This window comes from Ascaphus truei, chromosome 7 (genome assembly GCF_040206685.1).
Source record: "Ascaphus truei isolate aAscTru1 chromosome 7, aAscTru1.hap1, whole genome shotgun sequence".
Classification (NCBI taxonomy): domain Eukaryota; kingdom Metazoa; phylum Chordata; class Amphibia; order Anura; family Ascaphidae; genus Ascaphus; species Ascaphus truei.
In genome coordinates this window covers 76,770,543-76,914,721 of record NC_134489.1, presented here as the reverse complement: position 1 = coordinate 76,914,721, position 144,179 = coordinate 76,770,543, and the positions used below count along the sequence as shown (strand labels likewise).

At 41.7% G+C, this 144,179-nt stretch overlaps 2 protein-coding genes across 4 annotated transcripts in view; both read left to right on the top strand.

The window, feature by feature from the left end:
* Positions 1–60,114: 60,114 nt before the first annotated feature.
* On the top strand, positions 60,115–131,564 carry COL28A1 (collagen type XXVIII alpha 1 chain). The gene is made up of 37 exons (XM_075609137.1): positions 60,115–60,301; positions 64,041–64,198; positions 68,357–68,925; positions 72,436–72,456; positions 75,301–75,360; positions 83,933–83,986; positions 84,329–84,373; positions 85,761–85,787; positions 85,913–85,957; positions 87,871–87,915; positions 88,238–88,291; positions 88,841–88,909; positions 89,574–89,642; positions 91,397–91,465; positions 97,305–97,373; positions 98,780–98,848; positions 101,212–101,280; positions 102,969–103,037; positions 104,803–104,874; positions 106,350–106,418; positions 108,802–108,873; positions 109,050–109,118; positions 109,910–109,978; positions 111,350–111,418; positions 112,406–112,474; positions 115,423–115,491; positions 120,623–120,691; positions 122,850–122,918; positions 123,612–123,692; positions 123,853–123,888; positions 124,346–124,382; positions 124,503–125,060; positions 125,694–125,911; positions 127,107–127,200; positions 127,335–127,505; positions 128,097–128,285; positions 131,469–131,564. Exons 2-37 carry the CDS (start codon positions 64,048–64,050, stop codon positions 131,474–131,476), a joined length of 3,642 nt encoding a protein of 1,213 aa, XP_075465252.1. The 5' UTR covers positions 60,115–60,301; positions 64,041–64,047; the 3' UTR covers positions 131,477–131,564.
* An 11,085-nt stretch (positions 131,565–142,649) lies between these two features.
* Positions 142,650–144,179, top strand: part of BBS5 (Bardet-Biedl syndrome 5) — a 17,790-nt gene continuing 16,260 nt past the window's right edge. Inside the window, exon 1 of one of the 3 annotated variants that reach the window (XM_075609136.1) lies at positions 142,650–142,902. In XM_075609136.1, the coding sequence (XP_075465251.1) occupies positions 142,841–142,902 (62 nt within the window). In that variant the 5' untranslated portion in view covers positions 142,650–142,840. The remainder of the gene's footprint in view (positions 142,903–144,179) is intronic. The other 2 variants (XM_075609134.1, XM_075609135.1) reach the window with 2 other exon arrangements.

The window sequence follows — 144,179 nt, the reverse complement described above, 5'->3', positions numbered from 1 at the left end:
GCCCGTTCTGCGCATGCGCGACTTCGGATTCAACATGGCGGCCCCCTTCTCGGTGCCGTCGTATCAGTGGATCGCCGAAAAGCGGAGCGCCGAGAAGCGGGGCCCTGCTGTGTACATTTGGCCACGCTCAGAAGAACTCCTTTATATATGATGTGGTGGGTTCTGGGGTTAGAGCTTGCTGGGATTGTGTGTTTATTCATTTTAATTTTAAACTGGTATCAGTTTATTGGAGGTTAGTGGCCCCTCCTCCCAGGGTTTAAGCTCACCCCATAGCCACTTTTTAAGTAACAGGTTTTTTCATGTTCCTGTGCAGGACAGGTCCACTGAGGCCATTCTCCCTCCAGCAGAGGTAAATGAAAATACATACTGGTCATGCCGTGAAGTGGCTGCAGACTTATAACGCTTTGGCCAAAGGGTTTTAACGAAATGACCCATACTCATGAGAATACTAACATTGAAGTATTTAACTATGTATTTTGTCACATCGGATGTAGCATTGGGTATTTTTGTCTTTTGTTGTATTCGTTCCCTTTTATTCCTTTCACCCCTCATGTTTTGTTAACTGTATAGTAAAAATGTAAAAGTTTATCTGTTTAAAAATTTTAAAATAGAAAATAGAGGAAGAATAAAAGATAGTTTACCAACTTTAAAATGGCACACAGCAATTACTTTGTATATTTCAAAAGTAACCATATGAATATTTGGATAATAATGTAATTGTTTGCAATATACTGTGCTGGTAACGTATATTTTGTGTGTTTTATGTATATATTTTCCTCAATAAAAATAATCTGTGAGGATCCCTAGAGATCCAATATATCACACACGAGATATTATCACATAAAAGTGGTTTATTGGGCCCAAAAGGCATACATATATCCAACGTTTCGTTCTTCTGAAGAACGTCAGGCATATGTGTGCATTTTGGACCCAATAAACCACTTCTATGTGATAATCTCTAGTGCTGTGCCGGTATATTGGATATCTAGGGGTCCTCACCGCCTATCACTATTTACCCTTTACCGTGCACCACACTTGCCTCTGCTGAGGCTTTTCTTCAGTGTGTGCTGCCATTCTCTCTATGGGCCTTATTCAGAAAGCCTCGATAAGGCCCTTATCGAGCACTTATCGACCAAAATGGCTACTGGTATTCAGATAGCCTCAATAAGTGCTCGATAACGGCCTGTATCAACGCAAAATTTTATCTCCGTCCGAAATTCGCTGACTGAGCAGCGATCAGGCCCTTATCGACCATTTTCGGAGGGTTGATAAACTCCCGCTATTCAGAGACCCGCGAGTCGGGTGTCGCGGCCCATCGCAGCCCATCACAGGCCTAAAAAACGATTTTCTCCCCAAATCCAATTCCCCACAAAATTGTTGGACAATTGGTGGGGAGATGGCCTCGCTGAGCTGCGATGGGTCGGGACTTAGAAGAAATCAGGCCCTTTTCCTGCCTCGGATTGATGCCGGGGGTCTACGGAGCTGATAGCCATTAATAGCAGCTCCGGACCCCCCCGGCATGCATCCGAGGCAGGAAACATGAATGTACAGCAACTTCATTTCCTTAGCGGCTAACCGCTAAGGCAATGAAGGGGTTAAACACCCGTGCCAGGCTTACTGTAATAAACATACAGTACAATGCAATACTGTGGCTATCGGGGGTGGGTGAAGGGGGAATTTGGCCCTTAGTGGCTGTTTAGGCATTGCGGGGGGGTTGCGGGGGGAGTTAACCCCTTCATCACCTTAGCGGTTAATACCGCTAAGGTAATAAAGGGGTTAACCCAACCGCTACCCCCCCCCCGCAAGGTCTAAACACCCATCCTTAGGGCTAATACCCCCTTCACTCACCCGTGAGGCCTAAGCACCCACCCCAGACTGACTATACCCACCCTATACCCATTGAGTAGTATAGTGGTACATCATACCCATATAATAATAATATGGGCATGATAAGCCTCTGTAGCACTCAATGAGCACCCTAATAAAAAATACAGTAATACACAAGACACACAGTAATAAAACCTAACTATACTCCCAAAAAACACACTTCACTAAATAAAATCAGTAGCCAGCTAATCCAATCAATAGAAGCAATTACAACATCAACAATGAATGAATTAAACCATTACCCAATCAAACCAATTAATCCCTGAAGCAACTCAAAATGAATAGTTACACTAACCAATGTAAACAATGAATTAATCCTACATTAATTAATGTAACCATTAAAAGACAAATAAATACATTAAAACTATCTCTGAAGTATCCATAAAACACATGAGCTAACATAATATAACTTTAAGTACAAGCGAACACAAATCGCAAACCTTTTAATACATTAACCATAAACAAACAATCACATCCACATCAATAACAAGCGAGAAATGCCCCCCAAATATTGGCATAATAATGTATTAATCTGTACCCGAAAGATCAGTCAATGTGCCTCCCCCAAAAAATCAAAAAACACACCCAAAAATTAGACCTGTAAAAAGAGACATTTACAAACATAGAATATCTTACTTACCATTAGAAGCGGTGGCCCTCCGACTCCCGGGGTAACAGGAAGCTCACGTACCTTGAAGGCCTCCAACAGCATCCGATGCCATCATCCATCAGGATCCGGCTCAGGTACCCCCAACTTCTTTTTTCTTTCTTTACTCACCGTCTTCTATCTTCATCTGTAACCATTTCTTGTTGTTCTTTATCTTCTTTCTTCATCTGTCAATCCATAAAACCCCATGTTAAATCCCAGCCGATGCTGTCTCGTCGGCTTCTTGGGCTCAAATGAGGCGTCACGGCCTTAAATATGGCTTGTGACGTCACATTTACCCTCACAATGGTTAACAGCCACCTGATTGGCTGTTAAAACCATGTGCAGACTTAATTTTTTTTTTTTGCTGTGACGTCACTTAAAGGGAATGATGCCAGCCAATCAGAATGGCTGTGCTTCATTTACCTTTAACATGACGTCAGTAAATCCAAGATGGCCGCTGTGTCACAAGGTATTTCAGCCAATCAGATCGTGGGACCCAATTCCACACGCTGATTGGCTGAAATACCTTGTGACACAGCGACCATCTTGGATTTACTGACGTCATGTTAAAGGTAAATGAAGCACAGCCATTCTGATTGGCTGGCATCATTCCCTTTAAGTGACGTCACAGCAAAAAAAAAAAAATTAAGTCTGCACATGGTTTTAACAGCCAATCAGGTGGCTGTTAACCATTGTGAGGGTAAATGTGACGTCACAAGCCATATTTAAGGCCGTGACGCCTCATTTGAGCCCAAGAAGCCGACGAGACAGCATCGGCTGGGATTTAACATGGGGTTTTATGGATTGACAGATGAAGAAAGAAGATAACAAGAAATGGTTACAGATGAAGATAGAAGACAGTGAGTAAAGAAAGAAAAAAGAAGTTGGGGGTACCTGAGCCGGATCCTGATGGATGATGGCATCGGATGCTGTTCGAGGCCTTCAAGGTATGTGAGCTTCCTGTTACCCCGGGAGTCGGAGGGCCACCGCTTCTAATGGTAAGTAAGATATTCTATGTTTGTAAATGTCTCTTTTTACAGGTCTAATTTTTGGGTGTGTTTTTTGATTTTTTGGGGGAGGCACATTGACTGATAATATATTAATCTGTACCTCTTTCGGGTATAGATTGATACATTATTATGCCAATATTTGGGGGGCATTTCTCGCTTGTTATTGATGTGGATGTGATTGTTTGTTTATGGTTAATGTATTAAAAGGTTTGCGATTGGTGTTCGCTTGTACTTAAAGTTATATTATGTTAGCTAATGTGTTTTATGGATACTTCAGAGATAGTTTTAATGTATTTATTTGTCTTTTAATGGTTACATTAATTAATGTAGGATTAATTCATTGTTTACATTGGTTAGTGTTACTATTCATTTTGAGTTGCTTTAGGGATTAATTGGTTTGATTGGGTAATGGTTTAATTCATTCATTAATAAAGTCCAAACCATAAGGGAGATAGTCCAATTGTAGTCCTTGGGAGATCAATGGGTGTTCAGACGGACTATGAAATTTCTCCAAGGGATGGTGTGATATGTGGAAATAAAAGAAAATAGATTATAGTGCAGTATGTCAGTCAATGCAGACATAAAACCATGTAACATGTATCACTAACAACACAAAACAGACATGACAAACTAGACAGACTAACATTAACACAAGCCAGACTATAAATTAATGAAAAGCTATTTATTAACAACAATTGTAGGGTTCTGTAGTATGCAGACTTCAATCCGGGGGGGGGGGGGTAAAACCGTTGCCCTACTCACACGGTGTAGAATATAATCAAGCAGTAAGGCTGGAGACACAGTTGGTTGTCGCAAGATGGCGACTGGAGTCTTCTCACTGGCGTCCCACGTGAAGAGGATGCTGTGTAGAGCCGCACGGACTGCAGGAGCTGAAACACCACCAGACGGACGTGACGTCACGCTCCCTCTTCCTCCCGATACTGCTGTCCTCTTACTTGTCTCGTCCCCCACACCGCAAACCAGATTTTAGGCTTCTTCTGCTTCTTCTGCTACTAGGAACCACAACTCCAACTCTAAAATCAATATTCCCGACGCGTTTCATGCGCATGCGCGCACTTTCTCAAGGGATCCGTCACGTGACGTGGGACATTTCAATGCAGAGGGATACCGGCACCTCATAAAGAGGCCTGTATCTCGGGAAGCAGGGGGTCCCCGGACATAAAACCAATGTGGTTCAGCTCCGGAGACCCCCTGCACCTCTACACTATTAAAGGAATGTATATTTAAATAAATAAATTTCGGGCGACATTTCCGCTGGGAGAGGCGGCTCTCTCAGAGCAGCTCTCTCTGCAGCAGAAATGAATCGCTGGTTTTTGCCTTTGCAGAGGCTCGAGGCTCTCGCTGGCAGCAACTCGCCAGGTTTGGGCATTCTGCTATCACAGGTATTCGAGCCTTTCTGAATACCGTGATAGCAACGCCCAAAAAACATTCATTTTAAATTCCCTGGCGAATTTTTTTATGAATGTTCTCTGAATAAGGCCCTATATGCCTAAAGATAATAGATAGAGGAGGAGGAGATAGAGAGGAGGAGAGATAGGAGATAGATAGGAGATAGATATGTACCAATGCCATTAGTACACTTTGCTCCCCAGGAGGACTCCTTCCATAATTTATCAACAGAGCAACAGCAAGGAAGCAATTGCACGAGAAGTTGAAGTTTTAGAAAAATATAAAAGTCCATAAAGTAACTTTCACTTCTTCTGTTTGCGCCCTACATTTTCAATCGGAGGCACGCCACCGGGATTCATTAAGCAGCAAATTTGCTGCAACACTGAAAGAAGAAATGACATCAGCAGTCCGTGTAAAATGTCCTTCAGAATCTTTCGATCGATTACCTCAATATAACAATACTCGTCATTCTGGTCTTCGCACAAAAAAATAAACATTTATTTTGAAGATAAGTATTCACACAAAAATAGTACAAAATGGCGGTGACATCAATTAAGTTATGATATCCTTAAATATGGTTGCATATTATTCTGTTCCTGAGTGGAATCCTTGTATTTGATTTTAATATCATGATATATCATGTAATTCCTCTCAAAATATCCTGATGTAATCCCGCTGTCCTCCCAGTAGCTACACTCTGCTGGATATTTATCCAGATAATATCCCTTAGTCAGCCCTTTCTACCACTAACTCTATAACTAGATATGTTCTACAGCTTAAAACTGATGTCATATCTGATAAGGAACTGCCCGCCCTCCATACAAGTTTATAACCAAATATGGTGTGTCTTCTAGAAAGATCTCAGAAGGCTTTATTAATCCAACCTGATGCAATCGTAAGAGGATATGGTACTCGCAGGGCCCCCCTTTTTTCAGACAACTCCGCACAGCTGCAATCCCATTATAACTCAAAATACTATTCCAATGTAACTGAATCTATGAGAAGATATCAATTAGCCACCATTACTTATGATATAATATGTATGTAAAAGAATCATTGCAAATCATGTCATACGTGGCATTTTGTCTTTATAGACTGGATTCAGACCTAATTACAATATAATAATGTAACCGAAATGGAATTCGTACACCCCAGATCTCACAAAAGAGGCAAGCTTGTTCCTTTCTTCATAGGGCCTGGATTGGTGTTTGGATACAGTGTATTTTATATATCCCAGCTTTGCATATTTTAGCCCATGGAGGACATAATGAATGCCTCTCCTAGAGCACATGACATTGTATTTTTGGTTTTATGTAGATTGATTACCTGGCACTAGTAATCATATGGGATGGGATAGGTTGGCTTGTGACATGTAATGCTGCATAAGCAGATGAGATAGGAATATTCTCACTTCAGTCCTTTTGGGCCCTGAAATGCTTCCTTGTGTGAAAGAAAATAGAAGTTTTTTAGATCCATAAAAATCTGTTAAGAGTGTTAATTGGAAATCCATTAGCATTGTGAACAAACTACATACAGTACTACAAAAAACATAGGGGCATATAGCAGTTCAATATTTTTTCGACAGATACATCTTAATATATAAAATTGAAAGGTTAGTGCTATCTGCGGTGAACCTGATTGGTCCTCAGCCTCTGGCCACTGGCCAATCAGATTGGTGGGTCTGACGTCACCCAACTGCCACTCTCTTCCCCCATGGTGCCACACAAACACCCCTCCTCCCCCCCCTATCACACTCCCCTCCCCGGCGCTGACTCACCTCCCCGGCGCTGACTCACCTCCCCAGCGCTCACTCACCTCCCCTCCCCGGTGCTGACTCACCTCCCCGGCGCTGACTCACCTCCCTGGCGCTCACTCACCTCCCCGGCGCTCACTCACCTCCCCTCCTCGGTGCTGACTCACCTCCCCGGCGCTGACACACCTCCCCTCCCTGGTGCTGACTCACCTCCCCGGCGCTGACTCACCTCCCCTCCCCGGCGCTGACTCACCTCCCCTCCCCGGCGCTGACTCCCCTCCCCGGTGCTCCACTCACCTCACCTCCCCGGCGCTCCACTCACCTCCCCTCCCCGGCGCTCCACTCACCTCCCCTCCCCGGCGCTCCACTCACCTCCCCTCCCCGGCGCTGACTCACCTCCCCGGCGCTCCACTCACCTCCCCTTCCCGGCGCTGACTCCCCTCCCCAGTGCTCCACTCACCTCCCCGGCGCTCCACTCACCTCACCTCCCCGGCGCTCTACTCACATCACCTCCCCGGCGCTCCACTCACATCACCTCCCCGGCACTCCACTCACATCACCTCCCCGGCGCTCCACTCACATCACCTCCCCGGCGCTCCACTCACATCAGTCCCCCCCCCTCCTGTCCACTGTCCCCCCCCCCTCCTGTCCACTGTCCCCCCCCCCTCCTGTCCACTGTCCCCCCCCTACCCCTCCTGTCCACTGTCCCCCCCCCCTCCCTCACTCATAGCGGGACATTTAACTCACGGGCAACGCCAGGTCTCTCAGCTAGTAATAAATAATACACTTGTACATTCTCCTTTGTGATTAGTGACTGAGCAATTACTCATGTGGGTTTTTATTTAGAGAATAAATACATAGGGGGTTATACACAAAGCAGTGATAATTGTTTTTAAGTGAGATAAATGCCTTTATTTCTCAATATTGCGTGCAGCGCGATTCACAAAGCAGTGATAACACTTGCGCTTAAAAGGCTTTTTATCATCAAAACACAGTCCTTGCTAAAAAAAAATTGCGCCATAAATTGCGCCACAAAGCATTTATCTCACTTAAAAACACTTATCACTGCTTTGTGCGTAACCCCCACAGTGTATTGTGGCACAATGTGCGACATTTTCACAAATGATTTAAGCTGGATTGTATTGATCACTGTTCTCTGAAAACTCCAAAACTTTTTTTTTTTAATTTATCGAAGTTTTACTTTGGTCTTATCTGTGTGGTTTTGCATGACAAATAATGGTATCTTCCCATTCAATCTGGTGGCCCTATTGTCGCGGTACATATCTGAAGTAAAGATTTGCATTTGAGCCATATCTTATATTGAAATATAATACTAATATATAAACTATTCCCAGCGTTTGGATAAATAAACCTTTCCAAAATACAGGTAATAGGATGTAATCTTTTAGGAATCACATAAGCAGATGAACGCAATAATTTCACAGTATGTATGCACAAATCCAACCTATGTGCAGCAAAATATTAGGCCATACAGGCATACCCCGCTTTAAGGACACTCACTTTAAGTACACTCGTGAGTAAGTACATATCGCCCAATAGGCAAACGGCAGCTCGCACATGCGCCTGCCAGCACGTCCTTAACAGCAATACCGGCTCCCTACCTGTACCAAAGCTGTGCGCAAGCGGGGAGACTATAGAGCCTGTTACATATGCGTTATTTACATCAGTTATGCACTTATGTGACGATTGCAGTACAGTACATCCATTGATAAGTGGAAAAAAGGTAGTGCTTCACTTTAAGTACATTTTCGCTTTACATACATGCTCCGGTCCCATTGCGTACGTTAATGCGGGGTATGCCTGTATTTACTACGCTATGCTAGGTTTTAAGGGGGTAATTCTATATACTTAAGTGTCCGTTAAAGCTATTTTCAACAAAAAATCCTAATTGATTGTAATGCTTTAGTATATTTACGCAATAAGCTCCCATAAACTGTAGATCCAATTCTCTTAGTAAAAATCCCCCACCTCTTAGTAAATATGGCATATTGTGTCAGTTTGTTATTTAGTGGTCTCTTATTCCCTCACTTTGATTTGGGTTTGCCCTGCAGCAGATTGGCCAGCAAGTCACTGTATGCCCTCTAGCAATACTGAAGATAAACAAATTGAGGGTAAACAAGCTTGGAGTAGTGTAACCTCACCTTTTCTTCAGTGTGCGGCCAATAGGAAAAAGGTAATTGGATTTTTGAAACATCCACATAAACCTCAAGTAAACGGCATATCCAGTAATATCTAGGTATCCATCCAATTTATGTTTTCAAGATATTGATTGATATTGCTTTGTGAGGCAGACAATTTAATTGAACAAGCCATCTATGCACACAAAACCAAAGATGAAATGTATGAGCTAGCGTGTTTTATCAATCTAAATGTCCATTGGGCAGACTCTATGAAGCACAATAAATTGATGCTTCATTAGTTTGTAAATCCACCCACCGTCCTCCAAAAACATCACAGATATATTCTTATAATCTGTAAGGTGGTGCAACATTATTCCGCTACAGCACTAACTGTGTATGTTCTACTTTACAATTTCAATATACAAAGAATTAATATACAGCACTAAACATGGGGTATCATTTAAGAGTTCCTTAAAGAGGCAGCAAATAAAAATATCACTTGTGAACACATTCACATGTCTCAGACAGGTCTGTAACCCTGATATTCATCATTATCTCTTAGCATACAGTGCTTCCACTGCAGCCAGGGATTCTGGGAAATGAAATGCAAATAAGCATACAGTGCCACCTTTTACCTCATCTCCAATTTAACATGGACCCCCCTATAAGCTAATGCCTGCCGCATTACACAGCTGTTTCAGCACAGCATGGGTTAAAGAAGTGCATAGCAAGTAAACCTACTCACAGACAGTTGTTTTGACCATTGTGGGTCTCACTGTGAGGAGGGTTATACTGGCTTTAAAAACCAAGAAGCTATTGGTTGCATATTTGATCCTACAATCAAAATAAACAAAGGTAAAACTACAGCAGACATAGACGCTGACAAAATAAATCCAGTCATTTCTCATAATAGATGGCTTTGCTCAACTTATTCTATATAAAAAAAAAAGCTGAAGCAGGAATTAAAGACTTATACTTTCAAAAGTTCAAGCATGATTTAAGACTGAAGTAAGCATGACAACGAATAAAAAATATACTTGAAAACATTAAGTTAAATGGCCTTTACCGCTTTAATACCTATGCGTAATTAAAGACAGAATTTTTTTATAACGGCCCGCAGTAACGTCGGAAGATATATTTAAGATAAAGAGCTCAACTAAGAAACGCAGTCTGTGCTGTTTTAACTTGTCGTTCATATCTGAAGATTTTTTAAAGCAGCAGTTCAAGCAATATCCTACGTGTGTTTTTTGAATAAATCAGTTCTGTACTATGAGAAAATACTTGTAGAATTAAAAAAAAAAATTTTAAGACATTTTGAATGTATTTTAGTGTAACAAGTGTAGCTGTGTCTCCCTGCCCCCCCATCCCCCCGCCCCCCATTACCTCCGATGAAGACGCGGGAAGGGGGACGCTAATGTGGCTGGGGGTGGCATGTGGAAGGCACTGCGGCGATCGGCGCTTCAGCGGAGTTTGCAGCTGTTGTGGGGAGAGTTGGAGTGGCGACCGGGTCGCTGGAGCTCCTCGGCGGGACGCTGATAAGGGCGCCGTCATGTTGGATTTGCCGCACATGCACAGAAGCACTTGCACAGAGACAGTCGGAGGTGCGGCGGCCATTTCAGATAGGGTGCGCATGTGCCGTGCGCGTAGGGAAGCGGCGGCCATCTTCTACATAGATCCGATGGGGAACTACACTTCCCAGAGTGCTTTAGGAAGTAGGGTCACAAGGCGCAGCATAGCCAATAGGGCTCCCTGATTCCCTGAGGGAAATATTGATACATTTGGCACGCTTAGAGCACGAGGAGTCAGTTGGAGCCAGAACAGAGAAGGGGAAGGTAGGGTCTGGGTGTCAGTGGCACCCAGATTAGTCCAGATCACCCCTATAGGTCCCATATAGGCCCCACTCATGCTCAACTTGTGGTTGCTATAGGGAAAGCCCATAGTTAGGGATCTTTCCCCAATAGCTACCAGTAGTGAGACCAGCCATCAGCAAAGACGCCGCGCAGTGATTTGCAGCCCTGTGGTCTGGTACCAGACCACCTACATTATGAAACTCTGTATGGTGATACCATCCAGTGGGAGTTCCCCCCACGTGGAGGTGGACGCCGTCGCTGACGACGATAACAACGTTGGATCAGACGGATCCTTATTGCTAAGTCGTCTGCACCGGGTGCTGGAGAACCCGGCAGGCACCTCAACAAAGTGCACCAACAGGTCACAGGGTAGCGCTACTCCATACACTTTTGGGTGGGCCTGACATTGGGAGAAGGACATCAGGGTATTGGTGCCTAGCACCCAATGTACTTTGGGGACACTCACTGGTGGTACTGGGCTGGGTGTGCATTGTACTGTGTGGTACGGGTTGTTATATTATATGTATATGTGTTCAGTAAAGGTTGTTATTATATACCGTGTGTGTTTACTAGTACTATTGGTTCCTGTGAGGGGCTCCTCCCACTACACTAGGATCCCTCGAAGGTGGAGGAGCTGCCCTGACGAGCAAGATATCACCCCAGGCTCCCAGTAGCGGAGGCTCAGGCCTTCTGGTAGCCAAACTGGTAACAGCAGCACTGGTAGTCTCTTAGTCAGGGGGAAAGAGGGCTACATAAGCATTTTTGTTCCTATAGCAAACATTTACAAAGACATATCCCCTTCCCCTTCTGAAACCGCATCACCTTTTTGAGCCCTGCCCTCTCTCTAGCAGTGAACCAATTGAGTCTAGTGACTGCCTGGTCACATGATCTTCCTCACAGAACTTTGGCTGTCAGTGCATTTAAAGATGCATTTCGTGAACCCCGAGCCAAATCTTTGCCAATCGATCACAGGAGAACGGATCAATAGGCAACTTAACTAATCACTTTAGAGTGTGTAGGTTGTATTGATGCACATATGTATAAACGTAGAGATTGACGCTCATACAAGTGTATGGACTCACCAACTGTATTACAGCATATAGGTAGATAGGAACTTCTATAAATAATTCCAGCAATTATATAATACTAGGTCAAGGGGGGACATGAACATGGGACCTAGCGGTCAGTCAGTGCGACTACCGCAGATATGGTTTACCCTGCTTACCCCCCTTAACATATACACTTCCCTAAATAGGGACCAAGGTAACATAGAATGAGGGCTACTGCCCATTACCTTTCCATTGAGTGTATAGGAATACGAAATCCATCCAGGCGAAGTTCCACTGCGTGCAATCCTGATCAGGGAAATCAGAGTGTAGGGAAGCAAGGAGCACAGCTGAAGTAGAAGTCTGCAGGGAGAGTCCTGTAGAAAAAGTGAATAAGGGGCACAACTCCGTGCTAAAACTGAGGGTGATTTATTGGATAATTGCACAGGGACAGAAACACAGCCCACACACCGACATGTTTCGTCCCACGGGACTTTATCAAGGTGTTAAAGTCCCGTGGAACGAAACATGTCGGTGTGTGGGCTGTGTTTCTGTCCCTGTGCAATTATCCAATAAATCACCCTCAGTTTTAGCACGGAGTTGTGCCCCTTATTCACTTTTTCTACAGGACTCTCCCTGCAGACTTCTACTTCAGCTGTGCTCCTTGCTTCCCTACACTCTGTATTGATGCACATATTGAATGACATTTTTTATTTTTAAACGACAGCTTGAACTTTAATAACTTTAATAACTTTTGCCATTGAGGGGCACTACCGTATGTACTAACATTCTATCTACAAAAAAGATTGTGCATCAAAATGTCAGTACTAAAAACGAATATAAACTTTTATAAAATGGGCGTTGTATGTATGAAGACTTTACTTTTGCCCCCAAAAAAGCAATTTTCAGCACTGAGTACATACAGTAGCTGCTGTAGTCTGAAAGATATTCTTTGAATGTCTTCAAAACAAATATAAAAGTCATGCAACTTAATCTGCTTTAGTCTGAAAACGGTTTCTACTCTTAACAAAACTTTGATACTTTGTAGGTTAAGATATCTTTTAATGAACCAACATATCTATTCTACAAGGCTTTATTGTGAATAACCTATCATAACTGTAGAACTCCCTTCATCACTTAATTAATACTTATCATTTATTATTTAAACTTCAAACATGTTCATGTGCTGTAAGTTTAAATCATTAAAAAAAAAAAATAATCTGATGTCCCCTCTCTAGGTTTAGTTAAAGGCTGCATCAGGCCCAGAAAGAATAAGATACTTCAAAGGTTATGATACATTTTACCCAACCAACATATCAATCGTTCAAGGTTTTTTTTTGTGCGTAAGCTTTTGAGACTGCCGAGGTCGTTTCATCAGATGAAGAAGGGTAAAAGAAAGCTCTACTCAATAGCACTGTCTCTGTTTATGTATAATTGAATACGTATATGGTTTTATGATAAAGAAGCAGTCTGCAGATCTAGCCCTTTAGGCCGCGGGCATGGTCAGTGCTTAGCCACTGACCCGCGCTCATGCTTGTCAGTGAGCCCCTGCAGCCGCAATGAGAGCGGCTTTAGCAGGGGCTCACGCACGCTTTCACAGGTGTGCGGAGGCGTAGCAGACAGAAATGTTTTAGTATACACACAATGTTGCCAGTATACACACAAGTGTATCTGTCCCGATCATGATCATCAAAACAGACAGGCATCCTAAGGACAGCTACAGAGGGCCTCTTTCCTGCGCATGCGCGCTACGCTTCCAGCCACGCTTACACTCGTGGAGGTCAAATAGCGCTATAGAGTCAGCCCCAGCACGCGGGACTGGTATCTGAGGATCGAGACTGCCCCTGCACACCCACTGTGATGCCTTACTAAAGAAGAAATAGTCTAGATTGAGGATTATTAAAGTTTTGTGCGCCCTTGTGTTCCTTTTTTTCTTGGTTGTTTGGTACTGCCGTCGGAGTTCTCCGCTGGGATCCATCTTTGAGGTGGGGGAAGACGCCTCGAACTACAGGAGCTGCAAAAGGACAGAGAGGAATCAACATTCCACATCCATGAAGAATAAGAGCGCGGACTGAACACTTTCCTACTGAGGAAAAAACATTTCACAAAGAATCTCATCTTCCCATATTACAAGACAAAAATGTTTATTCCGAGTGATTGTGATATGTTAACCAGATTTGAAAAAAATATTATCTTCAGTAGAAATAAAAATGATGGTTCTCAGAGTTTACCCAGGACTAAGTATATATCAGGGGTGGCCAATTTTTTTTTCAGGTGTTCCAATAAATGGGTACAAATTGGTTGACAGGCTGCTGATCTGTTGATCATCTGTTGATCCAGAGGAAGGCAAACAAAAAAATCATCTAATGATATCTCATTAAGGGGAAAAATAAATTCCTTCCTGACTCAATATTGTCAATCAGATTACACCCCGGATCAACATTCTTCCCATATTTACTTATTTGGTATATTCCTGTATGCCTTTCCTTCCTAAAAAGATGTCCAACCTTTTTTGAACACATCTATTGTATCTGCCATCACAGACTCCATGGGTAATGGATTCCACATTTTATCTGCCCTTACTGTAAAGAACCCTTTTTTTGTTGCTGGTGAAACTTCCTTTCCTCCAACCTTAAGGGATGACCCTGTGTCGTTTATACTGTTCTTGGGGTGAATAGTTATTTTGAAAGCTCTTTGTATTGTCAGAAAAAGGGTGGGGAGGAGAACACAAAATGGATGTGCCTCCTGAAAGAATTCACTATACTGCACTCCTACATTGTATAAAATTTAACTTTTAATAGATTTACTTAAAACATATATTACCAAAACGTCGTGTAATGTGAATTAAAAATAAATTAAATTAACAATACCAAGCATCCGTGTCAGTGAATGTATGTTAGAATAATCCCAATTTAGCAACTCAATGTTGTTGAGATTGGAAGACAAAGGATGCTATTAGTCAGGGTATAAAACCCCTCTGGAGCACCTATGAGACCAAGAGGTAAGTATGTGAAATTATATATAAATGTAACCTGCTCAGTGAGTAATTAGTGGAAAATCCAGCAGTCCTGCTTAAACATATGAACCACTGGGCATTTGGAGTGATAATTAATAGTATATAACCATCCAGTTGTATAGGTAGTAAAGCTAATAATGTGATGATGGTGGAAAATAATTCACAACATAGTGAAGCTGGCACTCACAGCATTAATACCGGTGAGTTACCCAACAACAAGCTCCAAGTAGACACATGTGATATAAAGCAGGAAGGCAAGCTCACTGACTGTTGGTGAAAATACCCAACTAATAGGGTCTACATAGATAGAACCAGGAGACTACAGAGCACTACATTAAAACAGCTCCAAGTAGGAGACTGACAACATTGCACATCCAACGCGTGTTTCCCTCCAGCAAAGGAGCTTCTTCAGGGACAAATTAGTGTGGTTTTGTGATCACTCCCTAACCCTCGCGTTTTCTCTTTGTATTGTCCCTGAATATATTTGTACAGTATATAGTTATCATATCCCCTCTTAGATGCCTCTTTTCTACTGTAAACAAATCTAATTTAGCTAGCCTCTCCTCATAAATCAGATTATGCATCCCCTTTATTAATTTAGTTGCTCTTCTCTGCATTTTTTTACATAATGTCTTTTTTATGAAGAGGTGCCCAAAAACTGCACTCCATATTCAAGGTGTGGTCTTACTAATGCTTTATAAAGGGGCATAATAATGTTTACTGCCCTTCCATCCACTGCCCGTTTAATGCAAGATGAGATCTTGTTTGCTTTTGCAACTACTGCATGACTTTGGGCACTATTGCTAAGTCTGCTTTCTTCAAGCACTCCTAAATCCTTCTCCATCAAGGATTCCCCCAATGTATCACCATTTAATTTGTAAATTATGCATTTATTCTTGTTTTCCAAATGCATAACCTTACTTTTATCTGCATTAAACCTCATCTGCCATTTACCTGTCCAAGTTTCCAGTCTATCCAAGTCCTTCTGGAGAGAAATTACATCCTGCTCTGATTTTACTACCTTACACAATTTAGTGTCATCAACAACAATATAGACTTTGATAATTAATAAACAAGTTAAAAACAGGGGTCCAAGTACTGATATTTGAGGTACTCCACTCACAACTTTAACCCAACCTGAAAAGGTTCCATTTATGACAACACTCTGTTGTCTATCCTTCAACCAGTTTTCCAACCAGGTGCAAATATTTCTACTCAGAACAATTTCTTTGTCTCAATAACTTCTCATTAGCTATTTCAATTGCCAATTCTCAATCTCAATATGAGGCAAGCAGGGCAACATAGGAGCAAATTAGCTTAACACTAGAGATGGGCAGACTTTTTTTTAATCCAATCTGTGCATTTCAATGGCTGTTTTATCTAAATCCAATCCGCACACCAAAATCCATCCGCGAATTGGGTACTAAAAAATCAGAGTGGATACTATGGAATCCGTTATTGGATCCAAACTTGAATCAGAGTTCTTAAAAATCCGAAGTGGGAATGAAATACCTAAAATATCATTTTTGTGTGGTGATGGGACTCATTTAAATTTACTTTACATAGCCATCAGCATAACTCCCAGGGTACCTCAAGTGTGCTCTTTTTTCAGCACAGGCATCTCTCCCTAAGTTGTTTGGAGACAGGTTTGAGGGGCTATATATACAAACTGGAGACAACTCAATTGAAGTTGTCTTCCCCAAAAAAAATTAATCTGCATTTCTAAAACTAATCCACAGATTTACATGGATGAAAGGAACTGGCCAATCCCTGGTGGATTTGGATTTTGCAAGAAAATCCACCCATCTCTATGTAGCCAAGACAGGTTCTTGGCTACCAGTCTGCCCTCCCTGGCAGTAAGCCCTGGTAAGAGCAGGCGTGCCAGTAGTTAATATGGGTTTTCCCCACTCCCTGCAGTGCTCTTGAGTGACAGGGGAGGAGGCGAAACCAGGCCTGAGTTGCCCAGTCATGGGTCAGACCTGGTGCCCTCCTCCTGGCTGTACTTAAGGGGATTGCCGCCCAAATTTAGTTAGTGTCTCTCCCCCCTTGACAGAGGCAGGTCACACAACAGGTTGCCTGAACATTGGGCCTTCTCTGTTCCTCTTCCCCTCGGGGAAGAGTGAATGTGTACCTTTCCCTGCCTCTACTAGAGGGGCAGGGATGAACCAGGACTGCTGCGGGGGCCCTTGACCCGTACTGCAGGTCCAGAGACCATCCTACAGCTGGATATCCGCGCCAGACACTGCATTGGGCAGACACCTGCCGTGACTGTAAGTGCGGACAGAATAAACCGTTCCTGTTATACCTCTGGCCTGGTGTGTGATCTTACTGGGGGGAGAGGTAACCGTTTCTATCGTTGGAGATCGCCTCCATACACCTGGAGCCTGCGACAGATGGAGGCGCTGCACTGCTAGACAAATATGCTGGGTATGTACCTCAGAAACGTGTCCTGTGTCCCCACAACCATCGGCGGAGGACTCAACCCTCCTGCTTACCAACAGGTAGCATACACCACACACGCTGTAATGGCAGAATCTCCCATCGGGTGGGGGAAACACTGTTACATCTATTTAACACTGTAATGACAATCTTTTATTACAACAGCAATATTTAGCATAATATTTACAACAAAGCTGAGCTGCATGTATAGGATACCCCAAAGTCTTTCTAAAGAACAGACAAGTCTGACCTCCATGTTTCCCATTTAAACCACCTTTCATCCTGATGTAATAGCATAATGTTGTTCCTCAATAAATAGGTATGATTTATACAGATGTTGTATGGTACCTTGGCTTCTACCATCTCACTGGGCACAACTGTTATTGCCTGGCTTTGACTTGCGAATGGTACAGAACAATGCTTTCAAACACAGTCATTTTTCCTTCTGGGATATTACAATTGAATTTTATCTCATGCTGAATTATAAGGGATCTTGCATTAACATACTCATACGCCTGTATGGGTGTTTACTTGAAGATATATTTGTGACACAACTTACAGACAAGATATTTCAGGAGATTATACTTATATCATAGTAGCTTCATACTGTAGTTCTAAATTAATTCCTTAAATAAAAGAAATTGTATATTCATTAGTACAATGTACTTAAGAGAAAGGTTTCAAGGGCAGGAAAATAGGGGCTCTATAAAAAAAGAAAATACATACTAAGAAGTGAAATAAATCAACAGTGACACCAAGTGGTGAGTGGTGTTATATAAAGAGCTTTAACAACCTGCAGTCAACTGTTGTCTAACATTCAAATCACCTTATTTCATTCACCGACAGCAGGGACAAATCACTACACTTCCATTGCTTTAGTCCCTTATTGCAAATAATACAATAGTTCTTCTATAACCAGATTTGTCAATAGGAAAACCTATCCACATTACAAAATTAATTAGTATTTAAAGAAGCCATTCCACGTGCTCTTTTTTGTTTCCACAATTTATTGTACATACATAGGAAGCAGGGTTTCTCCGTCACTTAAATGTGTCCATTTCAGCTCCGGGGACTCACTGGTTGCTGAGATACTTAATGGGGAAGATGCCGCCGGTAGCAGCCCTTCTACGAGAAATATAATGGTGTTTAAATATTCTGTCAGGAAGTAGCCAGCAACACCTTCCTGGGTAAGTATCTCAGGAACCAGGGAAATAAAAACGTTTCAGCACCGGAGACCCTCTGCTTCCCACCTACTGTATATATATATATTTTTGAAAATGGTGTATGTACTGTCCCAAAGGCCAATCTGATTGGTCAGTTGGTCTGTCACACCCTCTGACCAATCAGATTGGAACAGCCCCGCCCCGCACGCCTCATTGGTCACACTCACCCGCCGCCGACACAGCTACCAACGCTGCCCGCTCCTCGGTGCCGCCGCCATCGCCTCACCTCTCCCCACATCCCCCCCCCACACCCACAGCAAACCCCAGCCTCTGCACCGCTACCCACGGCCAGTGGCGCCCGCTCCTCGGCGCCACAGCCTCACCTCAAATGCCCCCCTCCTCCACCTCACCTCTCGACACGCCGCCTCCCGCCCGCAAAACTCCCGCCGCCTCCCACCAAGTAACCGCCGCTGCCGCCTCTCACACGCCGCCGCCACCTCACATATTACCGCCGGGGTGCGCCACCACCCAAACACCCCCCCCCCCCTCCGCGGCCGGGCCGGGAAGCCGGGTGGCGCCAGCAGCTATCACCACCCCCCTCCCCCCTCGCGGCCGAGGTGGCGCCAGCAGGTATCGACCCCCCCGGACCAGCGGCCAGGCCGGGAAGCCGGGAGCATGAGCAGCTATCAACAACCACCCCCCACCCCCTTTCTGGCAGGGCAGAGGAAAGAGCAGAGGGGGGGGGCACACAACAAAACAACAAACTGACTGACACAGGAACTGCAACAGGAACTGCCTGTCTGAAACACACACACACTGACTGACACACAAACACAGACTCACAAACACACACACTGACTGACGCACACACACACAGCCGGACGCGCGCGCACACACACAAATACATCGACTGACGCGCGCACACACACACACCCACTGACTGACGCGCACACACACCCACTGACTGATGCGCACACACACACATACACTGACCGACGCACACACACACACACTGACTGACGCGCACACACACTGACTGACGCGCACACACATACTGACTGACGCGCACACACACTGACTGACGCGCCCACACACACTGACTGACGTGCACACTGACTGACGCGCACACACACACACTGACTGACGCGCACACACACACTGACTGACGCGCACACACACACTGACTGACGCGCACACACACACTGACTGACGCGCACACACACACTGACTGACGCGCACACACACACACTGACTGACGCGCACACACACACTGACTGACGCACACACACACACTGACTGACGCACACACACACACGCACACACACACACACTGCATGAAGCTGTAAATTAGGGGGGAACGGAGCTGGAAAGGGGGGCGGGGGACCGGACCTGTAAATGGGGGGGGAGGGACCGGACCTGTAAAGGTGGGGGGGGAGCTGGATTGATGGGAACGGGGGACAAACAGAGAGGGGGGAGACAGGGGAAGAGACAGAGAGAGGGGGTAGAAAGGGAAAGAGAGAGAGAGGGAGGGGGGAAGAGAGAGAGGGAGGGGGAAGAGAGAGAGGGAGGGGGGAAGAGAGAGAGGGAGGGGGAAGATAGAGAGAGGGGGGGAAGAGAGAGAGGGGGGGAAGAGAGAGAGAGAGGGAGGGGGAGACGTGAAGAGAGAGGGGAGGGGGGAAGAGAGAGAGAGGGGAGAGGGGGGAAGAGAGGGAGGGGGGAGACAGGGGAAGAGAGAGAGGGGGGAGGAGAGAGGAGAGAGAGGAGCAGGAACATTACATCCCGGGCAACGCCAGGTCTCTCAGCTAGTATCAAATCAAAAGGAGCACTTAGCACAGACTGCATCTTTAATGATATACAAAATATGAGGTTATTCAATACTTCATCTTAAACTTTAATGTCCTTTGAGTCACTCTTCCTCAGACCTTACCCCTGGTGTTTGAAGCTCTAAGGCAGCATTGATATCCCGCAAATATTAAGACTTTAGCAGCGGACTACAAAATGGACTTGTTTCCATTGTAATAGTTCCATGGATAAAATGGGATTATGTGCATTGTAGTAGTTCAAAGCTCCCACAAGTCCAAGTTTACCGGAAACAGTCCTTGTTTGCACAGGTCTGTAGAAAAATATGAATTTCTTCACTATATGGCTCACACATGTAAACCTGTGCCGGGTGTGCCCTTGTTAGCTTTATAATAGATCTATATTTCCTATGGGAGTCCCATTTAGTCTTTCTTTATAGATTCGTTGTACTGTACATTGTGATATCTTTTAAGGGACTAACATTAATGTTATTCATAGATGCAATTATAATGTACAGAGCTTTCAAAACCTCATAAGTTCTTTCAAGTGTACTAAAGAAGGACTAGCAAAAACAAAAAGTGGTGCGCTGCACTCTCAATAAATACCACATTTATATGCAAAAATTAATGCACTTGTGAATTAAGAAAAAAAAGGGAAAAAACTATAATGGTCCCAAATACAGTACTATAATTGACTAATCAGTGTAAAACAATTTGTGCTGAAGCACGTATAGTAAAGAAGGTGTACTCCTCCACTCAACCCTCTGAAAAGACTGCTCCAAGCGTCTTCTCCAAACGTCTTCTCCAAAAGATAAGGCGGAGCATAGGGCTTTACCATGTGAAGAGACAAAAACTATGTAGAGCAGTGTTGCTGGTGCATGTGGAATCAGAATCGTGCTGAAACCTTCAATGTTTCTACTCACAATAGGGACATGTGTAAAGCATATCCTAATCAGTGGCAATCTGTGGCTCAGTGATGATAATGGTGTTGGGTGGCCCTGGTAATCTCAGGGAGAAATACACAACAATGGTGCAGACGGAATAAAGAAAATGTATACGTTATATGAAAAGAAAAACCTCCGAAATCAAGGCTTACAAGAGTGCAAGTAATTCAGGCATTAAGACACATAGATGTCCCGAAAGCCAGATGGACGCAATCTCACTATTCCAGCTCCATATGCGTCCGTCTCGTTCTCGCGTCCCGCAGCGTCACTTCCGGCTACGGTTAGGGACGCCCCCAAATCATGGGTCCCAGGACAAATGAAAGGAGCAGCCCCCCCCTCCTCCCCCTGAATCCATAGCGCATCTACCACGGAAAAAAAAAATTAGTGCACAACTTTTACTTAAGTATTTTCTTCTTATTGTAATACGGAAAAAAACATTACAATGCACTCGGTTTATGTATATATTTTCAACAAAGGACAAAGATAACCAATGCTACATCCAATGTGGCAAAAGGCCTGGGGGGATTCAGTATGGGCCTGGGGGGGGAGGGAGTTGGAGCCTTCAACCGGACTGAGGGGGCTTTCACTTGGCAGGCGGTGTGACTGGTTTCGGAGGGGAGATTACTGACTGCCTGGGTGGGTGGCTGGCTGGGTGAGTGAATGATGCGCCAAGACCTCTGTGCATGTGCACGGGGATCGCCGGCCGGCTTTTTGCGCAACAAGCCCGTGGACCGATCGCGCTTCCGCCGCCGCCATACCCAGCGGCATTGTTTTAAAGTTATTATAACAGCCAAACGAAGAAGCGGTGCACTGAGGTAAGTAGAGACCCACACGCAGCTCTAACAAAAAACGACTAATTTATTGAAAAAAAGGGAACAAACATCATGAAGCTAGGAACCTCTTACGCGTTTCATCCCGCAAGGGACTTTGTCAAAGAGACAGAGGGGGCTATGCAGTAAGCTCCGTCAAGTCACTTTTAGAGCGCAAAGTGCTCTTCGATCGTGATTTTAGGCTCAACCCGATGCACTAAGCAACGCAAACTGGCACTTTGCGCTCTAAAAATGACTTTTTTCAGGGACTTTTTCTAAGTCCAACTCTGCTCGATCGCAGCCCTGTTTGCGTGAAATTCTGCCCTTAAGCGGGATGCACTAAGCAACGCAACCTTAGCAAACGCGAAAGTTGCGTTGATTAGAACACGTTAGGTCAGAGTAGACGCAAAGAAATCTGGACTTAGAAAAAATTCTGGGGGGTTTTTTTTGCATGCGCAAAACCCATAAAGCAGGCCGGCGGGTGTCCCCGGCTGACCCCGGCTGACCCCGCGGGGGTCCCGACGGAGCCCGGGGGTCGCGCGGGTGTCCCCGGCTGACCAAGCGGGGGTCCCCGTGGGAGTGCGGGGGTCCCTGCGGGAGTCCGGGGGTCCCCGTGGCCGTCCCGGGGTCCCCGCGGGCCTGCGGTACCAATGTTGCACTCCAAAAATAAAAAACAACCATTCTAACTAAATACACCCCCTAACACATACTATACAGTAATGGGCAAAATTACTATTAGACAAATATGGATAATAATGCATTTGGCCATTTTAAATACATATAAATTACAATAAATACAATAAAAACATTTAACACTTACGTTTTACAGGCACCCACGATGAAGGCCTTCTTCATCCTCATCTTCATTCTGCCCATGCCCCTACGGTTCTGCAAAACATGCACAACAATTACAATAGCCAATGTAATGTCCCCTAACCCCTTAATCACCATAGCGGTTATTAACCGCTACAGTCATTAAGGGGTTAACCCACCCTCACCCACCACTCAGGAGGCCTACATACCCTCCCACTCTAACCCCCCACCCCGTGAGGCCTAACCACCCTCACCCACTACCCACAAGGGAGGCCTACCCACATACCCTTGGGGCCAATATACCCCCTCCCCCCCCCCCCCCAACAGCTACAGTACAATAATGTGCCAAATAACTATTATCCAGATATGGATAATATATTATTTGCCCATTATGAAACACATAAAACATCCACAAATCAAAACATGAATTTTTAATCTTAAAACCACCACATTGCTTGTTAAAATAAATACAGCAGCCATTGCAAATATAAAAAAAAACAAAAAGCAGCTACACAAATGTCTATGAAATGTCACACAATGGCATTGTGTGTACTTGATGCAATTAATCAGTGCATCATATAACACTATGCAAAATATATGTAACAATAAAATATACTATCAACCATGTCCCCTAACCACCAATGCCATCCTGAAAATCAATTAGAAACTAACCAACATCAATACAATTAGCATCAATTGAATTCATTTCCTCAATGAATCCATTTCCTCAAACAATTAAAATACAATACAAATCAATTATACAATTCCCTATTCAATTGCTAAAGCCAAACCATTGCCAAAACAATTCTAATTTAAAGTAACCACCATCATTCTAATCTTACTACCATAAAGAAGCCTTTAGCTAAATACAAACTACATTATTCACAACAATGACAAAATAAAGCTGCTAAATACATTAGACACAGACGTGGATTTGTTATGGTTTTTTATTTTATGGCTTACCTGTGGATTGGTTCCTGTGCTTCCGGCTCGCTTGGATTTCGGAGAGTGGACATCTAATGGTGAGTAAAGAAAAGAAAAGTTTATTATTTTTACTTTTACAGGTTTTTATGATTTTTCATGCATGTCTTTTATTTTTTCACTCCCATTTAATGCCCGTTAATGTATCTATGTATATAATACAGTCACGGACACTGAATGGGTGTATTGTATGTAAATGCATTGTATTTCATGCTGTATTATTGTCCCTGTATGTTATGTTTATCTATCTGTATGGATAGACATACAGGGATAATAAGTGATTGTTTGGCTCATGTTTAGGTTCTTTTCATGTATGGATAATGAATTTTGCATCTTTATTTTGTCATTGTTGTGAATAATGTAGTTTGTATTTAGCTAAAGGCTTCTTTGTGGTACTTACATTAGAATGATGGTGGTTACTTTAAATTAGAATTGTTTTGGCAATGGTTTGGCTTTAGCAATTGAATAGGGAATTGTATAATTGATTTGTATTGTATTTTAATTGTTTGAGGAAATGGATTAATTGACTGATGCTAATTGTATTGATGTTGGTTAGTTTCTAATTGATTTTCAGGATGGCATTGGTGGTTAGGGGACATTGATCATAGTGTATTTTATTGTTACATATATTTTGCATAGTGTTATATGATGCACTGATTAATTGCATCATGTACACACAATGCAATTGTGTGAGATTTCATAGACATTTGTGTAGCTGCTTTTTGGTTTTTTTTTAGATTTGCAATGGCTGCTGTATTTATTTTAACATGCAATGTGGTGGTTTTAAGATGAAAAATTCATGTTTTGATTTGTGGATGTTTTCTGTGTTTCATAATGGGCAAATAATATATTATCCATATCTGGATAATAGTTATTTGGCACATTATTGTACTGTAGCTGTTGGGGGGGGGGTGTATTGGCTCCAAGGGTATGTGGGTAGGCCTCCCTTGTGGGTAGTGGGTGAGGGTGGTTAGGCCTCACGGGGTGGGGGGTTAGAGTGGGAGGGTATGTAGGCCTCCCGAGTGGTGGGTGAGGGTGGGTTAACCCCTTAATGACTGTAGCGGTTAATAACCGCTATGGTGATTAAGGGGTTAGGGGACATTACATTGGCTATTGTAATTGTTGTGCATGTTTTGCAGAACCGTAGGGGCATGGGCAGAATGAAGATGAGGATGAAGAAGGCCTTCATCGTGGGTGCCTGTAAAACGTAAGTGTTAAATGTTTTGACTGTATTTATTGTAATTTATATGTATTTAAAATGGGCAAATGCATTATTATCCATATGTGGATAATAGTAATTTTGCCCATTACGGTACTGTATGTGTTAGGGGGCGGGGGGATGTGTGTTGTTAATTGGGGGCAATTGTCCCCAATAAACATGCTAATGTGCCTTAACCCCTTCATTGCCTTAGCGGCTATCCGCTAAGGTAATGAAGCTGCATTAATGTATTTTTATTAATAGTGTGCGGGAGCAGGGAGTCCCCTGAGCTGAACCGCATTGATTTCTGCCTCAGAGACCCCCTGCTTCCCGAGTTACAGGCCCCGGTTTGGGGCATCGGTGTCAGTGCGGACGCCATCTTTATAGAGCCCACGTCGCGTCTTGGACGCTATAAAGATGGCGGCAGCACTCGCACTTGATGCCCCATACCGGGGCCTGTAACTCGGGAAGCAGGGGGTCTCTGAGGCAGAAATCAATGCGGTTCAGCTCAGGGGACCCCCTGATCCCGCACACTAATATTTAAAATACATTAATGCTGCTTCATTACCATAGCGGATAGCCGCTACGGTAATGAATTATTGTTTATTGTTATGTATGTTTTAATACTAGTGTAGATGTGCAGGGGGTCTCCTGAGCTGAACTGCATTGGTTTCAGTTCCGAGGATCCCCTAGTTCAGGAGATACAGGCCCCTTTATGGGGTGCCGGTATCCCCTGCAGAATGTAAATAACCCGGTCACGTGACGCGGGAGCTTTAAACTGCAGGGGATACCGGCACCCCATAACGGGGCCTGTAACTCCTGAAGTAGGGGGTCCTCGGACCTGAAACCAATGCCGTTCAGCTCGGGAGACCCCCTGCTCATGTAGACTATTATTAAAATGTTTTTATTTAGTGTACGATCGCCTGTAACAGTCTTGCATGAAGATAGCAAATCTCCATGCAAATGTTACAGGCGGCTTTTTTTTCTATCAGCTAGCGAACGGAGAGGTTCAGAACGCTAGCAGGGGGGGAAAAAGCAAACCGTACGCTGTGGCTGTTTTGAGCTATTTTGAGCAGGTACGTTAAAAAATGGCCTCAAGGCCTTAGTGCATCGCGTCCCCGGCCTCACTTTTTAACGAGCCTGCTTTTTTGGAACATCAGAACGCAAAGCCATTGAGCTTAGTGCATAGCCCCCAAAGTCTTTGACAAAGTCCCTTGTGGGATGAAACGCGTAAGAGGTTCTTAGCTTCATGATGTTTGTTCCCTTTTTTCAATAAATTAGTCGTTTTTTGTTAGAGCTGCGTGTGGTTCTCTACTTACCTCAGTGCACCGCTTCTTCGTTTGGCTGTTCCGGTACCTTTGCTGGTTGCACGTGGATTCCAGGACACACATCACTGCAGGCATTCACTCAACGGTGCTTCACCTTTATCTCTTTGGCTACACCGGATCAAGCAGCGTGACAGCAGGTATTATCATTGGCAGAGGGGACGGTGGGTGACTTAGCGTCAGCCTGGCTGTTTTCTGGATGGTCGGCGACTCTTAGCGTCACCTTACCCCTCCCCCCAGCCTGCTCCACTGGGTCTGCTTAATCCGCTTGTTTAGAGTGATAGTTATATGCTGCAGACGTGTGCCATTATGTTCTAAGAATAAGACATTCTACGCTTTGGCCCTTGAGCACTGGCAGCATAATTCTTCTGTGTCCCTCTGTTAAATTATTATAACACTGGTAAGACCGGGCAGGGGGGCCGGCCTGACTCACCGGGCCCGGGACGCCAACCCCGGGAGACCCCCCCTTTTGGCGGGCTTGAACACAGCTATATCGTACTATATTACAATGCATGCAAAGCCATACCATCAATATACTAGGAAAACGCTGTATTTTATACCATGCTGTGGGATGAGCAAGTAAACCTAATATGACAAAGATTCATAACACGGAATGAAACACGGGCAAACTTCAAACGCCATCAATTTGTGGATTTTGACATCAAAGTGTCCTAGTATTCTCAAACTTCAGTTAAAACGGTCATGTCTGGCCAATTTAATTCTCACACTATTGTGTGGTATTATACAAGCCCATACAGTAATTAAGCAGAGTTTCCACTGACAGTCGAGGCACCAGCAAAGAAGTCTGTCACAGTCTTGAAGTCAAACAAAAATGTAAATACTGAATACCACTTCAGCTCTCACATTACTGCGACTCGAAAATAAATGTGTTTAATCTAATATCACAAACTTCAAAACACGTTCATGTAGCAATGACAATCTCATTCGCAACAAATTGAAAGTTAAAAAAACAACACACAAAACTCATTATTCTCAAGAAGGCCGTGATGTATGAACAGTAATACTAACATTGTGGATACCGTGGAAAACCTATTGCGCAGCGAATAATTATCACTGCCACCTGGATGTCAGAGTAAATCTACAGGTTGTTGTTGTACAGTGTTTGTTACCGTGGTTACCAATTTATTTTGCATTTTTTTAATATTTCATTTCTCTGAAACGGTTCCTGCAAATTGTCTGAAAATGTAGTACAAGTTGCAAATGAATACATTTAATATCAAGAATCCAGTTGATGAGTCCATTTTTTATTTGTTATCACTTCAAAAAACAAAACAATAATTCCAAGATAGGGGCTGCACCGATTTAGTTGACACTTCTGGCAGATCTAAGTTAGGGTGTCACAAAGTTACCCTCAAAATGTCATCAGAATCGGTCAAGGGGTTTGGTCTGTGGAGGAAGAACACGAATAACAAAAAACAGGCAAAAAAAAGCACACATACCCAAAGTGTCCACAAAGTCTAGTTGATGTCTTCGCTCATCCAATTATACATTACTACAGACGGAACATGCCTCATTTGGCAGGGAAAGGTACTTATAACGCTGAATTAACCATCTAACAAATTAAACATTTTGAAACTTGTTTTTTCAGATGTCAAGGGCATTTACACGATCAGAAATTCAAAGTCAACAATAAATTAATGGTGAAGAAAACAATTATTCTTTCACTCTTTACATCATTTAATAGTATTAAAATAACGCTTAAAAATACAGGTGTGACAGGTAAATTTGCACAAAGGAAAGGTCAGGTTTAGTTTAGGAGTTTGTGGCAGGACTATAGTTACTATATCAAAGCTGGTTTCCGTGATAAAATAAGTGTTGTCTGCTTTGCAGGTGTTGTTGCATTTTAACCTAATGAAACAAGAGGTAGCTTGTATATGTAAAAATGTGTCACTTTGTAGATAAGAATACCTGCAAATACTATCTTTTGCAGCAATAAAGCAGGATGGGGCAGGTAATCTTGACCTAGAACTGCATTCCTCAAATGTGCTGTCAGATACACAAGCTTAAAGGTCAAGTCACATTAGTGACACAAGGTGTAGAAGGAAAATACTCCACATGAATCAACCTCAGTTAACAGTTATGTAGCCCCACTCCCAAAGGGTTACTAACATGACTCTTGTATGCTAGGCCCCACCCTGGGTTGCTATGGGCATCCAGACACAGGGATAGATAAGGAGGAAGGACTATTCTAGAAAGTTAGGTTCCAGGAGGTCAAGAGGAGAGGAGCCTCAGGGAGAGTAGATAAGTAATGTTTATAAAGCAATACTATAGACCAGGCCCCCCTGCTTATTATGTTGTAGATAGGGACAGTACCTGTTAAGTTAGGATTCCCAAAAGAAGGATGTCACGGGAGACCAGGCCATTTACACCTTTTTACCAGTATCATGCTTTGAGCAAAACGAGTTAATGAAATAAATTGTAAATTTATTCACATGAAAAGGCAAACACACTATGTTTCGCAAACTACAGCAAAAATACATTCTTACTTGGGAATTGGGGTTGAAAAACTTTACTTTCCTAAGTGTAGGGGCTTATCAATTCAAAGCTTACCCTAAAAAGTCTTGGAACTGAAATCAACCTGCAGTTCCAAATGCCACAGCTCCCCTCTCTCTCCAAAGGGCTGGAATTCACTTGGCGCTTAGACTCTTAGAAAATTTTGAGAAAATGTTGAAAGAATTTTGAGAGACCTTGGAGATCACTGGAGAACACACTATCTAATGGGCGCAAGGGATTATAATACCTCTGACTTTCATTCACAGAATACTACCCCCCTATCAGAAGCATGAGAATATTCTCAGCACCCAATCCAAGACAAATTGATAGAAACAACAGGGTTACCTGGAAATCTGAATGAACCAAGGGACATTGGCAATTTGGCACCTCTGGCCATGGTTCCCTCAATGCTACCCATGGTGAAAGACTTCTGCTACTCTGGTGGGGCAAATGGACATGCAAATAGCATCCATTGATCTCAGGACGTGGATACTTGTCCTTCCCTCCTGTCCAAATGGTCTTGACACCTCAGACCCTCTGTGACTTTCATCTCCACAGTATGAGTAGACGCAGTCGCACCCAAGTTCATAGCCCACTGGCTCACTTGGAACTCTGGCTCTGAAAGTCCCAACACATCTCTGTGCACAAGCATTTGTTTTAAAACACACTGTTCCATAAAATATACACTTTAAAAATATCCTAAGTCTTTTGGTTATGGGAAATAGAATAAGAAGCTGCACGTTATTTCTTACTAGCCATATTCCCCACACTTTATACAATATACTTAGGACTGGACTTTTAAAAGTCCCCTCACAACCTTGTAGATGATTGGATTACCCCCAGACCTCTATACCGGTTCTGGGTGACCTGGGCATTTACTGGGTATCCCCATCACCCTAGGGACCCCTTGACTGTTTCAGGGACAACTCACATCCCTATGCCCCATTTACCTTTCTGGGCTGTGTTGAAGCAGGGACCCCTAGTTGTGAGTTGCGCATGCGTTTTCAAGGGGAGATATTACCGAGACATTGTGTCTACAAGCATCCAGGCATCCAACCTGATTCCTGGGTACATTTGTAGGGGAACCAGCAACTCTGGCTAGATAGACAAAATATGCCAACACTTTGTCGCATAATTACAGGTAATGTTTTTACAACAGTTGGATCCAAGAGCTGACACTCCTGAACCCCAAAACATGGATCAGAGGTAACCAAACGGGCTTAACGTTTATTAGTGAGCCTGGCTACCTCTTCACCATCACAAAGGAATGGAGTCCTGAACAAGTAATAAAAAGGAATACGACACGCCATAGAGGGCCTCAGAAAAGAGGGCTCCCGGGTGCTGGAAGATCAAATCTAACCGCAGATCAGCGCTAGTATTCCTCATCAGTCTGTAGAAAAGTGACAGTCCCCAAACAGTCAACAGGTATTGGACAAGTGAGAAAAGACCCGCCAGGATTCCCATAGAGGCCCAAAGTAATCAGATTAATACTGATGATGGTTCCGAAGCAACAAAGGGGGCCTGATCCCATATTTACTCAGAGGAACTAAGTCAAAGTACCATCATTGGAGTGTTAAGAGCTGACACTAATAGAAGACCTGCATACATGTATGTCTGCTATAAAATATAGTACCCCGTTATTAATATGTATATGAGCGGTCCCTGCTCATGGAGACATGATTAAATGACTATTATACTACAAAAGTTCCTAGCAGCCATTATTCTACAACCTTGCTACCTTATTGCCCAGCCCCCTGAATCCTGGGGTAAGGTAACCCATGCGCAGTAACCGTATGATACACACCGATGTAATCTCAGTAGAAGCCGGACAGGGACAGTTACATGTACATGTATACTTATGGTAGTTATATGCTACTGTGAACCGCTTATGTTTTCTTGTCATTAGGATCCCATTCTGCTTTGCAAGTTGTACATGGTTTCGTTAATTCTACACCTTAAACCTTTCAGTGATGGAATTGAAATCTTCTTTTTTGGATTTTGCAGAAGTCAACGTCTTGCGCTCCTTTAAAAAATGCCATCCCTTTATAAAGAGCAACAAGGGGAACCGTTTGGCAGGAGAAATAAATCAAGAAATGTACCCCTGGGTTAGCAGAATCCCTTTGACCCACTATTACAGCCGGAAGGTGTTAAAGAAATTATTGAAATGATTTAATGTGCTGGAACTCGTACTAGCCTTACAACAGGCACTCTAAAGTTACTCCAATTTATAATGAGAGGTTAGAAGTGGTTCGTAAAAGCTGGGATAAGACCCCTGCCAGTGATAATGGATGTTGCCCCCTAAATGCTATGAAGTGTCTTCCCAGTGCTGGAAATGAGTCCTGTAACATTCAGATGGATGCACAGGGTGGTAGATTAATTGAGAGAACCAGCTTAACAATGACAAAAACACAATTCTCATGTCTCTAATAAATATAATGTCTGCGGTTAGAGTAGAGAGCTAACTTTAGGGGTTTAGCGGTCAGTGTAAGGGCTAACATTAGGGGTTTTAGCAGTTAGGGTATGAGGTTCTTTAGAGGTTTTAGCAATTAGGGTGGGGGGTAAACTTTAGGGGTTTTAGTGGTTAGGGTAGGGGGCTAACTCTAGGGGGTTTAGTGGTTAGGGTAGGTGGTTAACATTAAGGGTTTGTGTGGTTAGGTGAGGGTGTTAACTTTAGGGGTTTTAGTTGTTAGGGTAGGGTTTTTTAAGGGTTTTTTGTGGTTAGGGCAGGGGGTTAACTTTAGGGGTTTTAGTTGTTAGGGTAGGGGGCTAACGCTAGGGGTTTTAGTGCTAGGGTAGGGGTTCTTTAGGGGTTTTAGCAGTTAGAGTGGGGGATTAACTTTATGGTTTTAGTGGGTAGGGTAAGGGGTTAACTTTAGGGGTTTGTGTGGTTAGGGGAGGCGGTTAACTTTAGGGGTTTACTTTAGGGGTTTTAGTTGTTAGGGTAGGTTTTTTTTAGGGTTTTTATGGTTAGGGTAGGGGTTAACGTTAGGGGTTTTAGTGGTTACGATAGGTGGATAACTTTGGAGGTTTTAGTTGTTAGGGTAGGGGTTAACTTTAGAGGTTAAAGCAGTTAGGGTAGGGGTTAACTTTAGGGGTTTTAGCGCTAGGTTGGGGGGCTCATTTTAGGGGTTTCAGTCGTTAGGGATAGGGGGTCAAGGTTTTTAGGGTAGGGGTAAGCATTAGTATTAGGGGTTAAGATTAGGGGTTAAGGTTTTAGGGTAATGGCTAAAGATAGTGACTTACCTTAGCAGTGAAGTGGCCGGCGGCCAAGTGTCCCGACGGTGATGTGAGCAGGAGCTAAACACTGGTGATTATTTGGACAGGGCAAAGTTGCTGTGGTCAAATGTCCTAGAACATACTACCTAGGCCTAAAATAGAATTTGTAATGCTATAGAGGTGGATCTCCACCTAATGGATGCTAGTACGTATTACAGCCTAAGGACTAAGGCAAGCTACAGTATAAGGAGAGGACTGGGCAGGTCCATTACGCTTAATAAACACGTGTTTTGCTAAATTATGACAAGATTGCTCAGAAAAGGACTTACAAGATCCACCACTGGCCTAGGAAATTATTTTATAGTCCACTAGAAAACCAGTACCTCACCCTAAAATCAGTGGGTCATTGGCTGTTGAGCGATATTTTATCTGTGAATTTTCATCAAATCATTTGACTATGGTCCATCCCCCCTTTGAACACTTTCTATGTGTCCAACTACAATCGAGTTTATGACATCACCAAATTAAAGATTTAAACAGGATACATGTCTAACACATCTTACATGACTTGGAGTCAGATGGTAACACTTGCTGACATATAATAATTAAAGCAAAATATGTTGTATTGTATTGTATGTCTTTATTTATATAGCGCCATTAATGTGCATAGCGCTTCACAGTAGTTTATAAAGAATTCTGTACCAGAAGGACATAAAATATATTGCCCAGGTGCTCTCTGTAATTAGAATTGAAAGTGTTTGTGCCAAAGGAAATGCTAACTATTTATTTGTTATTTGTTCTACATAATTGGCAACAGGGACTTCCAATTTCAATTGTAAGAAATCTGATAAATACTCTATATAAAAATAGAACTAATAATCTTTTCCCGTTCCACTGACACCCATACACCCAAACTCTCCCTCACTGTCACCCCTACACCCAAACTCTCCCTCACTGTCACCCCTACACCCAAACTCTCCCTCACTGTCACCCCTACACCCAAACTCTCCCTCACTGTCACCCCTACACCCAAACTCTCCCTCACTGTCAATAATACCACAATCTCATCCACACATCAAACCCGCATCCTAGGGGCCACCTTTGACTCTGCCCTTTCCCTACCCTTTTCCTTACATTCAAGCCCTCATTAACTTCTACCGTCTCCATCTACAAAATATTGCCAGGATACGCCCTTTTCTAACTCATGACGCAACTAAAATCCTAATTCACTCCCTTATCCTGTCCCGCCTTGACTATTGCAACATTCTTCTTATTGGCATTCCCCTTGTCCACCTGTCCCAACTCTAATCTATACAAAATGCTGCTGCCAGACTTACAGTATCTACCGCACTCACTGCTACACTTCTGCAGCTCCACTATGCAAATCCCTACACTGGCTTCTCATGTCCTCTAGAGTTACATTTAAAACCCTAGGTCTCACTTAGAAAGCTCTCAATAATGCTACCCCATATCTCAGCCCTACTCCCCAAATATACCCCTAAATGCCCCCTTTGTTCTGCCCATGACATCCGTGTCTCCTCCTGACATATTACCTCCGCTCACTTCCACCTACAAGACTTCTCCCGTGCTGCCCCCTCTCTCTTGAATTCCCCACCACGCACCATCAGACTCTCCCCAAGCTTTCAGACATTTAAAAACTCCGGAACACTCACCCTTTTAAGGAAGCCTATCTGACATGCCTCTAACATCCACTTCTCGAACCAAATCTATTGGTACCAGCTGTGTGGCTAGATCAAACTCCATGCTATCTAACGCAGCCTAACCACCTCACATGCCCCCCCCCCCCCCCATCTTAATGGGACCAGCTTAATGGTGCCATATTCCATCCTGAGACACTCTCCATCCCACAATGAGCAGCAACTTTACCTTTTGTTTCAACATTGTTTCTTACTCGCTCTAGAACATAAGCTCTCACGAGCAGGGCCCTCATTACTTTCTGTATCTGTTTGTGCTTGTTTGTCCTTATATGTGTGTCATTCTGTCATTTACATCACTCTGTAGCCCCATTATACCACGCTACGGAATATAGTCAATTGGCTGTAAGGTGTCTTACACCGCTGGAAGGCAGGGCCGCCAACAAGGGCCCAGGACAAATGCAAGGAGCAAGGCCCCCCCAACCACCCCGCACCCATAGCACACCTACCATGAATTTTTTTTTAGGGTGCAACTTTTACTTAAATGGCAGTGTTGCGTGCCCTATTTCACACCTCACGAGCCCCCCCATTTTACACCTTGCGAGCCCCTTCTATTTCCCTCCCTTTTCCAATGTATTTCTCTCCCCTCCGTCTCACCTCTCACTCTCCCCCTTCCATCACTTACCCCACTTTCCCTCAATCCCTGCCCCCTGCCTCACATGTATTTCTCTCCCCTACTCCCTCTTTTCCTCGCTCCCTCTCCCCTTCCGTCAATTACACCACTCTCACATAATTCCCCCCACAAAATATATACCAAACAAAAACACCCCCATTGCAAAAATCTTCCCACCCCCAAATACATACAAAAAAATCTGCAACCCCCAAATTTATGCAACCTCCCCCACCCCCCCAAATATATACAACCCCCACCTCCCCAAATATATATAAACCCCCCCAAATACATTAAAAAAAAAACCACCTCCGCCAATACATATTTTTTAAAAAACAATACATATAAAAAAAACAATGCATATAAAACCCCTCGAATGCATACAAAAAAGCCCCAAGACATATAAAGAAGCCCCCACTTCCTCCCAATACATATAAAAAGACCCATACTCCCCCAATATATATAAAAAGATCCCCACTCTCCAATATATATAGAAAGAACCCCACACACCCCAATACATATAAAAACACCCCCAATACATATAACAAGTACCCCACTCCCCCACCCCCAATACATATAAAAAGACCCCCACTCTGCCAATACATAGAACAAGACCCCCACACCCCCCAATACATATAACAAGACCCCCACTCCCCCCAATACATATAACAAGACCCCCACTCCCCCAATACATATAACAAGACCCCCACTCCCCAAATACATATTAAAAAAGTAGACATACCTTTGGGATGGTCGGGACCGGTGGCTGCTGGGTCTGGTGGCCGTTGGGGGGTCTGAGGAGCCGCCTAGCTGGGGAGGGCGCTAGGCACAGGCCCGGGTCACGTGGGCCCACCCAGAACTGGAGCCGTGGGCCGCGGAGGATAGTGGATGCCATGCGGGGGGAGGGGAAAGGATCCTAGTAGGGACTGAGGGATGGGGAAGGATGCTGGGCGGTAGGGCCTGGCTGGGGGAGCGAGGGGATGCCGGTAGGGGCCTGGGGACGATGGTGGGGGGGGGGCCTGGGGAGTGTGGCTGGGGACTCGGGGAGAGTGCGGGTTAACGCCCGGCCCCCTACTACAGGCGGAGCCTGGAGGATGCCGGTAGGGGGGGCAAGGAGGGAGGGGAAAGGATCCATATGTTCTGGGACTGAGGGGTGGGGAAGGATGCTGGGCGGTAGGGCCTGGCTGGGGGAGCCGTGGGGATGCCGGTAGGGGCCTGGGGACAGTGGGGGGGCCTGGGGACAGTGGGGGGGCCTGGGGACAGTGGAGGGGGAGGCTGAGAAGCATTGCTGGGGACTTGGGGAGAGCGCGGGTTAGGGCCCGGCCGCCCAGGCCTCTAATGCAGGCGGAGCGGGCATTTTTTTTTTCCAGACACGGGCCCAGGACGCCAACCCTGGCAGACCCACTCTGTTGGCGCCCTGCCGGAAGGTGCCTTATGAAAGATAGCCAAAGAAGAAAACAACAGCGCACTGCCAGGGAGCTTATGAAAGAAGATTGCTTAGTAAATATGGGCCAAAGCCTCAATATAAGAAACAAATATTATTTTAACATTTAACATTTTCACCTAGTGGTACAAAATGCAAAGAAGTCCCTGCTTCAAAAACCTTACATTGTAAAAGGAAGAAGTGGTTGTAGTATCATTGTAACATACTGTACATGTCGGTTAATATTTATTGAAATCAATTCACTGCAAATACTTTTAAAATATTCATGGAACTACATGAAGTAAAGCTAAAAAAAAAATAAGTCTCTGAGAACTTAAAAATGATTGTACTAATGTGAAATATTTTTTTACTGGTAAGAATTACTGCCTTTTAAATATGAAAGTATATGTTATGTGAAATTACATTTGGATGGTTATTATTTTAAATGCTCCAGGGCCATCTGCATTTCTCTGTGGCTAACAAAAAAAAGAAAGCATTCCTCATTGTCAGACACTTAACAAATGTATTTTCCACTAAAATGTCCTATGTATTTGCGAGAGTCAACGGAAATATGCAGACTACACATTTCTAGAAATGCTCATGAAATAGAATACAGGACCAAATGGCACAACACTTGTTTTGCCAAAGGCATTTCACTCCACGTACATTGTACAGTATATTTTAGCATCATTACGTCATAGCTATTTGACTTTTGCAATGAACTTAGCAGTGGTGGAATGTCTTCACTCTTTGAAAACCCTTCATATGGCTCTCACCATTAAATTAAATTATTTTGTATTATTTACTACATTATTGTACAAAATGTTGTAGAAACTAAAGGCTTTTTTCAAAATAATGTTAATTCCATACATGTGCCCACCTCTACACCATAGCTGTGATCCTCTGCGATACCCCAACCCAGGGGAGTTCAAACTTTTGTAGCTGAGCCCCCCTGCCTGGCCTCCCCCGGTGCCCACGCCCCCTCTCCTACCTGCCAGCAGCGTCAAGTGACGTCGCGTCACATGACCCCGCGGCTTCAAATAACGCTGCATTGCCATGGAGACACGTCTGAATCCTGGTAAGTGTTACTGTTGCAAAGGCCTCACGCAATCCCCGGCATTTAATTTAAATGTCTTGGGGAGGAGCGCGGGACCTCAGCAATCGCCCGCGCCCCCACAGACAAATCTCCCCCCCCCAGTTTGCGCACCGCTGCCCCAGCCAATTCTTTACACTGTGTATAGTTAAGACGTGGACAACTCCAGTCCTCAAGGGCCACTAACAGGTCAGGTTTATTTATTTATTATATTTATTTATAAAATGTTTTGCCAGGAAGTAATACATTGAGAGTTACCTCTCGTTTTCAAGTATGTCCTGGGCATAGAGTTAAAATGACAAATAATACATGGTTACAAATACAGTTACATAAATGAACAGGGTATACATTATATACAATACATTGCATGTACCGTTAAAGAAGATGTATATTATAGGCTTACGAAACTTTTTCAGAGAGGTTTTAAGAGAGGTTTTAAGGATGTCCCTGCTTCAGCACAGGTAGATTAATCAGTGGCTCAGACTGAGCCACTGATTGAGCCACCTGTTCTGAGGCAGGGATATTAGTGATCCTTGAAGATTGGAGTTGGCCACCCCTAGTATAGTTGATCCACCTTTCTACTCCCCCCAACCCCCCTTCACCCCTCCCCCCTCCCCCCTCCCCCTAGACACACTGGTTCTTTTCTCAGTACTATCTACCAATGTTTAACATTTACATTTGTTGGGGTGTGACAAGTTTCATTATTAAAACTGTAGCCTGCAGAATGGTGCTTGTATTAGCAATTGGCACCTGATAGCAGTAAAAACATTGCAATGAGTCTCTTAATCTGCAAGTATAAATTCCTGAGGAAAGCCTTACAAATACTACTAACTCTTCCATTACTCACTTTGTTAAACTGCATGCACATACCTTTCACCACACTGGGGCGTAAGACCTTATTTTAAAAAAATTGTGCATTAAAATTTCAGTGCTAAAAAAAAATAAAAACCTTTAAAAAAAAAATGTGTGAACACTTATTTGTGATGCATGTTGAATACCTGATTAATCCCATTGAAATTAAAACATCATTCTGTGTATTTTTTATTTATTTTTTACAAGAATTAGTAAATATAAAAGATTAGTGCAATGTTATTTATAATAGCCATACTGGGAAAATAATACATTGTTGGTAACCTATATACTTAAACATCTGTGCTACATCAAAAATTGTTTTGCTTTGATACATTCTAACTTAATTATGCACTGGTAATATTAAGAGTCTTTTTAGGGTTCATGCCAAGTTGAACTTAGATATGGAGAAAAAAATGGGCACTGCAGATGGTAGAGAATGAGTCTGGTCTAGGTAAAATAAATGAATTTTATTGGGGAATATAAGCCAAAAAGATAAAACAGCACAAAATATCCCCTGATGCGTTTCCCGCCGCTCAGGGCGCTTTCTCAAAGGGTGAATGAAGTATCGACAGATAATGACATATATAGTGAATCCCTTCAGTCAGGTGTCTCTAATTGGTGATTACTGTTCAAGATGGTAATTAAAGAAAAGCCAACCACAAAGTACAATAGAGACACATCTAGAACTAAAGTGAAACAGCTATATATGACTACAAAATAAACAAATATATTAAACAATAAAGCTAACAACAATGTAATTAGTGATCAAAGAGCTAAAATAACACCACTCAAATTGAACCCTCGGTTTGGTGATGTGCATATGTGAAAGATGTATGTTGATCATAATAAATAAATTAACTATGAATGATAAAGTGAACTGTGGTTAGATATATAAAACAAAAAGATGTCTATAATGAATGTGAAAATATAAATATGTGAATACCCAACTTATATGTGCACTAGAAATATGTCAATGTGAAGATTCTTAACAACCTGTGTTAAAAAATATATAAAATGAAGAAAAAATGAATTAAAATGTGTTTTTTTGTGAAATGTACATAAATACAAAAATGTGTGAAAATAAATGTATAAAAATAAATATATGAAAAAAATTGTTAGAACAACATAATATACATTATGTATAGTCAACACATATATGACAATGATATAGTGTGGACCTCCAACTCGAAGATTGGATATGCTATTTGAATCTGAATATGGTATAAAACCACTCTGTGTATCTTAACTCATAAAGAGATAGATTTAATGTATAAATGTACATAATAATGATTGCCATAATTAAGGTCTGTATACCAGAATTGAGGAACAATGTCCCAAAAGACAATATTAATAAAAAGTACCAAGAATAATGAATATGAAATGCATGCATAGACATGTAAACAAATATTAGATTTGCAATGAAATAATCTACATTCGAAAATACTTTGTAATAAACTTATACACATTATTAATTGTATATTTTTAAGATTAGTCAATAAACCTGTGATTGAATATTGAACAAATTGTTGTAAATACGCAACAACATAACTTCAAATATATGAAAAATAAAATGCAATATAAATTGTTCAATTTGATACATGGTTGATTCTATACACAAAATTGTATGCATCTTATAGATCTGTCACTTCATGTACATGATGGGATAGCGTAACATCTAAGAAATCATGAATACAGTCAAATTATAAAACAAGCGATGAAACAAGCAATGATAATAAAAATAATCATTCATATATAGGTGATGACTTTTCCTAGAGAAAATGTGTGAGCTCCCAGTCAACATTGATGCCATTGGGATATAAAGAATCTAGCGTAAAGATCTAGAACATCTCCCTTTTGTTGAGCATGTTCAATCTATCACCCCTACGTACGTGGGCCGGAACATGCTCAAGACCTGAAAAGGAGAAGTTCTGGATCCCCCCTTCTCCTTTTCAGGTCTTGAGCATGTTCCGGCATCACTCCTATCTGTATATATACCACAAATCCCATTATCCCTCCCTTATTACCCCTACCACAAAGAAGCTAAACTCATTTTTTAGAAGATCCGGGCCTGTACACACACCCCTCCCCCCCATAAGAGAAAAACCACAAGGGGAAAGGGAGGACTACTTAAGAAACAGAGAGAGATGGGGTTATCAGGGGAGAGGAGGACAGAGGAGACGTCAACGAACGAAAAAGAATCGCAGGTAATCAATCTATCCCTCAAAATACTTAATCCTGACCATGTCAGGGTACTGTCCAAGGGTCTATCTTTCTGTCCGACAAACAAAATAGACATTTTTGAAACGGTCAAAGACCATAATCTCTTTTCACGAAAGCTCATATTGCATAAATTTTTTCGTAGACGCATGTATACACGGAACCAAAATACACCATTTGAACAGTTTGACTTTAAAGATGAACACATTATAAGAACACTTAATAACCTCCTAGAGGAAAGTGAGAGAACCCCAGGAGAGGGTCCCTTCACGGACCTAAAAAAAAAAAAATCCTCTTTCATGCCTTCACCCCAAACATGTAATAATGTGGAAGTTTTTACAAAAATGGTTACTAAAGATCTTACAAATCTCTACATTAACAAAAGTAAACAGAATCTAACATACTATGAAAAATTGGCATTAAAAGATTTAGAAAATGATAAAAAAAATTGTAATTAAACCATCTGACAAAGGAGGAACTGTAGTGGTCTTGAACCAAATCGATTATGTAACCGAATGCATGCGAATACTATCAGACAAAAAATGCTACACAATTCTCAAAACAAATCCAACTCAAAATTACTCAAGGGAATTAAAGGCCACTCTAATAAAAAGGGCTGGAACAAAAGCTTATATCAAAAAATGATCTTGAATTTATGCTAATTAAATCACCACAAATAGCTACATTTTATCACTTACCAAAGATTCACAAGAACAAAAATCCCCCACCGGGGAGACCGATTATATCGGGTATTAACAATCGAACCAGTAACATCAGTGTTTATTTGGATCAACTCTTAAGACCATTTGTTAGCGCTTTGCCATCGTACATAAGAGATACAAAAGATGTTCTGCTTCATTTGGAAGGTATCAGTTTAGAACATAATTCCTACTTAGTAGGATTAGACGTTGAAGGTCTTTACTCAATCATACTCCATGAATATGGCATAAGAGCAGTGAAACATTTCCTTAGAGCGAGGGATGAGAATTCTAAATTACACAATGAACTTATCCTACAACTTTTAGACTTTGTACTAAGCCATAATTACTTTCTGTTCAACAACGCGATGTACCTACAGACACAAGGTACAGCCATGGGGACCACTTGCGCTCCCACCTATGCTAATTTATATCTAGGCTGGTGGGAGGAAGCAGTGGTCTTCATGGAGGAACTTGAAAGATTTACCATACACATTATTAAATGGCTTAGATACATCGATGATGTGCTTTTGGTATGGGATGGCACAGAAAAACTCCTCCAGGAATTTATCCAGGTACTAAACACTAATGAACATAATCTTAAACTTACGTACCAAATAAGTAAAGACCAAATAGATTTCTGGATATAACAATTTTTAAATCTGAAAGAGGTTCGATACATACAAGTATATATCGAAAACCGACAGCAACTAATACACTGCTTCTAGCGGAAAGCCACCATCCAAAACACATCATCGAGAACATCCCTATAGGACAATTTCAACGACTGCGTTGAAATTGCTCAACGATAGCTGAGTACAAAAAGCAAGCTATAGAAAGGAAAGAGAGATTTCGAACAAGGGGATATGCCAAGAACAAAATACAAAAAGCATATTTCAAAGCGCTACAAATGGATAGACCTAAACTCTTAACAAATAAGAGGATTCAGGAAACCGATCACACCATAAGATTTATTAGCACTTTCTCTGATCAATCTTATCAAGTCAAACAAAAAACAAGTGAAAAACTGGGATATTCTTCTTGAAGATCCAGATTTCAGGATGGTATTGAAAGATCAACCACAAACAGGAGAGCGAAAAATCTCAGAGATACTCTAGTACATAGCCACTTTCAAGCACAACCCCTTAAAACATGGATGGGAGACAAACCTGTAGGGTCCTACCCATGTGCTAGATGTAAATATGTAATTTTATGACTAAGACAAAAACTTTTACGGACTCCAGGAAATCTAAGACATTCAAGATTAAAAACTTCATTAACTGTCAGACAATAGGAGTGATTTATTTAATTACATGTAAGTGTGGCAAAATGTATGTGGGAAAAACGGGAATACATCTTAAAACGAGAATCCTGGAACATATGGGAGACATTCGTAATATAAGAGACAAACCAGTAGCCAAACATGTGAATGAATTACATCAGTGAGATATGAAAACACTTCAGTTTACTGGAATCGAACATGTGACACAAGGCTTAAGGGGAGGAGACTGGGATAAACGTCTCTTACAGAGAGAATGTTAATGGATTTACCAATTACATACACAGAGTCCAGATGGTTTAAACAAAGGTTTTATTTTTTCAGCATATTTATAAAATACATATTATTTAATATTGATGTTATGAATCATTATAGAGCAATAGATATACATCAAAAAATCACACATATTTATTAATTTATTCACCTTAGACATATATCTAAGTATGGTCACATTTATATTTATTAAATTCAAGTATCAATCACCTTAATATTGTTCACAATTGTTTATTTTAGATAGTTAGGGCGTGAGTAACTACCTCTCCGTGTCTGGACCCAGCACTGGTGCATGGAAGCTGTGTACAATCCTGAATTACAAGGTATATAACTGAGGCATGCTCACCTAGCCCAAGAGTAGAGAGTGCAGGGTACACTTGCCTTGAATCCGATGTGGAGATGTTGCTTGAACTCCATGGGTTGTAAGTTTGATCTCGCGGGCGGCGTCAATACTGAAACAGCCTCTTCTCCCGGCTGACTCGTCAACTCGGCTGTGATGTCATCCTTCAGCGACTCTGTCGTCCCGATGGGGTTCCACGTTCCCCGCTGGAGTAGCGGACACCTTCCCCCACCGTGTCACGGATGAATAACTGGCCCCTGAATGAGGGCTCTAAATCATGCCGTCCCAATGCGTGCTCCAATGCATGTTGTAGAGATAGATATGGAGAAAAAATTGGGCACTGCAGATGGTAGAGAATGAGTCTGGTCTAGGTAAAATAAAGTTGTATTTTATTGGGGCATATAAGCCAAAAAGATAAAACAGCACAAAATATCACCTGACACGTTTCCCGCCGCTCAGGGCGCTTTCTCAAAGGGTGAATGAAGTATGGACAGATAATGTCATATATAGTGAATCCCTTCAGTCAGGTGTCTCTAATTGGTGATTACTGTTCAAGATGGTAATTAAAGAAAAGCCAACCACGAAGTACAATAGAGACACACCTAGAACTAAAGTGAAACAGCTATATATGACTACAAAATAAACAATAGTTAGCTAAATGGTTTTTAACCGCTCATCCTATTATAGAATACAAATCATATTTTTGATCAGTAATAGGCTGCATGAGGAAAATATACTAGCACACACAAATTTTATCCAAGAAGGATAGAAAGAATTCCTCTTCTTGCACTCTCTATTATATCATGTGTGTAAAATACAAATATTATTTATTGTGAGGCTTTTGGATCTGTGAAGACTCTGTGAGTAAATAAACATATAAAAGGTTTAAAAGGTCCTATTCACAAAGGGAAATAGTGGTAAGAGACTCTGTATTGATTTTCAGACTATAAAAACACATTAATATGTGTGTCTGTATATTTAAATCTACTCTGACAGCTCAGAATTATAATCAGTCAAATATAAATATCTAACAGCTCAGTATATTGTGGTAGTTGGTAAACGCTAGGTTAAATGCACATCTAGATGGTCAGTATCAAATCCCATAGTAGAGAGACATTTGTGACATATATACACTTTATCTATATATGTGACTCTAAATTAACATCTGAGTGGCACAATAGCCCCTGGTGTCACATCTATAGATATATTCAATAGCCATAAAACACATATATATATATATATCTCTGTAGGTCTGTGATAATCCTAATGTCTCATAGAGACCGGTGTCACTTGATAAATGTTATATGATAAGTAATATAGCTAATCAAATATGTATTCATAGAGCAATGAAGTGTTAAACACTTATGGTCTCAGCGGACCCAAAAATGTGCAAAAACCAATATTGAGCATTTAAAGGTCACGGCGGACCTATAGACATAATAGTCCCCAAACAACTTCCATTAAAAGGTCACGGCGGACCACAGATCACATTGTCAAGGGGTTTGTTGTGTCTGAGACACGGTATACAGGTTCCCCGGAAGGTGTGGTGTTTTAACACCAATATACTGGCCGTGTTTCCTGAACTGAGGTGTCGTCCCTCTGTGACGTCAGGACTCGACGTATGACGCGTTTCGCGTGATTGGACACGCTTCTTGAGAAAGGAGGAGTCTGACTCCCGATCGTATTGCCTAGTTTTTATACCCTCCATGGCTTAGGGTGTATCGTTCCATTCTCCAATCAGGGCTGGTTGAAGTAATGAATGACTGAATTATTTCTTTGGCTGGATGTTTGTTGATGTGTGTAATTTAACACTTTTTCCTCTTTCTTTCAGATTACAATATCAAGGTACAAGGAGCTGCTATCTACACTCAGAGGAACTATGGGGGACATAAGAATTTGTCCGGATGGATATGATAAAAAATATATATATATAAAGAAAAAATAAATAATTAAATTGACTGTCTAGAATGAATATTATGAATCATAACTAAGGTGTGTAAAGTGTGAAATTAAACAAATAAACTTGTGACCCTACTTACATATATATCTAAAGTGAATAAATATATTATTGGACATAAGGATTTGTCCAAATGGATGAAATAAAATAATAAGTGATAGTGTGATGTTGTAGAAATTATGCTTTCTAGTTGGTTCGCCCCTAATGGTCAATGTGAACCTAGCTAATTACATCATTCACATGTATATTCTTCTGCATATTCATCCGGATTGCCATCATTGATAGCAGTTTCACACCCACCCCCACGGTGACTATTCAAATCTTATACTTCATGCTGCCGTCCTTTACCTTGTCCTATTAGTTACATACCACTACCACTAGAGTTGATTACAGCACATCCACGGGAGCTCCTCTCCCTATTTCCCTATTCCAAGTTGAACTTAGAAGACGATTTTGGCAAATATTCTCCTTTTTTGGGCGCACAGAAACATAATTTTTTTTAGTAAATACTGTTGACATCTGTACGCCAAGCACAGTTCATTTCTACTCAGATGTAGACATTTCAGGTTAGTACACAAGCGCACACTAGTGCAATGTTAAATTAGATTTCCCTGTACCGATTTGCTACCAAGCCCTTTGCGATGCTTAGTATATAGGTCCCACAGCCATTTACATAATCTGCAATGTCTGATAAACCCCTAATAGTTTCAGCTACTGTTAAAAGCTATTAAAGCCAGATGTCTCAATTTAACCAGGTTCATGTGTACCAGACAATAAAAACAATTTTTGGTACAAATATGACGACAAAGACAGATATTCCATTGGAGTTTATGAAACCATTGATGTTATTACACGGAATTGCACAGCAGAATCAAATCACATCTTGCAATGCTGTTTGGCACATGGTTCGGTCACACAAGTACTTTTTAATGCATATGACATGATGTAATTCTGTGCAATATTGCACCCTTTCCCATGGAAATACCATTATAGTAGTTCAATGAATAGGTCTGTAAATCCTAAATGCAAAACTAGGCCAGATTAGCATTTGAGGAATGTCACTGAGTGACCACTTTTTGCTTCAAAAACTGTCAAATGGTGTACTCATGAAACCTTAACAGGAACCATATCATTATACTTTGTTTATATTTCTCCCCAATTACAGAGGATCAAGTCACAATAAAGTCTCATTGCCTAGAGTTTGCAATCCACTTTTGATACACGAGATCTACACTGAGCGTCCTATGATCACAAAAACTGTCATTGGCTGAGGCAAGACTATAACTGCCAAAACCACATGTCTACATCTTGTTGTGCTGTGACATGCAAAAGGGAAAAAATGAGCTACGAACTATTGTTCTTTACTGCACTAAAACTTTCTGCAAAAGGCCAGAGGTTTTAAAGAGCCATGACTACAGGCAAGTTTGCATTAGAGACTTGCAGTAGTGCAAAGGTGACATAGTCAGCAATGTATTGGAGGGGAAAGGTCTTCATCCCAACAAGACCCGGAATGTTGGTGAGACTGCATTCTTTAACAGTTGAATAAATGCATTAAACTTGCGATCGTACAGCAGTTTCTGTCTATAAAAACACTGCTCTATGGAATAGACTGGTAAAATAGAATCATATTTAGAATATATTTCGTTTTCTGATTTTAAACAAATTACCTGATATGTGTTTTGAATTATTTTGACTTGACAGGGCTAAAGGAAAAAGGAAATTTTATATACAGTTTAGAGCTCCTCTTTAAATACACATAAACAAGTATGTTATGGTGAGTAAAAAAAGATGACAAAAACCCTCCACAGTCCAACCTACAGCAATGATAATCACTTATAATCACATTCACATCTGAAACAGGTCCAGAAACCTGCCTTACCCCCAGGGTCAGCTGGAAGTGTGACGGGGCCAGTTGCACCGTGTGAGCAGGGGGCCTCTTACCTCCTCTGGAACCGGCATTTGCCCCTGCTATAATGTGTCACCGTGGCGATGCGATATCACGTGATGCGCGGTGCCTCTTGCCCACCCTTCCACCATGTAACGTCAAGGCGTCGCGTCGTCGCATGGTAGCAGGAGGAGATGCCGGCACTTACAGAGGCCCCACGCCCTCCCCCAGCAGTCACAGTTTAAATGTTATGGTGGTTCATTTAACCACAGACCTGTGTAGGTGGGGTGCCGCAAGCAGCTTCTCCAGAAAATCATAAAGAAAATATAAGTATAAAAAAAAGGGTGTGTGTGCCGAGCATGCGTATTTTAAGTGAAACTTCTTTGTCTTTTTGTAAAATTGTGTTTTGATTTTGATGATTTTGATTGAATGAAAGACTTTTGAGTGTATAATTATTATTTTTTTCAGCAGAAATGTACATAGTATCAGTTGGAATAGATCATACCATTGACTTATGAAAACTAAAGTAAGATACATATATTTTGGATTTTAAAGTATCTAAATGCTGTTACTTTAAAAAGTATTGTGTGTGTGTGTGTGTGTGTGTGTGTGTGTGTGTGTGTGTGTGTGTGTGTGTGTGTGTGTGTGTGTGTGTGTGTGTGTGTGTGTGTGTGTGTGTGTGTGTGTGTGTGTGTGTGTGTGTGTGTGTGTGTGTGTGTCTTTGTTTCTTCTTAGTGCATGAGCACGCATGATGTTGTATACATTTGAACACGCTCAGTAGCACTCCTTTTGGACACGTATATAATATATATATTATGTGGTGGGTTTTGGGGTTTCTTGAGCTTACTGGGATTTTATTATATATATTATAATATAATTTCTTGACCATAATTTGTGTTGATTGTAAATACTCTACATACTACTTCTAATAATACGGACTACATTGTATGCTCCTTATTCCAACAAAGGTATATACGGTAGATACATTGAATGGATACAATCAATAATATGTATTATGTCTCCAATAAATATAGTATCATCTCAATTAGAATTGCTAATAAGTATCAAATATAAAGTCCCTCAACAAATCTTAAAAGAGACGCTGAGATCCTTATAGATATCTCTTACATATTCTCTAGATTTCACCAAATGTTTTTCTGAAAAAGTCAACTTTCGAGATCTAGAAGATATCTGTAAACACTTTTTACATTGAAAATGACTGTTTTGTATATATATATATAAATTTATTAATCACGTATTCACTTTATATTCTTATTGCATATTTCTATTGTGTACAAAACATGTGTACCCACAATGATATAGAAAATGACAGTTTGTTTACAGTATAGATTATATTACTTAAAGGGGGGTACCAATGAAGTCATCTAATTTACATATGGTGGCAAATTGAATAGATTTGTGATTGGTGGTTAATTACATAAAGATATTTAATTACACTGCTAGCTTTATTTCACCTGTGGAAGGGTAACACCCTGAAATTATGTGCTCTGCCTATCTCTTCTATATTCAATAAATGGTTTCTCACTTAAACGAGTGTGTGTGTATCTATTCCTGGGTGAAACACTTTGAACACATCCAATCAAACTTACTTTATTTCAATACTGTCCTAATTGTAACACATATCATAAGTGTCACAGTAATATATATATATATATATATATATATCGAGGGGGGAAGAGGGGGGAAGCCTGAATAACTTCATACATTTGATGTTCTGTCACCTTAAGCATCATTCCAGATAATGAGCATGTTATTATTTCCGTTAACTACAAGTCTAGAAGTGCACAGAGACATTTCACATACTTAGAATTCTGACCAGAAAGCCTCTATGCATTATACACACTCAGCTATGAAACGACTGAGGCCCAACTAAGCTTTATAGACAGAATTACACCTGGGAAAAATATTGTATCTGGAGGGTAAGCATCATTATAAAGGAAATGCCGGAAGTCAAGTATGTCCCGCTTACCTAAATGCTGAGTGTGTTAATGCAAACAGTTACTTTATAACATTTCTAGCACTGTAAAAGTCACATACAGTGCTATTCACTGGAACATGAAACCTGTCTAAAATGTGCTTAGTAATGCTACAGTGTATGGCTGAGTTCAATGAAGTCATGTTAGTCACGTTCTTTTTAAAAGGTGTATACATTCTAAATAATGTGAACATATTTTATCCAAAGTGCAATTCTGAGCTTTATTATTAAAATAACTATAAGAGATAAATATAGCTATTTAATATGTTCCAATGAAGGAATATTTTACTTTCTGCATCCTACAATTATGTATAAAAATGTAACGGATATATCGTTCAATATAGAAAAAAACCACAAACATCCGTATCTAAACTAATGATCGGTACATTAGGCACTGGCCTAAAAAATACTGCGCACTGAAATAAAATTGGGGCATCAAGAAATGATCTGGCCTAAACCAAAACAGAGTATTGAAGTAGCATTGCAGCTGAAAACAATTAGAAGCTGACATGAATATATCTCATACAGCATAAAGCATAAAGCATTACATCACAGATACATCATAAAGCATTACATCCGGGATACAGCATAAAGCATTACATCACAGTTACATCATAAAGCATTACATCACAGATACAGCCTAAAGCATTACATCACAGATTCAGCATTAATCACAGATACAGCATTAATCACAGATACAGCATTAATCACAGATACAGCATTAATCACAGATACAGCATTGATCACAGATACAGCATTGATCACAGATACAGCATTGATCACAGATACAGCATTAATCACAGATACAGCATTAATCACAGATACAGCATTAATCACAGATACAGCATTGATCACAGATACAGCATTAATCACAGATAAAGCATAAAGCATTACATCACAGATACAGCATAAAGCATTACATCACAGATACATCATAAAGCATTACATCACAGATACATCATAAAGCATTACATCACAGATAAAGCATAAAGCATTACATCACAGATACAGCATTAATCACAGATACAGCATTAATCACAGATACAGCATAAAGCATTACATCACAGATACAGATAAAGCATTACATCACAGATATAGCATTACATCACAGATACAGTATACTAGGTCAGCGGTTTTCCCTCTCTACAGGTAACCAAGTCTCACCACATTTTTAGAAGAACCAAGTGCACTTTCCACAGGAAGAAGAAATCCATGAGGTTTTGAAAGTTCTGTACTTTCTAATGTTTCTTTTGAAGAGCTCCAACAAATGTACGTTTCTCCAGGACCAATTAGGCTACTAGAGCTGTGAACTGTAAGAATAGCTAAGGGATTAACAAGCATGAGAATGCACATAGATCACATGAGCAGAGCAAGAGTGTGCAAACTTTGTCCTCTGCGCCCCCTGCCTGCTCTCTTCCTGTTCTTGCCCCCCCCCCCCGTAACTTTGTCTCTGACGTTTCTGATGCCACGACGTCATGTGACCCCATGGCGTCATTTGACTCTGCGTTGCCATGGCGACCCATCGCCAGAAGCCGCCGTAGACAAGGTAAGGGAGCTTACAGAGGCCTTGCGCACTCCCCAGCATTTAATTTAAATGCTTTGGGGAAGAGCGCAGGGGGCCTCTGTAAGCGCCACACCCACTCCCCCAGATAAACTCACGTCCCCCAGTTTTCGCATCCCTGTAGTCGAGTATTACTCTGTTATTCCTACAATTGAGAATACACACTTTCCAAATGGTTATAGCCCAGTTAAGAAACAGAGAAGCCACTCTCAAGATAAACACAATTGAGCATCCATGGACCATATTTTCGGTACCATTTAAAAACAGTGACTAGCATCTAATTTATATGACTGTCTATATATACCATAGACAAACAGAGTATCGGATCCAGCAACTTGTCAGATAACAAAAATGGGCGGTATGACCATAAATCTGGTCAAGATGTAGTTATCATAGAAAAATACAGATGAAAGTGCTTGTATGCCCCGAAATGTTTGATGCTACTATAACTTCTTTAAGTCATTAAAATTGCCGTTTTTGCTACTCATTGAATTCCTTTACTTTTTGGTCTGCTTGACTCCATTTATCTGTCTATATGCTGGTTTATCATGAGTTTTTCAAAGTTATGTACCTGAATCAAACTTGAAGAAGAATTCTAGGAGGTTTTGAAAGCTCTGTACAGTCTCGTTTCATCTACAGCATGAAGAACCCTAAAGTTGGTTCACCATAAGGTATCACAGCCTACGATGGATCTACATTCTGAATCCCAGTAAGACGTCCAGCCAGTGCTAGAAGTGTGATGACCTGTATCACTTGTATGTTTTATTCATATGCAAGTAGAGATACTGCAATATGTACTGTATTAGTCAGACATGGTAACAAACTCAATTTTGAGGTTGTCCAGTTCTGGATTTGACTAGGTACCCATAAACATTCTGGGATTTGTAATCCATCCAAAATTTCTTAATATTAATATAATATTTCCTAATAAACCGGAGACAAGCTTTCAACAAATGTATTTATAATCTCCACATAGAGGTACTTGGTAGGTGTTCATTTATGTTCCATTTATTCATGAAAGACACATACATAAGATATTAGGGAGCATATTTATTATGAGGCAATCTCATTTGAAAATTTCCTAAATATAAATAATAACCCATTCCTCGTCATATCAACAAACTCATTCATTAAGCACTGTAGTAACTTTTGTTAATTTTTTTATAAAAAGCATTAATTTTCAATATTGAATCAGAAATGATCGAGAAGCTTTTTGGGACTGTGTTGTGTAAAAATGTATTAATAATAATAATTTTTTCTTGTATAGCGCTGCTAGTTTTACGTAGCGCTTTAAAGAGACATTTTGCAGACACAGTCCCTGTTCCATAGAGCTTACAATCTATGTTTTTGGTGCCTGAGGCACAGGGAGATAAAGTGACTTGCCCAAGGTCCCAAGGAGCTGACACTGGGAATTGAACCAGGTTCCCCTGCTCCAAACTCAGTGTCAGAGTCAGTGTCTCTGAGCTGCTCCTTAATATCATTGCATGTTTATTAATCCCTTCACTGACCATATTTAGAAATGATCCAGAAAATAGGGCCCCTATACTGAAAATGAGCTAATAAGTATATTTTTGCCATTGCTTTCCATTTCAAACTCTGGCAGTGAAGTAGTTATGAGATACCTGGTTAGAGAAAATTAATGACAAATGAATTTGAAGATGAAGGCTCCAGATGTGCATTCCTTAGTGACAGCCCTATTTTGCAAACTATTTTAGCCCCCAGGGTTTAACTAAGAATAAAGCTGCAGCCCAGACCACAGCTGGCTTTGGTATTAAGGTGCCTTGCTTGTATTACTAATCATGTAGTCAAATATTTTTTTTAATGTGGCAAACAGCTGCATTTTATGAGTACAGTATTTTTAACAGGAATGGAAACACTAAGTCAAATGATATAACTATATTGAAACGTATTACTTATTTTGTTGATATTTACTAAAATACTAAGGAAGCGTTAAAAGTTACATTATTACTGCATGTCAGGACAAAGATAAAGGGATAAACAATGTATATTTGAATATATACATATCAAGCATAGTGCTAGCAGGTGATATAAATTATATGAACGAAACACATATTTCACATAAATGACCTGACAAAGATGAGCAAATCCTACAAAGTGCATTTTGCAAATGATTTCACTCAGTAGACAAGTGCCAGCATGTAAAATATGGGACATGAATCACCGTAAGGTCCGCGTTTATATCCCATTCTATGAGATACCTGCTGTCAAATGGATACCTTGAATAGATTTGAATAAGATATGATCAGATACTCCAGTGGGTCTAGTTCAAACCTTCTATAACTCCCTGAGTCTACTGTAGGGCAAATGTAGTGGAGTTTTTTTTCTATATAAATCTTTACACGGCATACGACTCTGGAAGGAAAATACAAATCAATCTTTCAACAACTATAACCATGATTAGTAGGTGTAAATATCGAGGAATTTTCATTCTGACTGTACAAAGTGGTTGTAAAAAAAATATGCATTATTTAAATATTGTACTGACAGCGCACCAACATTATACTTTAACATTTAAAATGTTCTAGCTAAAATGTTACATGTCACTGCCAAAGGTTGCATATTACGGCCAAAATGTTGTGTTTTGATATTGCTTTTTGCAATAAAAATGCCCTCAATTTGGGGCGTTTTAAACTACATCTTAAGGCATAGTCCAAGCTGCTGGGGTTTGTTTTTTTTACATTTCATTTTTTTCCCCTTTAATATGCGCATCATTACAATCCACACAATGATAAATAATTAGCTAAGTTGCCGATCGATCTGTTTTCCTGTGATCGCTCGGCGAAGATTCGGCTCGGGGGTTCACTAAATGGCTGTCAGTGCAGCAGAAGAGGATGTGAAGTTCTGTGGGAAAGATCATGTAACCAGGCAGTTACTAGAGAGAGGGCAGGGCTAAAAAAAAAAAAAAAGGTTGTGCCAGAGTCTGTTTCAGAAGAGGAAGGGGATGTGACTTTGTAAATATTTCCTATAAAAAAATAAATGCTTGTAACATTATAATACATAAAAAATGTCATTCAGAGTTGTTGTTTTTTTGTTTTTTTAATGCTACAAGTATTTTCTCATAGTACAATCAATAGTAATACATATGCACATTGTCATAACTATAAAATATACATTACATCACCCACCTCTAATTCTCATCTCTTCCTTCTGCTTTCATTATAGGCTAATGCCACAGGACAGAATCCAACAGGAAAAGGAATAGAGTTTAGCAACCAGATAATCCTTGGAATACGCTTCAAGTATGTATTTGTGAAGTGTAGCTTCATCAGTGGTTGTGAACCCTTTGAATGAAACATAAATAGAGTTGTACAAAGCTTTCACCCCAGGCTAAGGACTAGACGCATTTGATAGCAGCGAAAAAAAATGCCACCTTGTCGGAGTTCGCAAGAGATTCCCCTAACCATTAAGTAAGTGTGCACACCGAGCTTGCGTGGGCGGGTAATTGGATGCGTGGAGAAACTGCTTGAGGAGATGCGACTGGGTTAAGGAACCTAAAATGTATACTAGCAGAGAGCCTTAAAAAGGGTAACTGGAAAGAAGTTGGAACTTAGTTGTAAGCAGCGTCAGATTTCCCACTAGGCCCAGGACTAAGGCGGCAACATTTTGGGGCGGCAAAATTTAACGCCCCCATATAATTTAGCCGCGCCTTCGAGCCTATCCGACCTAATGGGAAGGTACTTGTCTGTGTTGGTACTCGGTATCATTGCAACCTTTTGCGTGTTCATTTCCAAACAGCTGGCATATTTCTTTTTCAAGTGCTAATTGTTTTCCAGAGAGCATACACTGTTCTTTTAAGTTGATCAATGAAATAATCCAGCTCTTCTTCTTGCAATTATAACATGCCTAATCCTAATACATTGATGAATTTACTTGTCAGAGTCGTTCATTGTTTTCCGGTCACTTTTATAGTCCTTTTGAACATCCAACTCCTGTTCCAACGCCGTTCGCTGATGTTTGGGGAGGTTAAAGCTGCTCTAGTTTACAAACTATTAAACAAATAAAACCACTAGCCAACAAAACTAATAATTAATTTACAACACTAGCCAACAAATCAATTAATGAATTTAAACCAGTAGTCAACAAAAATAATAAATAATTAAAAACGCTAACCAATCCTAAAATGTACTAAACACAAGCCATCCAAATTCTAAACTATTTAATCCAAGCAATAAACAGACATAGAAAAAATAACAGTCAATAGAAAACAAGTATTTGCCAAAAAATGCATTGGCTATCACTGTATTTATCTGTACCCTAAATCAACCTGCGAGGTATGGTTAGAGAAAAAAGAACTGGGAAAAAGATCAGCAAGGGAGGCCAAATTCTTTATTTATGGGAAAAAGAATCAGCCAGGAAGATATGGATAGACTGATCTCCCCAATTACTCAAAGAGAGATAAATAATACAATCCAAAATCTCAAAAATGTCACGGCCCCAGGCCCAGATGGGCTTTCAGGGGAATACTACAAAATTCTGAAAGAGGAACTTACCGAACCTCTACAGCAAGTGTATCATAGGGCATTAAAAGAGGCGGTGTTCATGCAAACAAGCGAGACGGCCCACATCATGATAATACACAAGCAGGGGAAAGATCCTCTAAGGCCTGAATCTTACAGACCAATCTCCCTGATAAACCAGGACACAAAAATGTTCACCAAAATTATGGCGGACAGACTTTTGAACGTTCTCCCGTCCATGATACACCCAGATCAATCGGGATTTGTTAAGGGTCGGTCAGCAGTTAAAAATATCAGCCGCCATAGAATGGGTTCGGTTGCATAAAACAGGGAACACAGCCTTAGTAGCCATTGATGCTGAAAAGACATTTGATAATATATTGTGGAACCATGTGTTCTTTGTTTTAGACAAATTTGGACACAGCGGAAATTTTAATAACATGATAAAAGCAATGTACAATAAGACAAAGGCCAGAATAATAGTAGCAGGTCACCTCTCTGACCCATTCCAGCTATACAGAGGACGTGTCAGGGGTGCCCGCTTTCACCCCTGCTGTTCAACCTCGCAATAGAACCGCTAGCAATAAATCTGAGGCAAATGAAGGAATTAAAGGGGATCATGATGAATTAAACAGAATTAAAACTATCAATGTTTGCAGATGATATACTAATGTTTATGACCAACCCCAACGAATCAATTAAACAGATACTGCAACAAAATAGACATTTTTGGATCTTTTGCCGGATTTAAAATCAACATATCTGAGACGGAAATTATATATATTAAAGAACCTCCTAACATAAAAGAGGCAAATATTTTCCCAGTAAAAATCACAAAAAAAACCTATTAGATATCTAGGTAAAATGCTGGAAGCAGATCTTTCCAGGCTGTATGACAACAATTACAAACCAATTATAAAAAAAAATTGTGAGAAAATTAAAAAAACTGGATGACCCTACCACTGTCACTCTTCGGAAGAGCAAATGTGATCAAAATGATATCATTTGCCAGACTTCTGTATCCTACGCAAACCCTCCCCTTGCAACTGAAACACGCAGGTGTAAACGAAATACGCAGAGCAATGACCACATTCCTGTGGGGATCTAAGAGAAGTAGAATAGCCCTTAAAAAACTGCAGCTACCAAAAGAAATGGGAGGCAACAATGTACCAAATATTAGGAACTACTGTATAATATAGCCTGGTAATGAGACATGTATGGGACTGGATTCAAGACGCTAACCACTACTCCTCGCCAGAACTAGAAAAGGCTTTCTCACCAGGGTCCTCCCTGAGAGAACGAATCCACAAAGGGTGGGGGGATATCCCATTAATTCAAAGAAACAACATTCCACTCAAAGACACAGTGGAAAACTGTCAGGAAAAAATGTAAAGTATCTTTTACAATCTCAAGATATATACCAATTCAAGACAACTCCAGCTTCACACCTGGGTCCACCCAATCTTCGTTCGAAGTGTGGAAAGAGAAAGGCATCACATGCCTAGACCACCTGATAAATAAAGATAAACAGGAATTCATGAAATTCCAAGAATTTGCTGAAAAATGGGACATTCCCAAAACCTGATACATGCCTTCTCACACACAAAATTAATTAGTTACTGCAAAAAAGTTGACAAACTACAAAACATCCATACTATTAAATAACAAATTCGACAACTATTTTAGTCTAAAGGAACAAAAAAAAGCACAGTCAGAACTATATAATATTATAAGAGATCAAGATACGGAAACCACACACGCTAATACACTAAGGGCCTGGAAAAGGGATTTCTCAGAGATACAAAGCATTGACCAACTGAAAAAAGGCAAGCAGAGAATACACAAGATTATACCATCAGAGACTTTGAGGGACAGGCAATTCAAAATACCACACAGGGCTTATATCGCATTCACAAGACAGATAAAAACAAAAACAGAAGACACAACGAAATGTCAAAGTGACAGAAAAAGTCAGCTATGGCGCTCTCTCTAAAGGATGAATAAATAATGGCTATGATACTACCGTATTCACGGGCCCCTACGTGCACCTAAATGTTGGTGCACTACGTCGGTGTCCAATGTCTGCTGCTCAAACCCCAAGGATCTTTTCCAGGATCCCCAATAGATAAAAAAAAGAAGAGAAAATGAGGGGAACGCAAATGTGAAAACAAATGTGCAGATGACAAATAACAGATGGTGGATTGGCTAGTAAGATAACCAACCCACCGAAAACACCAAGTAATGCACAAGGGTTAATTAGTCCACAGTCAATGAACTTACTTGTGATGATGATCAGGGTGGTGTAGTCAAAAAATGGTACTTACACGGCCATGTGTAAGTAAAGAACCCATAGAAAGTTTCTTGAATGTTTCCCTCTCCCCGTTGTAATCTCCGTTTGTTCTCTGGCTCTGCACTTCTACCGGTCAAAGCTGTGGCACCACCCTGTCACAGGAGAGTTCTCCGACGTTCAACAACCATGTTCAACAAACATGCATGGAGCGTGCGTTTACAGTCAAAACAAAAATATTTATTAAATAACATGTACACACTCACATGTAGGTAAAGTATCCTTGGGGACTGCGGTAGAGTCTGTGTAATGCTGCAGCACTGGCAAGTCCCCAGCTACCGCGTCCGGTATCTAGTCCGGCTCTGTAGTCAGAGCGCAGCCGTGACAGGCAAATACGGCAGCTGCCGTGGATCAAAAAGTCACGTAGGCAAGAGCAACGCGTTTCACTGTTTTCCCAGCTTCCTCAGGCTCGACCAAATGTCCAAAGTGTAAGGTTCATAAAGCTGATCTCAAACATTGCCTCTGGACATGTGAAAACATTGCCAGATACTGGGATCAAGTACAAGGATACATAAGAGCAAAACTAAAGATTTCATGGGCTAAAGACCCAATTCCTATGGTCTTCGCAAACATAGAGACTTGGACAGACGGCAAACAAATTAGTAGAACAGTGACAAGACCCACAGAAATAATACTCTTAGCTGCAAGGAAGACCATTATGCTAAACTGGATACTGCCACTCCAACCCTCAATGGAGAACCTACACAACGTACTGTACAAACTAATGACGATAGACAGGCTGGAGACGTGCTTAGACAGAAAATTGAGGGAAATTGAAAATGTAATAAGGGGAGGACGTGGTTCCGCTAGCCTATATAAATGGCAAATAAAAGGCACCAATTCTCACCCAGGAATGGGGAGTAACCAAATTATTACAAATACAAACTAAACACGAGCCCAAACGGGGAAAGACTTAACATCCCAAAAGCCTAATAAATGTGGAAAGCGGAGCTACGTCAATCCTACGTCAATTCTACCCACGAACTTGTGTCAAGATAAATGCGAAACAGTAGGAACATTACGATGTATGCGATTAAACAATGCTATATACTGTACCTGAAAAATAACTGTATACAAGTTGTATGTGAATCCAATAAAGATATTTGTCAGAGAGAGAAAACGCGAGTTGGAGCTGTTTTTCATCTCCCGCTCGGTGTGTTTGAGCAGGAGCGAGACTGCTCGGGGAGATGCACTTCCCGAACCAGTTTGGAAAGTCATCTGAGCTTTCTGAATAGCAACCTTTCCAAATCGTACGGGAAGTGCTCAAAAAGCCCAATGAGTTCATTATCGAAGCTACTAGAATAGGCCCCTATCAATACAATAGGGGCTATGTATAAAGCATCATTTTAAGCGATTCTGTCTTAAAATGGACACACAGAAGAATAGCAATTTAGTTAGTCTCCGTGCACAAATGTATAAAGCCATTTTATATGTGTTAACTTCAACGTTAAAAAAATGGCGTGAGGGGATGCAGTTAGAGATTGATTTTTTATGTTGTCTGTGGTGCACATATGTAAATATGTAAATTATATTCCCATTTTGGGCATTATAAATGCATCCAATTTGTCCATCAAGAGTGCAAGTAGAAACAAACCTTTCATAGTGCATCCATATGTATGAACATAGTTGCTCAGTTGACGCTTCATCGTAAACAATGTATGTAATTGATGAGCTGTGTATTTGGTTTATTGTAAGATAACAGGATCATGGTAAAATAAAAATAAAAATAATATCTTCATAATTTATGTACTTTTAATTTGGGTTTCTTTAACACTTGTGACATATTTACAGTACCGTATTATGTACATATGTATGTATGTATATCTTTATTTATATAGCGCCATTCATGTACAGCAGTAATACATGTGATAAATAACAAATAATACAAATAACACATAATGGGAAGAAGTACTTTCAGACATAAAAGTGACATTTAGGAAAAGGAGTACCTGCCCTTAAGAGCTTACAATCTAATTGGTAAGTAGGAGGAGCGTGCAGAGACCGTTGGAGGGTGTACTGGTAAGTGCGTCTGCAAGGGGTCAAGATTTATGTATGAGGTGTACAGTATCAGCCACAGAGCTTCTCAAATGCTTCGTTAAGGAGGTGTGTTTTAAGATGGTCTTAAAGGTGGATAGAGAGGGTGCTAGTCGGATATTGAGTGGAAGGGCATTCCAGAGTGTGGGGCAGTCAGTGGGAAAGGTTTAAGGCGGGAGAGGGCTTTAGATACAAACAGGGTAGAGAGAAGACATCCTTGAGCAGAACGCAAGAGTCAGGATGATTTAACATAGTGCCCTCCATACAAATAACTAAGACGTGCAATAAAACGTAAGTACCAACATATGTCCCTAATGATTTCAAGTATGTAAATTAATTCTTAACACAATGCATTCTTTCATTTTATTTTGAAAACATAAGTCTTTATACATAGGACCAATGTTTTTACACTGAATTTCTGCAATCATTTTGATTAATTCATTACCTAAATATATCATGAATTCAATAGTCAATTCCAACTAAGCACTAAACAGTGCTGATAAAGTTTGGGAATATGGTCATATAAATATTAAGCATGTAGCAAGTATACATATATAAATACATTTTGATTATTATTATTATTTTTATACTTCCTTTTAGAATCTTAACAAACAGATCTTAACAGCAGAAATGTCCTGGTAGTAAATGTACTGCAACTACAGATGCAGCGGCCGTTATTCGGACATCACGCGTTGTATACCTCGGAATACCCATGTCATGGCGCGTCATTACCGCGTGTTGACTCGTTTTTATCGAGTGCAGAAAATGGCATTTTAGTGTTCGGGTTTTTAAACACCTGCAAATAGACACAGTACTGTACTGTACACATTATAATTCATTCATTTCTGCCACGGAAACGGGAAGAATTGCACCCGAAGAAATCGGGATCCATGAAATTCAAACAAAGCAACCACATGATTGGCCGCGTGGAGTATAGCAGCGCACACGAAAACGGCTCCGTGATATGTTCGAATAACGGCCGCTGCATCTGTAAAAGCCTATTTTAAATACAATTTGTTCTGTTTTGTTCTCTACACAGATTAAAACAAACTGGAATGTAGCATGACAAGATGTACAATGAAAGTGGTTATAGATACATTATTGTATGTACAGCAAGTGAGTTTACCATTACTTCTCAAACACATGTAAAAAGTCAAGTTAATATGTGCAGAGACAAACAGGTACAGCACAATGTACCATTGCCATTTCACATTACATATATACAGTGCACAACACTTGTATCAGCACTATACATTTCTTGTATTTCTTTCTAACTTTTCTTGGTCTTCTCTCCCCTCCAAATTACCACCCTCTTTTAATAAGCTCTTCCCACTTTGTTTTCTGTGCCTTGCCCCTTAATGAAACATTATTTCAGTTCTCCCACCTGCTACAAAGGGATGTCCCACCCTCAGTTATAAGACTAGTCTTGGACAGCACTTCAGTGCAGCACTGAAAGAGGGAGGCTATGCAGTAACATGGGGCAGGGAACCTCTGGCAATTAACATCTGCAACCCAACACTTCTCTTCTACAAACCCAGATCTGACACACATTTCACAGCATCTTGATCAACACTTTACAGGTAAACTGTTTATTTTTACTGCATACTTTGCATGCACATCTTTGCATTATATATGTTTCATTATATTGCAATTTACACAAATAACTGTTCACTTCTTAAAACCGCCATCAACATATGGGACATCCTTCTGTCCCAGACCATAGCAACATAACGATTTCATTCTGATGTCTTATTTTTTTAATATGGCAATTGTGTATTTATACTGAACTGTGAGTGGTACAGTATGTTAGACATTTCTCAACCACCAGAATATTGTCCTACCTTTACGTAGCTGTATGTTAATACTGATAGTGGCAGAACATATTATCTTACTAATAGTTCAGATCAAACCATCAAAAAGCCTTAAAATATATTATAGCCACTTAAAACATGTTATTATAGCTGAGTTGCCATTAGTGTTTGTAACTGGAGAGTATGTAATAGGAATAATTTAAGGATCTCAGTGTCATTCAAAGAGTTGATTAGTGCATGTGCTCACTTGAAACAAGCAGTCAATTCAGGACATACTGTACCTTGTCAGTAGTTGTGTTTCCCTCTGAAATGTAACACACTGAAGCATATTGGGAGTGTATATTATTCCCCTGTAAAATGTATCTAGATTATACAGTGGGGGTTTCCCCCCTTAAGGCTTTATTAAACACAGGAAACTCATATATTAAGTTTCTTACACATGGCCCACTCCAGCCCTCAAGGGCCACCAACAGGTCAGGTTTTAAGGATATGCCTGCACAGGTGGCTCAGTCATTCTCAGTCATTCTGATTGAGCCACCTGTGCTGAAGCAGGGATATTCTGACAACCTGAATAGTTGCTGGCCACCACTGATCTATGGTATCGAGATTATGGGGCACATGCATTCGATTTAATGGGAGTTAACGCTGCAACAGGTGCGATAACCTTTACCGGCACTTGATGCATGTGCCCTATGAGTGCACCTTGTATATCATATCGTTACATACCCTATTACTTCCTGTAAATCCCCCCTCCCCAAACGGCAAGCTAGCAGAAAGGCGAATATTCAGTGTGCTGTGAAACATCTTCCCCGAGCTGCAGAAAGTACAACATACTGCATGAAGGCCAACAAACATGGAGATGTAAAAAATATCTCTTAGCTTTATTTTAGGACAAAATCAGGTCTTGCTATGCATAACCCCCCAATGTTACCCCCACGAAACAATGCTGACAGTGTATGCATCGCTGTACATAGAATTTAGCTGGCACAATAAGTCCCTGCCCCTTACTATCTAATGTTAGTGCCCGAGGCACAGGCACCGGGGCAGTAACATTACCACTGAGCTGCCCCTCCAGCCTCTTTTCTAGAACTAGCTCAGTCTAACACAGGTGTGGGCAACTCCAGTCCTCAAGGGCCACCAACTGGTCAGGTTCTCAGGATATCTCTGCTTCAGCACTGGTGGCTCAATCAGCTGTGTTAAAGCAGGGATATCCTGAAATGGAGGACTGGAGTTGCCTATCCCATAGCTAACATATACAGAAGTTAGCAGTGCTGGTTATTATAGAAATTATGGGTGCATATTCCAATATTGAAATTCTTTATTTGTTTCATAGAAATAAACCTAGCACAGTGTATCATGGTGCTGAGTATCTAATATTAATAATGCCATGTTCTTGTATAGCGCTCCTAGTTTTTACATAGCGCTTTACAGAGACATTTTGCAGGCACAGGTCCCTGCCCCGTGGAGCTTACAATCTATGTTTTTGGTGCCTGAGGCACAGGGAGATAAAGTGACTTGCCCAAGGTCACAAGGAGCTGACACCGGGAATTGAACCAGGCTCCCCTGATTCAAACTATCAGTGCCAGTCAGTGTCTTTACGCACTGAGCCTCTCCCATCTATGTCGTTCTAGCCCCCTATTTGTTTTAAGAAAAATTAAACTGTATAACTAGTATGGGGACTTTTAACAATGTATATGTGTTTTTAATTTCAATTTAGAAGTAATAAAATTGTATAATTTTTTGGTTTCTCCGGTGATTCTGGGTCATTAGACCTGATTTGCAGTAATTCACTGCTGGGCTATCAAGTCCATCTATTGATATTTACATATGGCATAGAGTGCACACTATAGGGGGAAACTTTCTGATCTTTCTTTGATCAACACTGTTATAATAATCATATTATCCTCCAGAGCAGTTTGTCACTGCCAGTTTTCTGTCAAAGTATGGTGATTGCGGTTTCATTTATCTTACTCTAGAGGTTGAAATAACCCTGGTCAGGTATATACATTTTCCCAGAGTTGCTTTGTAATCCACCCCTCATAGCTGTTTACATTCCTTAGTTAAACCTGTACCTTAAAGATTGTGTTCAGCACTACTCTAGTTTAAAGTATAGCCTTCGGGCTCATATTTAAAGACATTAAACCTACCATATCTTACACTTTATTGTAAGCAATGTGCTAAACGTGTATGTACAATCATGTTACTGCACTTCTAATGTATATGGCAAAAAATACCTGCAGTAAAAGTATTCTTTCCTTTACATAAACGTGCATTCCTACATAATCCTTCTAGGTATGGGGTTATAATGGGTATAACTGAGATGATTGGAATGTACAGTGCAGGATTAACATTAAAAGCATTCCCTTTATCTTGAAATGTAATAGTATATTTGGTCCATAAACTAAGAAACATATAGATTAGTTAGCAAGTTTATTTTTTATAGCAAACTAAGCCATATTTAAACTATAAAGAATTCATAACAATACATGTGATCTGAATCCATATCTTGTCTTGATTTTGTTTAGGCAACAAGCTTTCTACTCTGATACTTATCTACTAGACTGATATTTTGCTTTACCTCAATGGGCATCTTCTTCAGCATTTATAAAGTGACAAATCACCTTTATTTATGGATATAAAAAATAGAACTGAAACATGACTGGGTTCTCTTTTTCTGCACGGATTTTATCAAAAGCAATAAGAAAGACAAGAATGACATTTATCTCAGTGATAGACTGTACTATTTAAGCCTGTGTGAACAATGCAAATCTTTCCCAGCACCTACTGTATGTTGCATTTGACACAGGTTTATCAGAAAAATAGCATTTATGCCAGTTCAGATATCCCAATTTAATTAGCACAAGGCTATATTAAAGAGGCAATGCAAGCCGCTTTTTCATTTTTTATTTTATTTTATACATGATTGAAGCAGGTGGTCTCTAGAGCTGAACCCCATTGATTTCAGCTCTGGGGACCCCCTGCTTCCAGAGGTACTTACCTCCATAGTGGGTGCCAGTAGCCACTCTAGTGCTCACGATATGGCTGCTTTTCAAAGCTCCCTGGCCCTGCAGGCCAATAGGAAGCTGTGACATCATCCGGCGCCGCTTCCTATTGGCCCATGTGACCAGGGGCTGAAAACTGCAGGAGATACCCCCTTCGGAGGTAAGTATCTCTGGAACCATGGGGTTCCCGGAGCTGGAATTAACGGGGTTCAGCTCCAGAGACACCCTGATTCAAACCTGTATTTAAAAAAATGAAGAAGAAAAAAAGAAATGGCTTGGATTTCTCCTTTAAATAAAGAGTGCAAAACTGTGACCCGTATTCCCTACACCAAAGTTGCGTCTGCAAACAAGATGCTGCATTTTGCAATGCATTGCAGCAAAGCGGTTGTATTCGATAATGTATAGTGCTGTGTATAATGAGCATTATATACTGTAAGAGTAACATATTATTATTATTATTATTATAATTGTTATAGTCCTTTATTTATTTATTTTTACTATTTTAGGTCGACCATGTTCCTCCGGGTGTGGTGGCTCTTGTTTTTATTAGATGTCCGGACTTATGTTGCACAGAATGTATTTGAAGAAAGAAGATTTGGAAGATATAAGACTAAAGCATTGGTAGGAAGTCCAGTGGAAAAAGTTTCCAATCTCAGCGATCAAGGTGAGACGTTAATCTCTCACAAAACTGAATGTTTACATAGATAATCCAAGTAAAATAAAGTGAGCTGTGACTGGTTTACACATCTGCGATGAGGGCACTAAGCTATTATCAATGAGTGATGTGTCATCAATGGATAGGATTATGATAATGAAGTACAGGTATTTGGTTCCTATGAATTATTGCCTCACCTGGGGGGATTGGAGCTTCTATAAAGTTGATTACTTAATGGGAACCAAATTACTGCATCACAAGGAGACTAACAAAATACATGTTTGGTGTAATGTTTATAAATTACTCAAATTCACCTATACACAAATTGTAATATCTGGGATTGGATATGACTGGTTGAGGGATTGGCAACAAAGGCCTACTTCCACAAAAGGGCACTATGCTTTAGCATGCCCTTAGGTGAATGGAATATAGACATGCTAAAGCTTAGCCCTTTTTTTTTATCTGGGCCAAAGAGATGTGGTTAATTGAGTCAACTCAGAGGAGGAGAAGGTGACCAGTTGAGTAACTCAGGGGTCTTTACTGGGAGTGGTGGTTTTTAATATATTTCTTAGTGACATTACAGGTGGTTTAAAAGGGAAATTATTCCCCTCTGCAGATAGAAAGACCGGGTTGAAACAGGGGTAAACACAACAATTAATAATAATTAATGATTCAATATCATGACAACGTGCAATATAATCAAATACAGGAGTAATGGCACTATAACGTTGTCACGGGAGACCAGGTTATTTACACCTTTTTACCAGGATCATTCATTAAGCAAAACAAGGTAATTAAATAAATTGTAATTTATTCGGCATAAATTTGCTAACACACAATGATACACAAAATACAGACAAAAAGACACACTTATTTTTGGACTGGGGTCGAAAACTAGACTTTCCTAGGTGCAGGGAACTCTATGGGAGAGTTTTACCCTGACCAGGACTTAGCCTAGAATCTCCTGGAACCCAAATCGGCATAAAATTCCATACGCCACCGCTACGTTCTCTTCTGAGAACTTGGTCCCTCCTGACCACGAGTTAGTCCAAATCTCCTGGAACTCAAATCAGCATAAAATCCCAGCCGGATCCGCTACGATCGTTTCTGAGAACTTGGGCGCAAATGTCGGGACTTAGACTCTGGTGGGCAGGCTTTTCAGGCTCAAAATTGAACCCAGTTGCTTTGCTATTCACACAAGAGCAATTTTAAAAAGCCCGCCTGCGCTCTTACTACTGGAGACTTTGAATCTGATTCGCTCATCGATTCTTATAGTATTCTCAGTTTCATTCACAAAACTGAGCAGCCAATCAACGCGTGGGAATTTTCCCAAGCAACCAATCAGAGCCAAGTCGGTTAGAAAAGCCGGGTCAGAGGGAAAGTCGAAATAGCCAGGAGAGATGCGCAAGCCTGCCACCTCTCTCCCTCGCTATCTCAATGCCACCCACTGGAGCAGGCTCCACCAGGTCTGGCAGAGCAAGTGGCATCCCGGAGGACTGTCATTGATCTCCAGACCTGGTACTCCGCCTTTCCCCGCTGACCAAATGCTATTCACACCTCTGGGTATCCTCTGGTTGCTTTGAACTTTGATGTCCAGCAGACTTAACGGTGCCTATGGGTTAGCTGGGGTAGCCTGTTTGGACATCAGTTCCGAATGTTACAAACACATTACATTATATTAAAGTATATTTTCATATACTTCTGAGTCTCTGGGTACAGGGGACAGAAAAGGAAAAATGTTGTAGTTTTATTTCTATCTGCCTTATTCCCCACACACTTTCCCTTGGACTCAGTTTGGACTCTCAGAGTCCCCCCTCAACCTTATATACAGTTGTGGCAACCACAAGCCCTTTACTGGTTGTGGGTCACCTTGGAACAAGTTGGGGTACCCCCCTTAACATTGGGATTCCCTCCGCTTCAGGAATACAGGTTTTATCCCTATGCCTCATTCTCCTTTCTTGGCTGTGCTGAAGCAGGGTACCCTAGTGGTGAGTCGCGCTTGCGTTTTCAAGGGGATGTATTGCCGGGACTATGTCCCTACATGTATCCGAGAATCAGGCATGATTCCCGAGTACATTTATGGGGGAACCGACAACTCCGGACCTCAACCTCCTAGGCACATTCTGTCAACGGTTCCTCCGCAAAACCCTCCTTGAAACTCCTACCCCAGCAATCCCTGCTTGATTGCATGCCCGGAAAGGGAAAAACACCAAAAAGACTTTTAATACATACAGTACATTGGAATGATACAATGTTATTGGGCCCAAGAGCTAACTCTCTTGGACCCTTATACGCGGATCAGGGGTAACCAAAACGGGCTTGACCTTTATTGAAGAGCCTGGTTACTCCCTATCGTCACAAACGTAAGCTACTATATTGGAAATGGACCTTGGAGTTACTATTTTAACTTGTCTACTAAAAGAAGGCAGAGTATGTATCAAAACAATGAGGACAGACAACAAGAAGCTAGGTTGTAAAGGAAAATTATTAGCAGCCGGAAGAGAGAGGTAATGATGCAATCTTATAGATCTTTGGTAAGACCTCATTTAGAATATTGTGCTCAGTTCTAAAGGCCAGATCTCCAGAAGGACATCATTATACTAGAGATTGTATACGTACAGTCTACCAAAATGGTACATGGTCTGCATTATAAAACTTATAAGGAAAAACTTAAGGAACTCAACCGTACAGTTTGGAAGAGGGAAGGAGGAGGGAGAGATATAATACAAATGATACATCAAGGGTGTCAACAAGATACAGGATGGAAGCATATTTCCTTAAAAACAACAGTGCTAGAACAAGAAGTCATGCTTTAAAAGTAGAGAGTGTGAGATACAGGGAAATGTGAGCAACTGTACTTTTTCATGGAAAGGGTGGAGGATTCCTGGCATAGCCACAACACATTAAGGGAGCTCAAAAACGCTATCTTAAATATAAAAGCATATAGGCTCTAGTAAGGTCTGATGTTTCACAGGGGATAGGAGAATGGGCAGACTACAGTATGTGCACCAAGTTGTTTTTATCTGTCGTCAACTTCTATATTCCTGTGTAATGGTTTATATAGGACAACAAAAAGAACGATTACTGCGCTCCTACCAATTAGGCTAAAATAAAATAGTGGTCTCATGAATAAGGGTTAAAGTATTTAGTTAAACCCTTTGGCCAAAGTGTTATAAGCCTGTAGCCAACGTCAAGGCATGACCACATTTACAGGTACCTACACTGAATATATGTAATTATTGTCGCACGGACTAGTGAAAAATGTGAAAGGGCCCTGAAGGGGTTACGTAAAGCATATGCTTTTGTGAGTAGTGCAATTAACAGCTGACCAAAGCCAGTATCATAGTTACCTTACTATAGAGATAAACTGGATGCACAAATTCTGTGGTGTGAATATAATAAAACGTACACATATTTCTGTCAGCCTTATATATTCACCTCCTCTTCAATGCAGGGCGATGTACAGACTGACTTATCTGAGAACACTGGAAGTGATTAAGTAAAAAATAGGTTCTTGTAGCCATGGGGTGGGAAACTCCAGTCCTCATGGGCCACCAACCAGGTCATGTTTGCAGGATATCCCTGCTTCAGCACAGGTGGCTCAATCAGTGGCTCAGTCAAAGACAGCCACTGATTAAGCCACCTGTGCTGAAGCAGGGATATCTTTAAAACCTGACTTGTTGGTGGCCCTTGAGGACTGGACATTCCCACCTCTGCTGTAGCCCACACTTAATCGGTTGCAGTTTGGGACTTCAAAAATAACTGAATGGCGGCAAAGCAAAGTAGTGTTGGCCTGTACATGTACGTGTAGGTCAAAAGCTCATGGGGTGCACTTCATCTAGTCAGAGATTTTAAAATAACATTTCAAGTGTCTTTTAAGGTTGAAGCTTGTAGGAAAGATAATGATACGTACTTTGAAAAACATTACATCGAACATCTGTTGAGTTTGATCAATTCCACGGTTGTCTATTTCAAGGGGAAAGATGTTTTAGGATGATGGAGATTTGGGATTAAATTGTATGAAGTAGACTTTAGAAGAAACGCAGCCTGGAAAATAGCCTGAAAGGAAATGTTATCTATTTGGTGAAGTCAGCAGCCTGCTGATTATTAGCATCCATATAAACTAAGGTAATAACCCAACCCCTGTGATCTCTCTGCCAATTTCAGATGACGACTGCATGCTGGAAATGGCTTTCTTATTGGACAGCTCAGAAAGTGCAAAGGACTACAATCATAACAAAGAAAAAAAATTTGTGTTGGAAATGGTGGACAAGCTAAAAGGAATTCAACTCAACTCAGGACGCTCTTTCAGCTGGAGAATGGCACTAATTCAGTATAGCAGCACTGTACTGATCGAGCAAACATTCAGAGACTGGCAAGGTCCTGACCATTTTAAAGCTCGTATTGCTTCTATAACATACATTGGCCATGGTACATATACATCCTATGCCATAACCAACCTAACCCAACTTTATATGAATGAAGGTAATCACAAAAGTGTGAAAGTGGCCATACTCCTAACAGATGGAGTAGACCACCCGAGAAATCCTGATATTTTTGCAGCCACTTCCAATGCAAAAAATCAGGGTCTTAAGTTTTTTACCGTGGGCATGTCGGAGGTATCTAAGGAAACAGCCAACGCTGCAAAGATTCGGTTGCTGGCAAGTGTTCCCTCAACTAGGTTTGTGTTCCACCTACAGGAAAATGACGTTGTGGATAAAATCCTCAAGGAAGTGGTATGTATTGTACTTTCTATTGATTAGGCATCAAGCAGTAGAATTAAAAATTGACTGATATGTACTGTATATGTGATTTATTTATTTCTTGATTTGCTTGTATGCCAGTTATTTCAAACCATGCTTCAATATTAATGCATATTAGGTTTATGATGAGTTAACTACATTTCAGTAGAACACATACAAAATTAGCTATTGTGTAGAATAAGGGTGCTCAACTCCAGTCCTCAAGACCATCCAACAGTACAGGTTTTAAGGATATCCCAGCTTCAGCCTAGGTGGCTCCATCAGTGGCACAGTCAAAGACTGAGCCACTGATGGAGCCACCTGGGTTGAAGGTGGTTATCCTTAACACCTGTCCTGTTGGCGGGTATTCAGGTCTTGAGTTGAGCACCACTGGTGTAGAACACAGAGCTTGGTTAGTCAGAGTTACATTGATCATATATAGGCAAGTTATGGGTAAGAAAGTAAGATAACTTTATTTTGTTGGCAGATTAGAAAAGAGTATGGTTACTTTAATACCTAGATCATAACTCACAGATACAGGAAATGGGGTGGCTATGTTTTGCAGGTTCTTCTCCACATAATACAATAACTTCAAGAGAGGAACATGTCGTCATGCAGATTGTAATAGAAACAGGATTGAATGAAAGGCTTTTCTGATCCATATAGATGCATAAAGTCATGTATATGTTGTAGGCCAGGCCTGTCAAACGCACTCATCTCTCTTTCTCTCCCTCCCCTCATTTCTCTCACCTCCCTCTCCCCACTCATCTATCTCTCCCCTCACTTCCCTCTCCCCTCACCTCTGTCTTTCCCACCTCACCTCTCTTTCACTCCCCCTTCACCACTTTCCCCCTCCTCTCTCTATCCTCCAAACCTCTCTTTCTCCCCCCCACCTCTCTCTTCTTCTCCTCTCTTCTTCTCCTCTCTTCTCCTCTGTCTCCCCCCCCCCCCCCCCCACCTCTCTCTTCTTCTCCTCTCTTCTTCTCTTTTCTTCTTCTCCTCTCTTCTCCTTCTCCTCTCTCCTCCTCTCTTCTCCTCTCTTCTCCTCTTTTCTCCTCCTCTCTTCTTCTCCTCTTCTCTTCTTCTCCTCCTCTCTTCTCCTCCTCCCCCTCCCCCTCCTCCTCCTCCTCCTCCTCTCTTCTCCTCCTCCCCCTCCTCCTCCTCCTCTCTTCTCCCCCTCCTCTCTTCTCCTCCTCCTCCTCTCTTCTTCTCCTCCTCTCTTCTCCTCCTCATCTCTTCTCCTCCTCCCCCTCCTCCTCCTCTCTTCTCCTCCTCCCCTCTTCTCCTCCTCCCCCTCCTCCTCTCTTCTCCCCCTCTCTTCTCCTCCCCTCTTCTCCTCCTCTCCTCCTCCTCCTCTCTTCTCCTCCTCCTCTTATCCTCCTCCTCCCCCTCCTCCTCTCTTCTCCCCCTCTCTTCTCCTCCTCCCCCTCCTCCTCTCTTCTCCTCCTCTCTTCTCCCCCTCTCTTCTCCCCCTCGCTTCTTCTCCTCCTCTCTTCTCCCCCTCTCTTCTTCTCCTCCTCTCTTCTCCTCCTCCTCCTCCCCCTCTCTTCTCCTCCTCCTCTCTTCTTCTCCTCCTCCTCCCCCTCCTCCTCTCTTCTTCTCCTCCTCCCCCTCCTCCTCCTCTTCTCCTCCTCCTCTCTTCTTCTCCTCCTCCTCTCTTCTTCTCCTCCTCCTCTCTTCTTCTCCTCCTCCTCCTCCTCTCTTCTTCTCCTCCTCCTCTCTTCTTCTCCTCCTCCTCTCTTCTTCTCCTCCTCCTCTCTTCTTCTCCTCCTCCTCCTCCTCCTCCTCTCTTCTTCTCCTCCTCCTCTCTTCTCCTCCTTTCTTGTCCTCCTCCTCTCTTCTCCTCCTCCTCCTCTCTTCTCCTCCTCTTCCTCTTCTCCTCCTCCTCCTTTCTTCTTCTCCTCCTCCTCCTCTCTTCTTCTCCTCCTCCTCCTCTCTTCTTCTCCTCCTCCTCTTTTCTCCTCCTCCTCCTCCTCTTTTCTCCTCCTCCTCCTCTCTTCTCCTCCGCCTCTCTTCTCCTCCGCCTCCTCTCTTCTCCTCCGCCTCCTCTCTTCTCCTCCGCCTCCTCTCTTCTCCTCCGCCTCCTCTCTTCTCCTCCGCCTCCTCTCTTCTCCTCCGCCTCCTCTCTTCTCCTCCGCCTCCTCTCTTCTTCTCCTCCTCCTCTCTTCTTCTCCTCCTCCTCTCTTCTCCTCCTCCTCCTCTCTTCTTCTTCTCCTCCTCCTCTCTTCTTCTCCTCCTCCTCTCTTCTTCTCCTCCTCTCTTCTTCTCCTCCTCCTCCTCTCTTCTTCTCCTCCTCCTCTCTTCTTCTCCTCCTCCTCTCTTCTTCTCCTCCTCTCTCTTCTTCTCCTCCTCTCTCTTCTTCTCCTCCTCTCTCTTCTTCTCCTCCTCTCTCTTCTTCTCCTCCTCTTTCTTCTTCTCCTCCTCCTCTCTCTTCTCCTCCTCCTCTCTCTTCTTCTCCTCCTCCTCTCTCTTCTTCTCCTCCTCCTCTCTCTTCTTCTCCTCCTCCTCTCTCTTCTCCTCCTCCTCCTCTCTCTTCTTCTCCTCCTCTCTCTTCTTCTCCTCTGTTCTTCTCTCCCTCTCTTCTCTCCCTCTCTTCTCTCCCTCTCTTCTCTCCCTCTCTTCACCCTGCCAAACAACTCCCTCCCAAACAACTCACTCCCACCTGGCCAAACAACTCCCTCGCTGCCAAACTTTGGGCCCATAGAAAACCTTCTTGTAAGGCAATAGGAGCGGTATTACATTAAGTTGACATAAAACAGGCTGTACCTCTGGAGGCCATAGCGCACGACTGCACGCACGATTCGAGCCAACAAACAAATTTGTGTTTGTTGTGCGACGGTCGGGTCACGTGCGTGGTTCAGCCAATGAGGGCGAACCGCTCACGTGACATCACGGCCACACCTCCGAGTCGCTGGGGATGACAGTCCACAGATCGCTTGGTCGACAGGCGCACACGACTGACTATATCCGCGGCCTGAGGACCTGTTCCTTGCTCCCTAGATTAAGGTTCCAGGTATCAACAATAGCCAGGAGCAGGTACTACAGTGTAACATTCTATCATATATAGTAACTAAGAAAAACAAAACTGAAACTATATAAAATGTAGAAACACACCAAGGAAACTCTTATTGCATACATGTAACGATATGATGGCCAGCCATTGCATAAACAGTGCGGTCTTCAGTCTTTCACAATGACTTTTGGTAAACTGTTAGTGGTTGTACTGTTTCCACTTAATTTCATCCGGTGTCAAGTTGGGGCTTGTCAAGGTAAATGTCTCATATGAGTGTGTATAAAAGTACACATTTTCATTTTGAATTTGTATAGGTAGAGGAACCTGTAGTCTTCAAAAATACTGTACAGAACAGTGTCAATAGATTCATGTTTTTATATGTACTGCAAAGCAATCAATGCTTTGTGAGGCTTACAAATAAAACTCACTTATAGACTTATATTTTATGTTATTTTATGTATTGATTGTTTTCCTTGTTTCTATTTTTGCAGAAAGACCTTGCAGAAGATGGGGTAAGTTTTTATTTGATCAGCTTAAACAGCTATGTGTTTATCTTCTCAGTCAGACTGTCTATTTTGGTACTAAATTGGAATTTCGAAAAACCCCTTTAAAAAAAAAAACCTTTCAATTGAAAGTAACACCACAATTAAATTATCAAATTAACTATCACATGGCAAATAGTGGCATTATTTTATTTGATAACCCCAGTACCGTTTTTTGACACCAGCATTTCAAACGTGTTATCACAATGAGATTTTGACAACAGGCCTTCTTTATGTGGAGTTATGAAGGTATAAATAAGTTTTGTATAGAAGGTTGAGAAAGGCCAAATAGACCAGTTGGAGGAATTAAGGGAGGAATTATTCCATCTAAATATGTGGCTATTTCTGTGAGCTTGGCATTGAGGCTAAACGATACTAATGTAACCCTGTTTCCCCCACCCAATCTCATCTCGGGCCTATCTTGGGGAATATTGCTCTGGTTACATGGTTTCGTGTGGTGCAAACCTGCTGGTAACAAGGGGCCCTGGGTCTCCCGCATGGTGTTGTAGGGGAATGATTGGACAGGCTTCTGGGGTCCTGCCCGAATAGTACTCACAGGTGCAGCACCTGCATCTCGTGCCGCCCCCAGGTGTGTGGGGAGAAGTCTCTGCAGAAGAAACTCTTCCCCCTCCTCCCAATAGACTTCACTCTCATGCAGGAGGTATAATAAAACACAGTGTCCTTTATTTCTCTGTGTATTCAGCAGCCGTTGACAGTAGCTTGTAGGGTGTCCACCCTCAGGATGTCCCTGGACTCACTCCCAACCAAAGGGCACCAGGAGCGGTCCTAGCTCTTTCCTTATCTCCTGGTGGGATAAGAGGAAATGGTTTCCCTCCGCTCCCCTAAGGGAGGGCCTCAAGCTGCCAGAGCCCTGACAGCTTAGTTTGGGTAAACCAGCCTCTCTCTCACGGTAGAGGCAGACTGCCTAAATACAGGAAGTGCAATGCATAAAGTACAGATACAGTAGGCACTACCCCTGTGCCTCTGATTGGACACAAGGCCTGATGACACTACCTTCTCTGACTCACTGCACTGCAGTGAGTAGGGAAAACTCATAATTACTCCTGGCAAACATACCCTTACTAGGCTTTACTGCCAGGGAGAGAGCAGACCTATAGCCAAAAAAAACAATCAGGGCTACACTAATAAACATGAATTAGGAAACTTGAGAGAGGTCTCTTGTATTGTCTGAAAACGATAAAGGAAACAATGTGATATGTATTAATCTAGAGCAGTGTTTCTCAACCAGGGTGTCATATCACCAGGGGTGCCTCATTCTAACCTTAAGGGTGCCCAGTAGAAAAACAAATTGCAATGTTATTTTAGTGTATACACTTTAATGTTGCAATGTTTTGCAGCCACACTACCGACAGCAAGAGAATTTATTGCTGATAAAAATGTTTGCATTTCATTTAAAATAGTGGAAACCCTGAATTGTACAATGACATTTACAAACAGCAATTGTGATAACACTGTCATTTTTGCTGTAAAATTATATTGTAAATACTTTTGTCAATTCCTAGCCAGTTATAGTGGTACCCCAGAAATTGGATCATCTCAATAGGGATTCCCTGTAGAAAAATAGGTTGAGAAACACTGATGTACTTATAGGCCCAACCTTCCCCACATTAGATCTTGCTTGATATATAACCCCAGGCTACCAGTAGAAGGCACCCTGAAATCCTTCAATTAACAGTCCAAGAGTAGGAATTCCTTACACAAGTATAATCACAGGATTACTGTTGTACATTTCTTATAGTTCATGACTAAGCGGGACTGCTGTTTTAAAGTTAATGTCTATATTGGAGAGGGAGTGGCTCAGTGAGTAAAACACACTGAGTGACACAGAGTTTGAAGCAGGGGAGCCTGGTTCAATTCCCGGTATCGGCTCCTTGTGACCTTGGGCAAGTCACTTTATCTCCCTGTGCCTCAGGCACCAAAAACATAGATTGTAAGCTCCACAGGGCAGGGACCTGTGCCTGAAAAATGTCTCTGTAAAGCGCTACGTATAACTAGCAGCGCTATACAAAAACATGCTATTATTATTATTATTGGTGCAAAGGTCAAACTAATTCAACATTAGTTTTTGGACTGAACATTTTTTATTGTATAGTCCATGTTTAATAATCCCATTTTTAATATAATACTCCCAGTTTAACCCCAACATTTCTAGTGAGGACTGCAAAGCATTGAAAGACAAGGGTCGTTGATGGCGGAAATGTTTTAAATTATATTGGTTAGTTAAATGTATTCTCCAAATGTGTGAGGTAGGACAGAATGGGTTATGATTAGTTTAAGCATTGCAGGACAAGATAAATATGATTACAGCCATTTAAAAGGAACATTCCAGCTCCGGGCACCCCCTGCTTCCGGAGATACATACCTCCGTAGGGGTGTGCCAGTAGTCATTCCAGTTGGGCTTTAAAGGATTAAAGCTCCTGTGACACATGGGCCAATAGGAAGCCCAACCTGATGATGTCATGGCTTCCTATTGGCCCTCAGGGCATGTGAGCTTTGAAATTCCGCCGTTACCTGATCCCTGCTAGCCAAGCAGAGCCGCTAACGGCAACCCCTACGGAGGTAAGTATCTCTGGAAGCAGGGGGTCCCCAGAGTTGAAATTAATGGGGTTCAGAGACCCTCTGCTTCAATCCTGTGTAGATTTTTTTTTTAAAAACGATAAAAAAAAGAAGTGCTTGGATTGCTGCTTTAAATGCACAACGCAGATCTAAAGTGCTGAAGCATTGCAATACTTTTTTCTAACACGTTTCCGTGAAGTAGTGTGTTAATTGTTAATAGTGAACATTTCTTTCCAGTGTCCCCAGGTAACTGTCTGCGCGTGTGACAAGGGTGAAAGAGGACTTCCGGGATCCGCTGTGAGTACACCCTCTAACTGGTAAAACAGTCTCCTCTCCAAAATGCTTTTAGAGCTAAATTCATATTACAATGCAGCATTGTTTCCCAAACACAAGCTTTTCCGTGTGTCAGATTGTTATAAAATTCCTACATATGAAGTCATTATTGCTATTTTTCTTTTGGTGGATTCTATGACATGGTGGCCATTGGTGGCGGTTTTAATCCTTCCCTGGGACCCTTTCTTCAGAGATCCTTACCGTGTGAATAAAAAAGGCACCATTTCATATTATCGTTAATGCCGCGGCCATAGTGGATCCAACGGCGTGAGTGATGTCGCTCATGCCAAATACAAACAACTGGAGGCCAATGCGCATGTCCATAGGTCACACGTGCACGAGAGCGCCAAGGTGGCCAATGCGTGGCAGGACAAACTTGTTTGAATTTTCCGCGCGACGGCCGTGTCACATGCGCGGATCAGCCAATGATGGCGAACCGCTCACGTGACGTCACAGGCACGCCCCCCCCCCCGGCACGCCCTCACCATGCGCCCCATTGCGCAACCCTGCAGGCCACCGATCTCTTCAAGTACAGGCGCGTGTGACATAACACGCTTGGTCGCGAGCACACGCGCGCCTACTATGGAACCTGGCCTAAGAAGGCAGCTTTCGGAAGGGATCCAGAAGCCACTATAGCCCTGGAAGCATTTGGATTTTTAAAGCATAAAATCTCTGATTTTGAACAGTAGTTGGTGTGATTTATTTTGTAGGTAACCCTTTGAAAGCTGTAAGGAGAATTACTGAACCATATTCGGGACTGATGAAAGGCCCAGTTTTTGTGTTACTATTACAGTACCAAAAGTATACAAGATCTCCCTGTGAAAGGGAGAAGAACGGCACTGCAGAGAACTTGTTGAGAAAGTAAAAAAGGATTTATTAGAACATGATCCTTCTAGCTACATCTACAAAGACTTTCCAAGATCTCATCTATAAATATTGGATGTGATTTATAAAGTATTTCTAAAGAAGATGTGTGTACATCTAAATGCAGGTCCCCAAAATCAGATACTAATGGTTAAAGCAGCAAAACATTTAAAATGTTATAAGGGATTTTTTTTTTTTAATCGGTTCTGTAATATTAGATAATACTTACTGCATTTAAAAAAATATTATTCAACTCAATGCCATTTTTCATATTTTATAGCATCCTTTGATTTCTATAGCAGGTTTTAGCCCACCTCCCAAGCAGTGCAAGATCTTTGCAACACTTTCCTGTTTGGGATAATCTGTTGTCAATATTCCCAGTAGTTTGAGCTGCAAACTGTAACAATAGATAATGTTACCTTAGTAATGTAAGGACACATTGTAGCTGCTGGTTTACACTGACTGAAGCGGCCATTATGTTAGGCACACAATCAGGATTCTTACAGATTTATAGCAGGAGCACCAAACAATTGCAATCTTAGGTAAGAATGTAGAATTATACATTGTACATGCTTTATATATACGAAGAAAAAAAGAAGACAAAATAGAGGGTATGCGTATTGCTGCTTTGACATCATAATGGTATTACAATCCCCTCTGTTGCTGATTTTCATGATAAAATGATGGTTTTTGCCCTTATAGTGTGAGCACTATTAGGTATTTGGACATAGTTTTAAGAAATTATTCTTTATACGTCTGTAAGCAAGTTTTATAAAAATGTAATTAATTTACACCAGTGGATACAGCAATGTTCCCTTTATTTTGTAAATGCTACTTGGTGCCTTTGCCTGTTCAATCAATGTTTATTTATATACCCCTTATAATTTGGAGGGCATATATATCTAGTTTCTGTGAATAGGTAACACTTGTAGTTGGCATGAAACTAAAATAAACCCCAAATCTAAAGATATTGTTTACATAAAGGGAAATGTATTATTTATTGATCAATGTGTATTCCATATCAATTAGTTTAAAAAAAAGGTGTTTCTGCTTTTTCTTAAGAAATACATAATATGCATTAAATGTAGTTCATCAAAATAACATCACCATCAAAAGTAGATAAAACATCACACGGTCACATAGTGGCATTATTTTCTTTTGTAAATCCAGTACCGTTCTTGGCACCATTGCAAACATCTTATCACAATGAGATTTTTTTTTTAATTAAAGGATAATTACGTTTGGTACCAGAGGTTAAGAGAGGTCAACTAGAACAGTTGGAGTTAAGGGATGAGATATTGCATCTAAATATAGTATTTTCATGGGTAGATATGTTATTTCAGATTAACTTTGTCAGCAAATTAATGGTGACCCACAGAGCATGGTTGAAGTTTAGGTAAAACTAGTTCATTTTCAATTGGAAGGACTAATAAAAGTTAACAGGAATAATTTAAAAAAAAATGCATGCTGAAGGCTATACGTGTCATGAAAAAGATCAATGCAAACAGTCTTGCAGTTTCAAAGGATAGGTAAAATACCTTTACAATTCTATGTAGCAGTGCTGTTTTGACATGTCCATAAACGGGCAACTTTGTCATTCTTCACCACTTTTGACCCTCAAAATTTATGGAGTGAAACCGATTAGCCACAATACAGTAAATCTGTCAAATTTGATTCAGAACTGATCTATTTTATATAGGTGACTGAGAAAAGGGAATTTTAACACTGAATACTCTGACAAGTCATGTGGCGAGCGTTACAGGAGAACACCTGATGCCTGTCTGTTGGGGGTTCTTTTTGAGTGTACCTCAATTACTAAGCCTTTTACATGTAAAGGGGCTATGAGACCGACATTATACACATTGTATATTTTTATCCCCAAATCATTTTATTTTCATGGTTCATGAAAATGAGTTCATCATTCTTTGTTAAATCTAAAGTCACGCACTGAAGAATATGGAACCAAGTAACAGAGAGGGGATTTTTTACCCTTTCTGATGAGCTATGCTAGCAAATGAATCTCGGCCAAAGGGGTCAATGCATTGCCAGCCACTCCGATAGTAAACCACAGTGCAAGGGACTATGGGTAGGCACGTGCTGCAGTGAGAAGCCAAATTCAGAGCCAAGTAAAAAAAAAATGTTTTTTTTTTTGGTCAGACATTTATTATAATTAGTTTGAACAAAAAGTGGTCAGAAATATTGTAAAAACCCAATATTATAGTGCGCTCTGAAGCGACAGATATAGCGTAGCCAACTCCAGTCCTCAAGGGCTACCAACAGGTCAGGATAGCCCTGCTTCAGCACAGGTGGCTCAATCGTAGACCTGAACTGTTGGTAGCCTTTGAGGACTGGAGTTATCCACCCCTGCTTTGATATATAAAAAAAGATTGAATCCAAAAAAAGTCTTTGATCCCATGTGTGTTCATCATTCCATTGAAGACATGTGAAGACACGTGCGTTAAAACCGGTTGGGAGAGGGAATTCCCCCCCCCCCCCTCCTCCTCCCTGAGTTCCTTTTAAATGGAAGAAAATTATATATGTTCTTAACTTTTTAGCCCGGATCAGAGTTGATGAAAGACATGATCGATTTATGAAGTCAAGTACAAGCGTGACCAGTTTCAATTTGAGATTCCCTACTAGGATGCGAGAACTTTGTTTTTCTGTACAATAATAATCAGGTTGGAATTTCAGTCTGCAAAGAATATACATTCTGTGAGAGAGCCTATATCATGGCTACTGTCAGACACCCACAGTCCCTCCTACCAAGTACTGCCATCTACTGCACTAATTCCCTCACCTGCTGTCTCTAAGTTTCTCATCATGCCACTTAGATTGCAAGCTCTCCGGGGCAGGGATTTCCTGCACTTATTGTACTATAATTCCCTGTACTGTATTGTCTCTCTTCTAAAGCACTAAGGTACGGCCCCAGTCAGTGCGTGCACGCGCGTGTCCGAGAGGGCCTGGCAACGCGTGCACCCTTTTCAGCCATGATCAGTGGTCTAGGGGACGCATGTCGGACGTAGGGGGTAGCGCGGGCATGAGCGGAGCCATGACATCACATCCTCAGCACAGCACACAAACACAGAGTACATGAAAATGTGATTTGTATTTACAATATTACAATTCTGACGTGGCACCTCTGAGTAGTATATTCATTGATCCTTGAACCTTCACACCCCTTCTTTTTTTCTTTTCTTCTCTTTGTCCGCCCGTGTCCAAACACAGTTTATTGCACTATTGTACTATTATGAAAAACAAGTAAGCCTGCTCCTTAAAGCTGCAGTTCAGTCAATATCCTGCATGTATGTTTTTTTTTAATAAATCAGTTCTGTAGTAAGAAAAAATACTTTTAGCATTTTCTGTTTTTAAAAAAACAACTATTAAAGACCAATTTTCTTGTATTCTATTTTAACAGCCATTTGCTAAGGCACTGCCCCTTCATGTCCTGTCACAAGCCCTGGCACACCCCTTTGTCAGCCCTGCCCTCCCTCTAGCACGTGTCAGTGCAGGATTGCTCATGAATATTCATGAGCTTCCACTGACAGACAAGCAGAATATAAACATATCCCTTCACTAATTATGTCACCAAATTTCGACCTATCAATACATGGAGAACGAATTGACCTGCAGCTATACAGTTCTTTAGGTAATTAGAGATTGCACACATGAAACTATTGAAGTAAAAAAAAAAATAAAAAAAAAAAAAAAGACTGAACTGCAGCTTTAATTGGTTCCATTCTGGACATTGTGCATGGTTCCTGTGCTACATGATTACTACATTTTATATTTATTCCCTAGGATATACAGTATATCTTGTGTATAGCAAAGAATACAGTAGGCATCTGATTTTGAGTTACATTTGTCATTTTTTTATACTTTTAGACCAGGTCATGTTAATAGTCGTTATAAGAGCCTGAAAGTGAAAATACTTTGAATTCTTTTACATTCCATACAACCTTGGCTACATTTTATTCCATTGAGTTTTATAGATATTTAGAAGCCATCGACAAATATATTTAGTGTAATAGCATGTATCATCTAGTAAGCCTGTCAAAATGTGTTTTATACAAGCTGTACCCATGTGTTTTACTTCTGTCTGCCTATTTTGGCTGGATCTAAATATGGCCACAGCTTGGTGTTTCTCTTTGGTTCTATTCCCTTCTGTCTTGGAAGCATATGAGGCCCTGGGCATGCAGAAAGTAATGCTGATTTCCATAACCTTCTGTCATGCAACTTAAATGATTGAGTTACTTTGTATCAGTTACTGTACTGCAGGCCTGCCCAACTCGTAAAGTGAGAAGGGCCGAACTGCTCCAAGGAAAAAAAATTTGGGCCACACGGGTTAAATCATCATCATCATCATCATCATCTCTCCTCCACCACCTCTCATCATCCTCATATCTCCCCCAGAACCCCTCACTATCAATCTTTACGATACTCCCCATCTATCTCTCATACCACCATCTCTCCCTCACCCACACAATACCCCCCTCCACATCAAACACACAATACCCCCCTCCACATCCCCCCAGCCCATTCCATGTCAGCACCCCCCCCCCCCACAAGTCAGCATCCCCCCCACAAGTCAGCATCCCCCCCATGTCTCTCTTCCCTCAATATGACACTCTCTCCCCCTCCCCTTAATGACACTCTCTCCCCCTCCCCTCAATATGACTCTCCCCCTCCCCTCAATATGACACTCTTTCCTCCTCCCTTCAATATGACACTCTTTCCCCCTCCCCTCAATATGACACTCTCCCCGCCCCTGCAACTCACATCACACCCTCCCCCTGCAACTCACATCACTCTCACCGCAACTCACATCACTCTCACCCTCCCCCTGCACCTCACATCACTCTCCCCCCCCCCTGCACCTCACATCACTCTCTCCCCCCCCCTGCACCTCACATCACTCTCTCCCCCCCCCTGCACCTCACATCACTCTCTCCCCCCCCCTGCACCTCACATCACTCTCTCCCCCCCCCTGCACCTCACATCACTCTCTCCCCCCCCCCCTGCACCTCACATCACTCTCTCCCCCCCCCTGCACCTCACATCACTCTCCCCCCCCCTGCACCTCACATCACTCTCCCCCCCCTGCACCTCACCTCACTCTCCTCCCCCCTGCACCTCACATCACTCTCCTCCCCCCTGCACCTCACATCACTCTCCTCCCCCCTGCACCTCACATCACTCTCTCCCCCCCCCCGCACCTCACATCACTCTCCCCCCTTGCACCTCACATGACTTCCCCACCCGCACCTCACATCACTTCCCCCCCCCTGCACCTCACATCACTTCCCCCCCCCTGCCCCACACATCACTTCCCCCCCCTGCCCCTCACATCACTCCCCCCCCCTGCCCCTCACATCACTTCCCCCCCCCTGCCCCTCACATCACTTCCCCCCCCCCTGCCCCTCACATCACTCCCCCCCCCTGCCCCTCACATCACTTCCCCCCCCCTGCCCCTCACATCACTTCCCCCCCCTGCCCCTCACATCACTTCCCCCCCCCCTGCCCCTCACATCACTTCCCCCCCCTGCCCCTCACATCACTTCCCCCCCCCTGCCCCTTACATCACTTCCCCCGCCCCTGCCCCTCACATCACTTCCCCCCCCCTGCCCCTCACATCACTTCCCCCGCCCCTGCCCCTCACATCACTTCCCCCGCCCCTGCCCCTCACATCACTTTCCCCCCCTGCCCCTCACATCACTTCCCCCCCTGCCCCTCACATGTCAACAGCCCACCCCCCCTCACATGTCAGCAGCCCACCCCCCCTCACATGTCAGCAGCCCACCCACCCACATGTCAGCAGCCCACCCACCCCCCTCACATGTCAGCAGCCCACCCACCCCCCTCACATGTCAGCAGCCCACCCCCCCCCCTCCCCTCACATGTCAGCAGCCCACCCCCCCCTCCCCTCACATGTCAGCAGCCCACCCCCCCCCCTCCCCTCACATGTCAGCAGCCCACCCCCCCTCCCCTCACATGTCAGCAGCCCACCCCCCCTCCCCTCACATGTCAGCAGCCCACCCCCCCTCACATGTCAGCAGCCCACCCCCCCTCCCCTCACATGTCAGCAGCCCACCCCCCTCCCCTCACATGTCAGCAGCCCACCCCCCCTCCCCTCACATGTCAGCAGTCACATGTCAGCAGCCCACCCCCCCTCCCCTCACATGTCAGCAGCCCACCCCCCCTCCCCTCACATGTCAGCAGCCTACCCCCCCTCCCCTCACATGTCAGCAGCCCACCCCCCCTCCCCTCACGTCAGCAGCCCACCCCCCCTCCCCTCATGTCAGCAGCCCACCCCCCCCTCCCCTCACATGTCAGCAGCCCACCCTCCCCTCACATGTCAGCAGCCCACCCCCCCTCACATGTCAGCAGCCCACCCCCCTCACATGTCAGCAGCCCACCCCCCTCACATGTCAGCAGCCCACCCCCCCTCACATGTCAGCAGCCCACCCCCCCCTCACATGTCAGCAGCCCACCCCCCCCTCACATGTCAGCAGCCCACCCCCCCTCACATGTCAGCAGCCCACCCCCCCCTCACATGTCAGCAGCCCACCCCCCCTCACATGTCAGCAGCCCACCCCCCCTCACATGTCAGCAGCCCACCCCCCCCTCACATGTCAGCAGCCCCCCTCACATGTCAGCAGCCCACCCCCCCCTCACATGTCAGCAGCCCCCCCCCCCCTCACATGTCAGCAGCCCACCCCCCCCCTCACATGTCAGCAGCCCACCCCCCCCCTCACATGTCAGCAGCCCACCCCCCCCCTCACATGTCAGCAGCCCACCCCACCCCTCACATGTCAGCAGCCCACCCCCCCCCCTCACATGTCAGCAGCCCACCCCCCCCTCACATGTCAGCAGCCCACCCCCCCCTCACATGTCAGCAGCCCACCCCCCCTCACATGTCAGCAGCCCACCCCCCCTCACATGTCAGCAGCCCACCCCCCCTCACATGTCAGCAGCCCACCCCCCCTCACATGTCAGCAGCCCACCCCCCACCAGCCCGTTTTTCACACACACACACACACACACACACACACACCTTTTAGATGAGCTCAGCCTGACCTCCACGGCAGCCTGATATTGAAGAAAAAAAAACACACGTCCTCCTCATGCTGCTGCTGCCCCCGCGCACCGCAAAACCCGGGGGCGGGGAGAGGGAGGGAGGAGGGATGAATCGCCGCCATTTTTTTAAAACTTTTTTTTATTTTATTTTTTATTTATTTAATTAACTGGCGCCGGGCCAGAGTCAACGAGGGCCGCACAGAGAGGCCAGATGGGCCGCATGCGGCCCGCGGGCCGTATGTTGTGCAGCCCTGCTGTACTGTATCACCAGAAGAGTAACTTCGCTCTCATTGGTTGAAATGAACTTCCCTCTCATTTGTTAAACTATCTTCACTATCATTGGTTCACAGACAACCATGTGACACAGTAGCCGCATGAAGACAAATGTATTGTCTTGCCTACATGCGATCGCGCCATTGCAGTTTGTGCTAGCGCGCACACGCACTGACTGCGGCTGGCCCCTTAGATGGCCGTCTCTTGTTCACGCCGCACGCAATGGGACGAGGCCTTAGTACAGCTGTGGCACTACATAACGATATACACACTTATATACATAACATCATATATGTAATAATGTTGCTTTCACCATGCTTTATAGGGTAAAAAGGGTCGTCCAGGTGATGATGGGGTTTCTGGTCAGAAAGGAAATAAGGTAACATTAAAAAATGTAATTCCTTTATCTATCGTGTGTGTGTGTGTGTGTGTGTGTGTGTGTGTGTGTGTGTGTGTGTGTACACACACACACACGTATATTTTTATTATTATGTTTTTTGTCCCCCTTGTCGCTTCTCTCAAGTTAATATCACATCCCGAAGAGAGACCCATAAATGTCCGCGAGTTCAACATGTAGATAGTCCCAGGTGACCATTTGTCACCCTATTGCAGTGCACCTTGGTCAGATGGTGGGCATAATATACAAACCATGGCTCACTAAGATTAAGTGTTTTTAGTGCAGATGAATACAAATTATATATTAATCTTGTGTTGCTTTTAGGGTGAATTTGGACTCAATGGTATTCCCGGAAGAGATGGCATGGAGGTAAAATAACAAACCGATAATGATATGTTATATTTGCAATATATTAGATTTATTAGATAATTGTATTAACTGAAACAATCTATATAACCACATATTTTCTGTTTATTGAATTAATATATATGGGGAAAACAGGCACTCACCACATTTTTTAACAAGGAAATATGTGTGATTTATTGATCAATGTTTCCGCCCCCCATTATAAAGTGCCTGTTTTTTTACTATTGTTTTGACATTTTACTCACGCAGTGAGCCCACGTGCACTTTTTTGCTAAGTCAGCCCTCTCAGTTGTTTGAAGCAGCAACTACCCCCTCGCCCCAAGAAATTATTATTTTTGGAAAGTTACCTGAACTGGGGAGGGGATGGTCTCCCATAGCTTCTCTGTGGTACCCCAACCAAAGGAGTTCCTGAAATATATGAAGTTTTTTTTTGTGCTGGTTTTTACACACAAAAAAAACCCATCAAAAATGGCTATCGGGTCACGAATAAAAAAAATCCCAACTTTATTTCCCAATGATGCTGTCACTTTCTATTGGGCGCTGGAGCTTTACCTGACCCCACACAGCCACCTAGCGTTCACCGGCCACTGGGAACCGGGTTGTTTCATGAGGTCGGAGGATCACAGCTCGAGGGGAACCCTTCCACCACCTCCGTTAAAAAAACTAAAATCGCAAGCAGACGGGACTGCTGCTTCAATTATTACAAAGAGAACAGAATAATAAAGCTCTAATATTCGGCACATGTCAAAATTAGAAGATAGCCCAGAAGCATGTCTATGAGTTGGTAGAAAATGGAAATAGTTGAAGGAGTGGAAGGGGAAAGTAAAGAATGGTGCTGGCAGGAATTGGACAATTATTGGCACGGGTATCATAGTTTGGTAATTGGGCCATAAGGACAGGAATAAGAATAGGCAACAGAAAGGTCTAAGAAGCCTAGCATACCTTGTGTTTCCACTCTCCCCCTTCTTTTTAGATTGTAAACTCTTTGGGGCAAGGACACTTCTCTACCTATTATCTACTTTAATATAGAGTGTAATCATTTTGCGGATTAAATTGTAATGTTATAATTCTTAGTCATTGTACTATATTTCAGAACGTTGGGTGTCATATAAACAAGGATACTTAGTTTAGATTACCAGAATCATGCTGTAATACAGAGGTTTTCTATATCTAGATTTATAGGACTAATAATTTATATTATAAGACAAGTTTATAATATCAATTGCTAGTCCAAATAATAAAGGTATCCCATAATGCTGAAGGACTCATTTACTCTGCACTATCACAACTGGACTAACACAGCTATTTCTATTTAAATAATAGATTATGAAGGAAATTTATATTTAATGATGTCTTTTTGGAATTCATAAATCTTCTATTTCTTTTTTAGGGTAAACCTGGGTACAAAGGAGAGCAGGTAACGTACCCAATTAAGCAATTTTAAATTGAATGTGTGTAAAGCAAGTTTTTCATATACTATTTGCAGAATCAATTAATATGGAAGATTTATTTCAAGTATATTTTTCTAACCTTTTCCTTTAGGGAGAGAGAGGCGAGTGTGGTATCCCTGGTATAAAAGGAGACAGGGTATGTAACTAATCACATTTATGGTCATCAGTCTTCACATGAGAACTTAAAAATGAGCAATTACAATAAAAAATTATATTTTCAAAAACGTTAACTTGTCTTCATGGTGCTTGCGATAGCACTGGAACATAATGTAATTATGTTATATTTAAAAAATAGTGATGTAAAAATACACAGGGATGTTTTTATAGGGAAAAAGAACCCTAAGATAAGAAAATCTGATATCTAAACTACAATAAATAATTCAGCTTTAGGTTGAGAAATGTGGTAGCATTTTCTTTTTCTCCTATTAAGTATTCTAGCTCCATGCCTAATCATATCATAAACACTACACTGAGTTTCTTATTGACCCTAAAAAAGGTGTCGGTACTCGGTTCCCCTAATTTCCAACAAAAATAGCCCAGGATATACACAATCTAAATCGGCAACACAGGTTTCAAACCACTGTTACTACCATCACCATGGAGACTCCCACGGCAGGCCTTGCAGGCCTCTACACAAGCAAAAGGGTAAACATTTCCAATAATAAAAGTAAAGAATGTGCCTTCTCAAGCAAATAACCGGCAATTTAAATACTGCTATTACATCAAGGAGGAAAATTAAATGTAATCATTTTGTCTACATCACATTTAAAAGCGGCAATCCAAGTGGCCATTTTCATTTTTGTTTATTTTTTTTTACTATGTATTGAAACGCGGTCGCCGGAGCTGAACCCCATTCATTTCTGCTCCGAGGACCCCCTGCTTCTCGAGAAACTTACCTCCCCTCCGCTTGCTGGGTTCATGTCATGGCGGAGTTTCAAATCTTCCCAATAGGAAGCCGTGACGTCAGTCGGTGCGTCTTCCTATTGGCCCACGTGACGTGGGGGCTTTAAACTTTGCCGAGAGACCGGAACCCCCTTCGGAGGTAAGTATCACAGGAAGCAGGTGCCGCCCGCCCCTCCCCCCCCCCAAATGAATGGGATTCAGTGTCAGAGACCCCTTGCTTCAAACCTACGTTAAAAAACAAGGGGGAAAAATGGCCGCTTGGATTGCTCCACAGTGTTATGCTTTAAGCAGTGTTATTTCTTCATAAATCCAGGGGGAGAAAGAGAATTTTTTTTTAAAGAAATTTGAATCCGTTGGGACAGAGGAAAACAGTCGCTACCAGAGGGTTTTGAGCAAGGAGTAACACATTTATATTAATATACTTTTTTCACAGTGCTTATTATCACATTGCATAATTTATAAAGTCACAATTTATATTATTTATCACTTTAATATATATGTCATTTGATTATTCACACAATATATTTGAGGTGAAGGGTAGCGCCTATTTGTTTCACAGTTTTTGTAAACGTAGTAGTAAACAGTGTTATTCCATTAGCTACCTTCCAGCTCATTCACTTAAATGGAAGAATATACTGAAATCCCCCTGCAGCACTGCTCATTATTGGCTGACATTGTTTACATATTGCACATAAATTGAAAGCAGAATACCAGCCTTTCTTGTCAGGGTATACTGTAGCATGTAAACGTATAGGGGAATAGAGATGTTCAAATATCTCGCACGAGATTTGTGAACCAATGTGAAATTGGCAGTTTTTGAGCCGTGAAAAAAAGAAGCAAATTCAGAGTTTGCCAGCAATTCACCAAACATTAAGCCAATGTGCATTGCAATTTGGTTTAACATGCTGATTTGCACAAATCTGTGAAATGGCTAGATTTGCTGCAAAATTCTGCCTGGTGCAGTTTTACTGAAAGCTTACCGATTTGGCGACTTTATAAGCCCTGTGAGGATGGGCGAAACATTTGGAAGGAAAATCGGGAAAAAAAGCAAAAAATATTTTTCACTCCCTTTTGAATAGTTTCGGACATCGCTATATGGGAAATACCTACTGCCTAACATGTTCTCTTCTTGTTGTGGTGTTTCAGGGACCAGAAGGTCCAACTGGCCCTAGAGGAGTAAGAGGCTTGCAGGTGAGATAAACAATGCTAAAAAGACCATTACTGACCAAAACATGATGCAAGGCAACGTTTTTATTTATAGTATTTTAGTTAAAATGTACTATGTGATCAGCATGTGAATAATAAAAAGTATAATGTTATTATTATTCCATTGTTTTGTTTTTTAAAACCATTTCAAAAGTTATTCTTTGTGACCCCGATGCATTAACTTCTTTAAATGTGGTCCATTTCTCTTTATATTGTACAGGGGGGGGGATATGGGTGAATAATGAAATATAATTAATTCACCCAAAAGCTACTTGTGGCATATAAATGCTTATATATTTTCATATAGGGGATTCAAGGACCACCGGGAGATCAAGGGCACGATGGTTTGCAAGGCACAAAGGTAAGGAAAGATTGGTGTCAATGTGTGGGTACAATTAACAATGTATCCTTCTTTCCTGTATTCACTAATAACAATGAGGAGATTATCCCATTGTTTGCATGCATTCGTTTAAAACATTGCATAGGCATTCGCTATGATATATTAGCCGTGGTCTATGGAGATAAAACTCTAGTCCAGGGGTGCGCAAACTGGGGGACACGTGATTTTCTGGGGGGATGGGAGATTTTCTGGGGGGGTGGGAGATTTTCTGGGGGGGTGGGGCGTGGCGGTTACAGTGGCCCTGCGCTTCCCGAAGGCATTTAAAATAAATGCCGGGGATCGCTCGAGGCCTCTGTAACTGTACTTACCGTAACTTTCCAGTGACCCCTCACCATGGCATCGTGACCCCGCGGCGTCATTTGACGCCGGAGCCGAACAGTGGAGGGGGGGGAGGGTGCTAGCAGGGGGTGAGAGCAGACAAGGGGGCGCAGGGAGAAGAGTTTGCGCACTCCTGCCCTAGTCCACGATCTGTTACAGTTTATGGTAGCAACAACTGTTTATTCTTCACAGGGGGATAGAGGCCCCCACGGCCCCTCTGGAGTTCCTGGAGAAACAGGGATAGGATTACCAGGTGCTAAGGTAAAGTCAACACCCATGTTATGTTCTATGTGCGATACAGAATCCAACCCCACATTACATGGTCTAAGGCTCCTATTCAGTATGGTGTGATGTGAAGACAATTATTCCAGGGCTGCAGTGGAGATCAGCTACATTTAAAGGGATGGGACTAAAATCCTCTGCAGCATGGGAAAGATGTCACTGCATTTTGTATAACGGCACAGCCGTCCCTGAGAGACCACTAGAGCTGTGCGTGATTACAGTAAGCATAACCTGTGTTGCTGTCGTCGCCAGCACTCGAGAGGTGCTGGCGACGACAGCAACACATTGTGCTGCACTGGCACTCAAGGGGTTAAACAAGATGGTTATTTTTCTTTCTTTTTCATCTTAAGAAGATTTTTCTTTTTGTGCAAAAAAAAAATCCATTTTGTTTTTTTTAAAGAAAGAATTCAAACTTTACATTTGAAAATGAAAAAAAGTGGTTACAATTGTACCCATGTGGTCCCAAAACCATGTACGCAACTTCTCCAGTATGCCCATGTTTTTATGTTTATTTAATCAAATCTCAACAGGACATAATACATGTTATAGTCAGTAGTTTCTCATGTTATGTTGCACAAGGGCGTACTATCTCCCTGCTTTATGTTTACGTTGATGGGTGATTAATGGAAACATCTTTTTTAAGGGTGATATTGGAATGCAAGGAAGGTCAGGACCTAGCGGCCCACCCGGAATTGGGGAGCCTGGATTGGCAGTAAGTATTTCGCTACATTCATGCAGACTGTATACATGAATTACTCTCAGGGTTCTAACCTGCCACAACTGTATTGTATATATCTAGTTAGTAGCCTTTGAATAGCCTTGAAACGCACATCCACCAACCAAGCTGCAGATGACCAGCCGGAAGGTGTAAACTAGTTGCTCGAGTGGGTTTCTGACTTCGAATATCTGCGACATACTTACAGATATTCCTCTCCACAGATTGAGAAAGGGAAAAGTGGCACGTTTATTTTGGGCCATATAAACCGTGTTAAACCCTAAGGCACCTTAAGACATACAACACAACCACCTTATAACGCTATTGGGGTCCAAAGAATCACATCGCGCTATAAGCGGACCGCGTTAGAAATAATGTACAATTGTATCAATTGTACAATAAAGTATTTAAGATACCAATAATCGTGTTGTAAAGTATTCGTAAATACAAAAATTGGGAGCCACGCTGGCATCGCGTTATAAGCGGATTTGCGTTGTAATGGATCGCGTTATAACAGGGTTGAGGTGTATCAACTTTATTACATTGATAACCTACAGTTTATGCCTGCTGCATTACATAGATTATATGTCTTCATTTCATGAAGCAGGCTAGGGCAATAAAGTGGATAGAAAGATAAAATTGACAGTCCCACTGAGTTCTCATTTGTATACTGTATAGGTACCCAGAATTCTTCTTGGCAGGTTAACCTTTGTATGACGTGTCAAAGCCGTATGTGAATCAGGTTTGGGGACCTGTGGAAGATATGCAAATATAATCAGGGGTGTTCTACCTTTACTGTAATTTGGGGCGTAACCTAATAGTGTTTGGTTTTTAACCGAGCTTTGCAATGCAGAATCAGTGACTAGGCTGAAACTGAATAGTCCACTGCTGGGTCCACTGATTGTGCATCTTTCTTGGTCTAGGTTTAACAGTATACGTTGTTTAACACAACAAGCAAAAGCTCTAGGTAATCCATATAATAAAGTGAACGAAGCTAAAAGTGACACCCGCTGCTAATTTGCATGTCACTACCCACAATCCTTGTCTGCAGCTTAACGGCTTGAAACCTATGCATATTCATATTTCTTTGCTGGTATTATGAAGAAACTGATTTTATGCAGTTAAATCTTTTTGAAAGCAGAATTGGTTCCGGTTTCAAATCTTGATGGTTGAGGCTATTTATTAAAATAAATGACGGTGGAAAACACAATTTCTTTTAACCAAAAGCCAGTTAAGGTGGAATGCAGAAACTCTGTAACTTCAATTCGCTTTAAAGCATGTTGTGACAGGTTTGTGGTAATCAATCTTGCTTTTGACAGTTGTTCACAGTAGAGAAAAGAAAAATCCTTTTTTTTTTTACAGAAGTATATTCACTGTGGAATAGTAAGATGCAAGATAAAGAAGATTGTTTCATGTAACAAATATCATATATTCGGCTCAGAAACCCCATTGATGGTGCACTCCTGTGAATAGCAGTGATTTGTTGGTTACCATACCATAATTTTGGCTGCACAACTAACAAAAGAAGCTACAGAAATTCAGTATGATCACGACCAGCAATCCAATCCTCATTATTAGCTGCAGGCAATGTTGGTTTTATGAGGAATATCGTCTAAAGTAGCAGCATTGTATTATTTTAGAACAGGTTATAACTAGAGATCAGACTACAAAGGAAGGGGATGTTCTACGTTCAGTAAAATTTCGTCTTCGCTGTTTTATTTCACTTAAAGATAATATTTCTATTGTAACAGGGTCCTCAAGGACAACAAGGTGCTCAAGGAGAGAGAGGTCCCGAAGGAGAAGGGCTTCCTGGCCCAAAGGTACAGTAAGACCAAGGACAAAACCTAGCTAATCTTTTTCATCTTCTATTTGCAGGTTTCTATATATACACCATATACACTGTATATACACCATATATATATATACAGACTGCACACTGTCCATATATACGGGGTATACGTGGTGTATACCTGGTGTATACATGGTATACACCATATATACAAAATATGTAGTGGATTCATAACTGGTACATATTTCTTTGGATTCATTAAAGAAGGGTAATAATTACTATTAATATCACCTGTCCAGTTATAGGGATATAGGAAATCCTGGTTTTGGATTTCTTATATCCCTGTAACATTAAGAAAATCAGAACGCAAAACGGAACATTTACTAAGGAGAGATGGGGGATCACATGGAGAATTCAGCAGGCAACGAGTGAAAAGAAATGATATGATGATGGCCCGCCCATAACGTATCTGTTTTTTAATATACAAAATAAATATTTGCACAGCACATTTAATCATTATCTTTGTATGAGTATATTGGAGTTTGAATGTGCTTTACAGTAACTCAGATTTTCTGTTCTACAGAATAATTGGTTGGTTATATTGTGACTCTTTGTGGGGGGGGGGTTACTAATTTAATAGTGATAGTGCCGTTCTGTGGCCTCAATTCGAGTTTCACTGCAATAATGCCCTGATCAGTATTTTCACAGTTTAATGCAGTGGTGGGCAAACTGGGGGGCGCGCCCACCAGGGGGGGCGGGAGATTTTTGTAGGGGGCGCAGTGGTTGCAGAGGCGCCCGCGCTCTTCCCCACGGCATTTAAATTAAACGCCGGGGGATCGCGTGAGCCCTCTGCAACCGATTACTTACCGAGATTCAGACGGCTGCCGACGCGTCGCCATGGCACCGCGACATTGTGGCGTAATTTGCCGGCGCACCGTCACGTTGCCGTGGCGACGAGACGCAGTGTGACGTCACGTTGGTGACATTCGCATTATCACAGCGATTCGGAAAGGAGAAGGAGGGCGGCAGCAAGGAGGCGGCCGCCACAGGCAAGTGCCTCCCATCGCGATATTTTTGCCACCTCAAAATGTTGCCGCCCTATGTCCGGAGCCTAATGGTAAATCCGCCACTGCCTCCAACCTTAAGGTATGACTCCTTGGCGTTTGTACTGCCCCTTGGGATGAAAAGTTCTGTTCTCCGTCTTCCTAAATTTGTATCAAAGGACTTTTTGTATCAACTTTAATTAACCCCAGTCACTCCTTTGTTGGTTATTAGAGATGTGAAAAACTGTCCAAAGGGCTGTTGCAACATTTTTTTTGCGTTGTTTTTTTCAGTTTCGCTTTTTTGCCCAAACGTTGCGTCAAGCCTCAAAGGGTTAATAATATCACAAGAATAGCCTTACGTTTGGCAATTTCACAAGCTTTTAGCAACATATCCTCATGGTGTGTGTGCCCAGTTTATAGAATCGGCATTAAGCGGATCTACTGATTTTAGAGAATTTAGCAAATTAGTGTAACGGTGTTTCCCCCACCCGGTGGGAGATTTGGCCATTACCACGGTGTATGGTGCATATACCTGCTGGTAACAGGAGGGCCGAGTCGTCCACCGATGGTAGTGGGGACACAGGAGTAGGCTTCTGGGGTTCATACCCCACATATCTCTTTAGCAGTTCAGCGCCTCCATCTGCCGTAGGCTCCTGGAACTGAAGGTGATTTTCCATAGTAGAACTATTACCTCTCCCCCCCAGTAAGGTCATGCACCAGGCAGGAGGTATAACAATAGGAACGGTTTATTATCTCTTCTGTAGAGCACAGTAACAATAGGAAAGACTTGCTGATCAGTTCCACAATAACAATTACCAATGCTTAAATGCATACACTATATAAGGTTCAGCTACAGGCGCTCAGTCACAAACAAAATGAGTGTAGATATGTCCCCTGATTGACCCTAAAGTAGTCAGGATACAACCTTAGAGTCCAATCATGTAAGATATTAGTCCAAAAACAGTCCAGACTGCTGCAAAGTTCCAGGAGGGTGCTGCTCTCTTAGATGGAAGTACTAACCCAGTACTTCAATGATAACTGCAAAGGATAAAAAGAGAAGAAAGCGCACACTTCCTGGTGCAAATAAAGTTTTACTTGGTTAAAAAACACACACAGAAAATCAACAATACACTCACAAACATCCGGTAAATTCAGGCAGTATGTGGTAATCCACAGATGCGTGCTGGAGTTATGCAGGGTCGTCTTTGCGTGGGGATACTATGCCAGCTGCTACAGTGCGTCCACTGCCTGCTTCCGCCCCTCCAGTGGCTGGAGTGCCCTTCCGTGTCACGTGACGGCTTCAGACTGCGTCACCATGTGACCTCCTCACACTCCTCCTCCGTAGGACGTCGCAACAGTGCGGCACTTCAGGGATGATCTCACCACAGCCCGGTATAAAAAAGTCAGCCCGATCCCTGTCTTCTCCCTCACGAAGTTCAACACTGCAATACTCTTACAGCCACAACCTTTCTTGCACCATACAAGTCACACTACGCGTTGCGAGGCATGGCCTCTTCATCCCTAAAGTGCCGCGCTGTTGCGACGTCCTACGGAGGAGTGTGAGGAGGTCACGTGGTGACGCAGTCTGAAGCCGTCACGTGACACGGAAGAGCACTCCAGCCACTGGAGGGGCAGAAGCAGGCAGCGGACGCGCTGTAGCAACTGGCATAGTATCGCCACGCAAAGACGACCCTGCATAACTCCAGCACGCATCTGTGGATTACCACATACTGCCTGAATTTACCGGATGTTTGTGAGTGTATTGTTGATTTTCTATGTGTGTTAATCAAGTAAAACTTTATTTGCACCAGGAAGTGTGCGCTTTCTTCTCTTTTTATCCTGTGCAGCACAGTAACAAGGCAGGCTTCTGCCCGATGCAGTAATTCTCAGCTACCACTGAAGGATGGTCCCTGGACAGTCACTACAAGTCAAGGGCACCTGCAGCTGTCCTAGCTCTTTCCTACCTCCCTAGCAGAGGCAGAGGTATGGTCCACACTCTCCCCCGGAAGGAAGAGGACTGGAGAAGGCCCAATAAACAGCCTCTCTAATGTGTGACCTGCCTTTCTCAAGTGGGGGAAAGCACTACTGAATTTGGGGCGGCACTGCCCTTAAGACAGCCAGGAGGAGGGCACCAGGTCTGGCTCATGATTGGTCATGCCCATGATTGGTCATGCCCAGGCCTGATGTCACGCCTCCCGCTGTCACTCAGGTGCAGTACCAAGGAGGGGGAAACCCCCATATCCAGCCTGATCGTTCCAGGGCTTACTGCCAGGAGGGAAGCAAACTAGTAGTCACAGATGGCATGGCTACATTAGCATATTAAGCAAAATTACAATGCACATTGTCTGAATGTGAAGCATATCGCTTGTGAACGCTGAGTAGGCCTCAAAATGTTTGGTCTAAAAAAAGGGCACATTGTGTGTGGTTTGCAGCCTACTGCAAAGGATTTGCACATCTCTGTTGATTACCAGTGGTCTGCTCTGTAGTCTGAAAAACCTTGTAGAGACTGGGCACTCATAAAAAAAGAAATGTATTAGAACATTGTTCAAAATCCATAAATCGGTATTATGGATTTTTCATATTGTTCTAATTTATTTTTATGTGTGCCAACATTTTTCTGTTTATCTTTTGTCACGTTTTGAGGCACTCTCTACTTTCCAGCTGGAAGCATCTTGTTATTGTATTTTTTATTACTTTTTTGCATGCTAATATTTGGTGTGCCAGGTCATATCTTGTTTTGTTTGACTGCTGTGTAGTCTGCGTTATGGCTACTGCCGTATGAGAAACTCTAGCACCAACTGCAGTCTGCCATTTTTAAATTTACAAACCGGTGTGTTTAATATCTATTAAGGACATTTAAAACCTGAACATCGTAGATTCGATGTTCCATTCGAATTTCAGAAGAATTTTTCAATTTTCGAGCGAAATTCGAGATAAAATGAAAAAAGGTTCATTCTTGTGTCGTTTTTTATCTGTCCTTTTTTTTAAATAAAATGGTCGAACTTTATGAAAAAAATGCAACTTATAACAAAGTAACTGATCCAAAACCAATTAAGCTTAGGCAAAACCAACATAAAATGGAACGGAAATAAATTATTTTTCGTTTTTTGATCAAATTAAAATAGCAGTCAAAATGTACAGATACTATTGCAATCCACATAAGCCCATAATTGGTGAGGACATTTCAAAGTGACAGGCCTTCTCTAACTTTGTATCCAGTGCCAGGTTCGATGATTCCATGAAACTGTAATTGCCAGCATTAAATTAAGCCAACGTGTGATTTTAGTGAATTAGTGTTTAACATACAAAAATAGCTTCTGTGGCAAGATTCTTTCCTTACTTTATAACTGTTTGTTCGTGTATAGCGCTGCTAGTTTTACATAGCGCTTTACAGAGACATTTTGCAGACACAGTCCCTGCCCCGTGGAGCTTACAATCTATGTTTTTCGTGCCTGAGGCACAGGGAGATAAAGTGACTTGCCCAAGGTCACAAGGAGCTGACACTGGGAATTGAACCAGGTTCTGCTGCTGCAAACTCAGTGCCTGTCAGTGTCGTTACTCACTGAGCCACTCCTTCCTTCATTCATTATTCTTTAAAGGAGGATTTCTCTAATACTGTACTTCCTACAACGACTTACTGCAGAACTATAGCACTTCGTATTAAGGTTCCTATTTTCGTGGAATGGAAAGCAGCTATAAAAACACTTCCTTCATTTTGTACAGTACCTAACTTCAAACAATGTATTGCCAGGAACAATGTGTAAGTGGAAGCGCAACCCAAATATATATCATCTCTAACTGTGCATGCAATGTCTAGTATATAATGTATACCCTGTTCACTTACAGTATGTAACTGTATTTGTAACCATGTAGTATTTGTCATCTTAACTCTGTGCCCAGGACATACTTGAAAACGAGAGTTAACTCTCAATGTATTACTTCCTGGTAAAACATTTTATAAATAAAAATAAATAAATAAATGTAAATGATTAACATGTATGAACAAATTCTCAGAAATATTCCTAGCCCTTTCTGTAGCATTGATCTACAAAGTCAGGTCAACTGAGGGTTTCTCTGTTTGCTTTAAGACATCTCTGCCTTGAGGAAATGTTAGTGCCGCTCCTTTTGACTGCTTCCTTAAAGATTTCGGTCTAGGCTAAACCTGTAATCTGCTCATTGCTGGAGGGTTAAATAAGGTTTTTTTGTTGTCATACCCATTTTCTTTATAATATAAATATGCAACAGTAATCAGTTATCTAGAGATACTACAGAGGGTAGAAGGGTGTTTTGTTAAACATAGCATATTCATTCTATATATATATATCCTTACCAGGGCCACTTATTCTGTCAACTGCGGCAGCGCCTATTTGGCCAATCAGCTGAACTTGGATGTATAAAACCCCAGGTTTTCTCACGCCTTGGAATTGTTAGAAATTACAGGCATCTGATCACACCTGTTTAATAATATAGAACAGACACCCTCTGGCGCTGGAAGATACCTTACATTACATTGACTTGAATGTACTGGAAAATATGTGTGATCTCTAACACTACATTGGCCCCTTCTTTACATTTAATGGTTTATAGCTGCTTCTAAGTAAGAAGGTACACGTGTGACAGTAAAAGGGCATTTTGATCTCATCTGTGCATACATTGTATTTTGGTTTAGAAAAATGTCAATAAGAGTTGAGTTCCTGAGGCTTTGTTTTGTAGTAGCATGTGTAGTTGTGGCTTATTGTGGTACATGTTTAGTACTGTATTGGTACAGAATGTAAAGAATAAGACTTATTGTGTAGAGATGGTACTTACTTCTATTTCTTTATGTAGGGTGACCGTGGATTTGAAGGGCCCAGAGGACCTCGGGGGCAACCAGGCCCTGGTATTAAGGGTGAAACGGTGAGCAATAAACACCAGAAATGTTTGTTTTGCAATTACGCCGAATTTCACTATAGATTTGTATTACATAATTAGAACACAGGGGTACTTTGAAGCCAAACAAAACTATTTTGCAACCAGTTTAGTTGCATGTGTTACTGGTCATCCAATAGGAAGCTGCAACATTGTGTGTCCCCCAACCCCCCTTCTGATGATGTTGCAGCAATCTATTGGTCCACGGTACTCAGGAGATTAGTCTACCATTTTGATTTATCTAAAGGGATGGAAACCATTGACCACTATACCGTAAGTATCTCAGAACCAGCTAAAAATAGCACGGTTCCGCTCCTGAGAACCCCCAGCTTTGAATTCTGTTTAAAAAAAAATCAATAATGAAAATAAAAAAGATTTATCGGTATTTCTGCTTTAACTAGTTGTACTGCAACATAATACAAAGAAAAGCAATATATAGCCACATAATAATAATAATAATATGTTCTTGTATAGCACTGCTAGTTTTAAGTAGCACTTTACATAGACATTTTGCAGACACAGGTCCCTGCCCCATGGAGCTTACAATCTGTTTTTGGTGCCTGAGACACAGGGAGATAAGGTGACTTGCCCAAGGTCACAGGGAGCTGACACCAGGAATTGAACCAGGTTCCCCTGCTTCAAACTCAGAGCCAGTCAGTGTCGTTACTCACTGAGCCGCTCCTTCTCCCATCTTGGACCTGTCTGGTGATGAAAGTGGTAAAAGCAAAAAATGTCCTATGTTTTAAGGTTTATGTCCTCACTCCGTATGACCATAACTTTAGGGTTGGGTTTGAGGAACATATGCATTGATTTACTGCAGAGATGTCAATCTCACTGGACACCATTCAATGAGATTTGCAGGTTATGTAATCAAAAGGAAAAGTGGTGACCTTGAACAGTGAGACTCCAGTGACATCTATGAGAGTGTTGATGACTCAGAGAATTGGTGAAGCCATGTTGGACTTTGTTGAAAAGATCTGATCATGTAGGCTTTACATAGCAGAATGTAAAAGCCATATTAACTAAGCGGTGCTACACCACAAGACTCCATCCTTTCTGGATGGCACTTTGCAGTCTATTGACTTGAATGGGCCACAAGGTGTATTCTAGCAACAGAAGGGTCTTATGCAATAGCACAGCTGATTACATGTGGCCCACAACAAGGTTTGCCTAATAAGTCTATTAAACGGCTCTTGAACCATACTTATGAGAAGAAAAAACATATAGAAATGAATCAAATGTTGTCATATTGGATGTGCATTGGGGTGTTTTTGTTTATTATTAAGCTGTTGTTTCCAGCTGCTAAATCTGTGTACTTTATAATATTTATTTGTTAATTTATTATAGCATTCACACATACTAAAGCATTGTCTTTGTGTTCCTTTCCTGTGTAGGGAGAGTTTGGTCCTCCTGGTTTGCCTGGCCCTCTTGGTTTACCTGGTATTGGAATCCAAGGAGAAAAGGTAAGTGTGTTCAATCCCCTTCCGTCAGAAGGATCTGAAAAATATATTGCAGGTCAATCTGTCAATAAAGGGATTGCCATACATTTTTAAATATGTTAAGAATGGGGAAACAATACCAACGTACACTTTTCCATTTCCAATTCAACAGCAAAGCCTACAATCTACTAGATAGAATCAACTCTTTCATTATCTCTACAGTCTTTATTAAACAGTGACGGATAGACAAGGTGTAAGACGAAGCACAGGCTTTGGGGGGGAAAAAGGTGGTAGCTGGACTGCTCAAAACAGGTACAAAAATACTTTATTGACGGCACATAACAAACAGCAAGGAGATGAGCCCCCTCTAACACGTTTCACGTGACGTGCTCGCTTTATCAAGAGTTAAACAGTGACGGCAAAAAAGAAGCGCAAATAGAAAGAGCCTTATAGTGTAGTACAGTAGAGTCTCGGTTATCCGACCTAAATGGGACCAATAACGTGGCGGATAACCAAAAATGACGGATATCCCCCCTCCGTCCACCCTCCATCTCACCCCACCACTTCTCACTTGCCAGCAGCAGAAGAAGAGAACTGCAGACCACAGGAGCGGAATCGGGGGAAGACAGCTGGCGGCCGGAGAAGAGGACCACGTCAGCGGAGGAATGGAGTTAAAACAGCAGGCGGCGGAAACAGGCAGGAGATGACCATAAGACCCTGTGTGCAGAGCAGAGCAGCATAGGACAATGGCCGGGGAGGAGCACGTTGTAACACCGGAAGTCAGACATCGATCAACTTCCGGTGTTACAGCGCGCTCCTCCCTGGTCGTTCTCCTATGCCGCTCTGCTCCTGCACACAGGGTCTGATGGTCTTCTCCTGCCTGCTTCCGCCGCCACCCGCTGTCTTAATTCCATTCCTCCGCTGACGTGGTCCTCTTCTCCAGCCGCCAGCTGTCTTCCTCCGGTGCCGTTCCTGTGGTCTGCAGTCCTCCTCTTCTTCTGCCGCCGGTAAGCGACAAAGGGGGTTTGGGGGATGATGGATAAAATGGAAGGTCAGATAATCAAAACTCTACTGTATATTCTTTGAAGTATATGAAACGCACTTACAATGTTTCAACTTTCACAAACAGCTCATCAGTTTTAGCTATGCAGCCAGCAAGGTGTCTGTCAGCGTCTGAGCGGTGTGGAGTGTGTGAACCTCTGTGGGTGGTGTCTGTGATTCCTGATCCAGCCTATTCCCCCACTATCTTACCCACCAGTTCTTCTCCGCTTCACTTTCACCACTTGGCGCTCATTTGCCCCGTCCCTCCGTAGCTCCAGTGTTTCTATCCAACGCGTTTCGTACAATGTCTCAGCACTTCGTCAGGATTATGCAGTGTTTCTAATTGCTACAGTAGCATGGGAAAAGTACTCTAAGGAGCAGCACAGAAGGAGCTCAGAAGAAATAAACCGATCAACTGTTGGGAACTGATCAATTGTAAACAATAAATGTATATAGAGGGTAATATATTTTATACACTTACATATATCTTATATGTCCAATCATCTTATTTTTAATGGTTTAACATATATTTAGTGCACAGTACAATTGGGCTATATATAGCTAAAAAATTATATATTGCCAAGATATTGTGGGTTTTAGAACATCTAATCTTTTTATTAATTTTACCTATAGTGCTTTTAAAACCATACCTTTCGAGTAGTTATGAAATGCTATATTTTGTATTTATTTTGGTTGGCTTTCTGCAATATGCAAGCTAGTGATATATTTTATTGTTTCTATTAAAGCAGCAAGTCAAAGTAACCTTACAAATGTAACAATTACATAAATATTTCTCTTGATTTTCTTTAATATCAAGGAGCGGTCTTATACCGCAAAGCTTTGTTATTTGATAAAAAGTGTACAACAAAGGCAATGGACACCATTCTAAATAACACAAAAGCAGTGTGAGACCCCTGGGGTGCTCTACAGAGCGGCGATACAGCTCATTTACAACAACAAAAAACAATGCAATGATCTCTGTACTTACCATAAATATGAAGGAAAAATAACTTGATTTCCTGATCCATCCTCAGAACTGCCAACGTTTCTGTCATCAAGTGGCCTTCATCAGGGTTAATACGCACTATGTTCCTATTTTGTTCTTAAAGGGTGTAAGGGCTTAAGAAAGGCTGCCTTATTCATAGCTGACTCTACTGGGACTTCTTTCATTTGCTGCAGTTAGGTACTTTGGTGTCATATGAATATGATGAGCTGTGGCTTGCTAAAATTCTATACGTTTATAATTGGACGCATATGTTGTATATTAATGTTGTAACACACACCATTCTAATTGGCATAGACGGCAAATAAAATACTTTCAATGAGTTATCTTTTTCTTTGTTTAGGGAGTGCAGGGCCCCGCAGGGCCACCTGGAATGAGGGGACAACCTGGAGAAGGACTTACGGGATCTAAGGTAAGAATAGCATAGCATCAAAGAGCAATTACTTTTGTATTATAAAACCATTTTCAAAACATGACAACTACCCAGTATTATAACGTCAATGTTCAGAGAGTCAGGAGCAGAAGCTGTGCAAATATATCACAGAAGAAAATGTATCACTAAATACATGATAAATAATAAAACAACACTAGTATGCTAAAATAACAATACTATTAAGCCTAAACCTAATTGAATTAATAGCGAGTGGGACGCAACAAGTATAACAGCACACCAGGTGCAGCACTAATAGTATGCCCTCCACGGTAGTCTCAGAAATAGTGCGCTAATCAGTGGTGCATTACATCCAAACAGACTAAACAAAGACAAACAAACACTGAACATTAAAGGAACAACCAAAAAAATGGGAAGAGAAGACAAAGAGAGAAGAACTAATAAACTATATTGATAAAATACAATGGTCTCACTCACAAATCGATGGTTCTTGAAGGCAAGGTACAGTCTCCAGATTCGCGGGTCACACAGAGCGGGTTACTGGGCTTGATCGAGCTACAGACTTGGCTTCCTGACAGTCCCGATCAGCGCTTCCCCCCCAAGCTGTGCTCCTGCCCTCTGTTTCCTCACACTGACCTACTCAGCATGCGCATGCGTACTCTGTGCTCTAGAGCCTCCTTCTCGGAATGCTGCTGTGATGCCGTGAGGGCTCGCACTGGAACCGCTACTCTAGGAGGATCTGGTAGTCATGCCTAAGCTTGTCATTAGTTACTCCCATTCAGACATTAAAATAGGGCGTCCATTATTTTGTTTTGCCCTATTTCAGTGTCTAGATGGGCGTACAGACATGTTTAGGTATGACTTAAATAAGGTAACATTATTTTAGGTAATAACATTAAAGGAGCTTCGTTGGTAGGGTATTCGTGTGCTGGTGGGTTATTTACATATAATTTGTTTATTATGTCTCCTAACGTCTGTTCTTTTTAGCACTAGGCTTTTAATGTAACATAAGTTAACATTGAGTGACTTTCTTTAGTTAGTATAGCTTTAGTATTAACGTTACGCTAACTGAGGTTAACTTAACGTTTAATGGCCAGAGTTTAGTTTGGGCCTTAATATTTCCTTGGGTAGCATTCACAGTATATTCTGCTATATATTGTGAAATAAAAATGCTGGCAGCTTGCTAATTCTGGTTGTGTAAACAGGATGAGAAACGTTGACTGTGCTCAAGAAAATTGCACTCAAAATGAGTTAAGCCACAATGTGCCTGCTACAGCTACATCATTGGAAATAAGTGAAGGAACTCTTCCATTCTTGTCAACAAAGATTGGTACTAAAATAGCAAACGATCTATATCTAGGATATATAGCAGGATTGTTCATAAAGACTACTGGTACATTTATTTAGCTTTATCCTCTATCGTAAAAAAAAACATTTCTATGTGATACATTTTTGACTCAGGTGAGCTATGGTTAGGCCTTTACTAAGTGTTGGTGCAATGTATTCAAGGGATCAGCATATTTGCCTAGAAATTTAAATCATGCATGGTCACCTGAAACAAATATTGCAGGGTACAATACCTATTATCTATCAGTGTGCTTATGTTCTTATGGATGTAAAGACGACACATCAATGTATTCTACTGTTTCAGTACATTAGTAATAACATGACAGTATCATGGCAATTTAATATTTCTATTCATGTTACAGGGAGAGCAAGGTTTGCCAGGAGAATCTGGAGCTCCAGGAGAAAGGGGGCTTGGTGACCCTGGAGCAAAGGTAAATCAAACTGGATTATGGTCCATTTATTACAAAACATGTAGTATATACTGCTATGTAGCACCTCCTAGAGGAAAAGAGCTGTTTTGTGCAGTTATGAAGCACTCGCCATTACCAGTTTCAGATGTCATACTGTATTTATACATCTGCTGACAGTTATCCCCTAATGTCAACCAGGAGGTTTGAGAGTTTGTACTTGTTGCAGGGTACATGCAACCACACACGCGGGTTCTCTTGATAAGGCTTATTTATTGAGCCTTAAAAAATACAGCACAACAAAACGGCTTCTTTTCAGCATGCAGGACACAGACAGTTCAACAAACATGTACTTTGAAAACAGACCTTATAGCAGTAATCCTACTTCAGCATTTCAGTCCTATCTCTTGACCAGCTAGTCTGCATGTGTGTACAGCCTGGGGTTTTTAAAACACCTTGATTATGCAGCTGGGACCACTCTAATTGTCAGGAGCTTCCCAGCTGAAAATTAAGCTCGTCACTGCTGCACTACATACCTACACATACGTCTGCCAGGCATATAGCTGGTGACGTTCATTCACCCTTTCACAGTACTCCAAAAAAACAAATATCATATTAGGGACAGGTGCCTACACTAAGTTTCTTTTCTTATCTGTTCTTCTTCTCATCAAATTATTTTGTCTACTCTTCACTGTAACGGTACAGAAGCACATTAATAAGTCTTTACTTTAGCTTATTGGATGATATTCCTACACGTCAATGCTTCTTGTGCCTTTCACGTAAAAATATGTTTTTGTTGTTTAATCATAGACTTGTTTTGTTGTTCCTTCTAATAACTCTTTATTAATGTATCTTTATATAATTTTTTTAGGCTATATAAAAGTACTTTTTCCTTTTGGAATCGCAATCCCAGCTGCTGTGTTTTTTTTTATTTTTATTATTATTAAAACTCATTTTTTTTACAGCATGGGAACAGGGGGTCCTCCGGAGTTGAAGCTCGCTATTTTCAACCCTGGGGACCCCTCCTTCCCATTCCCAAGATGATTACTGATGAAGTTACTTGTTTTATATCTCCTTACAAGGGAAATAATATGATCGCCAAATCTCACAGGTCCTGCTTGCCAATAGGAAGTCACAATGTTGTCATCAGTTGCGGCTTCCTATTGGATTGTCATTTAAATCCCCTTAGAAAATCAGGACATAATGGCAGTAACTTCACCAGTAAGTATCTCTGGAACCGGCGCTGAAATAGTGAGGTTCAGAGATACAGACCTCCGTAGGGGGTGCCAGTAGCTGCTCTGCTCAGCTAGCAGGGTACATGTAATGGCGAAGTTTCAAAGCTCCCGTGTCACGTGGGCCAATAGGAAGCTGTGATGTCACCAGTTTCGGCTTCCTATTGGCCCATGTGAGCTTTAAACTTTAAACCCTAGCTAGCCCAGCCAGAGCTGCTACGGCACCCTATACATAGGCTGTATCTCTGGAAGCAGGGGGTCCCCGTAGCTGAAATTAATGGGGTTCAGCTCTGGAAACCGCCTGCATTAATCCTATGTATAAAAAATTGCTGAAGAAATCGCCTCTTGGGATGCTCCTTTAAAAATGCTGTTTTTACGGTTGCTCAATTCACTATCAATGAGTTAACACTAAAACATAATTAGACAATTTTAATTCCTGTTTCTATATCAGGTATTTCTATGTAAAAATGCAAGGAAACTGTAAATAAGGTGGCAGTTTAATGTAAAAAAACAATACAAAATAATATCTTTGGTTTTTGTTATTGTTTTTTTTTTAGGGTGAACCAGGCTCTTCAGGATCTGCAGGTCTGCCTGGTCTTCCAGGAGATGATGGAGCACCAGGACAAAAGGTCAAATTCTCATACATTATCTTATGAGTTTGCTAATAATTCCATGATTTATAACACAGTCCATAATGTGTTCTCCTATATTGTAATCCAGCTGACTTGACCATGGTATCATTGACCAGTTCTTCAATGCACGTTTCACAGTTCTCAGTCTACTAACTTTTATTATTGTGCTGTTTTGGAGATAGATAAATGTTATTGATGTGGCTTACTATTAGGCTTTTTAGTTACTTTTTTGTTGGGGTGTTTAGGTGCTTATGTATATATTTTATTATTGTGTATTTTTGGCCTTCATGCTTTTTGATTAGGGCCAGTGGCTGCTATAGTGGCTTATCATATTATATGGGTATGATGTACCACTATGCCAATCAATGGGTAAAGGGTGGGTATAGTGGATTGGTAGTGCAGGCCAGCAGGGACCACTCGAGGGCCCACAGACACATGCGGGGACCACCTGAGGACCCCCAGACACCCGCGGCCTCTGGTATCAATCATGTGGGGGTAGAGGAGGTGGGTATTGGTGTTTATTGTGGGTAGCGGGTGTGGGTGAAGTGGGTAGCGGGAGGGGTTAACCCCTTCATTGCCTTAGCGGTTAGCCGCTAAGGTATTGAAGATGACTGTAAAAGCATTTTTATTGCATGGGATTCATGCCGCTGATATTAATGGGTATCAGCTCCGGAGACTCCCGACATCCATCCACCTCGCCGCCTCTCAGCTACTTCTCACCAGCCTCACGCCAACTTTTCCTGGCGTGAGGAGTTGGGGAGAAACTCACTATTCTAGAGCCACGATAGGCTTTGATAAGCGAATCGAAGTTACTAGAATTTCACGAGTTTCAGAACCTGCCGATAAGTGGCTTAACGACGCTCAGCCGGCGTTTTTTTGTTTTTTTTGAAGGCTCAACATTTTGGCGATTTATTCTTTTATCACCCACTTATTGAGGCTTACTGAATAACAGTAGGCATTTTGGCCGATAAGTGCTCGATAAGTGGCTTATGAACGCTTATAGCATAGTCCCCTATGTCTCTCTGCACCCCTTTTTTGCACCTTTTATTTGCCTCCCAAAATCCTCCACATATGAAGTGACGTAAGTCTAAAATTCTGCAGAAACTGTTCTCATATATATCGCAGCTGTGCTCCAAAAAACGGAGCTGTGAATCTAAGCATAGGAAACGTGATCTTTTCATCTCTTGGGCGGCTTCTGCAGCCATAATTCCTCAATAAATGGAAATTACCATTATACTGATTCAGACTTTAGGCATCCAAAGAAGGATGGACACAACTTGAAAATGAACTAATGAAACATTTTATGCGTAGGAAATACATGTCCTAAATTGCACAACTGTCTACAAAACCAGAACCGTAGAGAGCTACAACGAGGTCTGAGCAGAAATGGAAACAAAATAGGAGATGAATGCTTATCTTCACGTCTTGTCTGGTAAAAAATATTTAACCATTTGCTAATGCTTTTACTGTAGGGGGAGTCAGGACTACCTGGACTCAGAGGTCCCGAAGGGTCTCCTGGCATTGGTATACAGGGTGAAAAGGTCAGTATTAAACTACATGGAATAGTAACAACATGACAATCGTATATGTTTACATTTCTTGCTCTAAATACATCTTTCTTAGTTACGTTTTGGTATTTTTTTCATGTAAATCTAATCTCAATATTCAGAATTTTATACAAATAGGTCTCTCACAAATAGATGTCGTTTTTTACCTTACCGTCAATTAATGAGACATAATGAGTCTAAATCATAAGGCCGAGCTCATAGTGGCGGCGTCGCTACATGCGCGCGCAAGTCAGGCACAATTCAGTACTTGGCTATAGTAGTTAGCCAAGTGCCTGTGCGCCTGCTGGCGACGTAGCATGTTGACACGGAAGCGTTTTGAGAAAGCAATAAATGTTGTCTTCTCAGTTGACTACACACGTGACATCAGCGACACGTGAGCTGGTTCTGCCAATGAGGGCAAACCAGCTACGTGACGCGTCCGTGACGCATTCGCTATGCGTCCGCATCGCCTCCCCAATCACATGCAGCCAAGTGCACAGATCGCTAGGGCTGAAGGAGTGCGCGCGGCGATGCAGGTAGTATAAGCTCTGCCTTAGACACCTCCTGGCAACAGAAAACACCTTACGGCCTATGCATTTTAATGGGCTGTATGGTGTGTTCCTGCACTAGAAGGTGCCTTATGGAATCGCACTGCTTAGTAAATATGGGCTATTATAAATAAATTCATTGCCTGCATCAATACCATATAGCCATCCTGATTGCTGTTGTACTGTATATATCTATCTTTAGCAGCCCCATGATGTTCATTGTAAGATTTAAATTACTCATTAAATGCTAAATACTTAAAAACTATTTTAAATTGGATACTGTGTTAGTCATTTCAAGGTTGCTGCAGTCACAGCTCTCTAAACAGTTTCTAATTAAGGTTTACAATACATTGCAATCAGAATCCAGGTTGCAGCCGAGTCCATCATAGCAATACAATTGCATTGCAATCCCTGAATGGCTCTGCCATATTTTTGTATATGATTATTTCAGTTATCTTGTCTCCCTTTGTGCATAATGACAATAGTGCTTTAAAAATACATTCTGAGGACTACCAAGCTCTGATTGTTTTTCGGTTCCTTCGGCTAAGAGTGTTTGCTAATTCAAAAGCGCCCTACTCGTACCTCAAGCAGTTCGAGGGCTTATGTATGACCAAAGGGATTCAGAAGGGTATCATTTCTCAAGTACAGGCATACCCCGCATTAACATACGCAATGGGACCGGAGCATGTATGTAAAGCGAAAATGTACTTAAAGTGAAGCACTACCTTTTATCCACTTATTGATGCATGTACAGTACTGCAATCATCATATACGTGCATAACTGCTGTAAATAACGCATGTATAACAGGCTCTATAGTCTCCCCGCTTGCGCACAGCTTCGGAACAGGTAGGGAGCCGGTATTGCTGTTCAGGACGTGCTGACAGGCGCATGCGTGAGCTGCCGTTTGCCTATTGAGCGAGATGTACTTACTCGCGAGTGTACTTAAAGTGAGTGTACTTAAACCGGGGTATGCCTGTATATAAGCTTATAGTTGTGGTTGATTCTGAAGTAAAACCTTGATTTGTGTCTAAATGGGAGGAAGTTCTAGGGCTAGAGTTAGATCCAGAGGCATGAGAAGAAATTTTTACAGGGGTAGGGGAAAGTTAAATTTGTGTGGTCATCAAGTGGAATGCCCTCCCCTTATCTGAAAGACATCTCCATCAGTGGTATTTTATACCCTTTAAATTGTCTGTCTTGTATCCCTCCACCTCCCCTCAATGTACAAGAGGGTGTAGCCAAATTGGCTCCTTCCTCCATATGTGGTGGCAGTGCCTGAGAATTAGTGTTCTCTGGGACACTGTAAATGAAACGCTACACGGTATCTTGGATGTTTCCATTCCTCTGGACCCATGATCTGCTTTATTGTGTATACCTAATGCCCTTCTTACTAAGAAAGAAAATAAAGTCATGGTCCACATCTACACGGCCACGTCTGTAGAGTGGAGAGTCTGTATAGGAGTAGCAAATTTCCCAAGGATTTTTCTCTGGATATAATCTAAGGTCCCGGGACCAGCCGCTGCTTCGGATTTGCCGGTGTTATTTTTAATTGGCCTACAGTATGGGGGTGCGCTTTCTAGCTATATGCTTGTTATGTTATATCTGGATTAGAGGCTAGTTATCTTGGGTGATCATATGTACTTACTATATAGATAGATCATTTTTGTCTGTAGTAGTTTTCTTGTTTTGCTTGCCCCCCCCCTGTTTGTATTGTGCCACTTTTTTTACTTTCTATTTCCCTCTTTTATGTCATTATTTGAAACTTTATAATAGAATTTGAGATTAACAAAAAAATAGATTGTGATTGCTTAATTTTGTGGTATTTCTTTAGGGTGACCAAGGTCAACGAGGTATCCGGGGATTATCAGGACTTCCAGGACCTGCTGGACCATCAGGACCAAAAGTAATTACATATTTTTTTTTTTTTAAATTAACGTTTACATAGAGAGGTTAAATGGACACATTTTATATCATGTGTTTTAGAAATTGTTCTCAGAACCATAATTGAAACTCTGGTCGGGTGATAGATCCTGTTGGGTATTTGTTCTTGTTCTCCATGTTTATTTCTATATTTCTTAGGGTGAGCCGGGTGTCTCAGGACGTCTTGGAATGCCGGGTCTTCCTGGTCGTGCCATCGTGGGCCCTAAGGTAACACATCCATCTACAGCCATTGGTTACAGGAAATAGCATTCCAATTACAAACCGTCATAACTATGACTTCACTAGAAACATTAAGAATCAGACACATCCTGAAAATGTAATAATATCAATGGTACTTTCGTAGTATTAAAATGAGATAGATATGTCCCCTGTGTCTTAACAAAGCTAGATATCCTATACCTCTTATCTATTGTGCACGTAACAATAGTCCCAAGAATTTGCATATGACTAAATAGGTAGAATGTTTGTGTCATACAAAGTATCCCACTCATGCTAGCAAGTACTATGCACAGCATGATAAGATTTTCTTTACTATAGGACTACTATATTATTATTATTATTATTATAACACTTGCATACATTTCATTTTATTGAACATGGTTCCAAAATCATAAGGTAATTTATGTTACCAAAAATGTACCCATCATATACAGTATTTCAACTGACAATGCAATTGTATATATTGTACTGTTCTTCCTCTCTCGCATTAATCTGGTTCAAATTCTTTTATGCTTATAGAGTTGAATTAAAGCAGTGTTGGAATCTATACTTTTAAATAGCATAACTTCACTTATGTTGGTATGTTAGTCACTAAAATGGATTGTATTTTCCATAAATGTAATAATTATATTTTATATTAAGAACATGGAGTAGTGAGATAATAGGAATGTAGCAGTTTTCTTCTCTAAATCCAACTTTCTTTCCCTAACATGCCAAGATTGCAGCCATTTTGTTATGCTCCATTCACAATGAGAACTGATAGTGTTTTATTATTCAAGGGGGACCTTGGCCCACCAGGTCCTCATGGCCCAGTAGGCGAACAAGGCATTGGCATTCCTGGTCCAAAGGTAATGTGACATTTTATAGAGTATATTGGAATTTCATGTTGGGTGCATAGTGTTTGTACAAGATAGAGACACCATCCGTTACTTATATTATCAATACAAATACTGTTGACAATGACTACTTGTTATATGGTATACCCAGATTATGTGGATGACATTTTAGAAACCTGGACCAACATTTTTTTAAACCTTTTTCAAAAAACATTCTTCTTCTAAGAGGACGCACATTTTCTGTTTTTTTGCATAACAAATAAGTTTGCAGGAAAATGGTGGTAGACTTTTGAAACATTGCAGCATCTCCCTATATATACACCCATACACCCATACACCCATACACCCATACACCCATACACCCATACACCCATACACCCATACACCCATACACACATACACACATACACACATACACACATACACACATACACACATACACACATACACACATACACACATACACACATACACACATACACACATACACACACACATACACACACACACACATACACACACACACACATACACACACACACACATACACACACACACACATACACACACACATACACACATATATATATATATATATATATATGCAATACGATACCGTTTGGAAACGAAATCAGCAGGCAGCACTCCAGAATTGAACAAACAAGTGTATTGAAAAAAATAAATAAACACAAAACCAACGTTTCGGTATGTATATATGTGTGTATATATATATATATATATATATATATATATATATATATAGCAACTGTAAATATTACTGTATAGTCATTTGCATGTCTTAGACAGGTCTGCAACCCTGTCTTTCACCATTATCACCCAGCACACAGCACATCCACTGCAGCAAGGGATTCTGGGAAATGACATGCAAATGAGCACACAGTGCCACCTTTTATCTCAAGCTCACATTACATGAACAACCCTTAGCCAATGCATGCTGCTTTAGACACAGCTTTTAAGCAAGGGTTTGGGAGATGCAATGCCAGTAAACCCACTCACAGTCACTTTTTTTACCCACCATAACCTTAATGTGTGTGTGTGTGTGTGTGTGTGTGTGTGTGTGTGTGTGTGTGTGTGTGTGTGTGTGTGTGTGTGTGTGTGTGTGTGTGTGTGTGTGTGTGTGTGTGTGTGTGTGTGTGTGTGTGTGTGTGTGTGTGTGTGTGTATTCCCACTTTTCATAGCACATACCCTGTTTGTAGCATGCACAGTTGAGAATATATCATGTTCAAAGTATCAAATTGAAGTAAACTACACAAATTAAAATGAATTGTATTAATCATAGAAGGCTAACTAAATTTGGATATGAAAAAAGAAACAAAAGAACATAAAATAAAAGTGAAAATAAATATATTTTGCCTCCCATAGGGTGACAGAGGTAATCCAGGACCATTAGGACCATTTGGACCAAAAGGAGATGGATACCCAGGCTTACCTGTGAGTGAACATCCACTCTAAGAAATTGCTGCTTAATACATGTCTCTGAGGAATTAAAGCTTGTTACATTTCATCTGATTGCAGATCAAGCAATATCCTACATGTTTTTTTTTTCTAAATAAATCAGTTTCTTTACTGAGAAAATACTTGTAGCATTTAAAAAAAAACAACAACTCCGAATGACATTTTTAATGTATTATAATGTAAGAAGCATTTCTTGTTTCTATGGCAACCATTTACAAAGTCACATCCCCTTCCTCTTCTAAAACAGGCTCTGGCACACCCCTTTTTGAGCTCTGCCCTCTCTCTAGCAGTGCACCAATTGTATCTAGTGACTGCCTCGTCACATGATCTTCCCCATAGAACTTTGGATCTTTGGTCCTCTTCTGCTGCACTGACGGCCAAATAGTGAACCCCCGAGCCGAATCTTCGCCGATCTATCACAGGAGAACGGATTGATCGGCAACTTAGCTAATTACTTATCATTGTGTGAATTGTATTGATGCACATTTAAAGCAAAAAAAATAATAAAACATATGTTTAAAAACGGCAGCTTGGACTGCTGCTTTAAGACATAGACACATTGTCCAGTATTTACTAAGCAGTCTTCTGGCACTAGAAGACACTTTATAGATTATTGCCCTGCAAGGCGTCTTCCAGCATCGGACGGTACTTTTTGGCAGAAGACTGCTTAATAAATATGGTGCATTGTGTGAAATGACATATGCAAGGATTTTCTGTGTGCAAGTAAAGTCTCATCTTTTTAAATATTTGTACGCCAATTAAAGCGTGATATCTACTAAGTGGTGCTAAACCTTAGGACGCCTTATGGTGCCATAAGATCATTCTGTTACTAATATTATGTTGGTAACATTTTAATTTCTGTTTATTGGAACTATTCATATTTATATTAACTTTGATATCAGTAAAATGATTCATATGTATTTTCATATGTATTCATATGTATTTTTAATCGCTTGAAATAAGGGATTGCCTGGACTTACTGGACCTCAGGGGGAACCTGGACAAGAAGGCTTTGGATTACCAGGACCTAAGGTACCATTTATTAATTCATCTTCTATGCCCCCTGCAGTGCTCCATATCACATTTTGGAGGTATTTTTCCTGATTCCTTTGTCTAACACCTAGAGATGGAATCTTTGTGTTTGTGTATGTTTATTTGCAGAAATATCAGTGTATCATTTATATACACATCCACAAAAATGTGTCATACGCAACATTTTCAAATAAAACATTGTACTTGATACGAGCAAAGTAATAATACACAGTTTAAACAGAAGAGTCGTTAACAAAGGGTCAGATTTATTTTTAAGAGAAAGAATTCAAAATCCTACAATTTATTGTTATCACCCATCTGTATCATTCTAATATGGAAATAAAAGTAACTATCACAATACATTTGGAAAGGCAAACTGGTATCTGGCATACTGCTATTTTATAAGAAAATAGTGAAATGCTGAGAAATGGTACATGTGACTTTGGGAAATCACTTCCTTTTTGTATTTGTTAAATTTGCTTGAACATCTCTACTTACCTCCACCTTCCACAGTACCTTCTCAGCAGCAAAGGATTTAAAATCAATCTGTTCTGTAGTATTAGATAATACTTACTGCATTTGTTTTGGATTCCAACTCTTAAGGCATGATTCCCCCCTCTCTCCCATCCCCAGCCCCCTCTCATTTTTCTTATTTTTTTTCTTATTTGTATATGTAAAGCATGTGACGATGTACAATTCTACATCCTTACCTAAGCTGACAATCATTTGATGCTCCTGTTATAAATCTGTAAAGTTCCTGAGTGTGTGCCTAATGAAATGGCCTCCTTTCAGTTTCAATCAATCCTTCAGTCATCAGTGTAACTTAGCAGCTTCAATGTATGCTTATTGTTACAGCTCGAACTGCTGGGAACATTGGCAACAAATTATCCCAAACAGGGAAAAAAAACATATAAGATTTCACATGTTTTGCTACTTTAACGCCATTTTTAATTAGTTTTAATGTACTAAGCATCCTTTCCTTTGGTTCCTTTTTGAACCCTGCCCTCTCCCCAGCAGTGAATAGCATTTGCAACATATTATCACAAAAAGGGAAGTGTTGCAGTGTTACCAGCAGGAGACTGTATCTCAGTTGAAATAGACAATGTTACCCTTAGTAATAAAAGGAAATACTGTAGCTGTTTCATTTTACTGACTGAAGGGTTGATTTAGCGACAGCCATTTGATTAGCCCCAAGAGCAGGCTTTTCGCCAATCGATCAGGAGATTAGGTAATTTATTGAAACCCCCCCCCCCCCCCCCCCCCAAAAAAAAGTTGAATGCTGCCTTTAAGTTGGGGTTTTCATAATACTGGCTGGCCTTTTAATTTTCATGGTCACAATTAATAATGCCACAACTATCTATATTAACATATTAAAAACCTGTCCCTCTATATATTGATGCACATATTAAAACATTAATACATACATTATTAGAGAAATTGTAAGGAGAGTTCTCTCTCAACCAGAAAGACAGTATAATATAAAAGCAAGTGCTACCTATGAGCTGCTAATAATCAGACAGAGCGCGGAAGAGCACACTGAACGAGATCCCATATATGGTGCACGCGGCTAAATGTGGACAGAGTATAAGGAATGATAATAAGTCAATAAAATGTAACTTTTAATAAATCAATGTACATACATGTACCATAAAATATAAACACACAATATAAAATACTACTTAATGCATACTTAAATGAGAGGAAACGGCTAGTGAATCCCTCTATAGAAACGCCACACTGTCTTGAGGTAAAATCTGTCTGGTGAGGGAGAGAGGGATGGATTGATACATAGGTGGATGAGAAAGAAAAAACACGGAATTAGGATTGCAATATATAATGCACCCAAATGTGCAGGTGAGCTCTAACAGGCTCCTAACCTTAATCGAAGTGAGCTCTATCAGGCTCAAAACCTAAATCAGCTGGCTTGTGCTATTTCTGAGAGACGCCAATACAACCGTCCGGCTGGGGTGAAGACCCAACGTACGTTTCACCGTCTACAATGGCTTCTTCTCGCAAGGTTACCTCCAGAAAGTGTGGGTTTCTATAGAGGGATTCACTAACCATTCCTTCTCACCACCAATACTGACGGGTGGACTGGTTAAACCCACTGCACCCATCTTACAGAGACACCATCCTGCACAGACATTTGGGATGTAGTTGATCCTCTAAACAGACGGGAGCGCACCCAAAGGTTTATTTGAGGTTTGGGGAACCTATGAGTCTATTTACGGCATTGAGCTGATTAAGCAGCAACAGCAGTGTTTCCCAAGTACATTGTACCCTGTGACATACAGGCACATACAGGTCCTTTGCAATCGTGCTTTGGATTAGGAAACAATATTTAGAAAAGCAATACCTTTGGGTTCTATACATACTATGTTTCCATTAGCTCCACTTCCCCTCTCACATCAAGGCTGGGACTAGTATTTGGCATGACACTCCATGTAATGGTTAGGGATCAGAGTTTAGTTTTATAATGCTTGTAATGCTTGAGACATTGCTAGTATATGCTGCTATATATTTACCGCACCCGTGGGGTTGCCCTTTTTTATGAGAGAACATTAACACTCTTATTCACTCATTGAGAGTGCTGACCAATAGTATTTAAAGTCTTATCACTGTGGGTGTTAGTGTTTATATTTTATGGTACATGTATGTACATTGATGTATTAAAAGTGACATTTTATTATAATTTCTTATATTCTCCCCACATTTAACAGTGTGCACCATATATAGGATCTCTTTTGGTGTCCTCTTCCGCACACACTGTATCCATTATTAGACAAACAAAGATTTTTCATTGGTGTTGTAAATCTGCAGAAGTCTACTCTGATTTATTTCAATATTTCTAAAATGATCCCATTGTGTCATAATTATATATTTTTGTGGACCAATCTTAAGTTAAGGGCTAAAGTTAATTTGTAACATAAAATTGTATTCAATCACAGGGGGATCAAGGTGCAAGAGGACCTTTTGGTCTCCCGGGTCCCACTGGAGAAGGTTTTCCAGGACCAAAAGTAAGTCCATTGTATTTATTGACCATGTTCAATTCACCAACATTCTTGTTTTATTACCTCGATTCTATAATTTCTTACTGAAGCATTTTATATACATTGCCCACTGGTAAGTAGATACTGCAGCTCATGTACAGGAACAGTTATGCAGTCATAATATGAAGCATTACAAGGAGTGCTCTTATCTGTCGCCTTGTTACAAGGACCTTATGAAGCAGCAAAGGTGTAATGAGACACTAAGGACCCTATTTCTATATGACTTGAAGAAGAACTCCCTTGGTGTGGTGGGCAAGCTGGTCATACTGTAAGCAAAATATGTAACAAAAAAAATAAATTAAATAGAACTATTATAATTTATTTAAGATGTGTAGACTGTGAAATGATAAATAATTGGAAGTACTCTTTATATTGGATGAGCTTACCAGAGCACATGGACTGGGTCAGCTATTTTAGCTGCTTTTCAGCAGTGCTTTTTGGCATTTTTGCTACTGTACATTTAGGCCTTTTTTGCCCAGGTGACTTAGCCCCCCAAAAATGATATTACACCCAATAAACTATGTTCTAAGTATATAGTATACTGAGTGAAGAGATAGTTTAGCAAAGCCAGTCCCATTCAACTGAGATTTTCTAGTTGGGCAGAAATCCCTTGAAAGTTGGATTTGGGGCTATTTCGGGTATCTCTTCAACCTATATATAAAATTAAGAAAAGAGAGCTCCGGCATTTTATTGCAATCTTTTTGTCTTTTCTGGGTATATAGTATATGGCTGCCACAGTCCAACAAACACGGCTATTTCCGTTTTTATATATACATATATATATATATATATATATATATATTTATATACATATATATATACATATATATACATACATATATATATATACAGTGTTCGACAAACCTATACATTTGCACGCCCCGGGCGAGTGGATTTAACATCGTGGCGAGCTCCTATTGGCCCAAGCAGCACACATTTGGTACTAGGTGGCGAGTAGATTTTTTGTTTGGCGAGTAGATTTTTTGGTGATTTGTCGACCACTGTGTATATATATATATATATATATATATATATATATATATATATATATATATATATATATATATATATATATCATAAAGTAATAGTTTATTTGGGGCTGATCTGGTCCTTGCCTTTAATTTTTCAAAACCTTTACTTTTGGCTGAGTCTTCACCTGTTTACCATTTCTCTGGCATCAGCTGTGACGATGCCAGTCTCTGTAGTCTTTGTGTCTATGAACAAAAGCGGCCATTTTGGATTCCTGGGATGCATATTTTCAGCAACTTATATCTCCAGAAAGCAAGTACAGAGCTGAAAAAATGCTACTGTTTTAAATTAAATTACAACATTTGTACGGAGATATTCCAGCATGTAGAAACCAAGGCGCCCAGGTCTCCAAAAATCATAAGGGTAGTTACCCTTATATTGTGTGAAGGGAGCGCTGTAGTATTCTTCATCTTCATATCTCCAAAAATCATGAAATGGAACCGTTTAAATAGGCAGAGAGTTTTTCCATGTATACGAGGGGAAGCCAACTCCAGTCCTCAAGAGCTACCAACAGGTCAGGTTTTCAGGATATCCCTGCTTCAGCACAGGCTGCTCAATTAGTAGCTCAGTCTTCAACTTTCATTGAAGCAGGGATATCTTGAAAACCTGAACAGTTTGCAGCTCTTGAGGACTGGGGTTGGCTACACCTAATGTATACAATATACAGTACCACATGTTATTTACCTTATGGAGAGGGGTGGAAGGGGGAGGGGGAAGGAGTGCTTCCAATTCTTGTCAATAGTGCATTTGGTGGCATTTAGAATTTGCAAGATTTTGGATTTGTTTTTATTTAAATTATCCATGGGCTTCCCTAGTATTGTATACAGGCAGTCCTCGTTTTACAACGCTTCGTTTTACAACGAATGGCTTATCCAACACTATGCAATGCATACCTATGTTCATTTTTACAACGCCAAAACGGCTTATCCAACGCTCTTACGATGCTTTGCAACGTTGTTTATGTGTATGTGTGTGTGTATATATTGTGACAAACGGCTTACTCCGGGGCTCCGCCTTCTGTCCGGGACTGTTAGAACACAGTCTTTTAGGGTAGGTTAAATGACGAGGCGTCACGTGCTGTTCCTTTAAACAGGCTATGCCTGGTTTATTCAGGCCCAGGCACTGAGACTGCCACCGTGCATACAACAGAAACACAAGCAAAACAAAAACCTGCTCACCTGAGCAATAACTTAACTTAGGTTTTCCCTGACTCAGGGTTGAAGTGGCTTTTGCACTTCCAACAACAAAATAAGGAACTTTGCCGTTTTAGACAAAAAAAGAGCAGAATGATTTAACCTGTTTGGGGAGAGGCTTTTCCCCTCTCTGCTTCCAGCAGACTTCCTGCCTCCAGGCTCTTGGGGGAGAGGGAAGAGGAACCAGGAAATCAGTCTTAAATACCTGATTTCTAATGAGCAGGACAGGTGACAGAAATCAGGCAGCAGACAAACTCTGGTTTGGATCCCTCATCCCTCAGTTCCAGCACTTGCCAAACTGTGGGATGGAGTGCATGTATTATGAGGCTGCACTTCCAGCCTAAACAGGATAGAAACTGTTCAGTATCCTGGGAGCCCTATATATGGAATTTATTACCATCCCCTGGTTTCTGTCACAATACACACATAAACAAGGTTGCAAAGCGTCGTAAAGCGTATATATATATATGCAGTGTTCGACAAACCTATACATTTGCTCGCCCCGGGCGAGTGGATTTAACCCCCGGGCGAGTAAATATTGGCCCAAGCAGCACACGTTTGGTACTAGGTGGCGAGTAGATTTTTTTGTGTGGCGAGTAGATTTTTTGGTGATTTGTCAACCACTGTATATATGTATATAATATTATATTATACTATATAATATATTATTTATTATGATATATAAAATATATAATACAGTTTATACAATATATAATTTATGTGTGTGCTGCATATCTTATTGCCTGTGTGAAATATTTGGTGTATTTTAGTGTTAAAAATGCCTTCAGGAACGGAACCTTTCATTTAAACAGTGTTCCTATGGGAAAACGTGTTTCGCTTTACAACGTTTCGCTATCCAACGCCATTTTGAGTAATGCATTGTGTCGGATAACCGAGGACTGCCTGTATAGTGAATCTTGAGGGACATTGATCTGCAAAATGCTATTTATTAGGGCAAGCATTTCATTCCATAATGGTTGGATTTTGGCGCATGGCCAGAATATACGCAACATAGTACCATGTTGCCGAAATCAGCACAGTGGAGAGACACCTGGGACAAAAGAATGTAGAGGGTCAGTTACCATCTATATATTAAATTATAGATGTTTTCTTTAATCACAATGGAGGATTCTTTTTGGAAGCAGCCTCCCATACACAGCATCTTGCCATGTGTCTATATCTAAATTAGTATTGAGATCTTTCTCCAAAGCAGTCATGTACTCAGGGCCACTGATAGCTTTCCCGAGGCCTAGTAGTAGAGTTTCCACTGGGACCCCTGTTTCGGCAGCCATGCGAAACCCCCTTTTTTTCCTCTTAAACTCCCTCTTTAGCACACATCTCGTCACTCTTTCACCCCCCTCTATTTCTCTCCCCCTTCTCACACTCCCCCCTTTCATCCTCTCCCTCCCATGTATTTCTCTTCTCCCCTCTCACTCACCCTGCTCCCCAACCTCAATAACCCCCCTCCTCACACTCAATAATCCCCCCAATACACACTCAAAAAACCCCAATACACATTCAATAACCCTCCCTCCCCCCAATACACACTCAATAACCCTCCCTCCCCCAATACACACTCAATAACCCCCTCCCCCAATTAACAGCTGGAGCTGTTGGTTGTCAGCCAGGTAATGGTTAATCCCTCCCTAGAGGAAGGCAGGACTTTTAACGAGCCCAGCTGAGTGTAGCAAGAGTTTAAAAGGCTGGAAATTGAAGTGTTTGTCTCTCTCCCTGGTCTGCATACAGATCACATGTGCGTGTCCTTGCTACATTGGGACACCAGGACGTGCAGGCCATACGTGCGTGTCCTTGATCCATAGGGACATTAGTTATGTATAGATGTCTATAGACGTATAGGGACTTTCATATGCTGCGAAAGCGGAACTAGGAAAAGTCTGTATTTTATGGTGCTGAAACTTCAGCTGAATAAAACTCATTGTTCTTTTTCCCAGAGCAAGTCTCCTGTGTCACGTATGCATGCAATGCCAACACCCCTCTCCCCCAATACACACTCAATAACACACTTTAACCCAATACACACACTTACACACAGGCTTACATTGCCTTGGGGGGGAGGCCTCCAGTGCTGTGCCGAACCTGTTGCTGATACAGAAGCTGGGTCCGACTTTTGGGCGGGCCCAACTTCCAGAGGTGGGGCTTCCCGTGAAGGCAGGACCACAGCTCGGGAGAGCTGGGGCCCGGGAGCCAAAAAAGGCCTGGCAGCCGGACACAAATGTTGGGCCTGACCACTGGCCAGGTCCAACTTCCAGCACTGCAGCCGCCGGGCCTGGGACAGTTGTCCCAGCTCTCCCCCCCTGTCAGCGGCCCTGCATGTACTTATCAGATACCACATTTGTTTTGATAGGAGTCAGAGTGTGATATAAAATAGAGGTTACCCCCTCTATAAGGGTTTGGGAAAAACACCTATTCTCAAACGAAGTAAGGTCATGAGAACAATCTGATTTATATATAGATTGAATAGTGTCAAATTTGTAGAAATTTAAAAAAAATTCAAAAAATCAGAGGGAATATTATGGCTGGATTGCAGTAATACAAAAGAGGAAACCTTCCCATGAATAAGAATGTCATTGACTCTTAAGAGTCCATTCTGGACCCAAGGGTTTGTTTGTTGATTGCCTAAATAAAATGGCAGGGAAAGATCAGTAAACAAGGGCTGCATGGGAGAAGGGTAGTTGGTTAATTAAAACCTGATTTTGAAAGAGTCCCATGAATTACAAGAGGAAGACTCTATTTAACATTGTGTGTACGGTAGGCTTATAATGTAAAGTTCTGTGTTTATGGATGGTTTGTTATAAGAGTAATGGAGTGATATTAACAACAAACAATAAGATTAATAATGTGCTGCATTTCTGTAGGGAAATGTAGGAAAACAAGGATCGCTGGGCCTCCAAGGCCCTCCGGGTGAAGGTATTCAGGGACCAAAGGTAAGAGAGACCCTGCTTCACAAGCTTTCGCCAGCTAAATGTACTTCATTTTCCAACACAGCCCTCATTTTCCAACAGTGTCCTCATTTTCCACCAGTGCGTCAATCTGTCGCAGATGCATTGTCTGGACGGTTTCATATCATCATAGCACTTGCACAAGTAACAAGTATAAACAATATGCTTTAAAAAAAACTATTATCATTAATTAACTGTTATTATTCAAAGTGTATCAGAAACGCAGTGACAAACCGATTACCACATAAGACACCATAAAAAAGACTTGGTGCATAGGGAAATAATCATATGTAAACTCTTGAAAAGTAATTAGGTCTTTGAACTTTGTCCAGTCAAAATGTGGCATTTTTGAGCTTTACTTAATATATAAGGACTCCTTCTTTGAAAATGAACATGGTGGAAGAAAAAGTTCAGCTGGAAATACCTGTGCACTTATGTCACAGTAGACAAGGTCTTTTAACACGTTTATATTTTAGGGCTCAGTCAGTAGGCAAAACAAGGCAGTTAAATAAAATGAGGTTTATTTGGATAAAGACCTTGGAAACACACAGAAACACAAAATACAGGAATATACATACTTATACACAATGGGGATGAGATCTTGCCTTTCCTGGGTGCAGAGCTTACCCTGAGCGGAACCTTGTTCCGGACATCTTGGACAGAAATCCAGCAGAAAATCCTGATCGAGACCTAATCCTGAATCTCCTTGAAACGATTTCGGCACGAAATCCTGACCGCGACCGCTACAACGATTTTGTAGAACTTGGCCGCAAAAGACGGGACTTAGACTCTGCGAGGCAGGCTTTTCTAGCTTCAAAACGAAGCCGGTTGCTTTGCTATTTCTAACAAAGCAACTTTGAAAACCCAGCTCAAGTCACAGGAAGGTCTGGTTCTCTGACTGGGGTTTCTCCTTACATACCCTCCACTAAGCTATCTTCAGCATGGAGGAAGGAGGAGTGACCAATCAGAGCGTGGGAAGTCCTCCCCGCCAGCCAATAGAAAGAGGGGCTCGTTATTTGGCTGACGTCAGAGGAGGGGGCGTGTTGAGCCGGCTCGGGATGCCTAGTGGGCGGGACATATGGACTGACCAAAGGAAAACGCGCGCACACATTCTGCCGCTTCCTCCAGTCAATCCATTGCCACCTATTGGGAAGGCTCCACTGAGTCTGACAGGCAAGAGGGTCCTCCCCGCAGGGGGGTCTCTGATCTCCAGACTCAGTACTCCACCCTGGCCCATTCACGTAGCACCCCGACACCTCTCAACATCCCGTCTCCTCTTTGAACTACGGACTCTATGCAGACTTGCTGGTACCTTAAACATATGCCCTTGCTGACTGCATAGAGCCTTATAGTAAATATAAAACACATTATAAAGTACACTTTAATAAAGAATATACTTTGGGGAACCTAATATTTATAAGGGAAATGGTTTTGAGATATTTGGGCTCAAAATCCAGGAGTCTGGGGGACACTGGGTTGCTCCAGTGTAATTTATCCGCGTACCAGCAAATCATGCCTGCTCACCGGGGAGAATTAAAGGACTACCGGTAACTTCAGCCCCCGAACTACTGCAAACAAAATAATTGTATTTCTACCCAAATATCCCCCCTAAAACTGACACACAAGAAATCTCACAGTTCTAGGGCCAAGGGAACATGAAAACAGAAAAAAGCAGGGGTCACATTATTTTCAGCATGTATTATCCCTGGTCCCTGGCTTATGGTGCTTATGTAGCTACCAGGGACCCCATGGTTTCAGAGGTAACTCGAGGGCTTAACCTTTACTAGATAGCCTGGTTACCCCCTCCTGTCACAACTTACAATTCTCGAACCTTCTTTTGTTTAAAGAATGGACACTCAAAAAACATTGTTGGCTCCAACCAAATAATATTTTAATGTACTCTACCTAACCCTATCTATACACTATGGATTTACTAGTTCAATGGGCCAAAAATCAGAAGATGGCTTACTGTATATTTTTTCTAATCAGTGTCAAATTGCAGTGATGCTTAAACCAATTCACTGCCAGAGAGACCTGCAATGCATTTGGCTGGATTTCATTCCACTGGACCTCATTGCTTGTCGCGAAAATACATACCACACAGAAATGAATATGTATTAAAACTAATATATTGCATATTTAGGGAGAACAAGGATTTCAAGGAGTACCAGGACCTCGTGGACCTCCTGGGGAAGGACTTTTAGGTGCAAAGGTAAAGACAATTAGAAGTACATTTAGGACGTTTGGTAAACTTTGTTTTGGGGAATGGTTTTGGAACTTTTACAATACTGAACTTGCTTGACACAAAGTGCTAGGACCTGCATTGGTCTTGGAGAAATATAGCTGGGGTGGTGTAGACTGTGATACCTTTTAATGGACCATCAACAACATGAAAGTTCTTCACAAATGAATCTATAGTGTTTAGAGCATTTGTGACCACACGGGTATATATTTCACGAAACATATCTATCTGCATCTTTCTTTGCTCAGCTGCTGAAAATGTAGTCCCATATCTAGTAAGCGTTTCTATTCCACAAGATACCTTCCAGTGCTAGAAGTCACCTTTATGGCTATTTACTTGAATGGACCAGAAGGTATCTTCTGGCATGTGAAGGTATCTCGGGGAATTGCTCTACTTAGTAAATATGGGCCTTACTGAGAACACATCTTTGTTTAATAAAAATAAAAAAATTAAAAATCAGTTTATCATTCTTTATTGCCATTGTATGAGCTGGGTAAAACAATTATGACCAAAACCCCTATTTGCATTGGAATCATCAACTTCACGAATTATATGGCCAAAGGTGTAAGGTTAATAAGCCAACTGCTTCCAAAGGGGATGGCATTTTATTGTACTTTAACAAGAAAACACTACCCTGCGTCTCATTTATAGTATGCATTTTAGGGGGATCGTGGTGCTGCGGGTGAAAGAGGAAGAAAAGGAGATCAAGGCGACACAGGCGAATCTGGAAATCCTGGAGACTCTGTAAGAATTTCTGCTTACTTATCATATAAAAACGTTACTTTTTACATATAAAATGAGAACAAAGATACAAGAGTGAAAACAATCCTAGCTAGATCCCTACATTTGGGTTAAGCAGTTCATTGTTGCTATAACAACATATTATCATATAATTTCCTTACAGGGCAGACCTGGATTTAAAGGAGATCCTGGATTAACGGTAAGTATTTATTAAATATCTGAAAGGGTTTTGAAGGGAACATAGTAATAGATCGTTCAGCATTATGCAATGTTAAAGAAGCTTCATGCGCATGCGCATGCTGCATAAGATCGCCCGATGAACATCGAAGCCAATTAATTGCTGCCCGTAAATCATATGTGCTAAACATAAATGTTATATGATTTTTACCATGGATGTATACCTGGATTTATTGAAGGGACAGTAGCATACAGCAACAATTCACATTTGCCACATATGCCTAATGAAATGTTCAGGTTCTACCACTGACTATCCAAAAACATATCTATTACAATATTGCACCAATGCTTTTCATTATTGTGTTTGTTTATCACAGCTGATTTGCAATAGCCTGTGCTCTATTTTGTATCTTAATATATCTGCATTGGTCCATATCAATGTGTTCGTGTTTTAATGGTAAACACCTTATTTCAAACAGAGAGAAGATATCATTAAGTTGATTAAGGAGATCTGTGGTAAGTTTGAATGCTGCTTCCTGACCTATCAATGTTTATAAATCATTCCTGCCAATCAAATTGCAGGAAAATGGTAAACCAAATCCCAAATCTCTAACTAAATGACATTTTCTTTCTCAGGCTGTGGAGTTAAATGTAAGGAAATACCCATGGAGCTTGTATTTGTAATCGACAGTTCTGAGAGTGTGGGCCCAGAAAATTTCCAAATCATCAAAGACTTTGTAACAGCTCTTGTTGACAGAGTAACAGTAAGCAGGAATGCCACCCGAATAGGGCTTTTGCTCTATAGTTTAGAAGTTCGCCTCGAATTTGGTCTTAACGAGTTTACCACTCAGCAAGACGTCAAACAAGCAATAAGGAATATGCTGTACATGGGAGAGGGCACATACACGGGGACAGCTTTACGAAAAGCAACTCAAGAAGGCTTTTCCGGAGCTCGGACAGGTGTTCGGAAAGTTGCTATCGTGCTCACAGATGGTCAGGCGGACAAGAGAGAAGTGGTGAAATTGGAAATAGCTGTCCGTGAGGCTCACGCTGCCAATATTGAGATGTATGCAATCGGGATTGTAAATGCTTCAGACCCAACACAAAAAGAATTCTTACGAGAACTAAACCTTATTGCCTCTGATCCTGACAGTGAGCACATGTACCTGATTGATGACTTCAACACTCTTCCAGGTATGACAAAAAGTTATAATTTTAAAAGATTTAAGTGATATCAGCACAGGTGTTATTGTAACTCTCTGTGGTTTTAATGGATTCAATTTACTTAATATTATGGAAATCACCACCACTGAAGTCTAAATATTCCCCTTCTATATACTCTGTCTATCCAAAGTGTATTTGAGGCTCAAAATAAAAGTGGATGTTAAGTAAAATCTCCTTCAGTTGCAGATATATATTTTATATTTAAATCTAAATCAAGTTTTAGCATATGAAGTATGTTAAGCCAAATATATTCAGCCTGTTCAGTTGATTAGTCTAAAAAAATGAGATGGTCCTGTCTTGGAAGCTGTAGAATCCAGTTTGAATCCTAGTTCTAATTCCTTGTGACAATGGTCAATCAATATATATTAAACAGTACTAAGTTTGCCAAATTATACTGATTTATTTGGGCTTAAGTCTGCGAAAGCTTAGCACTGTTTATTAGACCTGGGCATTTATGTCCTTATGTCTCTGGCACTAAAATGAGGTTATAGTTGTAAACTGTTGAGTGAAGGATTCATAATTCCTGTCAAATTGAATATATCTCTAAATAACAGTGATATAATTTATGCTGCAGTACATCATCTTGGTTTTTTTTTCCTAAAGCTTTGGAGTCAAAATTGGTTAACCAATTTTGTGAAGATGAAAATGGTGCTCTTATTTACAATCGAAATGGAAATACAATCAACCCAACTGGACTATTTAAACAGAAAGGATCTTTTGGTTCCACCAATTCACTAATTCACAGCAACAGAGAAATTGTTAAAATACAAGAAGAAAGACGTGTAACAAAGTTTGTTGCTCCGAGCCAGCCACGAGTTCCGGTATGAAAGCTGCAGTTTATTTTATATAAATAAAAAACTAACATACCTTAGTGTGACAAAGACACCAATACATTAAGCGATCGAGGGCCAACGCCAGTCCTCATGTGCCACCAATGGGTCAGGTTTTAAGGATATCCCTGCTTTAGCACAGGTTGCTCAATCAGTGGCTCAGTCAATGACTGGCCCACCAGTGCTGGGGTATCCTGAAAAAGTGACCTGTTGGTGGCCCTTGAAGACTGGAGTTGGCCACCCCTATGTTCAGTAGTCGAGATGAAAAATTCATCATGAAAATGAAATCATTATATTCCCATATTCCACCCTTTCCAATTAAAGCCTATGGGGTCTGAATCAAGGCAATTTTGGAGCAAAGTGTGGACATTTTCATCCCAACTTGTGTATCAAAGCACTTTGCACCGTCTGCACTATCTTGCACCTTGGGGAGTGTCAGTAGGAGTGGCATGGTGCACAGATTATAATGAGATGTATCACATTCTGCACCTATGTGTGTAATTCCTACATCCCCAACACCCCCCCCACTCCCTCCTTTATTTGCCCCCAGAAATTATCTATATCTGAGGAGGTGGCGTATGTCTAAACGTCTGCATCAGATGTAGGAAATTGTTCATCCATGTGCCGCCACTCTGCTCCAAAGGACAGGGCAGTGCGTCTAAACATACTTTTCTCCATGTTCATTCATAGACCCCTATTAGTTTTAATTAGATGTAGGTGATCAATGAAAGCAGCATCACAGGTTTAATCTAAATGTCACGTATGTGTGTTTGACTTGCCTGATACAAAATACATTCCTCTACTAATAAGCATACTTTCTTTCCTACATATATTTACACTTCTTGCTGGTAGACATCAAATTGTATAAGTATTTTTGTTTTCTTGTGGTTGTGATTTCAAGTTGTGTTTGTAATACTATTTACCATTTTTCACGTTTTACTGCCAGTAAGATTTAAGATGAAAGTGAGCTGTCTGTGGCTCTGCGTTTCATGAGAAAAAAAAAGTTAATAAGACTGCCATGCTTCCATGATTATGCTTCCTTAAAACATCTGTAGTGTCAGAGCAGAGGACACTTGCTTTAGTTTCCTCTGGCATTAATCGGGTTAATGTTATCACACACCAAGTACTCCAGCAACATTCTATACTAGTAGTAAAAATGTAATTCCATAGACCACTTATGTTTCAGGCAAGAGAAATAACCAAGGTGATTTATGAGGATGAAGAAGAGGATGAAGAAGAACCCGAGGACTTGGAACCACCAGTCAGTTCAAAAGCTAGAGGTACAGTAGAAGCGTGCATGCAATTACAGTTCAATTACTTTGTATTTAAGCAGTTTGTGCCAATTTGTTTCTTATTACTTTATTACAAGTATTAATTATAAGAATTCATTTTCTTTATTTGTCTGGTCTGGTAGTGGTATCATCTTCAACATCATCTTCTTCATTGCAATCAACATCATCTAAAACTTCATCACCCCAGTCTTCATTGCCATCTAAAACCGCGTCTTCCTCCACTTCCACAATATTAGTATTATCTCCTTCAAGTTCATTGGAGACTGTTGTGTCATCTATAGCACCAGTAACAGGTTAGCCTTGTACTTTACCCTTTGTCTTAAATTACGCATATGGCTTTAATAATTGATAAACTTTAATAAATAACAGATCATTCCCGTTTGAAAATGTACTGTGTATAGGTTATCAAAAATAGAGAATGTGAATTTCTAAACTATAAAGTTACTGTAGAAAGTGGAACACTGTGAATCAAAAGAAGTATGTTACATTTATGTTTTCTGTGGCATCAGTTTTGCCAAGTTCCCTTTCTTACCATCACAAAGAGTCTAATAAAAACCCACATTTTCAGTAGTCTGGAAAACAACCCTGCTTCCATCTCTACTATATAGAGAGCCATAGTGCCCCTATATATTATCTTCCCTGACATAACATTAAGACCATATGGATTCACTTCTATAGTAAAACAAAAATAGGTTTATTGATGGAAATTCCACAGCCCAGCCAAAAGCAATACAAATCTACTGAAAAATACAGTGTCACTAACTCTCTCCCGTTTTCAGCATGTTTTGGTAATTGACATAATGCCCTTTATGGTGCTTTATTAACTGAAAAAATATGCATGTTTTACTGCTCCTAAAAAATGTCCCTTTTCTTATTTTCATTAGGATATATCAAAGATGGGCGCTGCAAGTTAATATTAGACCAGGGACCATGCCGGACTTATATAATAAAATGGTACTATGATAAACAAGCCAATTCTTGTGCTCAGTTTTGGTATGGTAGCTGTAATGGAAATGCTAATCGTTTTGACACTGAAGATGAATGCAAGAAGTCTTGTGTGTTCTCCTCAGGAGGTAAGTCTATACATACATTGTTTAATAAAGTATACTTTTACTATACTTTGGAGGGCCATCGATTAAAGAAAAAGGCATATCACCATGGCAGGTAGGGAAAGTGGTTGAGACATATTACTTCACTACTACATACAATAAATGTTTCTGTTCTATTTATATTAAGGACATGTTATGGGCCTCAACCAAGAGCTTGGACAGCACACTTGTGGAGCACGTCTTGGGTTGTCCAGCACTGTTTTGCATATTTTACAATAAACATATTGTGACGGGGGCGGGGGGTTAACCAGGCTATATAATAAAGGTCAAGCCCGTTGGGTTACCCCTGCTCCGTGTATAAGGGTCCAAGAGAGTTAGCTCTTAGACCCAGTAACATTGTATTATTGCATTGTACTTTATGCATAAAACCATTTTTTGTTTTCCCCTTTCCGGGCATGCAGTCAAGCAGGGATTGCAGGTGTAGGAGTTTCAAGGGTTTTTTTTGCGAAGGAACCATTATCCGAATGTGCCTAGGAGGTTGGGGTCCAGAGTTACCGGTTCCCCAATAAATGTACCAGAGAATCATGCCTGATTCTCGGATACATGTAGGCACATTGTCCCGGCAATACTTCTCCCTGAAAACGTAACCGCGACTCACCACTAGGCTGCCCTGCTTCAGCATAACTTGGAAAGGAGAATGAGGCAAAGGGATCACTCTGCATTCCTCTATCTGAGGGAATCCCTGTGTGTGGGGGGTACCCCAGCTAGTGCCAAGGTGACCCCCAAACAGTACATGGTTTGTGGGCGCCCAATCATACATAAGGTTGTGGGGACTCTTGAGAGTCCAAACTGAGTCAAAGGGAAAGTGTGTGGGGAAATAAGACAGAAATAAAGAGACATTTTTTATTTTCAGTTCCCTGTACCCTAGAGACTCCAAACGTTGGGAGTCTAAGTCTTAGGTGAAGATTTGGTGTGAAAAGCAAGTCATTTTGATTGCAGGAGGTCTGGGGACAAATTTACCGGTGGCCCTATAATTCTCCTCGGCTTACTCGCCCTATTTTCGGGTACTGGGGTGAGTTGCACTTGGGCCATACAGTGTCTCCCAGACTCCTAGTTTTCAACTCCAAGATCCTCACCGAAAGACCCACATAGCTAAAAGGGTTCCCCCGAGATTCAGAGTTTATTAAAGTGTATTTTAATATGTTTCAACATTCGGAACCCATATCCAAACAGGTAGCCCATGCAAACCCATAGGCGCCGGGTATGTCTGCTGGACATTGGTGTTCAAAGCAGCCAGAGGATGCCATGGGATGTGAACGGCATTTGGTTAGCGGGGAAAGGTGGAGTAATAGGTCCGGTGATCAATGACAGTCCTCCGGGATGCCACTTGTTCTGCCAGACCTAAGGGCGCCTGCCCGCCCACCAGAGACTAAGTCCCAACTTTTGCACCCAAGTTCTCAGAAACTAACGTAGCGGTCGTGGCTGGGATTTCATGCCGATTTGAGTTCCTGGAGATTCCGGGCTAAGTCCCGGTCAGGGTAAAACTTTCCCAATAGAGTGCCCTGCACCTAGGAAAGTCTAGTTTTCGACCCCAGACCACCAGTAAATGTGTCTTTTTGTCTGCATTTTGTGTTCCATTGTTTGTATGCGGATTAAAGCCGAATAAATTACAATTTATTTCTCTACCTTGTTTTGCTCAATCAATGATCCTGGTAAAAAGGTGTAAATAACCTGGTCTCCCATGACACATATAGATAAAATCTGTTAGTCTAAATTGGTCATCTCTGCTTACTCATTATCACAAGTAGGAAAAACTGAGAATATTCTCCTAAACCAGTGCTCAGGGTAATTCCCAAAGATGCATCCACATATTAATCACTATAGTGGTGATCCACAAATGATATCTTGCTTGTAAATACGCATATGTTGATGTGACCAGGTAAATGAATGTGAGTACTGGCAAGAAGATGGTCATTGGTGCTCACAGTTGAGGGTATATAAATGGCATGTAGGTGTCTAGGATATCAAGGAAACCCATGTAAAAGGGGAAACCTGACCCATGAGTCCAATAATCCAAAAACCCTTAGAGCTAGACCTCTGATGTATCAATACTTAATCATATAAGGGTACTCACGACCTTCGTTGTATGGAATCCTGGAAACGGCGTGCTCTCAGCCCAAGGCGGATATAAAAGGAGATTCCTCCCGACAGGGAGGGATACTGGCGGTGCACTATATCAAAAGGTTATTTATTGAACCTTTAGCAGCATTGGGTAAAAGCAAGAATCTTGGAGGTTCCCTTCAAGATTCTTCCTTTTACCACAATGTTGCTAAACGTTCAATAAATAACTTTTTGATATAGTGATCCAGCATCCGTCGTCCTTCCTTCATTTGGAACCCATCGTAAGTATGTGTTGACACTCAGTGCACCGCCAGTATCCTTCCCCGTCGGGAGGAATCTCCTTACATTATCCCAAGTAGTTGCAGGTGCTGGCACAGATTAAATTTATTGAATAAAACATTGAGCTATACATCGTTTTCAAGTATGCCTTGGGAGTGACCATGATTTCACCAACTTGGTCGGCACGTTGCATAGGCAAGAATCAAATTAACAAGCTTGTATATCCATGTCCAGCACCCTAGCCACTGCACTTTACAGTAGGGCCCCGCTTCTCTGCACCCCGCTTTTCGGCGATCCGCTGATACGGCGGTACCGAGTAGGCTGCCATGTCTGCACATGCGCAGAACGGGGAGGTCACGCATGCGCAGAGCAGGTGGTTGCCGAGGGTGCGCATGCACAGAACAAAGGTTACGCTCGCCGAACGGAGATTGCGCATGCGCAGAAGGGGGGGAAGTGCCAGTTTGCGCATGCGCACACGCCGAAAATCGCCGGTTCCGCTTTCCGACGATTTTCGCTTTGCGGTGGGCCCTTAGAACGGAACCCGCCGCATGCCCGGAGCCCTCCTGTATCTCAAGAAAAGTATATTACCTATTTGATTGTGGCAGAAGCAGAGTGTAATGTAATTGTACAAGCAAACCATTCGACTTATTTTCTGTAAGAAAAATAAAACATCAATTTTGGGTGGAATTTCTACTAAGCATATATCTAAATAATACAATTTGAAGTTGTTAACTCAACATTTATAGGCCTTTTATATAATCTCTCAAAACAATCTGTCTGACCCTATCATTATTCTGTGTGTTACAGAGGTCTAATGTGAATTCTGCAATCCTGTGACAGGAGTTGGCTTTACTCGTGAAACTGAAGGATTCAGCTGTGTGGGCACACGCTTTGCATATTCCTTGAACGCTCATGTGAAACATTTCGTATTGCTTGTGATGTCTTTGACGTGTCCCATATATTTTGGAGGAAAGGGGTTAAAGGAGTGATCCAAGCCGTTTTTTCATTTCTTCATTTTTTTAATACAGGTTTGAAGCAGGGGGTCTCTGGAGCTGAACCCCCCGCTCCCGGAGATACTTACCTCTGAAGGGGGTGCCGGTATGTCCTGCAATTTTCAGCTTCCGCGTCACATGGGCCAATAGGAAGCTGAACCTGATGATGTCACGGCTTCCTATTGGCCCGCAGGGCCCGGGAGCTCCGATAAGCAGCCATATAGTGAACCCTGAAGTGGCAACCGGCACCCACCATGGAGGTAAGTATCTCTGGAAGCAGGGTGTCCCCGGAGCTGAAATGAATGGGGTTCAGCTCCGGAGACCCCCTGCTTCAATTTTGTATTTTTTTTAAAAACAGCTTGGATTGCCTGTAACATTATTTCTATACCATGTTGTTGTGTGAGCAATAAGCCTAAGTATCTCAGGGGTATGCTGAATACTCATTGCCATGAGGCTGTCTAATATGTTTTCAATGCAAGCCGAAGGATAAAGAACTGTGATGTTGAATCCACTGTCCTTTCTGATAGTGACATGTTGTTGCCAATAAGGTAATGGCTCGTATAAAGTGTACAGTAATAATAACCATGCAGTAGCACCGTTAGTGTAGCAATATAATCTCCTGCCGTTAAACAGTAATTACCACTAAAGTAATTCTACAATATAAAGGGGTATAAGTATCAGAGCAATATGGGTGCCATTCTGGGGAAAAACAAATGGCACCACCTGTATCCAAGAAAAACATCCTATTGATTTAAATGGGATTTTCTTCTTTATCACATACGGTGCAGAATGTTTGCCCCACAATGTTTGCACCCCTTTTGTCTTGATACATATGCCCGTGTTTTTTATTGTTGTAATTTTTTTTTTTTTTTTTTAACATTTACATCTTAATGAAGTTGTCTACCAAACATAACTTATATTTAACTCTCTACCCCAGGGGAAGCCAAATCCAGTCCTCAACAGCTACCAGCAGGTCAGGTTTTGAAGATATTCCTGCTTCAGCCGCCTGTGCTGAAGCAGGGATATCCTGAAAAACCTGACCTGCTGGTAGCGCTTGAGGACTAGTGTTGGCTACCCCCTGCACTAGCGCTTACATGTGGATATATCTTTGTACCCAACTCCCAGTGTTTCAGAAATTAATTTCTATTCTGTATTATATACTTTGAACGTGTGTAATGCCTGTACAGATTTATTTTTTTTAAATATATTTTTAAAGATTGTATTTGTTTTTTTAGTGATGCATTTTCGATCTTCTGGCTATATTAAAAAAATATTTTTATGTTTATTTTTCTCTGTCTGAATTTTACACATCAGCAAGTAGGAATAAGTAATGACATCACACATAACATATCTAGTCCCAAAATGAGTGTGTGCAATTTTACACGTCTTCTACCTGCTGTTTTTACCAATCAGCAGTATTTCTTGACAAAACATTCAGTAAAATCGAGCCGTGTGGAAACCAGCAAGGTTACGTTATTCAGCATATAGGATAATTGCATGTAATTAGTTGATTTATTTATAAAATGTTTTAGCAGGAAGTAATAGTTGAAGGAACTCAGGGCACAAACGGATTTGTAATAACTAACTCATTTATTGACCAAACACTTGTGCCCTGTGTTCCTTCAACTACTACTTGCATTGGATTGATTACAGGCTATCGTTCAAACACAGGAGCACCTGTAATTGTATCATCTTTTATTATATTTTTTTTTAGGTGTGCAGCATGTATTTCATATACTTAGACTTTAGCAGGAAGTAATACATTGAGAGTTACCTCTCGTTTTCAAGTATTTCCTGGGCTAGTTAGGATGACAATACATGGATACATTAAATGAACACAGAGGTTATACAGTCAATTTACAGACATTTCATGTGCAGTTAATGATAAAAATAAAGGATTATGGGAATTGTAACAGGGCATCTCTAGCACCAGCGAAAGGCTGACACCCTTTGGCGGTACTTAGGGGTTCCCATCTCAAAGAGAGTCCTGTGAACTGATATCAGTTGAAAGCAAACAGACACCCTCCCAGCAAAAATGCAGGAAAGACGGGGGGGAGTGAGGACAGAAGGTGACAAACTTCAGGTTTTTCAAGTTGTCTGCCCTTTCCATGAAATAAACCCTGTCCATGCTGGCTTAGTGGACAGGAGCAGTGAAGGGGAAGCATGATGGGGAGACGCTCTTTGGTGCGACTTGTGTGTTTCATACCCGTCTTGTATTTCTTTGGGGTTTTTTGTTTTTAGACTAAACTGAATCTAACAATTCACTTTCAATATTAATATAGTATAGAAAAAGGAATAGAATTAGTATAGAAAAGTTTGGCATATGAATTAATGTCAAACATAGTGAGAGATTTAATTGTTTGTAACATAAGTAGGTTAATATAAACATTAGTATAGAATAGTATCTCCACTGAATGTCTTTTTTCTGACAGGAGTCACATTTTTGTTGTTCTAATACACAAAAAAAAAATATGTAAAGTACATTTTTTAAATAATATTGTAGTCAGAAAAATATAGTTAAAAGGTGCAGTTCCGCCCAATATCACCTATTTTGAAAGTGAGCTACATTCGATGTGCTTTAATGCAGATTTAACAACAAATTGTTTTTTGTGTTTACATTTAATTTTCACAAAGTCCAATGCCTGCAGTAGTGTTAACGTGGCAACTCCAGTGGTTTACCGCTGTTTCCCTTTATCCACTAGGCAACCGGACTGTTTGCCACGCAGACCACAAAGAATTTTGTCAACAAAATTGTTTTATCTTAATCTTCTCAGATACTGTAAGGTTCTTTGAGATCTACTAATAGCTTTTGGGCACTTTATTTTAGGAATAAGAGTTTTTCAAAAAACAGTGAGCTGGAAAAAACAGGAGGTAAAATAGATATTGTATTGTACAGTATGAACAGGCAGGGGAACTGCACTTAAAAAGTAGTATCTTGCATTCTGGCAAAAAAAAAGATAACAAGTTCACAGGTGAGTGCATCTTGGTATAGTAATCTTTAAAACAGAATTGAATGTGTGGTGTATAATTATACATTGTATTTGAATACATTTCTGTCCAGTAGAACATGGATTCTAAAACTGGGCCGGCTTGATGTCGGTGCCATCACAGCTTACAGAGGCCCCGCACTCTTCCCCACAAGTTAAACTGATTGCCGGAGATAGCATGGGGCCTCTGTAAGTGCCTCTTATCTTTTATCCGTCTTCTCCTCTCTGGCATCTCCTCTCTGCAGCGTCACGTTGCCATGACAACGTGATGTCACATCATATGACGCTGCGGCGTCCCGTTGCCTTGGTAATGTGCCATTGCTGAGATGCAGAGCAGGAGAAGATGCCGGAGCAGGTAAGAGGCCCCGCGCTCTCCCCCCGGACAGTTTCAAGCTGGCTCTGTCATAGACCACTTCAGTGTTAATATACACAGGAACCCCCATACATACTTCATAATATACTATCAATTTAATAATAACAGCATGTCACAAACCAGCCTTCAACACTACAGAAAGCTATATTGAAATATTATTTTTTTTTTGCATTTTTAAAAATTTTCAAAAACTACAGAAACCAGCAACGTCATCATGGACCACAATTTGAGAGCTACTGCACTAGAAACTCTTTGTCCACAGAGAAGAATGTTCATGGGGCAGACCTTTTTTATAACTTGTATTCAGTAGTCGGAGTGTGATATACTAAGGAATATTAAGTACTGTATGCGTTCTTTTCCTAACCAACCCACAGATTCACTATCATTATAAAGAAAATGAAGTTGTTGACTGTTTTTAAAACATAAAAAAACCAGCATACTTATTGCAAACATGATGTGCAAATAGCTTTTTTTTTTCCAATGTTCAACAAATTTCACTACTTTTTTAAGTTCTTCAACAAGTGCAAGAATCCCTATTTCTCTGTGCAGCTGCAATGCAGCTTTCATCTCTAAAATTGGGATAATCCTGTTCACCAAGCCCGTTCCTACACCTCGGACAATGGACAACTCCTATGCTAACAAAGGCTGCGTCCTCTGTGCCGCTGCCGCAGTCAGCACACTGAATAGAAAGGTGTCCAGCCACGCTCACGCGGCGCGCCCGTATGCTCGCGGGCTCTAGGCGCTTGCCGAGACAGATTAATTTGTCTTTCAGACGCGCTGAGAGGTCACATGACCTAAATTAATCTGCGCCAATCATGCGTAAAAAAAATATGCCGGACACCCGGCGCTCATGCTTGGAGAGTTGGTGACGTCACCGCTCTCAAGCATGAGCGCGTCAGTGGCACGGAGGACGCAGCCTATGTGTTCCCCACACATAGAAATGACTGTTACATCAGTATGTGCGGAGGGGAAGCCTCAACACCTGTGGATATTATATTCTGATTTAGTCATTTTCACAGTGCAGAACATAAACAATACATGTAAATTATAAATTGCCTAAAGAGAAGAGCGACATCCTTCACCTTTGACCTGGCGGTGCCTATAACAGTATTTGGAAAACCACATGATCTAGATATTTAACATTATTATACATAATGGATCAGAAATATATATATATTGGCACAAGCAGCAGAATATTGGGATCCTTGCTGAAAATTAAAACAAGTTATTTGTCAAATTATACAACAAAATAGTATTGTTCCAATAATGATGTTAAGTGAATTACCTTTATAAACAAATTGGGACGCAACTCCTTAAAGTGATGGTGGCCTATGTCAGATCATAATTGAATTTATTTTGTGTCACATTTTTTGTGCTAACATAGCACAGATGTTCATAAAATGTTTTTATGTATGAAGGATTCGTACTTGATGCAATTTGTTAATTGAAATCAATTAACACAGTATCATGTTCAATACCTGATTGAAACTATTCAAAGCAGCAAAACACCTCGCACTACATTTTAATTTTTTTGTTCTAGGATTAAAGCAAGGGTCTCCAGAACTGTGTTAAATATACACTCCTGGGTCCCCCTGCTTCCAGAGATACTGACCTCCATACTGGGTGCCAGTATCTCTACAGCCAGGGAACTTGTGTGCCTAACAAAATGGCGGTGTAAATGTCCCGCGAGCCAATAGGAGGCCGTGACATTATCCCATGAGGCTTCATATTGGCCTGGTTGAGCTGGACATTTCAACACCGCAGAGATAGCGGTCCCCTGAAATCAGCGTGGTTCAGCTCCGGAGACAGTCTGATGTAGTGCAAGGAGTTGTGCTGCTTACAATTATAAAAAAAAAATCCATATAATTATTTTTTAACTAGTGTTAGTAAATTAAATATTAATTATTTGTGGAATATTAATTATAATAGCCTCACTGTAAAAATAATACATTTTGTTAACCTCTATAATGAAACATCTGTGCTGCATTAAAAAAAAAGTTGGTTGGTACATAGCAACTTCACTCTCCGCTTACACTATTAAAACATTTTTTAAGGGTTTACATCAAGTTGAACTTTGTGGACAATTGTGATGCACTTTCTACTATTTTTCTGGTGCACAGAAACATTTGTTTTTAGTACATGCTATTTTCCTCTTTATGCCAAGCGCGGTCTATTTCTGTGCGCACAAAAAAATAAAACTTATTTTTTACACTGATAGTACAGATTGAGGAATTTCAGGTTAGTACAGACCAGTGGCATAGCTAGACATGCGCAGGCCCCCGGGCAAAAAATAATGTCAGGGCCCATTAATATTAATACTTACTGCAAATTTGTTCTCCCCCCATCCTCTCCCTGGTCCTCTCATCATCCTCTCTCCCCCTCCTCCCCATCTCATCATCAACTGATCTCCCCCAATCCCCCTCATCTTCATCAGATCTCCGCCTGTCTCCCTCATCTTCATCAGATCTCCCCCAGTCCCCTTCATCATCAGATCTCCCCCAGTCCCCCTCATCCTTATCAGATCTCCCCCAGTCCCCCTCATCTTCATCAGATCTCCGCCTGTCTCCCTCATCTTCATCAGATCTCCCCCAGTCCACCTCATCAGATCTCCCCCCGTCCCTTTCATCATCAGATCTCCCCCAATCCCCCTCATCATCAGATCTCCCCCAATTCTCCTCATCATCAGATCTCCCCCTCATCAGATCTCCCCCAGTCCCCTTCATCATCAGACCTCCCCCAGTCCCCCTCATCATGATATCTCCCCCCCCACCTCCATGCCTACCTGTGGTAATTGAAACAGGCGCGGGGAGATGGTATGCGGCACCCCCCGGTGTTAAAGGATAAGCTGGTAGAAGAATCAGCACTTGTGGCAGAGAAGGTGAGGTCCGCACTCTAGCAGCAGACACCAAAAGTAGGGCCGCGCTTATAGTGACGGCGACGCCGATGTCACGCTGCAGTCGCTGGAAAAAAAATGTAATTGACTTCCAGCGATCGTGACCAAGCTGTCGCTCTGTCGCGCCGTCCCTACTATAAGCGCACGCGACGGATTCAATGCATTTGTTTTGACGCGACGTTGTGTCACTGTCACTAAGCGCGGCCTAAGAAAGACTTCCGGGTCAGACTGCTAGATCATGCTCCTCCGCCGCCGTCCTGTTCTGCCTCTGGTGCTGATCCTTCTACCAGCTTATCCTTTAACACCATCTCCCCCAGCCTGTCTCTTGGGGCGGAGGGGGAGGGGGGGGGGGGGTCGGTTATTCAGTCTCCAAAGAGAAGGCTTTCTTTCGTATGCTTTGAGTTGTTTAAAGGGACAGGCTGAATAAAGCCATGTTTTAATTTCCCCAAAACTGTCTCCCTGCGTGTACGTCTGCACCTGCCTCTTACAGCGTCCAAAAAGCGGTTTGCAACACTACATGTTTGTTTTGTTCCCTTACGTTTGCAGCTCTATAAAAGCCAGGGAAATGAGCAAATATGAAATGATATACACAAACACTGCTGTCATAACAATGCTAAAGTAAGGTGACAAAAAAGTCAAAATAAAATGATAAATTAAATCAGCCCTGGTGGTGCTAAAGGGCAAAAAATATATGAAAACAAGAAACAAACAGAAGCCCAAAGAAAGCACTATAGCATATCCAAAAAATACAAAATGTATTCAAGCAATATCAAAAAATACACAACACATAATTAAAAATACCTGCGTTTAGCAATGATATTTGTCTGCTGCTGAGAGTTATCCAAGTTACCTTCTGGATTTACTAGTGATCTTGGTTCAGGATAAGTACTTGCTGCATTATGTTCACATCATGCTGAAATCTATGGACTGTAATTGAATTCGCTATTTTCCACCTCATAGGAATTGTTTCATGAGTGCATAACTGTCTCAAAACACTTTAGTCACCTTTTACTTATGGCTGCTGTTAATATCATATAGCCTTTACCCTCTGCTTACACCGGCCGGTGCATTACGGGGTTAAGGTGAAAATTACTTTTTCACCTGGCCCATTTGATCAGGTTTGAGTGTTTTTCACTCTTGTGCAGTGTGCACCCATTATATCTTTTTACATGTGGTCAGTATTGCATACAATACTAATAACAATCAATTACAGGCAGTCAGTGCAGAAATTTAGGGCTTTTTTCCTCGGGTATTTTTAATTGTGTTGTGTATTTGTTGATATTGCTTGAATACATTTTGTATTTTTTGGATATGCTTGGATATGCTTTCTTTGGGCTTCTGTTTGTTTCTTGTTTTCAAATATGAAATGATGTTTAAAGAACATAAGGGCGATAAGAGTGACAATATGTGGGATGGTGCCATAACATAAGTGCACTGTAAATGTGACTTGAAGATGTTACAAAGGTTTAACACTCAGAGTTTCCTTCTCACACAAAGATAAACATGTAATTGCTTAGAGAAACAACACACACACAAGTGGTCCCTCCATCATTTTAAAACATTGAAGTCAGAATCATTGGTGTGTGACCCACTTCCAAAATCTCTTTTAAGTCACTGAAAATGTCAGTGTTCTATACCTGTACTGCTATTATAGAAGTGTCTGATCCTGAAAAACCTGCGATAAATATGTTCGATTTAATCAGGTCTTGGTTATATTTCTCCTTCTCAATAGAAACCGGTGTAGTTCCCCAATGGATAAACCTATTATGCTGGTCAGGAAGACAGCAGTGGTAATATAGGCACCTGCCTATAGGGGCAGTGCAGGCTCTCCGGCTTCTGGCTACATGTCTGTAGCTAGGGCTCTTGTTACAGCCCAGACTTCTTTCACCTCTATGCATCTCTCAACACTTCTCTACTTTTGCTTCTGATTTGTACCGCAGCCATTGGTGGAACCTGCTGTGAGACCCAGTGTAACTGTCTCTTTTTAGCAGCTGTACATTCATCCCCACCTAAACTTCGAAAAATATTGCTGCACGAAGATGCAAAACATTGGGGTAGGGTGTCAAATTACTGCTGAGGGCCACGTAAAACCTAGAGTAGGGTGACCAGACGTCCCGGTTTTTGGACTTGTGTCCTGATAGCTTTTTCAAAAGTCCCAAAATGTCCTGTTTTTTTGAGTCGCTCACCAATGCACTGCTGGCAAGAGCCGATCCAGTGCATGCGCGATCGGTTCTTGTCAGCTGTGCACGTGGGAGACGAAAGAAAATGCACCCACTCGACCTAGTATGAAAACAAGGGTCAGAGGGACAGACTGGTGCAATGGGGCAAGGAGATAATTATCAAACACAAAGGACACTGTATGAGGCAAAGACACTACACATACAGATAAGGCCCTATATAATGCACTCTGAGTCTGAAAAGGAGAGAGTACCCTGCTGAATGTTCAGTACAGAGGAGAGAGACTGGACCAAACAAAAATGTGTGTTAAAATACTTTATTAAGGAATGCTATTAAAATAGAATGGTACCAATAAATGTAGTGAGTAAGGTGAACTGAAAATAATAAAGTGCTGATGCACCGTAGGGGGTCTCTGTATGGCAGGTTGCCAAAAGTAGTCCAAATAGAACTATGTCAGCACAATGAAAATCCAGAAACACAGACACCTATGCCTGATGTATCATGGCTATAGGGGCTGTTTCTGGTAGATGACGTCACTGGATCGCTGAAAAATCTTGGCACTCACGATGGACACTAGTGTGTGTGTGTATTAACACCTATCATGTGAAGCCACGCATCAGTATGTATACTGTAGAAGTGGTAACAAATGCGGGCAACACTGGTGTGATGAACAGCAGTGTAAGGTATTGGTAAGCCCATACACTGACTGGGTAACACACCAGTGAATGCTTGCAGTGTTAGCCACTCAGGTAAGTGGTCAAAAACGCAGGGATGTGTAGCTGAATAAACCAAAGAGAAAAACACCACATAAACTGACCCTGAGCGTCAGTAACTACACACAGGGGCAGGAAATGAAAGTGGGAAATCCCTACACACTGATATATGCTGACCCTGTGGGGGGAGCAATGCAACAGGATCGTGTAGTCCCCCAATCTGGCCCTCAATAACATACCCCCTACAACACACGGGGAGAGAGGGGGGGGAGAGAGGGGGGGAGAGGGGGGGGGGAGAGGGGGGGGGGGGAGAGGACAGAAAAGAGGGAAGGAAGACCCTCAGAATACTTATCTGTGCTTGCCCTGGGGACACGATCCTGGTAAAGCAAGCGTGGCGAGTGCGCAGCTGGAGGAGGCTCTGTCGGTGTTGCGATCAGGTTTGCTGAGAGCTAGCTAGGCATCCATGGTTAAAGTCGCAGTGCGTGACGTCATGACGCCCAGCTGTGCATGTGTGATCGGTGTAGGTCGTTCGCGCATGCGCAACCTATCTCAGCGTATCCCCTGCTGAAATCCCTCTCATGACTTCCTATCAAATCACGTATCACACACACACAATTCTAATCCTCACTTTAGACTTTACACTCTTCTGCCCCTCCTTACATCTCAGCCCTCCTGACTCTTGCATTCTCAGCGGTGCGTAAACTCCCTGCGCCCCCCTTACCTGCTGCCTCCTCGGTGCAACCCCCTCGCCTCTAATGATGCGTCAAATGACGCTGCGGGGTCATTTGACGTCACGTGATCCGTGGCGTCATTTGACATCACGTCTCCATGGTAATGGGCGTCATTTGACGCCGCGTTGCCGTGGAGACCCGTGGACAAGAAGCCGGTAAGTAAATTTACAGAGGCCTCGCACTCAGCGTGTCGCCTCTGTAACCGCCGCGAGACCCGGGACGCGGCCCCAGTTTGCGCACCGCTGCCCTAACCTAGAGTCACCTCTGCCAGAAACTCAGTATTAGCTAAACCAGTCCGTTGCAATCTAAAACTGAAGGAGTGGCTCAACGAGTCAAGATACTGACTGAAAACAATAACACTAAGGCCGCGCTTATAGTGCCGGCGACGCTGACGTCCCACTGCGGTCACTGGACAAATCAAATTTGTGACTCCAGTGATCGCGACCAAGCCGTCGCATTGTGCCTACTATAAGCGCACGCAACGGCGTCAATACATTTGTTTTGACGCGACATCATCGCTGCCACTATAAGCGCGGCCTAAGTTTAAAGCAGTGAAGCCTGATTCAAATCTTGTTGTTTAGACCTTGGACAAGTGACTATCTCCCTGTGCCTCAGGCACCGAAAAAATATAGATTGTAAGTTCCACGGGGACAGGGACTCATGCCTGCAAAAAAATGATATATACAGCGCTGCGCACACTGTCAGCACTATATAACAAAAACAATTATTATTTTAAAACCAATCGGCAGCTATAAAAGAAAATAACTTCAAATACCGCTTTCCATATCCTTGGCTTTAACACGTATGTATAAAATACCAGCTTTTCTATGCATACAGTGAAGGAGGACTCGCCCCCAGCATTGCTCTATCAGGCTCCCACAAACCCTGTGATTCTCAATGTCCTTACACATTTACATTTTCTCCCCGGACTACTTGGAGCTCCCTCCCTCTCAATGAAACATACAGCCCCGCACACCTGCACATGCTTAACTATGCTTCATTATCTCTGCCATAAAGCAGCGAATACATGGAAGATGCGCATGTGCGACAGACAACCCTGCGAGAGCAAGGCGCGTGCGCGATATACACCGCAGCCGGCACGCTATCTTCATTGTGCGCATGCGCGATTTGCAGCCCGTTGTGAGCGGGTGCGTCACGCTTTGCCTTTTAATCCTAAACACAGAGTGCGCATGCGCTGTACTGGCCGCCGCAGTAGGTATCTGGTTGCCAAGGCAACTCTTCGGCCCTCCACAGAAGCATCGCAGTTCTCTCCGGTTACCTTTCTGAGTCTGGACCGGGATATCGAGCAGCCATGTTGTCTGTGCTGGACGCCCTGTGGGAGGACAGGGATGTCCGCTTTGATATATCGCCGCAGTAAGTATGGGGTTGCTGGAACTCTGCAGTTCTCTCTCTCAATTATTTTATATATATATTATTCTTGGCCCTCAAACATTGGCATATAAAAAATAGGGGCACCTTATTTCATATGGCCATGTGGTATGCAGGAGTTTACAGCCAATTGAAGATACAGCACCATATTGCATGCTATTTACTATAGACAAAGATCGTGTTACGAATTGTATTGCTGACCTTTTTTGTGGCTTCCTATGTATACTGTATGTAACCCTGCCTGCGTGGCTTCCTAGGGAGGCTACATCGGTGTAGTGTGGTGGCTAACATCAGCATAGGTTTACTTACCTTATCCCTGGCCGCTGAATGTGGTCGGCTGCTCGATGGGAAAGGTTGGGCGCCAGGAGTTTTTATAGTACAACTTCAATCTTTATTTATGTCCCCAGACATGGGAACACTTCATTTCCATGTACAACAAGATTGATATGGTTGTACCTTGTTTCATCCATACTGCTATCATTCTTCGCACCGTTCTTTCCGGGGTGCCCTCTCAACACCCCTGGGATGTACGTGCACTTGTTACTGAGAGAACTAATTGTATTGCTGACCTTTTTTATTCATACCTATGTATATGTAAGACTGCGCTTATAGTGCCAGCGACGCGACATCGCCTCAAATCAAATGCATTGCCGCCGTCGCGTGCGCTTAAAGTAAGCGACGGCTTGGTCGTGATCGCTGGAAGTCATCTCAATTTGATTTTTCCAGAGACCGTAGCCTGACGGCACTATAAGCGTAGTCTAACCCTGCCTGTGTGGCTTCCTAGGGAGGCTACATCGGTGTAGTGGGGTGTTTATTTTTTATTTTTTAACATTGTGTATTGTGTTACAAAAATAGCTTTACATTTCAGGCCATAAATGTTACCTACAGTTTTCTCTCAGATCAAACCATTTTAGTACCAGACACGGACACAAATCTTTGTTTTGAATATATTTTAACATTCACAGGCTGTAAAGGGGAACATTTGTCTGTATTTGTTTCCTATGTTTACATTAGAAGCTGTGGTCCAGTTTACCATGGGGTTAGAGAATTTTTAACAATTTGAGCTCAGCAAAGTTTGCATTATGTAATATATTTGCCCTTCATTTATAAATGATATGTTCGTTTTCCCAAACCACTGACAAATGAGATTAGTATTGCTTAGTCTTATTAAGATGCTGGAGGCTTAGCTGCTGTTAATGCCTCAGAAAGAATACTGGAAAACCTAAGGCCTCGTCCAGGGTGAAGGCAAGAGCAGAGTGAGC

Bases quoted from the DNA above. Each gene is read 5' to 3' on its own strand.
- COL28A1 (XM_075609137.1), top strand. From the start codon at position 64,048: ATGTTCCTCCGGGTGTGGTGGCTCTTGTTTTTATTAGATGTCCGGACT. The intron at 72,457-75,300 runs GTAAGTTTTTAT...ATTTCTTTCCAG, and splicing joins AAGACCTTGCAGAAGATGGG to TGTCCCCAGGTAACTGTCTG. The intron at 109,979-111,349 runs GTAATGTGACAT...TGCCTCCCATAG, and splicing joins TTGGCATTCCTGGTCCAAAG to GGTGACAGAGGTAATCCAGG.